Here is a 144,179-nt window from a genome sequence, read left to right as displayed (position 1 = left end):
GATTTTATCTATCAATAATGACCACCTATTCATACATTATCCCTTATATATCATTCACCCTAAAAATGGAATGTATCCTACCAGAGACTCCACCGGTCATCAAATGATTGGCTTAGGAATGTGACAAAAACAAAACTAAATCTCCACTAATTCAAAGTTTTCATGGGGTGTGAACATCTGTGTATTTGAAAGAAAATAAGTAATCTTCCTCTTTCCTCTTCTTTTACCATTGAACTAATAGAGCCTGCCTGCTCAGGGGATCATTTAAATCTTGACCATCAGGTCAAACTTCACACACTGATGATAGAGCGTAACAGGGCTGTTATAAAACAAGAATGAAACACAGCAGTGAAGTCTAGGAAAAGCAGCATTTCTCAGAAGAGAAGGAGGAATTACTTTTACATGAATGAAAATCACATCCCTGAAGACTGACATTATTATTATTTTTAAATCTCCATAATATCATTACCTTAAAGACATCACAGGGATTGACCTTTGGAGACTTCGGGCCCCAAGGTGATGGTGGAAGAAGATGAAGCAGCATCATCATCAGGGAGGCCATTTCTGGGCCGTAGGCTAAGGACAGTCACAACAGAGAACCAGAGAATTAGTTGAGGAAGAGTTCATGCTTTCACAACACACCTAGCCGACAAGCAAGATTACACAAAATACCAAACCTATTTTATTTTTATGATTGAATCGCATGGTAAATGGTGCATTTATATAGCGCCTTTGTCCAAGGTGCTTTTATTACATTCACCCATTCACACACATTCATACACCGATTGCGGCGGAAGCCATGCAAGGCACCAACCAGCACATCGGGAGCAATTTGGGGTTCAGCGTCTTGCCCAAGGACACTTTGACATGTAGACAATACACAGGAGGAGCCGGGATTCGAACCGCCGACCCATGGATCATTGAGCCACAGTCGCCACAATGGGCCATAACATTTTGGAGCCGTTCCGACGGGTCACCACATCTAGCCAAATCAATCATATAGTGATGGAATCTGTAACTGCAATTATTGCAAATAAGTTAAAAGAATACAACTCACTTGATGCAGCATCAGGATCACTTCCTGGGAGACCTGTGTTGCTGTGGGCATCATAGAAGTGTTCCTGAAAATGAATAAATACGTGGCTCATAAGAAATCTCAGAACTTAAACTGTCAATGTCATGCACACAGCTTTATGTTACATCATGCAAGGAGGACATGATAGTGTCATGCAAATTACTATTATAGCCTGTATGTGGTCCAGCTAAAATAAACCTAGAACATGTTCCCTTACAAAACCCATCCCCACTAGGACTAGGAGTTCAAATTTGATGAGCCAAGCCCATGATATGCGTAACCGTAATGTTACCTTCCTTCATGGAACTGCAGAAAATCAAGCAGTCCTTCAACTTTATCCAATTTCACATACTTTTGCATTTGTCTGTACCTGGACCAGCATTTTTAATCAGACCTGCAATAAAATATATAGTAAATGAACACAACTACAAATGAAGCTTAGAACTATATGCAGTATAGTAGGCTACCAAAAACTGCTTTTGTTTTCTCCCTTGTGAATTGCAAAACCGTCATGATGGTAAATCATCATGATAAAGTTGGAGACTACATTAGAAAAGTACCATAACAGTATCTTATCTTAAAGTAGCAACAACATCCTACCTTACACTACCACCAGAAGATCAGTCAGGGTCTAATTTTAATGTTCAGTGATTCTTCTACAGTCTACACAGAAGGCAACACAATGAGAATTATAGAGTGAATAAGAATAATGTAATGTTCACTGTTTGTAGCCTTTACAGTTTACAGCATACACTTGTATTTTTGGCACCAAACGGCCAGTCGGGCCAGACCATGGACTCCATGGTTTGTGTAACATATTCACCATTAAGTCAAGACAAACATTTTGTAAAACCTACAGGCCTACAGTCTCCTACATCTCCGTGGATGTTTCCTTGTAGCTACATTAATGCAGTCTGCAGCACACATTTGTAATTATTTCAATAAGTCTGCACTTACCATGAAATCATGTTAGAAGAACACACATTGAAGAAAATGTGACTTGTCCACCGTGCATGTCTGTTCTCTCTGTGTTCTGTGTAACTAACTGTTCTCTTCATCAATCAATTCAAACTGAAATGCAGGTGTGGGCAGGAGGAGCTTAATTACATCTCTGATGAGTTGGGTTAACACTTGTTTGAACACCATTTAAATCAGAAAATGTTGAAATTACACTTTGGGAGTGGAAATCAACTCTGGATTTAATCAACTATTTAAAACAACTCCAAACACTTAACCATTACACCAGATAGTGTTAAAATTACACTTTTTGAGTGGAATTAACTCCAAACTGAGTTGGGTAACAAATTTCAATTCTCCAATTTTTGCTATACTAAAACAACATTTGTTTAAGCTGATTTTATGAATATGCAGAAAATTCATGTAAATTGGTCAATGTGGAGAATCACCTCCAGGGTAACGTGGGCACGTTGACAACTGGGCCCAGCTTACAGTACAGTATTGTATCATACATTACAGTACAGTACAGAAAAGTAGAGTAGCATTTTCTGGAACTAATAGCTCCATATATATTTTTTTAAATCTGAAACTTCACTTAATCCATATTGAGAGTAAGCCGGATGTAATGGCAACGGGCCTGATTTTTTAGGACACTGATAAAGGTCAAAGGTCAGCAAAAAGACTGCAAAGCTGACCATTTTCTGGAACTAATCACTCCAGATATTTTTTTAAAATCTGAAACTTCACCCAATCCATATTGAGAGTAAGCCGGATTTAATGGCACTGGGCCTTTTAGGCCTTTTAGGACACTTATAAAGGTCAAAGGTCAGCAAAAAGACTGCAAAGCGGGCAATCTTTCCCTCTCAATAACTCCACCACGATAAGGACTTGGGGTCTAATTTTGATATATGTTGTTCAGTTTTTCGAGACGATCAAGTGGATATCTTGTTTGTCCTGGTACGACACTTTTCAAAACTTCAGATCTTACTTCAGGATGGTGTTAGGTTGTACACCTATATGTACCTTCCGAAAGTGGAGGAAGCCAACTTAGGAGTGGCGTACCGGGACAACCAAGATATCCCCTTGTTCGTCTCAAAAAACTGAACAACATATCTCGAAATCGGAATCCAACTCTTAATCGTTTTCGAGTTATTAAGCGAGATAGCGAACCTGTAAACCTAATCAATTAAGAGAACCGTATGTCCGTGTGGGAGGAAACTTATATTGGTGTTTTCAGCGGAACGAGCTGATCAAGAATCTGGTCTCGGTTTTGCTCTACGACCTCGGCAACCCTAACCCTAACCCTAGCACGTTTTGGTGGCTGTGTTAGGGTTAGAGAACAGTAAGTCCGTGTGTGAGGAGAGTTATATTGACGCGTTCAGGGCGACGCGCTGATCAATAATCTGGTGTTTGATTTGGTTTTCGACCCTTACTTTTCCCTGTAGATACATATTTATGATTATCTCTAAGACGATTTGACAAAACTTTACAATTCTGACATATGTCAGTCTACCCACCGATACGAATCGGTCGGTACCAGGCCCGAACCGGTGGCATGCACGGTTTGTGCGTGATCTTAAAAAAGCAAATATTAAAAATAAATATAGAGCAGGCTTCGATTTGAGGCCTTCTGCATCAAGTGAGACCCCCCTCCCCCCAACAAGAAAAAAAGAAAATAAAATTTAATCAGAAAATGTTGAAATTACACTTTGGGAGTGGAAATCAACTCTGGATTTAATCAACTATTTAAAACAACTCCAAACACTTAACCATTACACCAGATAGTGTTAAAACTACACTTTTGGGGTGGAATTAACTCTAGGCTGAGTTTGGTAACACTGGCGTGATCAACTCTTTCAAATGACTCCAACACTGAACCCAATTTAAATCTGAAGGTGTTAAAATGACACTTTGGGAGTTGAAATCAACTCTGCAATGTTTAACCCTGGGATTTTAACTCTCCAATTTTTGCTGTGCACGTACTTGTGGTCAATCACGTGACCCAGGGCGGGTCGCTGTCTTCCGAGCTGTGCTCCGCCTCTGACGCTCCACTGACTCTCGGTGGGGTGGCGCTCTGACGGCCCGCTGTCATGCGACATCCCAAACTAGTCATTGGTTAGACATATGGTTAAGGTTAGGTTTAGGGTGCATTTTTAGTTTAGACTAGTCATTGGTTAGACATGGGTTAAGGTTAGGTGGAGGCGGTCTTTTTTCTGACACTCTTTTAGCAGACAGGACAATAGTCCGACACTGTCGGACTATTGTCTGAAATACCGTCTTTTTACTCCAACAGTTCGACACGACATTAGACAGACAGAAGTTCCTGCAATAGTCCGACAAACCGTAGGTTAGACAGGTTACCCTTAGGTTAGACACCCCTTAGGTTATACGGGACAATAGTCCGACAAACCGTAGGTTAGACAGGTACCCCTTAGGTTAGACGGGACAATAGTCCGACACGGGCTTCCTAGGGCCCTAACTGGGTCCTACTTGCCCTACTGGGTCCTACTGGGCCCTACTGGGCCCTAATGGGTCCTACTGGGCCCTACCGGCCCCTAAGGTCTTCCACTGCTGGCCTGCTCGCTTTGCCTAAAAAAATGGCAACTAAAAAATACGGGGAAGCAGCTTTTTGCTTCTACGGGCCGTCGGCATGGAACAAACTCCCACTGTACCTTCGTCAGGCAGCCTCTGTAGTTTAATAACACTGTACCTTATAGACAGGCAGCCTCTGCAGTTTAATAACACTGTACCTTCGACAGGCAGCCTCTGTAGTTTAATAACACTGTACCTTCGACAGGCAGCCTCTGTAGTTTAATAACACTGTACCTTCGTCAGGCAGCCTCTGTAGTTTAATAACACTGTACCTTATAGACAGGCAGCCTCTGTAGTTTAATAACACTGTACCTTCGTCAGGCAGCCTCTGTAGACATTTTTAAAGCACAGCTCAAGACCCACTTCTACAACATTGCTTTTAAGTGATCTTTTATTTTATTTATTTTTTATTCACGTCCTCACTGTATTGTATTACTGCTTGTTTTTTAATGTCGTTGCCCTGCTTTATCTGTTCTTATCTTTGTACCACTGCCTTCTCCTGATTTGACACTGCGCTATTGTCCTATTGTTTTAAACTGCATGCCTGTTTTAATGCTGTTTTGTTTTGCTTTTTTTAATTAATTTTTTTGCTCTGTAAAGCACTTTGAGCTACATTTATGTATGAAAGGTGCTATATAAATAAAGTTTATTATTATTATTATTATTATTATTATTACTATTATTATTACTGGACCTACTGGGCCCTAACTGGGCTCTACTGGGCCCTACTGGCCCTACTGGGCCCTGCTTGGCCCTAACTGGGCCTTACTGGCCTAACTGGGCTCTACTGGGCCCTACTGGGCCCAACTGGGTCCTACTGGGTCCTACTGGGCCCAACTGGGTCCTACTGGGTCCTACTGGGCCCTACTGGCCCTACTGAGCAATCAATCTATGCATGCAGGTACAGATGGACAAACCAGGCAGTGCCAGTGGCTACGGATCCAAGTAGGAAAAGAGATAAAATAATAATAATAATAAATATGATGAAGTATAAATATAAATAATAATAATAATAATAATAATAATAATAATAATAATAATAATAATAATAATAATATAACTGGAACAACATATTGGGTCGGCGGCCAAATGCATATAATTCTAGGGGTCCTTGACATGAATTACTTTGAGAACCACTGACATAGAAACATAGGGTTTAACCCTGTGAGAACCACTGACATAGAAACATAGGGTTTAACCCTGTGAGAACCACTGACATAGAAACATAGGGTTTAGCCCTGTGAGAACCACTGACATAGAAACATAAGGTTTAACCCTGTGAGAACCACTGACATAGAAACATAGGGTTTAACCCTGTGAGAACCACTGACATAGAAACATAGGGTTTAACCCTGTGAGAACCACTGACATAGAAACATAGGGTTTAACCCTGTGAGAACCACTGACATAGAAACATAGGGTTTAGCCCTGTGAGAACCACTGACATAGAAACATAAGGTTTAACCCTGTGAGAACCACTGACATAGAAACATAGGGTTTAACCCTGTGATAAACACTGACATAGAAACATAGGGTTTAACCCTGTGAAAACTGACATAGAAACATAGGGTTTAACCCTGTGATAACCACTGACATAGAAACATAGGGTTTAACCCTGTGAGAACCACGGACATAGAAACATAGGGTTTAACCCTGTGAGAACCACTGACATAGAAACATAGGGTTTAGCCCTGTGAGAACCACTGACATAGAAACATAAGGTTTAACCCTGTGAGAACCACTGACATAGAAACATAGGGTTTAACCCTGTGAGAACCACTGACATAGAAACATAGGGTTTAACCCTGTGAGAACCACTGACATAGAAACATAGGGTTTAACCCTGTGAGAACCACTGACATAGAAACATAGGGTTTAGCCCTGTGAGAACCACTGACATAGAAACATAAGGTTTAACCCTGTGAGAACCACTGACATAGAAACATAGGGTTTAACCCTGTGATAAACACTGACATAGAAACATAGGGTTTAACCCTGTGAAAACTGACATAGAAACATAGGGTTTAACCCTGTGATAACCACTGACATAGAAACATAGGGTTTAACCCTGTGAGAACCACGGACATAGAAACATAGGGTTTAACCCTGTGAGAACCACTGACATAGAAACATAGGGTTTAGCCCTGTGAGAACCACTGACATAGAAACATAAGGTTTAACCCTGTGAGAACCACTGACATAGAAACATAGGGTTTAACCCTGTGAGAACCACTGACATAGAAACATAGGGTTTAACCCTGTGAGAACCACTGACATAGAAACATAGGGTTTAACCCTGTGAGAACCACTGACATAGAAACATAGGGTTTAGCCCTGTGAGAACCACTGACATAGAAACATATGGTTTAACCCTGTGAGAACCACTGACATAGAAACATAGGGTTTAACCCTGTGATAAACACTGACATAGAAACATAGGGTTTAACCCTGTGAAAACTGACATAGAAACATAGGGTTTAACCCTGTGATAACCACTGACATAGAAACATAGGGTTTAACCCTGTGAGAACCACGGACATAGAAACATAGGGTTTAACACTGTGAGAACCACTGACATAGAAACATAGGGTTTAGCCCTGTGAGAACCACTGACATAGAAACATAAGGTTTAACCCTGTGAGAACCACTGACATAGAAACATAGGGTTTAACCCTGTGAGAACCACTGACATAGAAACATAGGGTTTAACCCTGTGAGAACCACTGACATAGAAACATAGGGTTTAACCCTGTGAGAACCACTGACATAGAAACATAGGGTTTAGCCCTGTGAGAACCACTGACATAGAAACATAAGGTTTAACCCTGTGAGAACCACTGACATAGAAACATAGGGTTTAACCCTGTGAAAACTGACATAGAAACATAGGGTTTAACCCTGTGATAACCACTGACATAGAAACATAGGGTTTAACCCTGTGAGAACCACGGACATAGAAACATAGGGTTTAACCCTGTGAGAACCACTGACATAGAAACATAGGGTTTAGCCCTGTGAGAACCACTGACATAGAAACATAAGGTTTAACCCTGTGAGAACCACTGACATAGAAACATAGGGTTTAACCCTGTGAGAACCACTGACATAGAAACATAGGGTTTAACCCTGTGAGAACCACTGACATAGAAACATAGGGTTTAACCCTGTGAGAACCACTGACATAGAAACATAGGGTTTAGCCCTGTGAGAACCACTGACATAGAAACATATGGTTTAACCCTGTGAGAACCACTGACATAGAAACATAGGGTTTAACCCTGTGATAAACACTGACATAGAAACATAGGGTTTAACCCTGTGAAAACTGACATAGAAACATAGGGTTTAACCCTGTGATAACCACTGACATAGAAACATAGGGTTTAACCCTGTGAGAACCACGGACATAGAAACATAGGGTTTAACCCTGTGAGAACCACTGACATAGAAACATAGGGTTTTAACCCTGTGAGAACCACTGACATAGAAACATAGGGTTTAACCCTGTGAGAACCACTGACATAGAAACATAGGGTTTTAACCCTGTGAGAACCACTGACATAGAAACATAGGGTTTTAACCCTGTGAGAACCACTGACATAGAAACATAGGGTTTAACCCTGTGAGAACCCCTGACTGTGTGTGTGTGTGTGTGTGTGTGTGTGTGTGTGTGTGTGTGTGTGTGTGTGTGTGTGTGTGTGTGTGTGTGTGTGTGTGTGTGTGTGTGTGTGTGTGTGTGTGTGTGTGTGTGTGTGCGCGCGGTGTGTGATACAGCTGCGCCCTCTGAGAAACCAGGATGTAGAAGACATTTTTAGAATCTGATCTCAGGTCAGAATGGAAAACTGTCAGGATGTAGAAGACATTTTTTAAATCTGATCTCAGGTCAGAATGGGTTAAACCACAGGGGACTGTCATAAGGACACTTCTGTCACAGATAGAATTATGGCAGAAACCTAATAATTTGGTACCCCCCCCCCCCAAAAAAACAAAAAAAACCAAAAAAAAAAACCCAAATAACACCCAAGATATTATTATTTTCACCGTAAACTGCACAAGACCCAAATACTGTACATCTGTCTGATGTATTGATTGACATCAGTAATGCTTTTTCAGTTTAAGAGCCGATCTGTAAATTCACATGTTGCAATGTAAAGGTGTGTGTGTGTGTGTGTGTGTGTGTGTGTGTGTGTGTGTGTGTGTGTGTGTGTGTGTGTGTGTGTGTGTGTGTGTGTGTGTGTGTGTGTGTGTGTGTGTGTGTGTGTGTGTGTGTGTGTGTGTGTGTGTGTGTGTGTGTGTGTGTGTGTGTGTGTGTGTGTGTGTGTGTGTGTGTGTGTGTGTGTGTGTGTGTGTGTGTGTGTGTGTGTGTGTGCGTGCGTGCATGCGCGATCCTAAAGTCTGAGGCGGAGACAGCGGTTCTAGACTTCTGGTAGGTCTTTCACTCCTTGAGAGACAGACAGGTCTTCTCTGATGGGTCTAACACTCCTTGAGAGACAGACAGGTCTTCTCTGATGGGTCTAACACTCCTTGAGAGACAGACAGGTCTTCTCTGATAGCTCTAACACTCCTTGAGAGACAGACAGGTCTTCTTGAGATGTTACTGTGTCACTTTTGTTTTTAATCGGTTTAAGTCATTGTTATTTATTTTTATTTTTATTGATTGATTTTATTATGTGTTGGTTTATTCATCTGCTGTTGGTGGTCATCATGGCTGACAATTCACACATTTCTTCGGCCTTGGTGTTTGATATTTTGGGATTTCTTTTCTTTTTTGTTAATCTTTGCCAGTCATGGCTGCCAGTTCCCACCTGATGTCGTGTGTGAGTTCAGACTGCTCCAGACCGTACTGAATAACTGCTAGTTTACATAATGTCTTGAGGCTAGGACTGAAGTCTAAGACATTCAGGTCACCTGCGGTGTTGACTCCTCCAAAGAAGATGACACGATCTCCCAGCATGCAACAGCACATATTAATACTCCCTGATTGCAGGCCTTTGGGCTCAACCTTCTTCCAGGAGGAGGTTTCTGGGTTGAATTTCCACCCATTGAAGGTCTGGTTATTGTAACCACTAAATATGTACAACTCTCCATTGTAGGTAAAGGGTGAATGACCCCAGCGTCCGTCTAGAAACAGCTGTGTAGAAGGTGTGTTCATCCAGAGGTTGGTCTCTGTGTCAAACACTCTGATGGTGTTGTAGTAGTGACTAGCCTCCCAGCCCCCAAACACAAACATCTTTGTCCCGATGATGGTAGCAGAGTGACGTATTGAATCAGGAGGTGGAGTTCCTCTGGTGTTGATTAAAGTCCAGACCATTGTGGTGGAGTCCAACTTGTAGATGTCATTAGTGCGTCCAGTCTGGGTATCTCCTCCATGGATAAACATGACCTTCCCCAACACACAGGCTGAGTGGCCCCTCCTCTCTGGAACGGTCCCAGAAACCTGTGGTTTGAACCATGTGTGGGCGTCGACATCAAAGGCATAAAGCACGTTACAGTAACTTCTGTCAGTCCATCCTCCCCAGAGGTAGACAGTATATTCAATCAGCACAGCTGTGTGGCCCCCTTTCCTTGAGGGAACCTCAAGGTGGCGTTCTCCTCTTCCAGGGGTCACTGGGGTCAACTTCCTCCAGGTCAAAGACACTGTGTTGAAGATGTGCACATCAATGTGATCCTTGTCACCTCCAAAGGAGTACACACAGTGTCTCACTGTCACAGCTCTCTGATTGGTTGTTCCTGGTCCTCTCAGACTCACCGCCCAGCGTAACATTACTCACAGCAGTACCACAGTGGAGAAATCCTATTGGTCAATGAGATCCTATTGGTCAATCAATGGTATCCTATTGGTCAATGGTATCCTATTGGTCAATGGTATCCTACTGGTCAATGGTATCCTATTGGTCGACGGTATCCTATTGGTCGACGGTATCCTATTGGTCGACGGTATCCTATTGGTCGACGGTATCCTATTGGTCAATGGTATCCTATTGGTCAATGGTATCCTATTGGTCAATGGTATCCTATTGGTCAATGGTTTGCTATTGGTCGAGTCCTGATGTTTAAATGCATGGAACATTTTGCGTCTCCACTTATATTCGTTCAGAGACACAAACACCACACAAAGTTTGTCCAATCCGTGAAGCCGATGGTTTGGGGGGGGACCAATAGGTGTGTGTGTGTGTGTGTGTGTGTGTGTGTGTGTGTGTGTGTGTGTGTGTGTGTGTGTGTGTGTGTGTGTGTGTGTGTGTGTGTGTGTGTGTGTGTGTGTGTGTGTGTGTGTGTGTGTGTGTGTGTGTCCACAAATCAGTGGTGAGGGGCCTGCAGATTGCAGGCATGCCCAATAAGCCCAGAGCTGATCAGGCATCGGCAACATTCTGTTCAGTGTCTGCAATAATTGGCAGTCGACCATATATGGAGAAGGCGATGCTTTCTGTACCCGTGATCTGTACCTGAAGCACCGAGTGGCGCGCTACGAGCTTGTATAGGTCTGCTATTTTTGAAAGATCGAAGAACGACTGACATAGAAACATAGCTTTTTCAGAAAACTGTCAGGATGTAGAAGACATTTTTAGAATCTGATCTCAGGTCAGAATGGGTTAAGCTGCACTTCTCCTCTCCATTGATTTTTCCATTGTCTCTCATTGTCTTTTATTTGTCGACGAAATTTTCAGTATTTTTAGTCTCAGTTTTAGTCATCGTAGCTTATAGTTTTCATTTAGTTTCCATTTGTTTTTGTCAGTGAAAAAAGGTAGTCGACGGACATTTTTCGTCTTTTAGTCGACGAAAACAACACCGGTGCAGAGCTGCTGTTCCTCGGCTCCTCTGTGGCGCTCAGTGCAGCGCGGTGCAGAGCTGTTGTCCTCTGCTCCTCTGTGGCGCTCAGTGCAGCGCGGTGCAGAGCTGCTGTCCTCTGCTCCTCTGTGGCGCTCAGTGCAGCGCGGTGCAGAGCTGCTGTCCTCTGCTCCTCTGTGGGGCTCAGTGCAGCGCGGTGCAGAGCTGCTGTCCTCTGCTCCTCTGTGGCGCTCAGTGCAGCGCGGTGCAGAGCTGCTGTCCTCTGCTCCTCTGTGGCGCTCAGTGCAGCGCGGTGCAGAGGCAGCCTCACTGCAGACATGGTGTTACTTGGCATAGGTTGGTTGTCTTTAGAGCAAATTATGAATTATGGTATGTGTGTGTGATATATGTGAGCTTAACCATAATCACAGTAATCCTGGTTCAATTCCACCCCAGTACAGTAGGTGGCGCTACAGACATTTTTTGACAAAACAGCCACAAAGGTTGACGATCACTTCCGGTTCAAACTGGAGTATACATCCGGTGCAGCAGTGATGGATCGTCCTTGGAGATTATAGTTTTTGTCATATCTAAGTCAAATTAAACTCTATAATCAAGCCCCGAGCATTTTGAGCAGATTATGAGCCATAATGCACATAAAGACTGCGTGCGCTCGTGCGAGGATTCTAGCCGTTCTTTAGGTGCATTCGATCGATGGTTAGCTAAAAATGCTCAAACATGCTAATTTATTTTAAATCTTTCCCGGATTATGGGGAAGAAAACCAATCTCTGTATATAACGGGCATGGCATCGATTGCAACGGTATAAATGAATACAAAAAAAACCTGGTGGGGTGTTTGGGGTTGAACGACTCTTAAAGGGACACTTTAAGACCCTTTTTGCAAAAAAATATATGTTAATGACGTTTAGAAGCTTTAGATCACTTTCCTGGGGGTATTTATGTGTGTAATATGTGGTTTTAGTTATTTTAGATTGTAGCAGTGAGCCTGTTGTCTCTGATGTCATGGACACTGGTCTCACTACCTTCCTGGACTACAATTCACATAATTCTTTGGTGCACTGCTCCTCCTTGTGGATAGGGGGAGAGCTGTCTTACTGAGACAACATGTAGTCCAGGAAGGAAGTGAGCCCAGTGTCCATGACATCAGAGACAACAGGCTCACTGCTACAATCTAAAATATCTAAAAACACATATTACACACATAAAGACCCCCAGGAAAGTGTTCTAAAGCTTCTAAACATCATTAACATATATTTTTTTGCAAAAAGGGTGAAGTGTCCCTTTAACAAACTACAGATATAGCTTTAATAAACGGATATGACAGAGTTCTCCCAGTCATATCAAAACGTGCCGTCTTCAATACACACTCCACGCAAAGCTTGTGCCACGACGCCAAGCTCTAGAATTAGCATAAAGCGTTTTAATGAACCCAGAGTGGGATAATGGCTCTTTTTTCTCCCTTAAATATAAGAGCTGATCCCAGAGCTGTGCTCCTGATCTCTTTACACTCTGAGCTCTCAGAAATCACCTGCGATTCACTTCCTCAGCTCTTTATTATACTGCCATTCATCTTTAATGAGCTTAGTGGTGGAAAGCAGATCAAGCGCTATTTCACTTTCGAATTAAAAAAAAACATCTAACAAATAAATGAAAAGAAAAGACACTCTCTGGCCAATCGCTTTTGCCAGCCAATCACATCATCTGCCAGTGACGTGCACAGACATTTTGTGGGGAACCGCCAGCTGCCTTAACCCATTCTGGGCGGGAACCCCTTTTGGTGTTTTAAACATTATGTTATACTTTAGCTATTGAAGAGTAGCAGATCTTTAAAGCTCATAGCGCGCCACCGAGTGCTGAATGTATTTTCATTACAGTTAAGCCTTGAAGGACAACTCCAGACTAAATAGCATGGGCTATATCCATCCATCCATCCATCCATCTTCAACCGCTTATCCGTAGTCGTGTCGCGGGGGCAACGGCTCCACCAGAGAGAGCTCCAGACTTCCCTCTCCAGAGCAACATTAGTGACTTCATCCTCCTGGGGGATTCCGAGACGTTCCAAGGCCAGTGAGTCGATGTTTCCTCCAACTGCGCTTTGGTCTGCCCCGGGGTCTCCTCCCAGTGGGTTAATTTGTGCCAGTCATGGCTGCCAGTTCCCACCTGATGTCGTGTGTGAGTTCAGACTGCTCCAGACCGTACTGGATAACTGCTAGCTTACATAATGTCTTGAGGCTAGGACTGAAGTCTAAGACATACAGGTCACCTGGTCTGTTGTCTGCTCCAAAGAGGATGACACAATCTCCCACCATGCCACAGCACATATTCCTCATCCCATGTGGGCGTTTCCCCTTGGGCTCAACCTTCTTCCAGGAGAAGGTCTCTGGGTTGAAGCTCCACACATCATTGAAGGTCTGGTTATTGGAACCACCAAATATGTACAGCTCTCCATTGTAGGTAAAGGCTGAATGATCCCAGCGTCCTTCTGGTAGAGGATGTGTAGAAGGTGTGTTCATGCAGTGGTTGGTCTGTGTGTCAAACACTCTGATGGTGTCGCCAAATACAAACATCTTTGTTCCGATGATGGTAGCAGAGTGACACCATGAAACAGGAGGTGTAGTTCCTCTGGTGTTGATTAAAGTCCAGACCATTGTGGTGGTGTCCAACTTGTAGATGTCATTAGTGAATCCAGTCTGGGTCAATCCTCCATGGATAAACATGACCTTCCCCAACACACAGGCTGAGTGGTATGTCCGCCCCTCTGGAACGGTCCCAGAAACCTGTGGTTTGAACCATGTGTGGGCGTCGACATCAAAAGCATAAAGCATGTTACAGTAACTTTGGCCAGTACATCCTCCCCAGAGGTAGACGGTATATTCAATCAGCACAGCTGTGTGACCCCGGCGCTTGGAGGGAACCTCAACGTGGCGTTCTCCTCTTCCAGGGGTCACTGGGGTCAACTTCCTCCAGGTCAAAGACACTGTGTTGAAGACGTGCACATCAATGGGATCCTCGTCACCTCCAAAGGAGTACACACAGTGTCTCACTGTCACAGCTCTCTGATCGGTTGTTCCTGGTCCTCTCAGACTCACCGCCCAGCGTAACATTACTCACAGCAGTACCACAGTGGAGAAATCCTATTGGTCAATGAGATCCTATTGGTCAATCAATTGTATCCTATTGGTCAACGGTATCCTATTGGTCAATGGTATCCTATTGGTCAATGGTATCCTCTTGGTCAATGGTATCCTACTGGTCAATGTTATCCTCTTGGTCAATGGTATCCTATTGGTCAATGGTATCCTATTGGTCAATGGTATCCTATTGGTCAATGGTATCCTATTGGTCGAGTCCTGATGTGTAAATGCATGGAACATTTTGTGTCTCCACTTATATTCGTTCAGAGACACAAACACCACACAAAGTTTGTCCAATCCGTGAAGCCGATGGTTTGGGGGGACCAATAGGGGTGTGTGTGTGTGTGTGTGTGTGTGTGTGTCCACAAATCAGTGGTGAGGGTCCTGCAGATTGCAGGCATGCCCAATAAGCCGAGAGCTGATCAGGCATCGGCAACATTCTGTTCAGTGTCTGCAATAATTGGCAGTCGACCATATATGGAGAAGGCGATGCTTTCTGTACCCGTGATCTGTATCTGAAGCACCGAGTGGCGCGCTACGAGCTTGTAGGTCTGCTATTTTTTAAAGATCGAAGAACGACTGACATAGAAACATAGCTTTTTCAGAAAACTGTCAGGATGTAGAAGACATTTTTAGAATCTGATCTCGGGTCAGAATGGGTTAAGCTGCACTTCTCCTCTCCATTGATTTTTCCATTGTCTCTCATTGTCTTTTATTTGTCGACGAAATTTTCAGTATTTTTAGTCTCAGTTTTAGTCATCGTAGCTTATAGTTTTCATTTAGTTTCCATTTGTTTTTGTCAGTGAAAAAAGGTAGTCGACGGACATTTTTCGTCTTTTAGTTGACGAAAACAACACCGGTGCAGAGCTGCTGTCCTCTGCTCCTCTGTGGCGCTCAGTGCAGTGCGGTGCAGAGCTGTTGTCCTCTGCTCCTCTGTGGCGCTCAGCGCAGCGCGGTGCAGAGCTGCTGTCCTCTGCTCCTCTGTGGCGCTCAGTGCAGCGCGGTGCAGAGCTGCTGTCCTCTGCTCCTCTGTGGCGCTCAGTGCAGTGCGGTGCAGAGCTGCTGTCCTCTGCTCCTCTGTGGCGCTCAGTGCAGCGCGGTGCAGAGGTTGGTTGTCTTTAGAGCAAATTATGAATTATGGTATGTGTGTGTGATATATGTGAGCTTAACCATAATCACAGTAATCCTGGTTCAATTCCACCCCAGTACAGTAGGTGGCGCTACAGACATTTTTTGACAAAACAGCCACAAAGGTTGACGATCACTTCCGGTTCAAACTGGAGTATACATCCGGTGCAGCAGTGATGGATCGTCCTTGGAGATTATAGTTTTTGTCATATCTAAGTCAAATTAAACTCTATAATCAAGCCCCGAGCATTTTGAGCAGATTATGAGCCATAATGCACATAAAGACTGCGTGCGCTCGTGCGAGGATTCTAGCCGTTCTTTAGGTGCATTCGATCGATGGTTAGCTAAAAATGCTCAAACATGCTAATTTATTTTAAATCTTTCCCGGATTATGGGGAAGAAAACCAATCTCTGTATATAACGGGCATGGCATCGATTGCAACGGTATAAATGAATACAAAAAAAACCTGGTGGGGTGTTTGGGGTTGAACGACTCTTAAAGGGACACTTTAAGACCCTTTTTGCAAAAAAATATATGTTAATGACGTTTAGAAGCTTTAGATCACTTTCCTGGGGGTATTTATGTGTGTAATATGTGGTTTTAGTTATTTTAGATTGTAGCAGTGAGCCTGTTGTCTCTGATGTCATGGACACTGGTCTCACTACCTTCCTGGACTACAATTCACATAATTCTTTGGTGCACTGCTCCTCCTTGTGGATAGGGGGAGAGCTGTCTTACTGAGACAACATGTAGTCCAGGAAGGAAGTGAGCCCAGTGTCCATGACATCAGAGACAACAGGCTCACTGCTACAATCTAAAATATCTAAAAACACATATTACACACATAAAGACCCCCAGGAAAGTGTTCTAAAGCTTCTAAACATCATTAACATATATTTTTTTGCAAAAAGGGTGAAGTGTCCCTTTAACAAACTACAGATATAGCTTTAATAAACGGATATGACAGAGTTCTCCCAGTCATATCAAAACGTGCCGTCTTCAATACACACTCCACGCAAAGCTTGTGCCACGACGCCAAGCTCTAGAATTAGCATAAAGCGTTTTAATGAACCCAGAGTGGGATAATGGCTCTTTTTTCTCCCTTAAATATAAGAGCTGATCCCAGAGCTGTGCTCCTGATCTCTTTACACTCTGAGCTCTCAGAAATCACCTGCGATTCACTTCCTCAGCTCTTTATTATACTGCCATTCATCTTTAATGAGCTTAGTGGTGGAAAGCAGATCAAGCGCTATTTCACTTTCGAATTAAAAAAAAACATCTAACAAATAAATGAAAAGAAAAGACACTCTCTGGCCAATCGCTTTTGCCAGCCAATCACATCATCTGCCAGTGACGTGCACAGACATTTTGTGGGGAACCGCCAGCTGCCTTAACCCATTCTGGGCGGGACCCCTTTTGGTGTTTTAAACATTATGTTATACTTTAGCTATTGAAGAGTAGCAGATCTTTAAAGCTCATAGCGCGCCACCGAGTGCTGAATGTATTTTCATTACAGTTAAGCCTTGAAGGACAACTCCAGACTAAATAGCATGGGCTATATCCATCCATCCATCCATCCATCTTCAACCGCTTATCCGTAGTCGTGTCGCGGGGGCAACGGCTCCACCAGAGAGAGCTCCAGACTTCCCTCTCCAGAGCAACATTAGTGACTTCATCCTCCTGGGGGATTCCGAGACGTTCCAAGGCCAGTGAGTCGATGTTTCCTCCAACTGCGCTTTGGTCTGCCCCGGGGTCTCCTCCCAGTGGGTTAATTTGTGCCAGTCATGGCTGCCAGTTCCCACCTGATGTCGTGTGTGAGTTCAGACTGCTCCAGACCGTACTGGATAACTGCTAGCTTACATAATGTCTTGAGGCTAGGACTGAAGTCTAAGACATACAGGTCACCTGGTCTGTTGTCTGCTCCAAAGAGGATGACACGATCTCCCACCATGCTACAGCACATATTCCTCATCCCATGTGGGCGTTTCCCCTTGGGCTCAACCTTCTTCCAGGAGAAGGTCTCTGGGTTGAAGCTCCACACATCATTGAAGGTCTGGTTATTGGAACCACCAAATATGTACAGCTCTCCATTGTAGGTAAAGGCTGAATGATCCCAGCGTCCTTCTGGTAGAGGATGTGTAGAAGGTGTGTTCATGCAGTGGTTGGTCTGTGTGTCAAACACTCTGATGGTGTCGCCAAATACAAACATCTTTGTTCCGATGATGGTAGCAGAGTGACACCATGAAACAGGAGGTGTAGTTCCTCTGGTGTTGATTAAAGTCCAGACCATTGTGGTGGTGTCCAACTTGTAGATGTCATTAGTGAATCCAGTCTGGGTCAATCCTCCATGGATAAACATGACCTTCCCCAACACACAGGCTGAGTGGTATGTCCGCCCCTCTGGAACGGTCCCAGAAACCTGTGGTTTGAACCATGTGTGGGCGTCGACATCAAAAGCATAAAGCATGTTACAGTAACTTTGGCCAGTACATCCTCCCCAGAGGTAGACGGTATATTCAATCAGCACAGCTGTGTGACCCCGGCGCTTGGAGGGAACCTCAACGTGGCGTTCTCCTCTTCCAGGGGTCACTGGGGTCAACTTCCTCCAGGTCAAAGACACTGTGTTGAAGACGTGCACATCAATGGGATCCTCGTCACCTCCAAAGGAGTACACACAGTGTCTCACTGTCACAGCTCTCTGATCGGTTGTTCCTGGTCCTCTCAGACTCACCGCCCAGCGTAACATTACTCACAGCAGTACCACAGTGGAGAAATCCTATTGGTCAATGAGATCCTATTGGTCAATCAATTGTATCCTATTGGTCAACGGTATCCTATTGGTCAATGGTATCCTATTGGTCAATGGTATCCTCTTGGTCAATGGTATCCTACTGGTCAATGTTATCCTCTTGGTCAATGGTATCCTATTGGTCAATGGTATCCTATTGGTCAATGGTATCCTATTGGTCAATGGTATCCTATTGGTCGAGTCCTGATGTGTAAATGCATGGAACATTTTGTGTCTCCACTTATATTCGTTCAGAGACACAAACACCACACAAAGTTTGTCCAATCCGTGAAGCCGATGGTTTGGGGGGACCAATAGGGGTGTGTGTGTGTGTGTGTGTGTGTGTGTGTGTCCACAAATCAGTGGTGAGGGTCCTGCAGATTGCAGGCATGCCCAATAAGCCGAGAGCTGATCAGGCATCGGCAACATTCTGTTCAGTGTCTGCAATAATTGGCAGTCGACCATATATGGAGAAGGCGATGCTTTCTGTACCCGTGATCTGTATCTGAAGCACCGAGTGGCGCGCTACGAGCTTGTAGGTCTGCTATTTTTGAAAGATCGAAGAACGACTGACATAGAAACATAGCTTTTTCAGAAAACTGTCAGGATGTAGAAGACATTTTTAGAATCTGATCTCGGGTCAGAATGGGTTAAGCTGCACTTCTCCTCTCCATTGATTTTTCCATTGTCTCTCATTGTCTTTTATTTGTCGACGAAATTTTCAGTATTTTTAGTCTCAGTTTTAGTCATCGTAGCTTATAGTTTTCATTTAGTTTCCATTTGTTTTTGTCAGTGAAAAAAGGTAGTCGACGGACATTTTTCGTCTTTTAGTCGACGAAAACAACACCGGTGCAGAGCTGCTGTCCTCTGCTCCTCTGTGGCGCTCAGTGCAGCGCGGTGCAGAGCTGCTGTCCTCTGCTCCTCTGTGGCGCTCAGCGCAGCGCGGTGCAGAGCTGCTGTCCTCTGCTCCTCTGTGGCGCTCAGCGCAGCGCGGTGCAGAGCTGCTGTCCTCTGCTCCTCTGTGGCGCTCAGTGCAGCGCGGTGCAGAGCTGCTGTCCTCTGCTCCTCTGTGGCGCTCAGTGCAGCGCGGTGCAGAGGCAGCCTCACTGCAGACATGGTGTTACTTGGCATAGGTTGGTTGTCTTTAGAGCAAATTATGAATTATGGTATCTGTGATATATGTGAGCTTAACCATAATCACAGTAATCCTGGTTCAATTCCACCCCAGTACAGTAGGTGGTGCTACAGACATTTTTTGACAAAACAGCCACAAAGGTTGACGATCACTTCCGGTTCAAACTGGAGTATACATCCGGTGCAGCAGTGATGGATCGTCCATGGAGATTATAGTTTTTGTCATATCTAAGTCAAATTAAGCTCTATAATCAAGCCCCGAGCATTTTGAGCAGATTATGAGCCATAATGCACATAAAGACTGCGTGCGCTCGTGCGAGGATTCTAGCCGTTCTTTAGGTGCATTCGATCGATGGTTAGCTAAAAATGCTCAAACATGCTAATTTATTTTAAATCTTTCCCGGATTATGGGGAAGAAAACCAATCTCTGTATATAACGGGCATGGCATCGATTGCAACGGTATAAATTAATTAAAAAAAAACCTGGTGGGGTGTTTGGGGTTGAACGACTCTTAACAAACTACAGATATAGCTTTAATAAACGGATATGACAAAGTTCTCCCAGTCGTATCAAAACGTGCCGTCTTCAATACACACTCCACGCAAAGCTTGTGCCACGACGCCAAGCTCTAGAATTAGCATAAAGCGTTTTAATGAACCCAGAGTGGGATAATGGCTCTTTATCTCCCTTAAATATAAGAGCTGATCTCAGAGCTGTGCTCCTGATCTCTTTACACTCGGAGCTCTCAGAAATCACCTGCGATTCACTTCCTCAGCTCTTTATTATACTGCCATTCATCTTTAATGAGCTTAGTGGTGGAAAGCAGATCAAGCGCTATTTCACTTTCGAATAAAAAAAAAACATCTAACAAATAAATGAAAAGAAAAGACACTCTCTGGCCAATCGCTTTTGCCAGCCAATCACATCATCTGCCAGTGACGTGCACAGACATTTTGTGGGGAACCGCCGGCTGACTTAACCCATTCTGGGCGGGAACCCCTTTTGGTGTTTTAAACATTATGTTATACTTTAGCTATTGAAGAGTAGCAGATCTATAAAGCTCATAGCGCGCCACCGAGTGCTGAATGTATTTTCATTACAGTTAAGCCTTGAAGGACAACTCCAGACTAAATAGCATGGGCTATATCCATCCATCCATCCATCCATCTTCAACCGCTTATCCGTAGTCGGGTCGCGGGGGCAACGGCTCCACCAGAGAGAGCTCCAGACTTCCCTCTCCAGAGCAACATTAGTGACTTCATCCTCCTGGGGGATTCCGAGACGTTCCAAGGCCAGTGAGTCGATGTTTCCTCCAACTGCGCTTTGGTCTGCCCCGGGGTCTCCTCCCAGTGGGTTAATTTGTGCCAGTCATGGCTGCCAGTTCCCACCTGATGTCGTGTGTGAGTTCAGACTGCTCCAGACCGTACTGAATAACTGCTAGCTTACATAATGTCTTGAGGCTAGGACTGAAGTCTAAGACATACAGGTCACCTGGTCTGTACTCTCCTCCAAAGAGGATGACACGATCTCCCAGCATGCAACAGCACATATTAATACTCCCTGAATGCGGGCCTTTGGGCTCAACCTTCTTCCAGGAGGAGGTTTCTGGGTTGAATTTCCACCCATTGAAGGTCTGGTTATCGTAACCAATAAATATGTACAACTCTCCATTGTAGGTAAAGGCTGAATGACCCCAGCGTCCGTCTAGAAACAGCTGTGTAGAAGGTGTGCTCATCCAGTGGTTGGTCTCTGTGTCAAACACTCTGATGGTGTTGTAGTACTGAGTATCCTCCCAGCCCCCAAACACAAACATCTTTGTCCCGATGATGGTAGCAGAGTGACGCCATGAAACAGGAGGTGGAGTTCCTCTGGTGTTGATTAAAGACCAGACCATTGTGGTGGTGTCCAACTTGTAGATGTCATTAGTGGGTCCAGTTTGGGTCAATCCTCCGTGGATAAACATGACCTTACCCAACACACAGGCTGAGTGGTGCTCCCTCCCCTCTGGAACGGTCCCAGAAACCTGTGGTTTGAACCATGTGTGGGCGTCGACATCAAAGGCATAAATCATGTTGCAGTAACCATAACCTGTGTAAGTACATCCTCCCCAGAGGTAGACAGTATATTCAATCAGCACAGCTGTGTGGACCTCATGCCTGGAGGGAACCTTCCTTCCAGGGGGCTCAGGGGTCAACTTCCTCCAGGTCAAAGACACTGTGTTGAAGACGTGCACATCAATGTGATCCTTGTGACCATAAAAGGAGTACACACAGTGTCTCACTGTCACAGCTCTCTGATTGTCTGTTCCTGTTTCTCTCAGACGCACCACCCAGCGTAACATTACTACTACTACTATTACTTACACCACAGTGGAGAAATCCTATTGGTCAATGAGATCCTATTGGTCAATGAGATCCTATTGGTCAATCAATGGTATCCTGTTGGTCAATGGTATCCTATTGGTCAATGGTATCCTCTTGGTCAATGGTATAATATTGGTCAATGGTATAATATTGGTCAATGGTATCCTATTGGTCAATGGTATCCTACTGGTCAATGGTATCCTATTGGTCAATGGTATCCTATTGGTCAATGGTATCCTCTTGGTCAATGGTAGCCTATTGGTCAATGGTATCTATTGGTCAATGGTATGCTACTGGTCAATGGTATTCTATTGGTCAATGGTATCCTATTGGTCAATGGTATCCTACTGGTCAATGGTATCCTATTGGTCAATGGTATCCTACTGGTCAATGGTATCCTACTGGTCAATGGTATCCTATTGGTCAATGGTATCCTATTGGTCAATGAGATCCTATTGGTCAATGGTATCCTATTGGTCGAGTCCTGATGTGTAAATGCATGGAACATTTTGCGTCTCCACTTATATTCGTTCAGAGACACAAACACCACACAAAGTTTGTCCAATCCGTGAAGCCGATGGTTTGGGGGGGACCAATAGGGGTGTGTGTGTATGTGTGTGTGTGTGTGTATCCACAAATCAGTGGTGAGGGGCCTGCAGATTGCAGGCATGCCCAATAAGCCGAGAGCTGATCAGGCATCGGCAACATTCTGTTAAGTGTCTGCAATAATTGGCAGTCGACCATATATGGAGAAGGCGATGCTTTCTGTACCCGTGATCTGTACCTGAAGCACCGAGTGGCGCGCTACGAGCTTGTATAGGTCTGCTATTTTTGAAAGATCGAAGAACGACTGACAAAACTGTCAGGATGTAGAAGACATTTTTTGAATCTGATCTCGGGTCAGAATGGGTTAAGCTGCACTTCTCCTCTCCATTGATTTTTCCATTGTCTCGCATTGTCTTTTATTTGTCAACGAAATTTTCAGTATTTTTAGTCTCAGTTTTAGTCATCGTAGCTTATAGTTTTCATTTAGTTTCCATTTGTTTTTGTCAGTGAAAAAAGGTAGTCGACGAACATTTTTCGTCTTAGGGTTTAGTCGACGAAAACAACACCGGTGCAGAGCTGCTGTCCTCTGCTCCTCTGTGGCGCTCAGTGCAGCGCGGTGCAGAGCTGCTGTCCTCTGCTCCTCTGTGGCGCTCAGCGCAGCGCGGTGCAGAGCTGCTGTCCTCTGCTCCTCTGTGGCGCTCAGTGCAGCGCGGTGCAGAGCTGCTGTCCTCTGCTCCTCTGTGGGGCTCAGTGCAGCGCGGTGCAGAGGCAGCCTCACTGCAGACATGGTGTTACTTGGCATAGGTTGGTTGTCTTTAGAGCAAATTATGAATTATGGTATGTGTGTGTGATATATGTGACCTTAACCATAATCACAGTAATCCTGGTTCAATTCCACCCCAGTACAGTAGGTGGCGCTACAGACATTTTTTGACAAAACAGCCACAAAGGTTGACGATCACTTCCGGTTCAAACTGGAGTATACATCCGGTGCAGCAGTGATGGATCGTCCATGGAGATTATAGTTTTTGTCATATCTAAGTCAAATTAAGCTCTATAATCAAGCCCCGAGCATTTTGAGCAGATTATGAGCCATAATGCACATAAAGACTGCGTGCGCTCGTGCGAGGATTCTAGCCGTTCTTTAGGTGCATTCGATCGATGGTTAGCTAAAAATGCTCAAACATGCTAATTTATTTTAAATCTTTCCCGGATTATGGGGAAGAAAACCAATCTCTGTATATAACGGGCATGGCATCGATTGCAACGGTATAAATTAATACAAAAAAAACCTGGTGGGGTGTTTGGGGTTGAACGACTCTTAAAGGGACACTTTAAGACCCTTTTTGCAAAAAAATATATGTTAATGACGTTTAGAAGCTTTAGATCACTTTCCTGGGGGTATTTATGTGTGTAATATGTGGTTTTAGTTATTTTAGATTGTAGCAGTGAGCCTGTTGTCTCTGATGTCATGGACACTGGTCTCACTACCTTCCTGGACTACAATTCCCATAATTCTTTGGTGCACTGCTCCTCCTTGTGGATAGGGGGAGAGCTGTCTTACTGAGACAACATGTAGTCCAGGAAGGAAGTGAGCCCAGTGTCCATGACATCAGAGACAACAGGCTCACTGCTACAATCTAAAATATCTAAAAACACATATTACACACATAAAGACCCCCAGGAAAGTGTTCTAAAGCTTCTAAACATCATTAACATATATTTTTTTGCAAAAAGGGTGAAGTGTCCCTTTAACAAACTACAGATATAGCTTTAATAAACGGATATGACAAAGTTCTCCCAGTCATATCAAAACGTGCCGTCTTCAATACACACTCCACGCAAAGCTTGTGCCACGACGCCAAGCTCTAGAATTAGCATAAAGCGTTTTAATGAACCCAGAGTGGGATAATGGCTCTTTATCTCCCTTAAATATAAGAGCTGATCTCAGAGCTGTGCTCCTGATCTCCTTACACTCGGAGCCCTCAGAAATCACCTGCGATTCACTTCCTCATCTCTTTATTATACTGCCATTCATCTTTAATGAGCTTAGTGGTGGAAAGCAGATAAAGCGCTATTTCACTTTCGAAAAAAAAAAAAAACATTAACAAATAAATGAAAAAAAAAACACACTCTCTGGCCAATCGCTTTTGCCAGCCAATCAAATCATCTGCCAGTGACGTGCACAGACATTTTGTGGGGAACCGCCGGCGGCCTTAACCCATTCTGGGCGGGAACCCCTTTTGGTGTTTTAAACATTATGTTATACTTTAGCTATTGAAAAGTAACAGATATATAAAGCTCATAGCGCGCCACCGAGTGCTGAATGTATTTTCATTACAGTTAAGCCTTGAAGGACAACTCCAGACTAAATAGCATGGGCTATATCCATCCATCCATCCATCCATCTTCAACCGCTTATCCGTAGTCGGGTCGCGGGGGCAACGGCTCCACCAGAGAGCTCCAGACTTCCCTCTCCAGAGCAACATTAGTGACTTCATCCTCCTGGGGCATTCCGAGACGTTCGAAGGCCAGTGAGTCGATGTTTCCTCCAACTGCGCTTTGGTCTGCCCCGGGGTCTCCTCCCAGTGGGTTAATTTGTGCCAGTCATGGCTGCCAGTTCCCACCTGATGTCGTGTGTGAGTTCAGACTGCTCCAGACCGTACTGAATAACTGCTAGCTTACATAATGTCTTGAGGCTAGGACTGAAGTCTAAGACATACAGGTCACCTGGTCTGTACTCTCCTCCAAAGAGGATGACACGATCTCCCAGCATGCAACAGCACATATTAATACTCCCTGAATGCGGGCCTTTGGGCTCAACCTTCTTCCAGGAGGAGGTTTCTGGGTTGAATTTCCACCCATTGAAGGTCTGGTTATCGTAACCAATAAATATGTACAACTCTCCATTGTAGGTAAAGGCTGAATGACCCCAGCGTCCGTCTAGAAACAGCTGTGTAGAAGGTGTGCTCATCCAGTGGTTGGTCTCTGTGTCAAACACTCTGATGGTGTTGTAGTACTGAATATCCTCCCAGCCCCCAAACACAAACATCTTTGTCCCGATGATGGTAGCAGAGTGACGCCATGAAACAGGAGGTGGAGTTCCTCTGGTGTTGATTAAAGACCAGACCATTGTGGTGGTGTCCAACTTGTAGATGTCATTAGTGGGTCCAGTTTGGGTCAATCCTCCGTGGATAAACATGATCCCTTACCCAAAACACAGGCTGAGTGGTGCTCCCTCCCCTCTGGAACGGTCCCAGAAACCTGTGGTTTGAACCATGTGTGGGCGTCGACATCAAAGGCATAGATCATGTTGCAGTAACCATAACCTGTGTAAGTACATCCTCCCCAGAGGTAGACAGTATATTCAATCAGCACAGCTGTGTGGACCTCATGCCTGGAGGGAACCTTCCTTCCAGGGGGCTCAGGGGTCAACTTCCTCCAGGTCAAAGACACTGTGTTGAAGACGTGCACATCAATGTGATCCTTGTGACCATAAAAGGAGTACACACAGTGTCTCACTGTCACAGCTCTCTGATTGTCTGTTCCTGTTTCTCTCAGACGCACCACCCAGCGTAACATTACTACTACTACTATTACTTACACCACAGTGGAGAAATCCTATTGGTCAATGAGATCCTATTGGTCAATGAGATCCTATTGGTCAATCAATGGTATCCTGTTGGTCAATGGTATCCTATTGGTCAATGGTATCCTCTTGGTCAATGGTATAATATTGGTCAATGGTATAATATTGGTCAATGGTATCCTATTGGTCAATGGTATCCTACTGGTCAATGGTATCCTATTGGTCAATGGTAGCCTATTGGTCAATGGTATCTATTGGTCAATGGTATGCTACTGGTCAATGGTATTCTATTGGTCAATGGTATCCTATTGGTCAATGGTATCCTACTGGTCAATGGTATCCTATTGGTCAATGGTATCCTATTGGTCAATGAGATCCTATTGGTCAATGGTATCCTATTGGTCGAGTCCTGATGTGTAAATGCATGGAACATTTTGCGTCTCCACTTATATTCGTTCAGAGACACAAACACCACACAAAGTTTGTCCAATCCGTGAAGCCGATGGTTTGGGGGGGACCAATAGGGGTGTGTGTGTATGTGTGTGTGTGTGTGTGTATCCACAAATCAGTGGTGAGGGGCCTGCAGATTGCAGCCATGCCCAATAAGCCCAGAGCTGATCAGGCATCGGCAAAATTATGTTCAGTGTCTGCAATAATTGGCAGTCGACTATGGAGAAGGCGATGCTTTCTGTACCCGTGATCTGTACCTGAAGCACCGGGTGGCGCGCTAAGAGCTTGTAGGTCTGCTATTTTTGAAAGATTGAAGAACGACTGACATAGAAACATAGCTTTTTCAGAAAACTGTCAGGATGTAGAAGACATTTTTAGAATCTGATCTCAGGTCAGGATGGGTTAAGCTGCACCTCTCCTCTCCATTGATTTTTCCATTGTCTCGCATTGTCTTTTATTTGTCGACGAAATTTTCAGTATTTTTAGTCTCAGTTTTAGTCATCGTAGCTTATAGTTTTCATTTAGTTTCCATTTGTTTTTGTCAGTGAAAAAAGGTAGTCGACGAACATTTTTCGTCTTAGGGTTTAGTCGACGAAAACAACACCGGGGCAGAGCTGCTGTTCCTCGGCTCCTCTGTGGGGCTCAGTGCAGCGCGGTGCAGAGCTGCTGTCCTCTGCTCCTCTGTGGCGCTCAGTGCAGCGCGGTGCAGAGCTGCTGTCCTCTGCTCCTCTGTGGGGCTCAGTGTGCAGAGCTGCTGTCCTCTGGTCCTCTGTGGCGCTCAGTGCAGCGCGGTGCAGAGCTGCTGTCCTCTGCTCCTCTGTGGGGCTCAGTGCAGCGCGGTGCAGAGCTGCTGTTCCTCGGCTCCTCTGTGGGGCTCAGTGCAGCGCGGTGCAGAGCTGCTGTCCTCTGCTCCTCTGTGGGGCTCAGTGCAGCGCGGTGCAGAGCTGCTGTCCTCTGCTCCTCTGTGGCGCTCAGTGCAGCGCGGTGCAGAGCTGCTGTTCCTCGGCTCCTCTGTGGCGCTCAGTGCAGCGCGGTGCAGAGCTGCTGTCCTCTGCTCCTCTGTGGCGCTCAGTGCAGCGCGGTGCAGAGGCAGCCTCACTGCAGACATGGTGTTACTTGGCATAGGTTGGTTGTCTTTAGAGCAAATTATGAATTATGGTATGTGTGTGTGATATATGTGACCTTAACCATAATCACAGTAATCCTGGTTCAATTCCACCCCAGTACAGTAGGTGGCGCTACAGACATTTTTTGACAAAACAGCCACAAAGGTTGACGATCACTTCCGGTTCAAACTGGAGTATACATCCGGTGCAGCAGTGATGGATCGTCCATGGAGATTATAGTTTTTGTCATATCTAAGTCAAATTAAGCTCTATAATCAAGCCCCGAGCATTTTGAGCAGATTATGAGCCATAATGCACATAAAGACTGCGTGCGCTCGTGCGAGGATTCTAGCCGTTCTTTAGGTGCATTCGATCGATGGTTAGCTAAAAATGCTAAAACATGCTAATTTATTTTAAATCTTTCCCGGATTATGGGGAAGAAAACCAATCTCTGTATATAACGGGCATGGCATCGATTGCAACGGTATAAATTAATAAAAAAAAAACCTGGTGGGGTGTTTGGGGTTGAACGACTCTTAACAAACTACAGATATAGCTTTAATAAACGGATATGACAAAGTTCTCCCAGTCGTATCAAAACGTGCCGTCTTCAATACACACTCCACGCAAAGCTTGTGCCACGACGCCAAGCTCTAGAATTAGCATAAAGCGTTTTAATGAACCCAGAGTGGGATAATGGCTCTTTATCTCCCTTAAATATAAGAGCTGATCTCAGAGCTGTGCTCCTGATCTCTTTACACTCGGAGCTCTCAGAAATCACCTGCGATTCACTTCCTCAGCTCTTTATTATACTGCCATTCATCTTTAATGAGCTTAGTGGTGGAAAGCAGATAAAGCGCTATTTCACTTTAGAAAAAAACAAAAAACATCTAACAAATAAATGAAAAAAAAAAACACACTCTCTGGCCAATCGCTTTTGCCAGCCAATCACATCATCTGCCAGTGACGTGCACAGACATTTTGTGGGGAACCGCCGGCTGACTTAACCCATTCTGGGCGGGAACCCCTTTTGGTGTTTTAAACATTATGTTATACTTTAGCTATTGAAGAGTAGCAGATCTATAAAGCTCATAGCGCGCCACCGAGTGCTGAATGTATTTTCATTACAGTTAAGCCTTGAAGGACAACTCCAGACTAAATAGCATGGGCTATATCCATCCATCCATCCATCCATCCATCTTCAACCGCTTATCCGTAGTCGGGTCGCGGGGGCAACGGCTCCACCAGAGAGAGCTCCAGACTTCCCTCTCCAGAGCAACATTAGTGACTTCATCCTCCTGGGGGATTCCGAGACGTTCCAAGGCCAGTGAGTCGATGTTTCCTCCAACTGCGCTTTGGTCTGCCCCGGGGTCTCCTCCCAGTGGGTTAATTTGTGCCAGTCATGGCTGCCAGTTCCCACCTGATGTCGTGTGTGAGTTCAGACTGCTCCAGACCGTACTGAATAACTGCTAGCTTACATAATGTCTTGAGGCTAGGACTGAAGTCTAAGACATACAGGTCACCTGGTCTGTACTCTCCTCCAAAGAGGATGACACGATCTCCCAGCATGCAACAGCACATATTAATACTCCCTGAATGCGGGCCTTTGGGCTCAACCTTCTTCCAGGAGGAGGTTTCTGGGTTGAATTTCCACCCATTGAAGGTCTGGTTATCGTAACCAATAAATATGTACAACTCTCCATTGTAGGTAAAGGCTGAATGACCCCAGCGTCCGTCTAGAAACAGCTGTGTAGAAGGTGTGCTCATCCAGTGGTTGGTCTCTGTGTCAAACACTCTGATGGTGTTGTAGTACTGAGTATCCTCCCAGCCCCCAAACACAAACATCTTTGTCCCGATGATGGTAGCAGAGTGACGCCATGAAACAGGAGGTGGAGTTCCTCTGGTGTTGATTAAAGACCAGACCATTGTGGTGGTGTCCAACTTGTAGATGTCATTAGTGGGTCCAGTTTGGGTCAATCCTCCGTGGATAAACATGACCTTACCCAACACACAGGCTGAGTGGTGCTCCCTCCCCTCTGGAACGGTCCCAGAAACCTGTGGTTTGAACCATGTGTGGGCGTCGACATCAAAGGCATAAATCATGTTGCAGTAACCATAACCTGTGTAAGTACATCCTCCCCAGAGGTAGACAGTATATTCAATCAGCACAGCTGTGTGGACCTCATGCCTGGAGGGAACCTTCCTTCCAGGGGGCTCAGGGGTCAACTTCCTCCAGGTCAAAGACACTGTGTTGAAGACGTGCACATCAATGTGATCCTTGTGACCATAAAAGGAGTACACACAGTGTCTCACTGTCACAGCTCTCTGATTGTCTGTTCCTGTTTCTCTCAGACGCACCACCCAGCGTAACATTACTACTACTACTATTACTTACACCACAGTGGAGAAATCCTATTGGTCAATGAGATCCTATTGGTCAATGAGATCCTATTGGTCAATCAATGGTATCCTGTTGGTCAATGGTATCCTATTGGTCAATGGTATCCTCTTGGTCAATGGTATAATATTGGTCAATGGTATAATATTGGTCAATGGTATCCTATTGGTCAATGGTATCCTACTGGTCAATGGTATCCTATTGGTCAATGGTATCCTATTGGTCAATGGTATCATCTTGGTCAATGGTAGCCTATTGGTCAATGATATCTATTGGTCAATGGTATGCTACTGGTCAATGGTATTCTATTGGTCAATGGTATCCTATTGGTCAATGGTATCCTACTGGTCAATGGTATCCTATTGGTCAATGGTATCCTACTGGTCAATGGTATCCTACTGGTCAATGGTATCCTATTGGTCAATGGTATCCTATTGGTCAATGGTATCCTATTGGTCAATGGTATCCTATTGGTCGAGTCCTGATGTGTAAATGCATGGAACATTTTGCGTCTCCACTTATATTCGTTCAGAGACACAAACACCACACAAAGTTTGTCCAATCCGTGAAGCCGATGGTTTGGGGGGGACCAATAGGGGTGTGTGTGTATGTGTGTGTGTGTGTGTATCCACAAATCAGTGGTGAGGGGCCTGCAGATTGCAGGCATGCCCAATAAGCCGAGAGCTGATCAGGCATCGGCAACATTCTGTTAAGTGTCTGCAATAATTGGCAGTCGACCATATATGGACAAGGCGATGCTTTCTGTACCCGTGATCTGTACCTGAAGCACCGAGTGGCGCGCTACGAGCTTGTATAGGTCTGCTATTTTTGAAAGATCGAAGAACGACTGACAAAACTGTCAGGATGTAGAAGACATTTTTTGAATCTGATCTCGGGTCAGAATGGGTTAAGCTGCACTTCTCCTCTCCATTGATTTTTCCATTGTCTCGCATTGTCTTTTATTTGTCAACGAAATTTTCAGTATTTTTAGTCTCAGTTTTAGTCATCGTAGCTTATAGTTTTCATTTAGTTTCCATTTGTTTTTGTCAGTGAAAAAAGGTAGTCGACGAACATTTTTCGTCTTAGGGTTTAGTCGACGAAAACAACACCGGTGCAGAGCTGCTGTCCTCTGCTCCTCTGTGGCGCTCAGTGCAGCGCGGTGCAGAGCTGCTGTCCTCTGCTCCTCTGTGGGGCTCAGTGCAGCGCGGTGCAGAGCTGCTGTCCTCTGCTTCTCTGTGGCGCTCAGTGCAGCGCGGTGCAGAGCTGCTGTCCTCTGCTTCTCTGTGGCGCTCAGTGCAGCGCGGTGCAGAGCTGCTGTCCTCTGCTCCTCTGTGGGGCTCAGTGCAGCGCGGTGCAGAGCTGCTGTTCCTCGGCTCCTCTGTGGCGCTCAGTGCAGCGCGGTGCAGAGCTGCTGTTCCTCGGCTCCTCTGTGGCGCTCAGTGCAGCGCGGTGCAGAGCTGCTGTCCTCTGCTCCTCTGTGGTGCTCAGTGCAGCGCGGTGCAGAGCTGCTGTCCTCTGCTCCTCTGTGGCGCTCAGTGCAGCGCGGTGCAGAGCTGCTGTCCTCTGCTCCTCTGTGGCGCTCAGTGCAGCGCGGTGCAGAGGCAGCCTCACTGCAGACATGGTGTTACTTGGCATAGGTTGGTTGTCTTTAGAGCAAATTATGAATTATGGTATCTGTGATATATGTGAGCTTAACCATAATCACAGTAATCCTGGTTCAATTCCACCCCAGTACAGTAGGTGGCGCTACAGACATTTTTTGACAAAACAGCCACAAAGGTTGACGATCACTTCCGGTTCAAACTGGAGTATACATCCGGTGCAGCAGTGATGGATCGTCCATGGAGATTATAGTTTTTGTCATATCTAAGTCAAATTAAGCTCTATAATCAAGCCCCGAGCATTTTGAGCAGATTATGAGCCATAATGCACATAAAGACTGCGTGCGCTCGTGCGAGGATTCTAGCCGTTCTTTAGGTGCATTCGATCGATGGTTAGCTAAAAATGCTCAAACATGCTAATTTATTTTAAATCTTTCCCGGATTATGGGGAAGAAAACCAATCTCTGTATATAACGGGCATGGCATCGATTGCAACGGTATAAATGAATACAAAAAAAACCTGGTGGGGTGTTTGGGGTTGAACGACTCTTAAAGGGACACTTTAAGACCCTTTTTGCAAAAAAATATATGTTAATGACGTTTAGAAGCTTTAGATCACTTTCCTGGGGGTATTTATGTGTGTAATATGTGGTTTTAGTTATTTTAGATTGTAGCAGTGAGCCTGTTGTCTCTGATGTCATGGACACTGGTCTCACTACCTTCCTGGACTACAATTCCCATAATTCTTTGGTGCACTGCTCCTCCTTGTGGATAGGGGGAGAGCTGTCTTACTGAGACAACATGTAGTCCAGGAAGGAAGTGAGCCCAGTGTCCATGACATCAGAGACAACAGGCTCACTGCTACAATCTAAAATATCTATAAACACATATTACACACATAAAGACCCCCAGGAAAGTGTTCTAAAGCTTCTAAACATCATTAACATATATTTTTTTGCAAAAAGGGTGAAGTGTCCCTTTAACAAACTACAGATATAGCTTTAATAAACGGATATGACAAAGTTCTCCCAGTCATATCAAAACGTGCCGTCTTCAATACACACTCCACGCAAAGCTTGCGCCACGACGCCAAGCTCTAGAATTAGCATAAAGCGTTTTAATGAACCCAGAGTGGGATAATGGCTCTTTTATCTCCCTTAAATATAAGAGCTGATCTCAGAGCTGTGCTCCTGGTCTCTTTACACTCTGAGCTCTCAGAAATCACCTGCGATTCACTTCCTCAGCTCTTTATTATACTGCCATTCATCTTTAATGAGCTTAGTGGTGGAAAGCAGATAAAGCGCTATTTCACTTTCGAATAAAAAAAAAACATCTAACAAATAAATGAAAAGAAAAGACACTCTCTGGCCAATCGCTTTTGCCAGCCAATCACATCATCTGCCAGTGACGTGCACAGACATTTTGTGGGGAACCGCCAGCTGCCTTAACCCATTCTGGGCGGGAACCCCTTTTGGTGTTTTAAACATTATGTTATACTTTAGCTATTGAAAAGTAGCAGATCTATAAAGCTCATAGCGCGCCACCGAGTGCTGAATGTATTTTCATTACAGTTAAGCCTTGAAGGACAACTCCAGACTAAATAGCATGGGCTATATCCATCCATCCATCCATCCATCCATCTTCAACCGCTTATCCGTAGTCGCGGGGGCAACGGCTCCACCAGAGAGCTCCAGACTTCCCTCTCCAGAGCAACATTAGTGACTTCATCCCCCTGGGGCATTCCGAGACGTTCCAAGGCCAGTGAGTCGATGTTTCCTCCAAATGCGCTTTGGTCTGCCCCGGGGTCTCCTCCCAGTGGGTTAATTTGTGCCAGTCATGGCTGCCAGTTCCCACCTGATGTCGTGTGTGAGTTCAGACTGCTCCAGACCGTACTGAATAACTGCTAGCTTACATAATGTCTTGAGGCTAGGACTGAAGTCTAAGACATTCAGGTCAACTGGGGTGTTGACTCCTCCAAAGAAGATGACACGATCTCCCAGCATGCAACAGCACATATTAATACTCCCTGAATGCAGGCCTTTGGGCTCAACCTTCTTCCAGGAGGAGGTTTCTGGGTTGAATTTCCACCCATTGAAGGTCTGGTTATTGAAATCACTAAATATGTACAGTTCTCCATTGTAGGTAAAGGCTGAATGACCCCAGCGTCGGTCTAGAAACAGCTGTGTAGAAGGTGTGCTCATCCAGTGGTTGGTCTCTGTGTCAAACACTCTGATGGTGTCGTGGTACTGACCCCCATCACAGTCCCCAAACACAAACATCTTTGTCCCGATGATGGTAGCAGAGTGACGTATTGAATCAGGAGGTGGAGTTCCTCTGGTGTTGATTAAAGTCCAGACCATTGTGGTGGTGTCCAACTTGTAGATGTCATTAGTGAATCCAGTCTGGGTATCTCCTCCATGGATAAACATGACCTTCCCCAACACACAGGCTGAGTGGTAGCCCCTCCTCTCTGGAACGGTCCCAGAAACCTGTGGTTTGAACCATGTGTGGGCGTCGACATCAAAGGCATAAAGCACGTTACAGTAACATTTGCCAGTCCATCCTCCCCAGAGGTAGACGGTATATTCAATCAGCACAGCTGTGTGGCCCTCTTCCCTTGAGGGAACCTCAAGGTGGCGTTCTCCTCTTCCAGGGGTCACTGGGGTCAACTTCCTCCAGGTCAAAGACACTGTGTTGAAGACGTGCACATCAATGTGATCATTGTGACCTCCAAAGGAGTACACACAGTGTCTCACTGTCACAGCTCTCTGATTGGTTGTTCCTGGTCCTCTCAGACTCACCGCCCAGCGTAACATTACTCACAGCAGTACCACAGTGGAGAAATCCTATTGGTCAATGAGATCCTATTGGTCAATCAATGGTATCCTATTGGTCAATGGTATCCTATTGGTCAATGGTATCCTACTGGTCAATGGTATCCTATTGGTCAATGGTATCCTATTGGTCGACGGTATCCTATTGGTCGACGGTATCCTATTGGTCGACGGTATCCTATTGGTCGACGGTATCCTATTGGTCAATGGTATCCTATTGGTCAATGGTATCCTATTGGTCAAGTCCTGATGTGTAAATGCATGGAACATTTTGCGTCTCCACTTATATTCGTTCAGAGACACAAACACCACACAAAGTTTGTCCAATCCGTGAAGCCGATGGTTTGGGGGGGGACCAATAGGTGTGCCCAATAAGCCGAGAGCTGATCAGGCATCGGCAACATTCTGTTCAGTGTCTGCAATAATTGGCAGTCGACCATATATGGAGAAGTCGATGCTTCCTGTACCCGTGACCTGTATCTGAAGCACTTCTTTTCTCAAGTGTGCGCATCCACTATTGTTTGTGTTCAAGCAAACGTGAGCGTTGTGCGTGCTTACAAGTGTGTCGTGTTTTGTCCAATGGGGCTCTCTGTGCAATCGCAGGCCAAAAGCATCAACGTCTCCATGTCTCCATGTCTCCATGTCTCCATGTCTCCAACGTCTCCATGTCTCCATGTCTCCATGTCTCCAACGTCTCCATGTCTCCATGTCTCCATGTCTCCATGTCTCCATGTCTCCATGTCTCCAACGTCTCCATGTCTCCATGTCTCCATGTCTCCATGTCTCCATGTCTCCATGTCTCCATGTCTCCAACGTCTCCATGTCTCCATGTCTCCATGTCTCCATGTCTCCATGTCTCCATGTCTCCATGTCTCCATGTCTCCATGTCTCCACGTCTCCATGTCTCCAACGTCTCCAACGTCTCCATGTCTCCATGTCTCCAACGTCTCCAACGTCTCCAACGTCTCCAACGTCTCCAACGTCTCCATGTCTCCAACGTCTCCAACGTCTCCAACGTCTCCAACGTCTCCATGTCTCCATGTCTCCAACGTCTCCAACGTCTCCAACGTCTCCATGTCTCCATGTCTCCATGTCTCCATGTCTCCAAGTCTCCATGTCTCCATGTCTCCATGTCTCCAACGTCTCCAACGTCTCCATGTCTCCAACGTCTCCAACGTCTCCATGTCTCCAACGTCTCCAACGTCTCCATGTCTCCATGTCTCCAACGTCTCCATGTCTCCATGTCTCCATGTCTCCATGTCTCCATGTCTCCAACGTCTCCAACGTCTCCAACGTCTCCAACGTCTCCATGTCTCCATGTCTCCATGTCTCCATGTCTCCAACGTCTCCAACGTCTCCAACGTCTCCAACGTCTCCAACGTCTCCAACGTCTCCATGTCTCCATGTCTCCAACGTCTCCATGTCTCCATGTCTCCAACGTCTCCATGTCTCCATGTCTCCAACGTCTCCAACGTCTCCAACGTCTCCATGTCTCCATGTCTCCAACGTCTCCAACGTCTCCAACGTCTCCAACGTCTCCACGTCTCCACGTCTCCATGTCTCCAACGTCTCCAACGTCTCCAACGTATCCAACGTCTCCAACGTCTCCATGTCTCCATGTCTCCATGTCTCCATGTCTCCAACGTCTCCAACGTCTCCAACGTCTCCAAAGTCTCCATGTCTCCATGTCTCCAACGTCTCCATGTCTCCATGTCTCCAACGTCTCCATGTCTCCATGTCTCCAACGTCTCCAACGTCTCCACGTCTCCACGTCTCCATGTCTCCAACGTCTCCAACGTCTCCACGTCTCCATGTCTCCATGTCTCCAACGTCTCCAACGTATCCAACGTCTCCAACGTCTCCATGTCTCCATGTCTCCATGTCTCCATGTCTCCAACGTCTCCAACGTCTCCAACGTCTCCAACGTCTCCATGTCTCCATGTCTCCAACGTCTCCATGTCTCCATGTCTCCAACGTCTCCATGTCTCCATGTCTCCAACGTCTCCAACGTCTCCACGTCTCCATGTCTCCATGTCTCCATGTCTCCAACGTCTCCAACGTCTCCAACGTCTCCATGTCTCCATGTCTCCATGTCTCCATGTCTCCAACGTCTCCAACGTCTCCAACGTCTCCAACGTCTCCATGTCTCCATGTCTCCATGTCTTCAACGTCTCCATGTCTCCATGTCTCCACGTCTCCATGTCTCCATGTCTCCATGTCTCCATGTCTCCATGTCTGCAACGTCTCCAACGTCTCCATGTCTCCACGTCTCCATGTCTCCAACGTCTCCAACGTCTCCATGTCTCCAACGTCTCCAACGTCTCCAACGTCTCCATGTCTCCATCGTCTCCACGTCTCCACGTCTCCAACGTCTCCATGTCTCCATGTCTCCATGTCTCCAACGTCTCCATGTCTCCATGTCTCCATGTCTCCATGTCTCCAACGTCTCCATGTCTCCATGTCTCCATGTCTCCATGTCTCCATGTCTCCATGTCTCCACGTCTCCATGTCTCCAACGTCTCCATGTCTCCATGTCTCCATGTCTCCATGTCACCACGTCTCCACGTCTCCACGTCTCCATGTCTCCAACGTCTCCAACGTCTCCTTGTCTCCATGTCTCCATGTCTCCAACGTCTCCATGTCTCCACGTCTCCATGTCTCCATGTCTCCACCTCTCCAACGTCTCCATGTCTCCATGTCTCCCATGTCTCCATGTCTCCATGTCTCCACGTCTCCATGTCTCCACGTCTCCATGTCTCCATGTCTCCAACGTCTCCATGTCTCCAACGTCTCCATGTCTCCATGTCTTCATGTCTCCATGTCTCCATGTCTCCATGTCTCCATGTCTCCATGTCTCCATGTCTCCAACGTCTCCATGTCTCCATGTCTCCAACGTCTCCATGTCTCCAACGTCTCCATGTCTCCATGTCTCCATGTCTCCATGTCTCCAACGTCTCCATGTCTCCATGTCTCCATGTCTCCAACGTCTCCATGTCTCCATGTCTCCATGTCTCCATGTCTGCAACGTCTCCAACGTCTCCATGTCTCCATGTCTCCATGTCTCCAACGTCTCCAACGTCTCCAACGTCTCCATGTCTCCACGTCTCCATGTCTCCATGTCTCCATGTCTGCAACGTCTCCAACGTCTCCATGTCTCCACGTCTCCATGTCTCCAACGTCTCCAACGTCTCCATGTCTCCACATCTCCATGTCTCCAACGTCTCCAACGTCTCCAACGTCTCCATGTCTCCATGTCTCCCATGTCTCCATGTCTCCATGTCTCCACGTCTCCATGTCTCCACGTCTCCATGTCTCCATGTCTCCAACGTCTCCATGTCTCCAACGTCTCCATGTCTCCATGTCTTCATGTCTCCATGTCTCCATGTCTCCATGTCTCCATGTCTCCATGTCTCCAACGTCTCCATGTCTCCATGTCTCCAACGTCTCCATGTCTCCAACGTCTCCATGTCTCCATGTCTCCATGTCTCCAACGTCTCCATGTCTCCATGTCTCCATGTCTCCAACGTCTCCATGTCTCCATGTCTCCATGTCTCCATGTCTGCAACGTCTCCAACGTCTCCATGTCTCCATGTCTCCATGTCTCCAACGTCTCCAACGTCTCCAACGTCTCCATGTCTCCATGTCTCCATCGTCTCCACGTCTCCACGTCTCCAACGTCTCCATGTCTCCATGTCTCCATGTCTCCAACGTCTCCATGTCTCCATGTCTCCATGTCTCCACGTCTCCACGTCTCCACGTCTCCACGTCTCCATGTCTCCAACGTCTCCATCGTCTCCATGTCTCCATGTCTCCATGTCTCCATGTCTCCATGTCTCCATGTCTCCAACGTCTCCATGTCTCCATGTCTCCATGTCTCCATGTCTCCACGTCTCCATGTCTCCATGTCTCCATGTCTCCAACGTCTCCATGTCTCCATGTCTCCCATGTCTCCATGTCTCCACGTCTCCACGTCTCCACGTCTCCATGTCTCCATGTCTCCAACGTCTCCATGTCTCCAACGTCTCCATGTCTCCATGTCTTCATGTCTCCATGTCTCCATATCTCCATGTCTCCATGTCTCCATGTCTCCATGTCTCCAACGTCTCCATGTCTCCATGTCTCCAACGTCTCCATGTCTCCAACGTCTCCAACGTCTCCATGTCTCCATGTCTCCATGTCTCCATGTCTCCAACGTCTCCATGTCTCCATGTCTCCATGTCTCCAACGTCTCCATGTCTCCATGTCTCCATGTCTCCATGTCTCCATGTCTCCACGTCTCCATGTCTCCACGTCTCCATGTCTCCATGTCTCCAACGTCTCCATGTCTCCAACGTCTCCATGTCTCCATGTCTCCATGTCTCCATGTCTCCATGTCTCCAACGTCTCCATGTCTCCAACGTCTCCATGTCTCCATGTCTCCACGTCTCCATGTCTCCATGTCTCCATGTCTCCAACGTCTCCATGTCTCCAACGTCTCCAACGTCTCCATGTCTCCATGTCTCCACGTCTCCATGTCTCCACGTCTCCACGTCTCCATGTCTCCATGTCTCCAACGTCTCCATGTCTCCATGTCTCCATGTCTCCATGTCTCCACGTCTCCATGTCTCCATGTCTCCAACGTCTCCATGTCTCCAACGTCTCCATGTCTCCATGTCTTCATGTCTCCATGTCTCCAACGTCTCCATGTCTCCATGTCTCCAACGTCTCCATGTCTCCAACGTCTCCATGTCTCCATGTCTCCATGTCTCCATGTCTCCATGTCTCCATGTCTCCATGTCTCCATGTCTCCAACGTCTCCATGTCTCCATGTCTCCATGTCTCCATGTCTGCAACGTCTCCAACGTCTCCATGTCTCCATGTCTCCAACGTCTCCAACGTCTCCAACGTCTCCAACGTCTCCATGTCTCCATGTCTCCAACGTCTCCAACGTCTCCATGTCTCCATGTCTCCATGTCTCCAACGTCTCCAACGTCTCCAACGTCTCCATGTCTCCATGTCTCCAACGTCTCCAACGTCTCCATGTCTCCATCGTCTCCACGTCTCCACGTCTCCAACGTCTCCATGTCTCCATGTCTCCATGTCTCCAACGTCTCCATGTCTCCATGTCTCCATGTCTCCATGTCTCCACGTCTCCACGTCTCCACGTCTCCACGTCTCCATGTCTCCAACGTCTCCATCGTCTCCATGTCTCCATGTCTCCATGTCTCCATGTCTCCATGTCTCCAACGTCTCCAACGTCTCCATGTCTCCATGTCTCCACGTCTCCACGTCTCCATGTCTCCATGTCTCCATGTCTCCAACGTCTCCATGTCTCCATGTCTCCCATGTCTCCATGTCTCCATGTCTCCACGTCTCCATGTCTCCAACGTCTCCATGTCTCCATGTCTCCATGTCTCCATGTCTCCATGTCTCCATGTCTCCATGTCTTCCATGTCTCCATGTCTCCACGTCTCCATGTCTCCATGTCTCCAACGTCTCCATGTCTCCATGTCTCCATGTCTCCAACGTCTCCATGTCTCCATGTCTCCAACGTCTCCATGTCTTCATGTCTCCATGTCTCCATGTCTCCATGTCTCCATGTCTCCATGTCTCCAACGTCTCCATGTCTCCATGTCTCCAACGTCTCCATGTCTCCAACGTCTCCAACGTCTCCATGTCTCCATGTCTCCATGTCTCCATGTCTCCATGTCTCCATGTCTCCATGTCTCCAACGTCTCCATGTCTCCATGTCTCCATGTCTCCATGTCTCCAACGTCTCCATGTCTCCAACGTCTCCATGTCTCCATGTCTCCATGTCTCCAACGTCTCCATGTCTCCATGTCTCCACGTCTCCAACGTCTCCATCGTCTCCACGTCTCCACGTCTCCACGTCTCCATGTCTCCATGTCTCCATGTCTCCAACGTCTCCATGTCTCCATGTCTCCAACGTCTCCATGTCTCCATGTCTCCATGTCTCCATGTCTCCATGTCTCCATGTCTCCATGTCTCCAACGTCTCCAACGTCTCCAACGTCTCCATGTCTCCATGTCTCCATGTCTCCATGTCTCCATGTCTCCAACGTCTCCAACGTCTCCAACGTCTCCAACGTCTCCATGTCTCCATGTCTCCATGTCTCCAACGTCTCCAACGTCTCCAACGTCTCCATGTCTCCACGTCTCCACGTCTCCACGTCTCCAACGTCTCCAACGTCTCCATGTCTCCATGTCTCCATGTCTCCAACGTCTCCAACGTCTCCACGTCTCCACGTCTCCAACGTCTCCATGTCTCCATGTCTCCATGTCTCCAACGTCTCCATGTCTCCATGTCTCCATGTCTCCATGTCTCCATGTCTCCAATGTCTCCAACGTCTCCAACGTCTCCAACGTCTCCAACGTCTCCATGTCTCCATGTCTCCAACGTCTCCATGTCTCCATGTCTCCATGTCTCCATGTCTCCATGTCTCCATGTCTCCAACGTCTCCAACGTCTCCATGTCTCCAACGTCTCCATGTCTCCATGTCTCCGTGTCTCCAACGTCTACATGTCTCCATGTCTCCATGTCTCCATGTCTCCAACGTCTCCAACGTCTCCATGTCTCCATGTCTCCATGTCTCCAACGTCTCCAACGTCTCCATGTCTCCATGTCTCCATGTCTCCATGTCTCCATGTCTCCATGTCTCCAACGTCTCCAACGTCTCCATGTCTCCATGTCTCCATGTCTCCATGTCTCCAACGTCTCCATGTCTCCATGTCTCTCTCCTCGTCTTCCTCCTCCTCCATGTCTCTCTCCTCGTCTTCCAAAACGAGGACAGGTTTCTCTTCATCTTTGCTCTTTTGTTCTGCGAGACGGTTATCTCGTCATGTCAGGTCAGCAGGTGGCCCTTCTGTCTCTGACGATGTATTGATGAACCCATTCTGACCTGAGATCAGATTCACACGAGGTTTCCACATGGACACACACTGGTCTGATGAACCCATTCTGACCTGAGATCAGATTCTAAAAAAATGTCCGTCGTTCCTCGATTTTTTTCAAAAAATAGCAGACCTACAAGCTCGTATCGCGCCACTCGGTGGCGCGATATGAGCTTGTAGATCTGCTATTTTTCAATGGCTAAAGCATAACATGATGCCAACACCAAAATGGGTGCCCGTTCAGAATGGGTTAAGACAGTTTGGACGGGAACCCTGTTTTGGTGTTTTAAACATTATTATTTATAATAATAATATTAATTATATTTTAGCTATTGAAAAGTAGCAGATCTATAAAGCTCACATAGCGCGCCACCGAGTGCCGAATGTATTTTCATTTTCATGAAAAACCTTACAGTTTAAGCCTTGAAGGACAACTACAGACTAAATAGCATGGGCTATACTATAGGCTCAGATATATATATATATACAAGCTCATAAAATGTGTGCAAATCTTGGAAAATTCTTTCCCAGGGGACGTTTTCAAGTCAAATCTTTGCCTCGGGTGCGTGCAGGTGGAACGACATAGTGGGAGATGGTGGTTCCGTGGCCAAACACATGCACCACTGATACATAGACAGTTTATTTTTAAGAATTAAGGAGACATCTGGAGAATGTATACAGAGATGATTACAATTTACAATTTACAATTTAGGCATTTAGCAGACGCTCTTAATCCAGAGCGACTTACATTTAGGCAAGAACAAAAGCATGGGAATACATCACATAAAAGCATTTATCATGAAACATGCGTAAGCTAAGAAGGTAACAGTGGAATATCTATATGATGAAACTATACATACACTATACATAATAAACTATACATATTCACTACTATGCTATACATATGTACTATGGCGTGCTATGACTATATTCAATACAATTATAGTGCTGTCTACATAACATGCTATAAGTCTAAGTCAAATGCTATCTAAGCCAACAGAAATTCTATCTAAGGGGTTAGGGTAAGTGCTATGGGCCATGATGGAGTCTGAAAAGGTGGGTTTTCAGGCTACGGCGGAAGATTGGGAGTGATGCTGCAGTTCTGACTGCAATGGGAAGTGTATTCCACAGTTTTGGAGCCAGAAGGGAGAAGAGTTTGGGACGTGTGGAGCGTTGTCCCGGCGTGATTAGAGTTGTCCTGGTGTACAATCTTTTTTTCTCTTATTTGCGTCTATTCTCATAGATGCAGATGGATCTCCCGATCGACACTTGTCAGTTGTCATGTGTATGCTTGTAGATCGGCTGTTTTTTGGTGATCTGCTGCAGTGTTGTGGTCAGACAGTGTTGTGGTCAGTGTTGTGGTCAGACTTGCTCCGTTGCTTGCGTTCGTTCAGCCTATATAGTGTCAACTGGATGTTTTGGTACTCGGGGGAGTATCAGGGCCGGTTTCCGAGTACCGAGTAAGAGTACTTGAGGGCGGTATGGGCCCGAGTAACCGATACCAGTAGCGGTATCGGGGAAAAATGTGACCAGATTTGACTGAGCGCATAAATGACAGCTTTTCACCAAAATGATTTTATAGCACAGGCAGACTCGTTACATACTAGAGCATGTCTGAAATAAGTGTCAGAGCTGAAATCAACATGTAAATATGAAATAAAGGCTTAAACATGTATCTAGGTGTAATGTTAGAGACCACAGAAGACATGTAAATATTAAATAAATGCTTAAACATGTAGCTATAGGTGTAATGTTAGAGTCCACAGAAGACATGTAAATATGAAATAAATGCTTAAACATGTAGCTAGGTGTAATGTTAGAGTCCACAGAAGTGAACCTTTTCAAGCCTGTTTTCTCAACTCGCTGTTTCTCTGCAAGACATTTACTCTATAAGCCATATCTCCAAAACCTGGTGGGTCAAACTGAACAACCAATATGTCAATTTGAAGCTACGATTCCCTGCTTTCACATGACATGAAGAAAAAAACCAAATTCAAAAAAATAATCCAATGGCAGTCCCTCAGTCAAATTTAGTCACAAATCTAGATGATTTGTCAGAGGATTTTTATTTATTTTTTGATGAATTGAACATGGTGGACCCTGTTGTAAACAAGTGTAATGCTTAATTGGGTCGTCCACTCACAGTTGAGTTGAGTTTGTGCTTGAAATGAACTGTAATTCTGCAAACTGTTAATAAATATCAATCAATCCAATCTAATGCGTGTGTGATGATGATAATAATAATAATAATAATAATAATGATGTGTTGTTCTGCTCTGTTCCAGATAAGTTCAACGCCTATGTGACTCTAAAGGTGCAGAATGTGAAGAGCACCACCATCACCGTCCGAGGAAACCAGCCATGTTGGGAACAAGACTTCATGTTGTAAGTCCCCCTCTGTGTGTGTGTGTGTGTGTGTGTGTGTGTGTGTGTGTGTGTGTGTGTGTGTGTGTGCGTGTGCGCGTGCGCGTGCGTGCGTGTGCGTGCGAGAGAGCATGCATGCTCCAATCGCAGCACAAGTGATCTTGTTGAATACAATTTACAATGTAGGCATTTATCAGACGCTCTTAATCCAGAGCGACTTTACATTAAGCAAGGACCACAAAGAATGGGAATACATCACATAAAAACATTTATCATCAAAAAACCTAACAGTGGAATATCTATATAATGAATACCTGCATTGTAAATCCCTGGAACATGTGACGCGTTTAAACCTAAAAACCATGTGTGTAATAATTAAATGCCAAATGTTTATTAATGGTCATAAAATACAGTAGAACACGAGTTCACTCAAACACCTCACGAGAACACCTAGTGTTTGAATTCTAAACACCTACATGACTGACTTTGATTGTAAAAACACATTTATGTGTTTAAAAAGTGTTACGGGGATTAAACATGTTCTTCTGTTTATAATCTAAACACTGTGACACGTTAAAAAAAGTGTTACAAATATGTGTTTAAAACTGTTTATAACCTAAACGCTTGGGTTTAGTGTGTGTATACTGTGTTTTTCAAACCTTTTCCCTTGAGAACCAGTATTCTGTGTAGGCCTAAAGTCTCTAAGAACCAGTATTCTGTGTAGGTCTAAAGTCTCTAAGAACCAGTATTCTGTGTAGGTCTAAAGTATCTAAGAACCAGTATTCTGTGTAGGCCTAAAGTCTCTAAGAACCAGTATTCTGTGTAGGCCTAAAGTCTCTAAGAACCAGTATTCTGTGTAGGTCTAAGTCTCTAAGAACCAGTATTCTGTGTAGGTCTAAGTCTCTAAGAACCAGTATTCTGTGTAGGTCTAAGTCTCTAAGAACCAGTATTCTGTGTAGGTCTAAGTCTCTAAGAACCAGTATTCTGTGTAGGTCTAAGTCTCTAAGAACCAGTATTCTGTGTAGGTCTAAAGTCTCTAAGAACCAGTATTCTGTGTAGGTCTAAAGTCTCTAAGAACCAGTATTCTGTGTAGGTCTAAAGTCTCTAAGAACCAGTATTCTGTGTAGGTCTAAGTCTCTAAGAACCAGTATTCTGTGTAGGTCTAAAGTCTCTAAGAACCAGTATTCTGTGTAGGTCTAAAGTCTCTAAGACCCAGTATTCTGTGTAGGTCTAAAGTCTCTATGAACCAGTATTCTGTGTAGGTCTAAAGTCTCTAAGAACCAGTATTCTGTGTAGGTCTAAGTCTCTAAGAACCAGTATTCTGTGTAGGTCTAAGTCTCTAAGAACCAGTATTCTGTGTAGGTCTAAAGTCTCTAAGAACCAGTATTCTGTGTAGGTCTAAAGTCTCTAAGAACCAGTATTCTGTGTAGGTCTGAAGTCTCTAAGAACCAGTATTCTGTGTAGGTCTGAAGTCTCTAAGAACCAGTATTCTGTGTAGGTCTAAAGTCTCTAAGAACCAGTATTCTGTGTAGGTCTAAGTCTCTAAGAACCAGTATTCTGTGTAGGTCTAAGTCTCTAAGAACCAGTATTCTGTGTAGGTCTAAGTCTCTAAGAACCAGTATTATGTGTAGGTCTAAGTCTCTAAGAACCAGTATTATGTGTAGGTCTAAAGTCTCTAAGAACCAGTATTCTGTGTAGGTCTAAAGTCTCTAAGAACCAGTATTATGTGTAGGTCTAAGTCTCTAAGAACCAGTATTATGTGTAGGTCTAAAGTCTCTAAGAACCAGTATTCTGTGTAGGTCTAAAGTCTCTAAGAACCAGTATTCTGTGTAGGTCTAAAGTCTCTAAGAACCAGTATTATGTGTAGGTCTAAGTCTCTAAGAACCAGTATTCTGTGTAGGTCTAAGTTTCTAAGAACCAGTATTCTGTGTAGGTCTAAAGTCTCTAAGAACCAGTATTATGTGTAGGTCTAAGTCTCTAAGAACCAGTATTCTGTGTAGGTCTAAGTCTCTAAGAACCAGTATTCTGTGTAGGTCTAAAGTCTCTAAGAACCAGTATTATGTGTAGGTCTAAGTCTCTAAGAACCAGTATTATGTGTAGGTCTAAGTCTCTAAGAACCAGTATTATGTGTAGGTCTAAGTCTCTAAGAACCAGTATTATGTGTAGGTCTAAGTCTCTAAGAACCAGTATTATGTGTAGGTCTAAAGTCTCTAAGAACCAGTATTCTGTGTAGGTCTAAAGTCTCTAAGAACCAGTATTATGTGTAGGTCTAAGTCTCTAAGAACCAGTATTCTGTGTAGGTCTAAGTCTCTAAGAACCAGTATTCTGTGTAGGTCTAAAGTCTCTAAGAACCAGTATTCTGTGTAGGTCTAAAGTCTCTAAGAACCAGTATTCTGTGTAGGTCTAAGTCTCTAAGAACCAGTATTCTGTGTAGGTCTAAAGTCTCTAAGAACCAGTATTCTGTGTAGGTCTAAGTCTCTAAGAACCAGTATTCTGTGTAGGCCTAAAGTCTCTAAGAACCAGTATTCTGTGTAGGTCTAAGTCTCTAAGAACCAGTATTCTGTGTAGGTCTAAGTCTCTAAGAACCAGTATTCTGTGTAGGTCTAAGTCTCTAAGAACCAGTATTCTGTGTAGGCCTAAAGTCTCTAAGAACCAGTATTCTGTGTAGGCCTAAAGTCTCTAAGAACCAGTATTCTGTGTAGGTCTAAGTCTCTAAGAAACAGTATTCTGTGTAGGCCTGAAGTCTCTAAGAACCAGTATTCTGTGTAGGCCTAAAGTCTCTAAGAACCAGTATTCTGTGTAGGTCTAAGTCTCTAAGAACCAATATTCTGTGTAGGTCTAGAGTCTCTAAGAACCAGTATTCTGTGTAGGTCTAGAGTCTCTAAGAACCAGTATTCTGTGTAGGTCTAAGTCTCTAGGAACCAGTATTCTGTGTAGGTCTAAAGTCTCTAAGAACCAGTATTCTGTGTAGGTCTAAAGTCTCTAAGAACCAGTATTCTGTGTAGGTCTAAGTCTCTAAGAACCAGTATTCTGTGTAGGTCTAAAGTCTCTAAGAACCAGTATTCTGTGTAGGTCTAAGTCTCTAAGAACCAGTATTCTGTGTAGGCCTAAAGTCTCTAAGAACCAGTATTCTGTGTAGGCCTAAAGTCTCTAAGAACCAGTATTCTGTGTAGGTCTAAGTCTCTAAGAACCAGTATTCTGTGTAGGCCTGAAGTCTCTAAGAACCAGTATTCTGTGTAGGCCTAAAGTCTCTAAGAACCAGTATTCTGTGTAGGTCTAAGTCTCTAAGAACCAATATTCTGTGTAGGTCTAGAGTCTCTAAGAACCAGTATTCTGTGTAGGCCTAAAGTCTCTAAGAACCAGTATTCTGTGTAGGTCTAGAGTCTCTAAGAACCAGTATTCTGTGTAGGTCTAAGTCTCTAAGAACCAGTATTCTGTGTAGGTCTAAAGTCTCTAAGAACCAGTATTCTGTGTAGGTCTAAAGTCTCTAAGAACCAGTATTCTGTGTAGGCCTAAAGTCTCTAAGAACCAGTATTCTGTGTAGATCTAAAGTCTCTAAGAACCAGTATTCTGTGTAGGTCTAAGTCTCTAAGAACCAGTATTCTGTGTAGGTCTAAAGTCTCTAAGAACCAGTATTCTGTGTAGGCCTAAAGTCTCTAAGAACCAGTATTCTGTGTAGGTCTAAGTCTCTAAGAACCAGTATTCTGTGTAGGTCTAAAGTCTCTAAGAACCAGTATTCTGTGTAGGCCTAAAGTCTCTAAGAACCAGTATTCTGTGTAGGTCTAAAGTCTCTAAGAACCAGTATTCTGTGTAGGTCTAAGTCTCTAAGAACCAGTATTCTGTGTAGGTCTAAGTCTCTAAGAACCAGTATTCTGTGTAGGTCTAAGTCTCTAAGAACCAGTATTCTGTGTAGGTCTAAGTCTCTAAGAACCAGTATTCTGTGTAGGTCTAAAGTCTCTAAGAACCAGTATTCTGTGTAGGCCTAAAGTCTCTAAGAACCATTATTCTGTGTAGATCTAAAGTCTCTAAGAACCAGTATTCTGTGTAGGTCTAAGTCTCTAAGAACCAGTATTCTGTGTAGGTCTAAAGTCTCTAAGAACCAGTATTCTGTGTAGGTCTAAAGTCTCTAAGAACCAGTATTCTGTGTAGGTCTAAGTCTCTAAGAACCAGTATTATGTGTAGGTCTAAAGTCTCTAAGAACCAGTATTCTGTGTAGGTCTAAAGTCTCTAAGAACCAGTATTCTGTGTAGGTCTAAGTCTCTAAGAACCAGTATTCTGTGTAGGTCTAAAGTCTCTAAGAACCAGTATTCTGTGTAGGTCTAAGTCTCTAAGAACCAGTATTCTGTGTAGGTCTAAGTCTCTAAGAACCAGTATTCTGTGTAGGTCTAAAGTCTCTAAGAACCAGTATTCTGTGTAGGTCTAAGTCTCTAAGAACCAGTATTCTGTGTAGGTCTAAGTCTCTAAGAACCAGTATTCTGTGTAGGTCTAAAGTCTCTAAGAACCAGTATTCTGTGTAGGTCTAAAGTCTCTAAGAACCAGTATTCTGTGTAGGTCTAAAGTCTCTAAGAACCAGTATTCTGTGTAGGTCTAAGTCTCTAAGAACCAGTATTCTGTGTAGGTCTAAGTCTCTAAGAACCAGTATTCTGTGTAGGTCTAAAGTCTCTAAGAACCAGTATTCTGTGTAGGTCTAAAGTCTCTAAGAACCAGTATTCTGTGTAGGTCTAAAGTCTCTAAGAACCAGTATTCTGTGTAGGTCTAAGTCTCTAAGAACCAGTATTCTGTGTAGGCCTAAAGTCTCTAAGAACCAGTATTCTGTGTAGGTCTAAAGTCTCTAAGAACCAGTATTCTGTGTAGGTCTAAGTCTCTAAGAACCAGTATTCTGTGTAGGCCTAAAGTCTCTAAGAACCAGTATTCTGTGTAGGCCTAAAGTCTCTAAGAACCAGTATTCTGTGTAGGTCTAAGTCTCTAAGAACCAGTATTCTGTGTAGATCTAAGTCTCTAAGAACCAGTATTCTGTGTAGGTCTAAAGTCTCTAAGAACCAGTATTCTGTGTAGGCCTAAAGTCTCTAAGAACCAGTATTCTGTGTAGGTCTAAGTCTCTAAGAACCAGTATTCTGTGTAGGCCTGAAGTCTCTAGAACCAGTATTCTGTGTAGGCCTAAAGTCTCTAAGAACCAGTATTCTGTGTAGGTCTAAGTCTCTAAGAACCAATATTCTGTGTAGGTCTAGAGTCTCTAAGAACCAGTATTCTGTGTAGGCCTAAAGTCTCTAAGAACCAGTATTCTGTGTAGGTCTAAGTCTCTAAGAACCAGTATTCTGTGTAGGTCTAAAGTATCTAAGAACCAGTATTCTGTGTAGGTCTAGAGTCTCTAAGAACCAGTATTCTGTGTAGGTCTAAGTCTCTAAGAACCAGTATTCTGTGTAGGCCTAAAGTCTATAAGAACCAGTATTCTGTGTAGGTCTAAGTATCTAAGAACCAGTATTCTGTGTAGGTCTAAAGTCTCTAAGAACCAGTATTCTGTGTAGGCCTAAAGTCTATAAGAACCAGTATTCTGTGTAGGTCTAAGTCTCTAAGAACCAGTATTCTGTGTAGGTCTAAAGTCTCTAAGAACCAGTATTCTGTGTAGGTCTAAAGTCTCTAAGAACCAGTATTCTGTGTAGGTCTAAGTCTCTAAGAACCAGTATTCTGTGTAGGCCTAAGTCTCTAAGAACCATTATTCTGTGTAGGTCTAAAGTCTCTAAGAACCAGTATTCTGTGTAGGTCTAAGTCTCTAAGAACCAGTATTCTGTGTAGGCCTAAAGTCTCTAAGAACCAGTATTCTGTGTAGACCTAAAGTCTCTAAGAACCAGTATTCTGTGTAGGTCTAAGTCAATAAGAACCAGTATTCTGTGTAGGCCTAAAGTCTCTAAGAACCAGTATTCTGTGTAGGCCTAAAGTATCTAAGAACCAGTATTCTGTGTAGGTCTAAGTCTCTAAGAACCAGTATTCTTTGTAGGTCTAAGTCTCTAAGAACCAGTATTCTGTGTAGGCCTAAAGTCTCTAAGAACCAGTATTCTGTGTAGGTCTAAGTCTCTAAGAACCAGTATTCTGTGTAGGCCTAAAGTCTCTAAGAACCAGTATTCTGTGTAGGTCTAAAGTCTCTAAGAACCAGTATTCTGTGTAGGTCTAAAGTCTCTAAGAACCAGTATTCTGTGTAGGTCTAAAGTCTCTAAGAACCAGTATTCTGTGTAGGTCTAAAGTCTCTAAGAACCAGTATTCTGTGTAGGTCTAAGTCTCTAAGAACCAGTATTCTGTGTAGGTCTAAAGTCTCTAAGAACCAGTATTCTGTGTAGGTCTAAAGAACTAGGGATGTCAGTAACAGATAGTTTCCCAGCCGGTTAGCCGATAGGATTAACCGGTTCATTAACGGATAGTGGTTGATTTTTTTCTTTTTTTAATAGGCTACCCCAAATGTAATATGCATGTATAGGCTACATAATTAAAGTTGGTAGACGAATGGCATACATTTATTTATGCTCCTTTTATAAAAGACAAACAAAAAAGCAACATTTAACAATATAAATAAATTGTTGTAGGCTTCTGGCTTAATCATCAATAAACAACGCATCGCATCTGCATGATGCATGCATCTGCGCGTCTACAGTACAGAGGTCCGCCGGTTCTAGTCCAACAAAACATAAATAAATCCAGTCCAGATCTGAGCAACCTATACCTATAAAGCCACTGGACGCATGGGCTAAGCCTTTTTTTTATTATTAAGGAAGATCAGCATGCATGTCACCGTGTTCTGTTTGTTGACTTTTCGCTGACGAGAAAACCCTCAAACATCGATAGCACATGGCTAACTTACTAGCCGTAAAAGCCGTGCCAGTGTGGGGACTCGGATAGGAGGAGGAGGAGGAAGTGGCAGCGGCTGTAAACGTTTCTCCCTCCAGGCCAAATGGGCAATAATGGATTTAATAATGTAGGTCTCTGCATTGATACGGTCAACATGTGTTCATCTCGTCTCGCTGTCACTCGCTTACATTTCGACTACCGCAAAGCTACCGTTGTAGCCAACTAGCCATTGAAGTACAACAGAGAACGGGGACATTGAGGGGGCAAAGTCTCTAAGAACCAGTATTCTGTGTAGGCCTAAAGTCTCTACGAATTCTCAGTGATTTAACATTCTGCCATAACACATCTTTTTTGCTTTTTTTAATTGGAGACACCCCAGTGTTGATTTTGACGGTGAAATTCTGATTCAGTTTTAGTCATAGTCGTAGAATAAAATTCCATTTAGTTTCAGTCATATTTTAGTCATCAGATCTTTATTTTATTTTAGTCTAGTTTTAGTCTAGGCTAAATCCTCGATGGCTTCGTGATGCCTATATTTATACTTCGCTGTGTGCCGAAAAAATAGCAGATCTACAAGTTCTGTGGACTTGTAGATCAGCTGTTTTCAGAGCGTGACACCCGCACACAACCGAGCATAACATGACTTTGTCTTTTAATAGTCTTCTCCACTAACATTTTAGTCTAGTTTTTTTTAACCCATTCTGAACGGGAACCCATTTTGGTGTTAGCATCATGTTATGCTTTAGCTATTGAAAAATAGCAGATCTACAAGCTCATAGCGCGCCACCGAGTGGCGCGCTACGAGCTTGTAGGTCTGCTATTTTTGAAAAATCAAAGAACGACTGACATTTTTAGAATCTGATCTCAGGTCAGAATGGGTTAATCAGACCAGTGTGTGTCCAGTGGAAACCTCGTATGAATCTGATCTCAGGTCAGAATGGGTTAATTTGTTGACAACATTGCCAGTGTATTTAGTCATATAGTTTCAGTTATCATGGCTGTACTTAAAAATTTGTTCTGGTAAATTATTCATCAGAGAAAAAAGGTAGTGGACAGTTTTAGGCCCTCTTTTACACGGCGGCCATCTCCAGATAAAACGTCAAACGTCCTGTTGCGTTCTCATTTTTTTATTGACCCTTTACACGAGAACGCACACTTTATGAAAACGCTATAATGGGCCCCGACTGGTAATCCAGTCGCAGTGTGCCGCGGTTTCGACTCCCGAGCCCGACACGGCCTTTACTGCATGTCTTCCCCCCCCCCATCTCTCTCTCCCGTTTCCTGTCAGCCTACTGTCTGTCCCTTCGAAAAACTAATAAAAGCAAAATAAATACGCTATAATGTCGCTAGGTGGCGGTAACGGGGCTGCGAGATAGACCAGTCACCCACGTACAAGAAGAAGAACCCCTTCACGCAGCACAGAGCATGCAGGCAGAGCGCGCCACGGGACGGTTATATATGTTATGATACATTAGGCTACATAAACGCTGCATTTTATTTACATCATGGTTTTACATTCACCGTCGCTGATGAGCAGCGCTTTGTAGGCGAGGAGGGAGGCCATTATATCATATAATGGCTCTGCATCAATAAACATATGCGCTGTGAGCCAACGTGAGAAAACGAGCAACGTAAAAATGTCTACAGAGGCTGCCTGACGAAGGTACAGTGGGAGCTTGTTCCATGCCGTCGGCCCGTAGAAGCAGAAAGCTGCTTCCCCGTATTTTTTTGTTGCCATTTTTTTAGGCAAAGCGAGCAGGCCAGCAGTGGAAGACTTTAGGGGGCGGTTTGGGACATATTTAGGCAGGCAGTCATGTAGGTAGGAGGGTTTGGGACATATTTAGACAGGCAGTCATGTAGGTAGGAGGGTTTGGGACATATTTAGGCAGGCAGTCATGTAGGTTGGAAGGTTTGGGACATATTTAGGCAGGCAGTCATGTAGGTAGGAAGGTTTGGGACATATTTAGACAGGCAGTCATGTAGGTAGGAAGGTTTGGGACATATTTAGGCAGGCAGTCATGTAGGTAGGAAGGTTTGGGACATATTTAGGCAGGCAGTCATGTAGGTAGGAAGGTTTGGGACATATTTAGGCAGGCAGTCATGTAGGTAGGAAGGTTTGGGACATATTTAGGCAGGCAGTCATGTAGGTAGGAAGGTTTGGGACATATTTAGGCAGGCAGTCATTTAGGTTTATGTAGCCGTTTTCTCTGAACACCGTTCTCGTGTGTAAAGACCACCTCAGTCAGTCCAAATCAACGCGGGTGACACCCAGACATCTCTCCCTGCAGTGCAGCCCCGCTGACTCTAATGGGACCGACTGAGATGGAATGGGGGAGTCCAGCCCATAGTTGGCTTATGAGAGTCTGTGGGCAGAGAATTGGATAAAAACCATTAGAAAGAAGAAGTTGCACAGTGATGCGAGCATGAGCAGATCGTACATCTGTACATCATTTTTATAATCTGATCTCAGGTCAGAATGGGTTAAAGTGTGTGTGTGTGTGTGTGTGTGTGTGTGTGTGTGTGTGTGTGTGTGTGTGTGTGTGTGTGTGTGTGTGTGTGTGTGTGTGCGCGTGCACGTTGCAGTGAGATCAGTCACCTGGACTCAGCGCTGGTGGTGGAGCTGTGGAACAAAGGCCTGATCTGGGACACTCTGATCGGGACCGCCCTGATCCCTCTGGAGACCATCCTTCAGTCTGAGGAGGTAGCGCACGCACTCACACACACACACACACACACACACACTCATACCTTTAGACAGCATGCACGCACGCAATTAGCTTATTTCCATTGAAAAAAGTAGTAAAGTGTTTGGGATATTATTTACATTATGAAGAGAGGATATATACAAACAAATATATCGTGCTGCCCTACTTTGTTGTTCTTAATGTCTCTCTCTCTCTCTCTCTCTCTCTCTCTCTCTCTCTCTCTCTCTCTCTCTCTCTCTCTCTCTCTCTCTCTCTCTCTCTCTCTCCCCCTCTATCTCTCTCTCCCCCTCTATCTCTGTCTCTCTCTCTCTCTCTCTCTCTCTCTCTCTCTCTCTCTCTCTCTCTCTCTCTCTGTCTCTGTCTCTGTCTCTGTCTCTGTCTCTCTCTCTCTCTCTCTCTCTCTCTCTCTCCAGGAGGGTGAGGGCGAGTGGACCTCTCTGGACTCTGAGGTTCTGATGAGAGAGGAGGAGATCTGTGGAACCACCGGGCCCACGCCACACCGCGTGCTGCTGGACACGCGCTTTGAGCTGCCCTTTGGTACGCACGCACGCCATGCACACACGCACGCACGCACGCATGTACACACACACGCACGCCACGCATGTACGCACGCACGCCACGCACGCATGTACGCCACACACGCTTGGTTCCATTTGTGTACACTCAGAGCAGGGGTGGGCAACTGGCGGCCCGGGGGCCACATGCGGCCCCCCACCTTCACTTAATGCGGCCCTGCAGGTTAATGTCACAACATGCAAAACATGACCCGCTTTAATTACTCCAGTCTAAATTAGTAGCTCAATGCTTCAACACACGTATAATTAATAGCATTTGAAATGACATAAAAAATTAAAAAATTCAGGATTCCATTTCGAATTTAGCAAAAATAGCCGATCTACGAGCTCAAAACGCGTCGCGCTGCGACGTGTTTTGAGCTTGTAGATCGGCTATTTTTGCTACGACAGTAATATATGGCCCTAGGGAGTGAGTGTGGAAGTATAGTGGCCCTCTCCATCGTCAAAGTTGCACCACCCCTGACTCAGAGTATGATATGATATGATATTATACAGTACTTTACTGTCAGTTCACACTGAAAGTTGTCTTGCGACCCATCTGCGACACATCTCCTTTCTGAAGGCAGCAACCTATACTCTCCATACAACACATGCTTAGTATTAGAGGTGATATTCCTTATATTCTATACAACACATGGCTAGTATTAGAGGTGATATTCCTTATATTCTATACAACACATGCTTAGTATTAGAGGTGATATTCCTTATATTCTATACAACACATGGCTAGTATTAGAGGTGATATTCCTTATATTCTCCACAACACATGGCTAGTATTAGAGGTGATATTCCTTATATTCCATACAACACATGGCTAGTATTAGAGGTGATATTCCTTATACTCTCCATACAACACATGGCTAGTATTAGAGGTGATATTCCTTATATTCCATACAACACATGCTTAGTATTAGAGGTGATATTCCTTATATTCTATACAACACATGGCTTAGTATTAGAGGTGATATTCCTTATATTCTATACAACACATGGCTAGTATTAGAGGTGATATTCCTTATATTCTATACAACACATGGCTAGTATTAGAGGTGATATTCCTTATACTCTCCATACAACACATGGCTAGTATTAGAGGTGATATTCCTTATATTCTATACAACACATGGCTAGTATTAGAGGTGATATTCCTTATATTCTATACAACACATGGCTTAGTATTAGAGGTGATATTCCTTATATTCTATACAACACATGGCTAGTATTAGAGGTGATATTCCTTATATTCTATACAACACATGGCTAGTATTAGAGGTGATATTCCTTATATTCTCCACAACACATGGCTAGTATTAGAGGTGATATTCCTTGCTAACCTTAGGATGCTGTTATCATACGTGGATGTATAACATTTAGCTGGGGACCCCTGGAACTCCCTGAAGGACCCCTTTGGGGGTCCCAGGACCCCCTGGAACTCCCTCAAGGACCCCTTTGGGGGTCCCAGGACCCCCTGGAACTCCCTCAAGGACCCCTTTGGGGGTCCCAGGACCCCCTGGAACTCCCTGAAGGACCCCTGGGGGTCGCGGGACCCCACGGTGGGAAGCCCTAACCCTCATTGATGTTTAAGGGTCTGTGTTTCTGCAGACATCCCAGATGAAGAGGCTCAGTACTGGACCAGCAAACTGGACCGCATCAAGAACATGAACATCCACGACCAGGTGACCTCTCTGTCTGTCTGTCTGTCTGTCTGTCTGTCTGTCTGTCTGTCTGTCTGTCTGTCTGTCTGTCTGTCTGTCTGTCTGTCTGTCTGTCTGTCTGTGGGGTGGGGTTTGTTCATATCAATATTAGACAAAGATTTGAGTTAAAAACGTTCACTCTGAAATAATATAAGTCCCCCCGGACAAAAAAAAGTTGAGAACCCCTGCCATATAGACAGATAATGCACTTCCGGGGAAATTTGTCTGTCACCCCTCTGTTTTCTTTTTATATATATATTTTTTGCGGCTTACGCCTTTTATTGTTTTTTTTGAAGGGACAGACAGTAGGCTGACAGGAAACGGGAGAGAGAGATGGGGGGGGGGGGGGGGGAGTGGGGGGAGAGACATGCAGTAAAGGCCGTGTCGGGCTCGGGAGTCGAACCCGCGGCACACTGCGACTGGATTACCAGTCGGGTGCCCCAGACCGTTACGCCACGGCCTGGGCCCTGTCACCCCCTCTGTTAAAACGTACTGTGAGCCTTTGAATTTCAAGGCCTGTTATTTTAGCTCGGCTGTCAACATACTGAGAAATAGCACACTTCGACCGTTGACGAGGCCGAATCGCAATCAGAAGAATGTTCAGGAGCATTCGACCAGGACAATCAATGGTAAATTATGTGCCTTTTTTATATTTTGAATAATAGGTGTTTTTTCCGTCATGCTCAATTGAAGCGCAGCTTGGCGGCTACTTCAATCAGATTGAAATTGACCTGTTGCATGATGATTCACTCCGCTGTAATGGGTTAAAAAGGGATACATAAATTATAATTAAAACCTATTCAGCGACGCTGAGCTTTTATTGCTATGTCCAAGTGTTCAGAATTCAGATCCATATGGTGTATATATATATGACATTTGAGATTGATTTTGTGTTGCCATGATCACTATAACACATTTTACAAGCTTCTTTTTTGGTTATACACTTTTGTGTACATTTCTGGGTTAACGCATTCTGGGTGGGAACCCCTTTTGGTGTTAGCATCATGCTATGCTTTAGCTATTGAAAAATAGCAGATCTACAAGCTCATAGCGCGCCACCGAGTGGCGCGCTACGAGCTTGTAGGTCTGCTATTTTTTGGAAAAAAAATCGAAGAACCACTGACATAGAAACATAGCTTTGATTGTGTGCGTGTGTCTGTCTGTCCCGCTGTTACACCACCCGCCCGCCACCAGAGGGCGCAGCTGTATCACACAAAACACACACACGCACGCACTCACACACACACACACACACACACACACACACACACACACACAACTTAACTTAAAAAAAACTTAACTTAAAAAAAAAAACTTAACTTAAAATGAAAAAGAAAAAACTTAACTTAAAAAAACTTTAAAAACACTTAACTTAAAAAAAAACTTAACTTAAAAAAACTTAAAAAACACTTAACTTAAAAAAAACTTAACTTAAAAATAAAATCTTAAAAAAACACAAAAAAAGATAACTTTAAAAAGAAAACCTTAAAAAAGTATGTAATTCATTCTAATTGTTGTCATTGCCATTTACGAGCTGCGTTCGCTTCCCGCGTTTGCGCGTCTTACTTGTATGTTATGTGTTTTTATGTACTACGGTTATGTGGGAGCTCCGTAGAAATGTCGTTGTATGCTCAGTGTATGCTTTGTGTGCACTGACAAATAAAAGTATTCTATTCTAGCTTTTTCTGAGAACTGTCAGGATGTAGAAGAACATTTTTAGAATCTGATCTCAGGGTCAGAATGGGTTAACACAATCGGCGCCGGGATTTCTTTCAAAATAGAAGCTTTGGGTGCCGGGGAGGAGGATATGGCCGCTTGCTGAAAAGATTATACCTCTTATATCTCTTCATGTGAAATTGTGACCAGTGTTTCTGCAGTCACAGGATATATACTTTTTGGGCCATTTTGTGACCACTGCTGCCATCTTGTGGTGCATGTATGTCACTGCAACGTCATGCAGTTGAGTATTGAGTAAATGACCCTGTCACACCTAACCAACACAACATCCAGTTAAGTACATTTACTTAAGTACTGTACTTGAGTATTTCCAATTTCCAATACTTTTACTTGCATTCCACTGCATTTGCACTTCATTAATTCACTGAAACTTTTAGTTACTGTGTAGAATTGGATTTAAAACACACTGTAACCACTTCAGCACTATATACGTTTGAAATTAGAAAATAGCCCGATCTACAAGCTCACAATGCGTGAAATGAAATGCCCTGGCTGGCTGGGTTTGGTTGGTTTTCACAACCACGTGTCACTGTGCAGCCACACACACACACACACACACACACACACACACACACACACACACACACACACACACACAATGCACCATTCACCATTTGTTGTAACGTGTGTGCACTGCAGCATGTCTAAAAGCAATGATTGTGAGTATAAGTACATTTGATACATCGGTGTAAATGGGGAGCCATTCTTTCAATGACCCATCCATCCATCCATCTTCAACCGCTTATCCGTAGTCGGGTCACGGGGGGCAACAGCTCCACCAGAGAGCTCTTCAGACTTCCCTCTCCAGAGCAACATTAGTGACTTCATCCTCCTGGGCGATTCCGAGACGTTCCAAGGCCAGTGAGTCGATGTGTTTCCTCCAACTGTGCCTTGGTCTGCCCCCAGGGGTCTCCTCCCAGTGGGACGTGGTCCTTGGTCTGCCCCGGGGTCTCCTCCCAGTGGGACGTGATCCTTGGTCTGCCCCCGGGGGTCTCCTCCCAGTGGGACGTGATCCTTGGTCTGCCCCGGGGTCTCCTCCCAGTGGGACGTGATCCTTGGTCTGCCCCGGGGTCTCCTCCCAGTGGGACGTGATCCTTGGTCTGCCCCGGGGTCTCCTCCCAGTGGGACGTGATCCTTGGTCTGCCCCGGGGTCTCCTCTCAGTGGGACGTGGTCCTTGGTCTGCCCCGGGGTCTCCTCCCAGTGGGACGTGATCTTTGGTCTGCCCCGGGGTCTCCTCCCAGTGGGACGTGATCCTTGGTCTGCCCCGGGGTCTCCTCCCAGTGGGACGTGATCCTTGGTCTGCTCCGGGGTCTCCTCCCAGTGGGACGTGATCCTTGGTCTGCCCCGGGGGTCTTCTCCCAGTGGGACGTGGTCCTTGGTCTGCCCCGGGGTCTCCTCCCAGTGGGACGTGGTCCTTGGTCTGCCCCGGGGTCTTCTCCCAGTGGGACGTGATCCTTGGTCTGCCCCGGGGTCTCCTCCCAGTGGGACGTGGTCCTTGGTCTGCCCCGGGGTCTTCTCCCAGTGGGACGTGATCCTTGGTCTGCCCCGGGGTCTCCTCCCAGTGGGACGTGATCCTTGGTCTGCCCCGGGGTCTCCTCCCAGTGGGACGTGGTCCTTGGTCTGCCCCGGGGTCTCATCCCAGTGGGACGTGATCCTTGGTCTGCCCCGGGGTCTCCTCCCAGTGGGACGTGGTCCTTGGTCTGCCCCGGGGTCTCCTCCCAGTGGGACGTGGTCCTTGGTCTGCCCCGGGGTCTTCTCCCAGTGGGACGTGATCCTTGGTCTGCCCCGGGGTCTCCTCCCAGTGGGACGTGGTCCTTGGTCTGCCCCGGGGTCTTCTCCCAGTGGGACGTGATCCTTGGTCTGCCCCGGGGGTCTCCTCCCAGTGGGACGTGATCCTTGGTCTGCCCCGGGGTCTCCTCCCAGTGGGACGTGGTCCTTGGTCTGCCCCGGGGTCTCCTCCCCGTGGGACGTGATCCTTGGTCTGCCCCGGGGTCTCCTCCCAGTGGGACGTGATCCTTGGTCTGCCCCGGGGTCTCCTCCCAGTGGGACGTGATCTTTGGTCTGCCCCGGGGTCTCCTCCCAGTGGGACGTGATACTTGGTCTGCCCCGGGGTCTCCTCCCAGTGGGACGTGATCCTTGGTCTGCCCCGGGGTCTCCTCCCAGTGGGACGTGATCCTTGGTCTGCCCCGGGGTCTCCTCCCAGTGGGACGTGATCCTTGGTCTGCCCCGGGGTCTCCTCCCAGTGGGACGTGGTCCTTGGTCTGCCCCGGGGTCTCCTCCCAGTGGGACGTGGTCCTTGGTCTGCCCCGGGGTCTCCTCCCAGTGGGACGTGATCCTTGGTCTGCCCCGGGGTCTCCTCCCAGTGGGACGTGATCCTTGGTCTGCCCCGGGGTCTCCTCCCAGTGGGACGTGGTCCTTGGTCTGCCCCGGGGTCTCCTCCCAGTGGGACGTGATCCTTGGTCTGCCCCGGGGTCTCCTCCCAGTGGGACGTGATCCTTGGTCTGCCCCGGGGTCTCCTCCCAGTGGGACGTGGTCCTTGGTCTGCCCCGGGGTCTCCTCCCAGTGGGACGTGATCCTTGGTCTGCCCCGGGGTCTCCTCCCAGTGGGACGTGATCCTTGGTCTGCCCCGGGGTCTCCTCCCAGTGGGACGTGGTCCTTGGTCTGCCCCGGGGTCTCCTCCCAGTGGGACGTGATCCTTGGCCAGCCACCCACCGAATAAAACTTCCAGGGCATTTCCAGCAGACAATCACCGACGGCCACTTGTACTGATGGACACTATGGATCCAGTCCTCCTGAATTACAGTACAGTACATAGTTACTGTACATAATTACAGTACAGTGAATTACAGTACATGGTGTTGGTCGTGTTGGAAGGAAACTGGAGCATTGAAGGAGCACTTTTTCAACCGGATACTGTATTCATAATAATGTTGATCATCCCTAATATGGTCATTGATCACTACTGGTGACCAATAAGTGAGATCAACAGGCATCGTCTTCCTTGATTGGTCAACCCAAACCATCGGCTTCACGGATTGGACAAACCTTGTGTGGTGTTTGTGCCTCTGAACGAATATAAGTGGAGACGCAAAATGTTCCATGCATTTACACATCAGGACTCGACCAATAGGATACCATTGACCAATAGAATACCATTGACCAATAGGATACCAGACCAATAGGATACCAGACCAATAGGATACCGTTGACCAATAGGATACCATTGACCAATAGGATACCATTGACCAATAGGATACCATTGACCAGTAGGATACCATTGACCAATAGGATACCATTGACCAATAGGATACCATTGACCAATAGGATACCGTTGACCAATAGGATACCGTTGACCAATAGGATTTCTCCACTGTGGTACTGCTGTGAGTAATGTTACGCTGGGCGGTGCGTCTGAGAGGACCAGGAACAGCCAATCAGAGAGCTGTGACAGTGAGACACTGTGTGTACTCCTTTGGAGGTCACAAGGATCACATTGATGTGCACGTCTTCAACACAGTGTCTTTGACCTGGAGGAAGTTGACCCCAGTGACCCCTGGAAGAGGAGAACGCCACGTTGAGGTTCCCTCCAAGCACCGGGGTCACACAGCTGTTCTGATAGAATATACTGTCTACCTCTGGGGAGGATGGACTGACCACAGTTACTGTAACATGCTTTATGCCTTTGATGTCGACGCCCACACATGGTTCAAACCACAGGTTTCTGGGACCGTTCCAGAGAGGCGGTACTACCACTCAGCCTGTGTCTTGGGGAAGGTCATGTTTATCCATGGAGGATTTACCCAGACTAGATACACTAATGACATCTACAAGATGGACTCCACCACAATGGTCTGGACTTTAATCAACACCAGAGGAACTCCACCTCCTGATTCAGAATGTCACTCTGCTACCATCATCGGGTCAAAGATGTTTGTGTTTGGGGGCTATGGGGGTCAGTACTACAACACCACCAGAGTGTTTGACACACAGACCAACCACTGGATGAACACACCTTCTACACAGCATCTACCAAAAGGACGCTATGGTCATTCAGCCTTTACCTACAATGGAGAGCTGTACATATTTGGTGGCTTCAACAGTAATGATCTCAATGATCTGTGGAGATTCAATCCAGAGACCTTCTCCTGGAAGAAGGTTGAGCCCAAAGGGAAAGGCCCGCGTTCAAGGACATTTCATATGTGCTGTTGCATGGTGGGAGATCGTATCATCCTCTTTGGAGGATCCAGTGATGACCTGTTTACCGTAGACTTCAGTCCTAGCCTCAAGACATTATGTAAGCTAGCAGTTATTCAGTACGGTCTGGAGCAGTTTGAACTCACACACAACATCAGGTGGGAACTGGCAGCCATGATGATTTCCAACAGCAGCTGAATAAACCAACACATAATAAAATAAATCAATAAATTATAAATAAATAAAGCATCAAGGGTTGGATTGGGGGGTCAGTCCCTGCTTGGCACTCAGCATCAAGGGTTGGATTGGGGGGTCAGTCCCTGCTTGGCACTCAGCATCAAGGGTTGGATTGGGGGGTCAGTCCCTGCTTGGCACTCAGCATCAAGGGTTGGATTGGGGGGTCAGTCCCTGCTTGGCACTCAGCATCAAGGGTTGGATTGGGGGGTCAGTCCCTGCTTGGCACTCAGCATCAAGGGTTGGATTGGGGGGTCAGTCCCTGCTTGGCACTCAGCATCAAGGGTTGGATTGGGGGGGTCAGTCCCTGCTTGGCACTCAGCATGAAGGGTTGGATTGGGGGGGTCAGTCCCTGCTTGGCACTCAGCATCAAGGGTTGGATTGGGGGGTCAGTCCCTGCTTGGCACTCAGCATCAAGGGTTGGATTGGGGGGTCAGTCCCTGCTTGGCACTCAGCATCAAGGGTTGGATTGGAGGGTCAGTCCCTGCTTGGCACTCAGCATCAAGGGTTGGATTGGGGGGTCAGTCCCTGCTTGGCACTCAGCATCAAGGGTTGGATTGGAGGGTCAGTCCCTGCTTGGCACTCAGCATCAAGGGTTGGATTGGGGGGTCAGTCCCTGCTTGGCGAAAAGTGTTTTAAGCTAATAGAAACAACAGCCTTTCTCTTCCTGGAAAGTTAATTTGCTGAAATAGAGAAGACATTGTTACATGTTTGAAATGACCAAACCTCCTACTGATGATTCCAGGACTCATTAGTAGTCAGAGATGGTTCCATCTTGTTAGGACCAGTTCTATGAGATGAGGTTGATAGTGGGTGAAGTCAAGTGCTCCTTACACCCTAGACCCTAGATCCTATACCCTTACACCCTTACAGCCTACACAGTTCCTTGGATAAATCGCTAGTTTGAAAAAAATCACACCCGTGTGAAGTGAGGGGCGCTCTTATCATCGTATCAACATATGACGTCAATGGGAATTTAACGTCTGCGTAAGATGAAAATCTACACTAATAGCGGAATATAGGAGGAGCTAGCGCCCCTCAAAAAATGTGAAGATCTAAAAATTATGAAGTTTTGAGTCCTTTAAAAAAAAAGAATATCTGTGAAATATGTTGACATTTCCTGAAATTGCTGTTTATAATGAAATGCCCCAAACAGTGTTCTGTCCATGCGGTTCAACGTGGCCATGGGGAGAACACAGGACTTGTTAGCCCATTGTTAGTCTTTTAAGCATCATGCTATACTTTAGCTATTGAAAAATAGCAGATCTACAAGCTCGTAGCGTGACACTAGATCTGCTCATCAGCTAATATGGTCATTGATCACTACTGGTGACCAATAAGTGAGATCAACAGGCATCGTCTTCCTTGATTGGTCAACCCAAACCATCGGCTTCAAGGATTGGACAAACCTTGCGTGGTGTTTGTGTCTCTGAACGAATATAAGTGAAGACGCAAAATGTTCCATGCATTTACACATCAGGACTTGACCAATAGGAAACCATTGACCAATAGGATACCATTGACCAATAGGATACCATTGACCAATAGGATACCATTGACCAATAGATACTATTGACCAATAGGATACCACTGACCAATAGGATACCATTGACAAAGAGGATACCATTGAACAAGAGGATACCATTGACCAATAGATACCATTGACCAATTGGATACCATTGACCAGTAGGATACCATTGACTAATAGGATACCATTGACCAGTAGGATACCATTGACCAATAGGACATTGACCAGTAGGATACCATTGACCAAGAGGATACCATTGACCAATAGGATACCATTGATTGACCAATAGGATCTCATTGACCAATAGGAGTTATCCACTGTGGTACTGCTGTGAGTAATGTTACGCTGGGAGGTGCGTCTGAGAGGACCAGGAACAGCCAATCAGAGAGCTGTGACAGTGAGACACTGTGTGTACTCCTTTGGAGGTCACAAGGATCACATTGATGTGCACGTCTTCAACACAGTGTCTTTGACCTGGAGGAAGTTGACCCCAGTGACCCCTGGAAGAGGAGAACGCCACGTTGAGGTTCCCTCCAAGCGCCGGGGTCACACAGCTGTTCTGATAGAATATACTGTCTACCTCTGGGGAGGATGGACTGACCACAGTTACTGTAACGTGCTTTATGCCTTTGATGTCGACGCCCACACATGGTTCAAACCACAGGTTTCTGGGACCGTTCCAGAGAGGCGGTACTACCACTCAGCCTGTGTCTTGGGGAAGGTCATGTTTATCCATGGAGGATTTACCCAGACTAGACCCACTAATGTCATCTACAAGTTGGACACCACCTCAATGGTCTGGACTTTAATCAACACCAGAGGAACTCCACCTCCTGCTTCAGACAGTCACTCTGCTACCATCATCGGGTCAAAGATGTTTGTGTTTGGGGGCTGTGGGGGTCAGACCTACAACACCACCAGAGTGTTTGACACACAGACCAACCACTGGATGAACACACCTTCTACACAGCTTCTACCAAAAGGACGGTGGGCTCATTCAGCCTTTACCTACAATGGAGAGCTGTACATATTTGGTGGCTTCATCGGTAATGATCTCAATGATCTGTGGAGATTCAATCCAGAGTACTTCTCCTGGAAGAAGGTTGAGCCCAAAGGGGAAGGCCCGCGTTCAAGGACATTTCATATGTGCTGTTGCATGCTGGGAGATTGTATCATCCTCTTTGGAGGATCCAGTGATGACCTGTATGTGTTAGACTTCAGTCCTAGCCTCAAGACATTATGCAAGCTAGCAGTTATTCAGTACGGTCTGGAGCAGTCTGAACTCACACACAACATCAGGTGGGAACTGGCAGCCATGACTGGCAAAAATGAACAACAAAAATAATCCCCAAAGTGTCAGCCATGATGATTTCCAACAGCAGCTGAATAAACCAACACATAATAAAATAAATAAATAAATTATAAATAAATAAAGCATCAAGGGTTGGATTGGGGGGTCAGTCCCTGCTTGGCACTCAGCATCAAGGGTTGGATTGGAGGGTCAGTCCCTGCTTGGCACTCAGCATCAAGGGTTGGATTGGGGGGTCAGTCCCTGCTTGGCACTCAGCATCAAGGGTTAGATTGGGGGGGTCAGTCCCTGCTTGGCACTCAGCATCATGGGTTAGATTGGAGGGTCAGTCCCTGCTTGGCACTCAGCATCAAGGGTTGGATTGGGGGGTCAGTCCCTGCTTGGCACTCAGCATCAAGGGTTGGATTGGGGGGTCAGTCCCTGCTTGGCACTCAGCATCAAGGGTTGGATTGGGGGGTCAGTCCCTGCTTGGCACTCAGCATCAAGGGTTGGATTGGGGGGTCAGTCCCTGCTTGGCACTCAGCATCAAGGGTTGGATTGGGGGGTCAGTCCCTGCTTGGCACTCAGCATCAAGGGTTGGATTGGGGGGGTCAGTCCCTGCTTGGCACTCAGCATGAAGGGTTGGATTGGGGGGGTCAGTCCCTGCTTGGCACTCAGCATCAAGGGTTGGATTGGGGGGTCAGTCCCTGCTTGGCACTCAGCATCAAGGGTTGGATTGGGGGGTCAGTCCCTGCTTGGCACTCAGCATCAAGGGTTGGATTGGAGGGTCAGTCCCTGCTTGGCACTCAGCATCAAGGGTTGGATTGGGGGGTCAGTCCCTGCTTGGCACTCAGCATCAAGGGTTGGATTGGAGGGTCAGTCCCTGCTTGGCACTCAGCATCAAGGGTTGGATTGGGGGGTCAGTCCCTGCTTGGCGAAAAGTGTTTTAAGCTAATAGAAACAACAGCCTTTCTCTTCCTGGAAAGTTAATTTGCTGAAATAGAGAAGACATTGTTACATGTTTGAAATGACCAAACCTCCTACTGATGATTCCAGGACTCATTAGTAGTCAGAGATGGTTCCATCTTGTTAGGACCAGTTCTATGAGATGAGGTTGATAGTGGGTGAAGTCAAGTGCTCCTTACACCCTAGACCCTAGATCCTATACCCTTACACCCTTACAGCCTACACAGTTCCTTGGATAAATCGCTAGTTTGAAAAAAATCACACCCGTGTGAAGTGAGGGGCGCTCTTATCATCGTATCAACATATGACGTCAATGGGAATTTAACGTCTGCGTAAGATGAAAATCTACACTAATAGCGGAATATAGGAGGAGCTAGCGCCCCTCAAAAAATGTGAAGATCTAAAAATTATGAAGTTTTGAGTCCTTTAAAAAAAAAGAATATCTGTGAAATATGTTGACATTTCCTGAAATTGCTGTTTATAATGAAATGCCCCAAACAGTGTTCTGTCCATGCGGTTCAACGTGGCCATGGGGAGAACACAGGACTTGTTAGCCCATTGTTAGTCTTTTAAGCATCATGCTATACTTTAGCTATTGAAAAATAGCAGATCTACAAGCTCGTAGCGTGACACTAGATCTGCTCATCAGCTAATATGGTCATTGATCACTACTGGTGACCAATAAGTGAGATCAACAGGCATCGTCTTCCTTGATTGGTCAACCCAAACCATCGGCTTCACGGATTGGACAAACCTTGCGTGGTGTTTGTGTCTCTGAACGAATATAAGTGAAGACGCAAAATGTTCCATGCATTTACACATCAGGACTTGACCAATAGGAAACCATTGACCAATAGGATACCATTGACCAATAGGATACCATTGACCAATAGGATACCATTGACCAATAGATACTATTGACCAATAGGATACCACTGACCAATAGGATACCATTGACAAAGAGGATACCATTGAACAAGAGGATACCATTGACCAATAGATACCATTGACCAATTGGATACCATTGACCAGTAGGATACCATTGACCAATAGGACATTGACCAGTAGGATACCATTGACCAAGAGGATACCATTGACCAATAGGATACCATTGATTGACCAATAGGATCTCATTGACCAATAGGAGTTATCCACTGTGGTACTGCTGTGAGTAATGTTACGCTGGGAGGTGCGTCTGAGAGGACCAGGAACAGCCAATCAGAGAGCTGTGACAGTGAGACACTGTGTGTACTCCTTTGGAGGTCACAAGGATCACATTGATGTGCACGTCTTCAACACAGTGTCTTTGACCTGGAGGAAGTTGACCCCAGTGACCCCTGGAAGAGGAGAACGCCACGTTGAGGTTCCCTCCAAGCGCCGGGGTCACACAGCTGTTCTGATAGAATATACTGTCTACCTCTGGGGAGGATGGACTGACCACAGTTACTGTAACGTGCTTTATGCCTTTGATGTCGACGCCCACACATGGTTCAAACCATAGGTTTCTGGGACCGTTCCAGAGAGGCGGTACTACCACTCAGCCTGTGTCTTGGGGAAGGTCATGTTTATCCATGGAGGATTTACCCAGACTAGACCCACTAATGTCATCTACAAGTTGGACACCACCTCAATGGTCTGGACTTTAATCAACACCAGAGGAACTCCACCTCCTGCTTCAGACAGTCACTCTGCTACCATCATCGGGTCAAAGATGTTTGTGTTTGGGGGCTGTGGGGGTCAGACCTACAACACCACCAGAGTGTTTGACACACAGACCAACCACTGGATGAACACACCTTCTACACAGCTTCTACCAAAAGGACGGTGGGCTCATTCAGCCTTTACCTACAATGGAGAGCTGTACATATTTGGTGGCTTCATCGGTAATGATCTCAATGATCTGTGGAGATTCAATCCAGAGTACTTCTCCTGGAAGAAGGTTGAGCCCAAAGGGGAAGGCCCGCGTTCAAGGACATTTCATATGTGCTGTTGCATGCTGGGAGATTGTATCATCCTCTTTGGAGGATCCAGTGATGACCTGTATGTGTTAGACTTCAGTCCTAGCCTCAAGACATTATGCAAGCTAGCAGTTATTCAGTACGGTCTGGAGCAGTCTGAACTCACACACAACATCAGGTGGGAACTGGCAGCCATGACTGGCAAAAATGAACAACAAAAATAATCCCCAAAGTGTCAGCCATGATGATTTCCAACAGCAGCTGAATAAACCAACACATAATAAAATAAATAAATAAATTATAAATAAATAAAGCATCAAGGGTTGGATTGGGGGGTCAGTCCCTGCTTGGCACTCAGCATCAAGGGTTGGATTGGAGGGTCAGTCCCTGCTTGGCACTCAGCATCAAGGGTTGGATTGGGGGGTCAGTCCCTGCTTGGCACTCAGCATCAAGGGTTAGATTGGGGGGGTCAGTCCCTGCTTGGCACTCAGCATCATGGGTTAGATTGGAGGGTCAGTCCCTGCTTGGCACTCAGCATCAAGGGTTGGATTGGAGGGTCAGTCCCTGCTTGGCACTCAGCATCAAGGGTTGGATTGGAGGGTCAGTCCCTGCTTGGCACTCAGCATCAATGGGTTAGATTGGAGGGTCAGTCCCTGCTTGGCACTCAGCATCAATGGGTTAGATTGGAGGGTCAGTCCCTGCTTGGCGAAAAGTGTTTTAAGCTAATAGAAACATCAGCCTTTCTCTTCTTGTAAAGTTAATATGCTGAAATAGAGAAGACATTGTTACATGTTTGAAATGACCAAACCTCCTACTGATGATTCCAGGACTCATTAGTAGTCAGAGATGGTTCCATCTGTTTAGGACCAGTTCTATGAGATGAGGTTGATAGTGGGTGAAGTCAAGTGCTCCTTACACCCTAGACCATAGACCCTAGACCCTTACACCCTACAGCCTACACAGTTCCTTGGATAAATCGCTAGTTTGAAAAAAAATCACACCTGTGTGAAGTGAGTGGCGCTCTTATCATCGTTGCTCAGACACATATGACGTCAATGGGAATTCAACGTTTGCGTAAGACGAAAATCTACACTAATAGCGGAATATAGGAGGAGCTAGCGCCCCTCAAAAAATTGAAAATAAAAACAAATGTGAAGTTTTGAGTCCTTTTAAAGAAAAGAATATCTGTGAAATATTTTGACATTTCCTGAAATTGCTGTTTATAATGAATGCCCCAAACAGTGTTCTGTCCATGCGGTTCAACGTGGCCATGGGGAGAACACAGGACCTTGTTAGCCCATTGTTAGTCTTTTAAGCATCATGTTATACTTTAGCTATTGAAAAATAGCAGATCTACAAGCTCATAGCGCGGCACTAGATCTGCTCATCAGCTAATATGGTCATTGATCACTACAGGTGACCAATAAGTGAGATCAACAGGCATCGTCTTCCTTGATTGGTCAACCCAAACCATCGGCTTCACGGATTGGACAAACCTTGCGTGGTGTTTGTGCCTCTGAACGAATATAAGTGGAGACACAACATGTTACATGCATTTACACATCAGGACTTGACCAATAGGATACCATTGACCAATAGGATACCATTGACCAATAGGATACCATTGACCAATAGATACCATTGACCAATTGATTGACCAATAGGATCTCATTGACCAATAGGAGTTATCCACTGTGGTACTGCTGTGAGTAATGTTACGCTGGGCGGTGAGTCTGAGAGGACCAGGAACAACCAATCAGAGAGCTGTGACAGTGAGACACTGTGTGTACTCCTTTGAAGGTGACAAGGATCACATTGATGTGCACGTCTTCAACACAGTGTCTTTGACATGGAGGAAGTTGACCCCTAAGCCCCCTGGAAGAGGAGAACGCCACCTTGAGGTTCCCTCCAAGCACTGGGACCACACAGCTCTGCTGATAGAATATACTGTCTACCTCTGGGGAGGATGGACTGACTCAAGTTACTGCAACGTGCTTTATGCCTTTGATGTCGACGCCCAAACATGGTTCAAACCACAGGTTTCTGGGACCGTTCCAGAGAGGCGGTACTACCACTCAGCCTGTGTGTTGGGGAAGGTCATGTTTATCCATGGAGGATTTACCCAGAATAGATGCACTAATGACATCTACAAGATGGACTCCACCACAATGGTCTGGACTTTAATCAACACCAGAGGAACTCCACCTCCTGTTTCATGGTTTCACTCTGCTACCATCATCGGGTCAAAGATGTTTGTATTTGGGGGCTATGGGAGTCAGCACTACAACACCATCAGATTGTTTGACACAGAGACCAACCATTGGATGAACACACCTTCTACACAGATTCTACCAGAAGGATGCTGAAGTCATTCAGCCTTTACCTACAATGGAGAGCTGTACATATTTGGTGGCTTCAGCGGTAATGATCTCAATGATCTGTGGAGATTCAACCCAGAAACCTTCTCCTGGAAGAAGGTTGATCCCAAAGGGAAAGGCCCGCGTTCAAGGAGAATTCATATGTGCTGTTGCATGCTGGGAGATTGTATCATCCTCTTTGGAGGATCCAGTGAGGACCTGTTTATCTTAGACTTCAGTCCTAGCCTCAAGACATTATGCAAGCTAGCAGTTATTCAGTACGGACTGGAGCAGTCTGAACTCACACACAACATCAGGTGGGAACTGGCAGCCATGACTGGCAAAAATGAACGACAAAAATAATCCCCAAAGTGTCAGCCATGATGATTTCCAACAGCAGCTGAATAAACCAACACATAATAAAATAAATCAATAAATTATAAATAAATAAAGCATCAAGGGCTGGATTGGGGGGTCAGTCCCTGCTTGGCACTCAGCATCAATGGGTTGGATTGGAGGGTCAGTCCCTGCTTGGCACTCAGCATCAAGGGTTGGATTGGGGGGTCAGTCCCTGCTTGGCACTCAGCATCAAGGGCTGGATTGGGGGGTCAGTCCCTGCTTGGCACTCAGCATCAAGGGCTGGATTGGGGGGTCAGTCCCTGCTTGGCGAAAAGTGTTTTAAGCTAATAGAAACAACAGCCTTTCTCTTCCTGGAAAGTTAATTTGCTGAAATAGAGAAGACATTGTTACATGTTTGAAATGACCAAACCTCCTACTGATGATTCCAGGACTCATTAGTAGTCAGAGATGGTTCCATCTTGTTAGGACCAGTTCTATGAGATGAGGTTGATAGTGGGTGAAGTCAAGTGCTCCTTACACCCTAGACCCTAGATCCTATACCCTTACACCCTTACAGCCTACACAGTTCCTTGGATAAATCGCTAGTTTGAAAAAAATCACACCCGTGTGAAGTGAGGGGCACTCTTATCATCGTATCAACATATGACGTCAATGGGAATTTAACGTCTGCGTAAGATGAAAATCTACACTAATAGCGGAATATAGGAGGAGCTAGCGCCCCTCAAAAAATGTGAAGATCTAAAAATTATGAAGTTTTGAGTCCTTTAAAAAAAAAGAATATCTGTGAAATATGTTGACATTTCCTGAAATTGCTGTTTATAATGAATGCCCCAAACAGTGTTCTGTCCATGCGGTTCAACGTGGCCATGGGGAGAACACAGGACCTTGTTAGCCCATTGTTAGTCTTTTAAGCATCATGTTATACTTTAGCTATTGAAAAATAGCAGATCTACAAGCTCCTAGTGCGGCACTAGATCTGCTCATCAGCTAATATGGTCATTGATCACTACTGGTGACCAATAAGTGAGATCAACAGGCATCGTCTTCCTTGATTGGTCAACCCAAACCATCGGCTTCACGGATTGGACAAACCTTGTGTGGTGTTTGTGCCTCTGAACGAATATAAGTGGAGACGCAAAATGTTCCATGCATTTACACAGCAGGACTCGACCAATAGGATACCATTGACCAATAGATACCATTGACCAATAGATACCATTGACCAATAGGATACCGTTGACCAAGAGGATACCGTCGACCAATAGGATCTCATTGACCAATAGGATTTCTCCACTGTGGTGGTGCTGTGAGTAATGTTACGCTGGGCGGTGAGTCTGAGAGGACCAGGAACAACCAATCGTAGAGCTGTGACAGTGAGACACTGTGTGTACTCCTTTGGATGTGGCATGGATCACATTGATGTGCACGTCTTCAACACAGTGTCTTTGACCTGGAGGAAGTTGACCCCAGTGACCCCTGGAAGAGGAGAACGCCACCTTGAGGTTCCCTCCAGGCGCTACGGCCACACAGCTGTGCTGATTGAATATACTGTCTACCTCTGGGGAGGATGTACTGGCCCAAGTTACTGTAACGTGCTTTATGCCTTTGATGTCGACGCCCACACATGGTTCAAACCACAGGTTTCTGGGACCATTCCAGAGGAGAGGGGAAACCACTCAGCCTGTGTGTCGGAGAAGGTTATGTTTATTCATGGAGGACGGACCCAGACTGGATCCACTAATGACATCTACAAGTTGGACTCCACCACAATGGTCTGGACTTTAATCAACACCAGAGGAACTCCACCTCCTGTTTCATACGTTCACTCTGCTACCATCATCGGGACAAAGATGTTTGTGTTTGGGGGCTGTGGGGGGAGTCAGTACCACAACACCATCAGAGTGTTTGACACAGAGACCAACCACTGGATGAACACACCTTCTACACAGCTTCTACCAAAAGGACGGTGGGCTCATTCAGCCTTTACCTACAATGGAGAGCTGTACATATTTGGTGGCTTCATCGGTAATGTTCTCAATGATCTGTGGAGATTCAATCCAGAGACCTTCTCCTGGAAGAAGGTTGAGCCCAAAGGGGAAGGCCCGTGTTCAAGGACATTTAATATGTGCTGTTGCATGGTGGGAGATCGTATCATCCTCTTTGGAGGATCCAGTGATGACCTGTATGTCTTAGACTTCAGTCCAAGCCTCAACACATTATGCAAGCTAGCAGTTATTCAGTACGGACTGGAGCAGTCTGAACTCACACACAACATCAGGTGGGAACTGGCAGCCATGACTGGCAACAATTAACAACAAAAATAATCCCCAAAGTGTCAGCCATGATGATTTCCAACAGCAGCTGAATAAACCAACACATAATAAAATAAATCAATACATTATAAATAAAAAAAGCATCAAGGGTTGGATTGGGGGGGTCAGTCCCTGCTTGGCACTCAGCATCAAGGGTTGGATTGGGGGGGTCAGTCCCTGCTTGGCACTCAGCATCAAGGGTTGGATTGGAGGGTCAGTCCCTGCTTGGCACTCAGCATCAAGGGTTGGATTGGGGGGGTCAGTCCCTGCTTGGCACTCAGCATCAAGGGTTGGATTGGGGGGTCAGTCCCTGCTTGGCACTCAGCATCAAGGGTTGGATTGGAGGGTCAGTCCCTGCTTGGCACTCAGCATCAAGGGTTGGATTGGAGGGTCAGTCCCTTCTTGGCGAAAAGTGTTTTAAGCTAATAGAAACAACAGCCTTTCTCTTCCTGGAAAGTTAATTTGCTGAAATAGAGAAGACATTGTTACATGTTTGAAATGACCAAACCTCCTACTGATGATTCCAGCACTCATTAGTAGTCAGAGATGGTTCCATCTGTTTAGGACCAGTTCTATGAGATGAGGTTGATAGTGGGTGAAGTCAAGTGCTCCTTACACCCTACACCCTAGACCCTAGATTTTTACACCCTAGACCCTAGACCCTAGATCCTTACACCCTACAGCCTACACAGTTCCTTGGATGAATCGCTAGTTTGAAGACGAAAATCTACACTAATAGCGGAATATAGGAGGAGCTAGCGCCCCTCAAAAAATGTGAAAATCAAAAAAACTTTGAAGTTTTGAGTCCTTTAAAAAAAATAGAATATCTGTGAAATATTTTGACATTTCCTGAAATTGCTGTTTATAATGAATGCCCCAAACAGTGTTCTGTCCATGCGGTTCAACGTGGCCATGGGGAGAACACAGGACCTTGTTAGCACATTGTTAGTCTTTTAAGCATCATGTTATACTTTAGCTATTGAAAAATAGCAGATCTACAAGCTCGTAGCGCGACACTAGATCTGCTCATCAGCTAATATGGTCATTGATCACTATTGGTGACCAATAAGTGAGATCAACAGGCATCGTCTTCCTTGATTGGTCAACCCAAACCATCAGCTTCACGGATTGGACAAACCTTGCGTGGTGTTTGTGCCTCTGAACGAATAAAAGTGGAGACGCAAAATGTTCCATGCATTTACACTTCAGGAATCGACTAATAGGATACCATTGACCAATAGGATACCATTGACCAATAGGATACCATTGACCAATAGGATACCATTGACCAATAGGATACCATTGACCAATAGATACCATTGACCAATAGGATACCATTGACCAATAGGATACCATTGACCAATAGGATACCATTGACCAATAGATACCATTGACCAATAGATACCATTGACCAATAGGATACCGTTGACCAAGAGGATACCATTGACCAAGAGGATACCATTGACCAATAGGATACCATTAACCAATAGGACACCATTGACCAGTAGGATCTCATTGACCAATAGGATTTCTCCACTGTGGTGGTGCTGTGAGTAATGTTACGCTGGGCGGTGAGTCTGAGAGGACCAGGAACAACCAATCGTAGAGCTGTGACAGTGAGACACTGTGTGTACTCCTTTGGATGTGGCATGGATCACATTGATGTGCACGTCTTCAACACAGTGTCTTTGACCTGGAGGAAGTTGACCCCAGTGACCCCTGGAAGAGGAGAACGCCACCTTGAGGTTCCCTCCAGGCGCTACGGCCACACAGCTGTGCTGATTGAATATACTGTCTACCTCTGGGGAGGATGTACTGGCCCAAGTTACTGTAACGTGCTTTATGCCTTTGATGTCGACGCCCACACATGGTTCAAACCACAGGTTTCTGGGACCATTCCAGAGGAGAGGGGAAACCACTCAGCCTGTGTGTCGGGGAAGGTTATGTTTATTCATGGAGGACGGACCCAGACTGGATCCACTAATGACATCTACAAGTTGGACTCCACCACAATGGTCTGGACTTTAATCAACACCAGAGGAACTCCACCTCCTGTTTCATACGTTCACTCTGCCACCATCATCGGGACAAAGATGTTTGTGTTTGGGGGCTGTGGGGGGAGTCAGTACCACAACACCATCAGAGTGTTTGACACAGAGACCAACCACTGGATGAACACACCTTCTACACAGCTTCTACCAAAAGGACGGTGGGCTCATTCAGCCTTTACCTACAATGGAGAGTTGTACATATTTGGTGGCTTCAACGGTAATGATCTCAATTATCTGTGGAGATTCAATCCAGAAACCTTCTCCTGGAAGAAGGTTGAGCCCAAAGGGGAAGGCCCGCGTTCAAGGACATTTAATATGTGCTGTTGCATGCTGGGAGATCGTATCATCCTCTTTGGAGGATCCAGTGATGACCTGTATTTGTTAGACTTCAGTCCAAGCCTCAAGACATTATGCAAGCTAGCAGTTATTCAGTACGGACTGGAGCAGTCTGAACTCACACACAACATCAGGTGGGAACTGGCAGCCATGACTGGCAACAATTAACAACAAAAAGAATCCCCAAAGTGTCAGCCATGATGATTTCCAACAGCAGCTGAATAAACCAACACATAATCAAATAAATCAATACATTATAAATAAAAAAAGCATCAAGGGTTGGATTGGGGGGGTCAGTCCCTGCTTGGCACTCAGCATCAAGGGTTGGATTGGAGGGTCAGTCCCTGCTTGGCACTCAGCATCAAGGGTTGGATTCGGGGGTCAGTCCCTGCTTGGCACTCAGCATCAAGGGTTGGATTGGAGGGTCAGTCCCTGCTTGGCGAAAAGTTTTTTAAGCTAATAGAAACAACAGCCTTTCTCTTCCTGGAAAGTTAATGAAATAGAGAAGACATTGTTACATGTTTAAAATGACCAAACCTCCTACTGATGATTCCAGGACTCATTAGTAGTCAGAGATGGTTCCATCTTGTTAGGACCAGTTCTATGAGATGAGGTTGATAGTGGGTGAAGTCAAGTGCTCCTTACACACCCTAGACCCTAGATCCTAGACCCTAGATTCTTACACCCTACAGCCTACACAGTTCCTTGGATGAATCGCTAGTTTGAAAAAAATCACACCCGTGTGAAGTGAGTGGCGCTCTTATCATCGTTGCTCAGACACATATGACGTCAATGGGAATTTAACGTCTGCGTAAGATGAAAATATACACTAATAGCGGAATATAGGAGGAGCTAGCGCCCCTCAAAAAATGTGAAGATCTAAAAATTGTGAAGTTTTGAGTTCTATAAAAAAACAAATATCTGTGAAATATGTTGACATTTCCTGAAATTGCTGTTTATAATGAAATGCCCCAAACAGTGTTCTGTTCATGCGGTTCAACCATAGACTGTAAAAAATATGGACAAAGCGTTCGCCGGGTCTAACATGGACGTAAAATGAAGCCTGTTATTCCTGCACTGTAAATCGCCATCTTTCTAGATCCGTTTGGTACCAGCTGGCCATTGGCTGGCTCCGTTTTGGACCAGCTGGCCATTGGCTGCCCAGACAACGAGGCGGGACTTCCGCCCTTCTTCTCCGTTGGTTTTTATTTTGACTCGAGTGGGAGGGGAATCCCGATCATAGACTGTAACGGTAGCCACGCCCCTCAGAACATACGCAATGTTTTTTTTTTCTTTATGGTCATTTTTTTAATTAATGGGACCATAATTTTCCAAAAAGAATATTATGACATTAGAAATGAGACTTTAAACTAGTGACTGGAAGAAGAAAGTATTCATGACCATGTTTATTAAGGTAATACAGTCTAGGTGAAGTTGGGCCAAAATGCATGGGCCTCTATGGAGCTATGGGGCTTTTTGGGTCCAGTCCAGCGCCACAACAGGCCATTATATGAACTACCGATTTCAAATGAGGCTTCACGAAATATCTGGCTGACTGCCCCCCTGGGTTCAACGTGGCCATGGGGGGAACACAGGACTTGTTAGCCCATTGTTAGTCTTTTAAGCATCATGTTATACTTTAGCTATTGAAAATAGCAGATCTACAAGCTCATAGCGCGGCACTAGATCTGCTCATCAGCTAATATGGTCATTGATCACTATTGGTGACCAATAAGTGAGATCAACAGGCATCGTCTTCCTTGATTGGTCAACCCAAACCATCAGCTTCACGGATTGGACAAACCTTGTGTGGTGTTTGTGCCTCTGAACGAATATAAGTGGAGACGCAAAATGTTCCATGCATTTACACATCAGGACTCGACCAATAGGATACCATTGACCAATAGGATACCATTGACCAATAGGACACCATTGACCAAGAGGATACCATTGACCAATAGGATACCATTGACCAGTAGGATACCATTGACCAATAGGATACCATTGACCAGTAGGATACCATTGACCAATAGGATACCGTTGACCAATAGGATACCATTGCCCAATAGGATACCGTTGACCAGTAGGATACCATTGACTAATAGGATACCATTGATTGACCAATAGGATCTCATTGACCAATAGGATTTCTCCACTGTGGTACTGCTGTGAGTAATGTTACGCTGGGCGGTGCGTCTGAGAGGACCAGGAACAGCCAATCAGAGAGCTGTGACAGTGAGACACTGTGTGTACTCCTTTGGAGGTCACAAGGATCACTTTGATGTGCACGTCTTCAACACAGTGTCTTTGACCTGGAGGAAGTTGACCCCAGTGACCCCTGGAAGAGGAGAACGCCACGTTGAGGTTCCCTCCAAGCGCTGGGGTGACACAGCTGTTCTGATAGAATATACTGTCTACCTCTGGGGAGGATGGACTGACTCAAGTTACTGTAACGTGCTTTATGCCTTTGATGTCGACGCCCACACATGGTTCAAACCACAGGTTTCTGGGACCGTTCCAGAGAGGCGGTACTACCACTCAGCCTGTGTCTTGGGGAAGGTCATGTTTATCCATGGAGGATTTACCCAGACTAGATACACTAATGACATCTACAAGATGGACTCCACCACAATGGTCTGGACTTTAATCAACACCAGAGGAACTCCACCTCCTGATTCAGAATGTCACTCTGCTACCATCATCGGGTCAAAGATGTTTGTGTTTGGGGGCTATGGGGGTCAGTACTACAACACCACCAGAGTGTTTGACACACAGACCAACCACTGGATGAACACACCTTCTACACAGCATCTACCAAAAGGACGCTATGGTCATTCAGCCTTTACCTACAATGGAGAGCTGTACATATTTGGTGGCTTCAACGGTAATGATCTCAATGATCTGTGGAGATTCAATCCAGAGACCTTCTCCTGGAAGAAGGTTGAGCCCAAAGGGAAAGGCCCGTGTTCAAGGACATTTCATATGTGCTGTTGCATGGTGGGAGATCGTATCATCCTCTTTGGAGGATCCAGTGATGACCTGTTTACCGTAGACTTCAGTCCTAGCCTCAAGACATTATGTAAGCTAGCAGTTATTCAGTACGGTCTGGAGCAGTCTGAACTCACACACAACATCAGGTGGGAACTGGCAGCCATGATGATTTCCAACAGCAGCTGAATAAACCAACACATAATAAAATAAATCAATAAATTATAAATAAATAAAGCATCAAGGGTTGGATTGGGGGGGTCAGTCCCTGCTTGGCACTCAGCATCAATGGGTTGGATTGGAGGGTGAGTCCCTGCTTGGCACTCAGCATCAAGGGTTGGATTGGAGGGTCAGTCCCTGCTTGGCACTCAGCATCAAGGGTTGGATTGGAGGGTCAGTCCCTGCTTGGCACTCAGCATCAAGGGTTGGATTGCAGGGTCAGTCCCTGCTTGGCACTCAGCATCAAGGGTTGGATTGGGGGGTCAGTCCCTGCTTGGCACTCAGCATCAAGGGTTGGATTGGGGGGTCAGTCCCTGCTTGGCACTCAGCATCAAGGGTTGGATTGGGGGGTCAGTCCCTGCTTGGCACTCAGCATCAAGGGTTGGATTGGGGGTCAGTCCCTGCTTGGCACTCAGCATCAAGGGTTGGATTGGAGGGTCAGTCCCTGCTTGGCGAAAAGTGTTTTAAGCTAATAGAAACAACAGCCTTTCTCTTCTTGTAAAGTTAATGAAATAGAGAAGACATTGTTACATGTTTGAAATGACCAAACCTCCTACTGATGATTCCAGCACTCATTAGTAGGCAGAGATGGTTCCATCTGTTTAGGACCAGTTCTATGAGATGAGGTTGATAGTGGGTGAAGTCAAGTGCTCCTTACACCCTACACCCTAGACCCTAGATCCTTACACCCTAGACCCTAGACCCTAGATCCTTACACCCTACAGCCTACACAGTTCCTTGGATGAATCGCTAGTTTGAAGACGAAAATCTACACTAATAGCGGAATATAGGAGGAGCTAGCGCCCCTCAAAAAATGTGAAAATCAAAAAAACTTTTAAGTTTTGAGTCCTTTAAAAAAAATAGAATATCTGTGAAATATTTTGACATTTCCTGAAATTGCTGTTTATAATGAAATGCCCCAAACAGTGTTCTGTCCATGCGGTTCAACGTGGCCATGGGGAGAACACAGGACCTTGTTAGCACATTAGTAGTCTTTTAAGCATCTACAGGACTACAATTAAGCTCGTAGCGCGGCACTAGATCTGCTCATCGGATTTTTGAAAAATCCTGAAAATGTGGCACAAATCTTTGAATATACATATTCTTTCACAGTGAACGTTTTTAACTCAAATCTTTGCTTCTGTGGGAGGTCCCCGGAAGAACAACATATTTTCAGATGGGGGGGTTCGCGGCCAAATACTGATAATGCTGGGCGTCCCTGACATGGAAACATAGGTTTCATCAGAAAACTGTTAGGATCTAGGAGCCTTTTTTTTTTTAATCGGCCTCAGGTCGGTTAACTGGAACGTTTGGACATTTCACTCACACCATTATGTCGTTTGTCTTTTCTTCCATGGCAGTGTCCGACTGACGGTCAGCGAAGACGAATGACATCATCTGTACCTTCCCAATGCTGTAAGTCTAAACTGTCTGTGCGTGCGCTGCGTGCGTGCGTGCGTTTGCATGTGCATGTGAGCGTGCATTGCATGCATACGTGTGTATTTATACTATCCACGTAGGACAACAGAAATGTCCTCTTCAAGGGCAGTGAGTTGTGGGGATATATTTCTGGCCTTGAAGGAACTTTGGCTCATTTTCATGACTAAGGAATGTTTTAGAGCCAAGGTTAGTACATGATTCAGATAGTCACATGGAATCCGATTTTTACTCAATGTGACTTTATTCACATGCAGAGGGTGGTTTCACATCTGATTCCAGGAGATCCAGGAGAATGCAACAACCTGATCTAAATCAGATCAGATTCCACGTGACTTGTTTATGTTTAGACTTAAAAAAAAAAAAAAATCTGATTCCAACCTGAATGAGGCACAGATCTGATTCAGGCTGGATCCGGCTGCCGGTCCGAACGGATCCCATCTGGTCTGTGAACGCTCGGACCAAAAGATCAGATTTGAGAAATGGATCAGATTTGAATCGGAGTTGACTGCAGTCTAAACGGGGCCGAAGGGTTAGAGTCACAATAGACCAATATATATATACAAACATATATATATATATAGTATTGTCTAACGTCTGTCATGTTTGTTGTCTGTGCGCGTATTTCCAGCTATCCTGGTCTTTATATATATAAGGAAACAGTTATGTCCATTCTGACCATGTTTCCTCTTCACTAGACCATGTTTCCTCTTCAGTTGACCATGTTTCCTCTTCACTAGACCATGTTTCCTCTTCACTAGACCATGTTTCCTCTTCACTAGACCATGTTTCCTCTTCACTAGACCATGTTTCCTCTTCACTAGACCATGTTTCCTCTTCAGTTGACCATGTTTCCTCTTCACTAGACCATGTTTCCTCTTCACTAGACCATGTTTCCTCTTCACTAGACCATGTTTCCTCTTCAGTTGACCATGTTTCCTCTTCACTAGACCATGTTTCCTCTTCACTAGACCATGTTTCCTCTTCACTAGACCATGTTTCCTCTTCACTAGACCATGTTTCCTCTTCACTAGACCATGTTTCCTCTTCACTTGACCATGTTTCCTCTTCACTAGACCATGTTTCCTCTCCACTAGACCATGTTTCCTCTTTACTAGACCATGTTTCCTCTTCACTTGACCATGTTTCCTCTTCACTAGACCATGTTTCCTCTTCACTAGACCATGTTTCCTCTTCACTAGACCATGTTTCCTCTTCACTAGACCATGTTTCCTCTTCACTAGACCATGTTTCCTCTTCACTAGACCATGTTTCCTCTTCACTAAACCATGTTTCCTCTTCACTAGACCATGTTTCCTCTTCACTAGACCATGTTTCCTCTTCAGTTGACCATGTTTCCTCTTCACTAGACCATGTTTCCTCTTCACTTGACCATGTTTCCTCTTCAGTTGACCATGTTTCCTCTTCAGTTGACCATGTTTCCTCTTCACTAGACCATGTTTCCTCTTCAGTTGACCATGTTTCCTCTTCACTAGACCATGTTTCCTCTTCACTAGACCATGTTTCCTCTTCAATAGACCATGTTTCCTCTTCAGTTGACCATGTTTCCTCTTCACTTGACCATGTTTCCTCTTCACTTGACCATGTTTCCTCTTCACTAGACCATGTTTCCTCTTCACTAGACCATGTTTCCTCTTCACTAGACCATGTTTCCTCTTCACTTGACCATGTTTCCTCTTCACTAGACCATGTTTCCTCTTCACTAGACCATGTTTCCTCTTCACTAGACCATGTTTCCTCTTCACTAGACCATGTTTCCTCTTCACTAGACCATGTTTCCTCTTCACTAGACCATGTTTCCTCTTCACTAAACCATGTTTCCTCTTCACTAGACCATGTTTCCTCTTCACTAGACCATGTTTCCTCTTCACTAGACCATGTTTCCTCTTCAGTTGACCATGTTTCCTCTTCACTAGACCATGTTTCCTCTTCACTTGACCATGTTTCCTCTTCAGTTGACCATGTTTCCTCTTCAGTTGACCATGTTTCCTCTTCACTAGACCATGTTTCCTCTTCAGTTGACCATGTTTCCTCTTCACTAGACCATGTTTCCTCTTCACTAGACCATGTTTCCTCTTCACTAGACCATGTTTCCTCTTCAGTTGACCATGTTTCCTCTTCACTTGACCATGTTTCCTCTTCACTTGACCATGTTTCCTCTTCACTAGACCATGTTTCCTCTTCACTAGACCATGTTTCCTCTTCACTAGACCATGTTTCCTCTTCACTAGACCATGTTTCCTCTTCACTAGAACATGTTTCCTCTTCACTAGACCATGTTTCCTCTTCACTAAACCATGTTTCCTCTTCACTAGACCATGTTTCCTCTTCACTAGACCATGTTTCCTCTTCACTAGACCATGTTTCCTCTTCACTAGACCATGTTTCCTCTTCACTAGACCATGTTTCCTCTTCACTAGACCATGTTTCCTCTTCACTAGACCATGTTTCCTCTTCACTAGACCATGTTTCCTCTTCAGTTGACCATGTTTCCTCTTCACTAGACCATGTTTCCTCTTCACTTGACCATGTTTCCTCTTCAGTTGACCATGTTTCCTCTTCAGTTGACCATGTTTCCTCTTCACTAGACCATGTTTCCTCTTCAGTTGACCATGTTTCCTCTTCACTAGACCATGTTTCCTCTTCACTAGACCATGTTTCCTCTTCACTAGACCATGTTTCCTCTTCAGTTGACCATGTTTCCTCTTCACTTGACCATGTTTCCTCTTCACTTGACCATGTTTCCTCTTCACTAGACCATGTTTCCTCTTCACTAGACCATGTTTCCTCTTCACTAGACCATGTTTCCTCTTCACTAGACCATGTTTCCTCTTCACTAGACCATGTTTCCTCTTCACTAGACCATGTTTCCTCTTCACTTGACCATGTTTCCTCTTCACTAGACCATGTTTCCTCTTCACTAGACCATGTTTCCTCTTCACTAGACCATGTTTCCTCTTCACTAGACCATGTTTCCTCTTCACTAGACCATGTTTCCTCTTCAGTTGACCATGTTTCCTCTTCACTAGACCATGTTTCCTCTTCAGTTGACCATGTTTCCTCTTCACTAGACCATGTTTCCTCTTCACTAGACCATGTTTCCTCTTCACTAGACCATGTTTCATCTTCACTAGACCATGTTTCCTCTTCACTAGACCATGTTTCCTCTTCACTAGACCATGTTTCCTCTTCACTAGACCATGTTTCCTCTTCACTAGACCATGTTTCCTCTTCACTAGACCATGTTTCCTCTTCACTAGACCATGTTTCCTCTTCACTAGACCATGTTTCCTCTTCACTTGACCATGTTTCCTCTTCACTAGACCATGTTTCCTCTTCACTAGACCATGTTTCCTCTTCACTAGACCATGTTTCCTCTTCACTAGACCATGTTTCCTCTTCAGTAGACCATGTTTCCTCTTCACTAGACCATGTTTCCTCTTCACTAGACCATGTTTCCTCTTCACTAGACCATGTTTCCTCTTCACTAGACCATGTTTCCTCTTCACTAGACCATGTTTCCTTTTCAGTTGACCATGTTTCCTCTTCACTAGACCATGTTTCCTCTTCACTAGACCATGTTTCCTCTTCACTTGACCATGTTTCCTCTTCACTAGACCATGTTTCCTCTTCACTAGACCATGTTTCCTCTTCACTAGACCATGTTTCCTCTTCACTAGACCATGTTTCCTCTTCACTAGACCATGTTTCCTCTTCACTAGACCATGTTTCCTCTTCACTAGACCATGTTTCCTCTTCAGTTGACCATGTTTCCTCTTCACTAGACCATGTTTCCTCTTCAGTTGACCATGTTTCCTCTTCACTAGACCATGTTTCCTCTTCAGTTGACCATGTTTCCTCTTCACTTGACCATGTTTCCTGTTCAGTTCCGGTACTCCGTCTCTTCGGCGCTACTTTTCCTTTTGTCCTCATTCTTTCGTTTCATTTTCACATGAACTATCCATCACCATCTCCTCCATCCGGATCAATATCATCTCCATACTGGTCAATTAGACCAGGGTTATTTAATCCATTAAATCAGTGCGCTTTATAGCGATTTATAGCAGCGGAGCACTTTTACCGACGGAGCGGATGTTATCCCGGATGTGGATGTAGCACCTAGATGTAGCCGAAACACTCTGGAGCCGATCGACAACAACGGGAGGTATGATTAAATCTACCGCGACTAGCGACCGGACCGCGATGGGGCCGTCTGACACATGATATTTTCTTAGAATTGGACGGGATGATTTAGATCGAGAGTCATTAACGTTTTAAGATTTTCGTTCTCGTCTGCTAAACAGTCTCACTGTTACGCAACATCAGTGATTGCACAACAGGCGCTCCTATAGGCTGTGGAGCGATGCGATCGGTTTTCATATCGATAAACGTGGTCTTTTGGATAAAGCTTCGTCCCGGGCGATCAGGGTGGAACTGACAGAAAGGACGTTGAACTTCGTCCTGGGCGTTACTGATAGAGAGGAGGGTGAACTTCGTCCTGGGCGTTACTGATAGAGAGGAGGGTGAACTTCGTCCTGGGCGTTACTGATAGAGAGGAGGGTGAACTTCGTCCTGGGCGTTACTGATAGAGAGGAGGGTGAACTTCGTCCTGGGCGTTACTGATAGAGAGGAGGGTGAACTTCGTCCTGGGCGTTACTGATAGAGAGGAGGGTGAACTTCGTCCTGGGCGTTACTGATAGAGAGGAGGGTGAACTTCGTCCTGGGCGTTACTGATAGAGAGGAGGGTGAACTTCGTCCTGGGCGTTACTGATAGAGAGGAGGGTGAACTTCGTCCTGGGCGTTACTGATAGAGAGGAGGGTGAACTTCGTCCTGGGCGTTACTGATAGAGAGGAGGGTGAACTTCGTCCTGGGCGTTACTGATAGAGAGGAGGGTGAACTTCGTCCTGGGCGTTACTGATAGAGAGGAGGGTGAACTTCGTCCCTCCACGTCATGACCAGCACATTCACCCAGACCCTCCATGTCATGACCAGCACATTCACCCAGACCCTTCACGTCATGACCAGCACATTCACCCAGACCCTCCATGTCATGACCAGCACATTCACCCAGACCCTCCATGTCATGACCAGCACATTCACCCAGACCCTTCATGTCATGACCAGCACATTCACCCAGACCCTCCATGTCATGACCAGCACATTCACCCAGACCCTCCATGTCATGACCAGCACATTCACCCAGACCCTCCATGTCATGACCAGCACATTCACCCAGACCCTTCATGTCATGACCAGCACATTCACCCAGACCCTTCTTGTCATGACCAGCACATTCACCCAGACCCTCCACGTCATGACCAGCACATTCACCCAGACCCTCCACGTCATGACCAGCAAAGTCCTTCATTTCCCGATGAAAGCTTCACCTTTTCCCATCTGGGGAGATGTCATCGTCTCGTGTCTTGTCGTGTCGTGGACTCCCATCAGCGTATTATTCCAGGGATTCTCCTGAAACCAACGCCTCTCTCCTTGTTCCATGTCTTCTTGGAACACTTGCTTCCTGAACACTGCCTCCTGCAGGCAACTGGAGTTATTTTGGATGGAGCGAACAACAGAGTATGTATATCACGTGTTCACCGTTCACTGACTCCATGTGTCCTGTGGACCTTCTGTGGGGTGATTGTTGTTGTGGCCACATCACCTGGCTTTCTGCCACTTCATCTCTGCTTCATTTATCTCTGTGTTCATTTATCTCTGTGTTCATTTATCTCTGTGTTCATTTGTCTCTGTGTTCATTTATCTCTGTGTTCATTTAGCTCTGTGTTCATTTAGCTCTGTGTTCATTTCAGAGTTTGTACTTATTTATACCGGTTTGTCAACTTGGCGTTTGGTGTCCCTTTTTTGAGTGGTGCAACCACTCCAAGGAACAGCAATGTCCGTGTTCACCTATGTGTCGTTCACCTATGTGACCTTAATGAGCACCAGTATGAGTACCAGTAGGGGCGCTGTTGTGCCAGAAACAGAGAGAGAGAGAGACAGTGCTGCACTGTTGCCTGCTAATGAGAGAGAGAGAGGAGGAGGGTAGTTGCACCACTCGGTTCACACGGATGTGATTTTTTACAATACGTCCGGGTATGTCTTGACTCTCTCTCTCCCTCTCCCTCTCCCTCTCCCCCTCTCTCTCTCTCCCTCTCTCTCTCTCTCTCTCTCTCTCCCCATCTTCCCCTCTCTCTCTCCCTCCCCCTCCCCCTCTATCTCTATCTCTCCCCCTACCCCTCCCCCTCCCCCTCTCTCTCTCTCTCAATGTCTCTACATTACCACAAGAGGGCAGAACAAGCCCCCATTATCTTCCTATCCATCCCTTATATTCAGCACAAGGCAGAAATATGCCCACCATCTGCAAACAACTTTGTTGTTGCTGTTGTGGTGCTGACTTTGTTGGCAAGAAATCAAGCAAGCAAAAAGAAAGAGGACACTAGGGTTCAAGCAGAGTAATAGAGTCAGAGAGAGAGAGTGGCGACACTAGCGTTGACTCCCGTTGTAACAATGGGATGCGGAAGTGCTCATTCTATCTCAATGGGATAGTTCCAGCCAATAGGAGCAATGTCTGGAACTATAGCTCATAGGCACCCGCTTTGTCTCAATGGGATAGTTCCAGCCAATAGGAGCAATGTGTGGAACTATAGCCCATAGGCACCCGCTTTGCCTCAATGGGATAGTTTCAGCCAATAGTTCCAGTGTTTGGAACTATAGCCCAATAGGCACCCGCTTTGTCTCAATGGGATAGTTCCAGCCAATAGGAGCGATGTTTGGAACTATAGCCCATAGGCACCCGCTTTGCCTCAATGGGATAGTTCCAGCCAATAGTTCCAGTGTTTGGAACTATAGCCCATAGGCACCCGCTTTGTCTCAATGGGATAGTTCCAGCCAATAGGAGCAATGTTTGGAACTATAGCTTTGCGGCGAGATCAAAGCGTGTCGCTATACTCTCCTACTCTATACTCAAGTGGTTAAATCCTAAGTACTTAGTTTGCTGGGGTCCCCTAGGGGCCCGCAATGTTTCCCCCCTTCGCCGAAAACAGCCAATCTACAATAATATAGAAATAATATAGAAACGTGTCACATTGCCCCAGAATATTGACGCTATAGGGTCCAAGTGGGTTAGAACATCCACAAAGAAATGTTGTGCATGTGGCGTGACGGGGGTATGTGCTCCTCAGTCGGGTCATTTAAATAAACATAAAATGGTTTTCCTGCAGCTATTTACAACCAGGTCGTGTATAAGTTAAATTGAATTATTTCAAAAGGGTTTATTGGGGCACCTTACAAATTGCATTGTTTGTTCTACTGGATTAAACATGTCAGTGTTTCTAGTGTTGCACTGTTGACAGCTAAAACGTTCTAAGGTGGTCATTGTGGGTGGAGTTAAGTACCTATTGTCCCTCCCATTGTCACACCCACTTCTGTCCAGCTCTAAAAGGTGTTAAAAATGTTGTGAATATTGAAAGGGGCTTTTCTCAGCTTTGGGTGAAAGGCCCCAATAATTTTAAAATGGTTATATCTCCTTCAATTATTGTCCAATTTCATTGAATGATACATCATATGAAAGCTTACATTCTGTACTTAAAGGGATTGTGACATAAAAAAAAAAGGTTTTGGAATTGTTCTTATTTTTTTTAGGTTTTCTAATCTCAATTGCACCCAAAAAACATGAACTTTTAACATTCAGTAGATTTTCTGTGATCTGGGGTTTTCTGGCTCAAACCGGTGCTCTGATTTGACGGCAGTAAGTGACATCACTTACTGCAAATCCCATATATGTCAATGGGATTTGCCAGCAGATGTCACTGTTTTCACTGTGTTGCCTGTTTTCATTGTAGCTCAAAAGGCTTCCAAACCCCAAAGAAAACTTCAGACCACAGAAAATCCACTGAATGTTCAAAGTTCAGGTTTTTTGGGTGTAATTGAGGTCATAAAACCTAAAATAAAAAATAAAAATAAAAATAAATGAAAATTAATGTCATAAAACCTTTAAATAATCTGTAAAAATCTGAAAGATTTACTCTGGTAGAGTTGAGGGCCTTTTTGCTGGATTCTGTCACATAATATTGTCTACCAAATGAGTAGCGGCGGCGTTTCGCTAATCTCTCTCTCTCCGCCGCCGCGTGTTCCCCAGCTCTGGACGACCACGACAGCGCAGTGGACGAGCGCGAGGACAGCGACTACCGCAGCGAGAGTGGCCGCCGGCCGCTGCCCTACCACAACACCTCCCAGACCAACTCCTCCGTGCACCAGTACCCCGTCCACGGACGCAGCTCGTCTAGACCGTCTGACTCCGTCCATGGACGCAGCTCATCTAGACCGTCTGACTCCGTCCACGGACGCAGCTCATCTAGACCGTCTGACTCCCTGCACGGCTATGAGCCGGACTACGGAGAACCAAGAGGGCCCAGGTAAACGCACGCGCGCACGCAACGCACCAGTGTTGTTTTCGTCGACTAAAACTAAGACGAAAACATTTCGTCGACTACCTTTTTCCACTGACAAAAACAAATGGAAACTAAATGAAAACTAAGCTATGGTGACTAAAACTCAGACTAAATATACTGACAATTTCGTCAACAAATAGAAACTAGACAAAAATTTTAGGAAGGGACTAGTGGACAAGAGATCCACTTTAAGTCATTTTACTTTTGGTTGCGTTGCGACGCGTTGTGAGCTTGTAGATCGGCTATTTTCAGCAAGTGTAAAAACACTCATTACGACGGCATCAAGGCCCACCAAAACACATTTTAGTCGACTAAATCACCTGTAGATTTAGTCGACCAAAATCTTATGACATTTAGTCGACTAAAACTAGATTAACACTAAGACAGGTGACTAAAATGTGACTAAAACTAAATGAAGTTTCAGTCCAAAGACTATGACTAAACTAAAATCGAACTTTGCTGCCAAAAACAACACTGGCGCGCACCCCACGCACGCAACGCAACGCAACGCACGCACGCACGCACGCGCAACATCATAATGGTGTTATTGCATCACCCCTAGATGCAGAAAATCAAACTAGCTGCACTCAAGGGGCCTTTAATGTAATTTTCCACTTGTCTGATTCAGACACGTTTAACCTTGGGCTTTTGAAAACATCTCATTTGTTCACCCGTGCTTTTTGTCGAAGACGAGCGTACGCTGCCTGTTGCCAAGTGACATAACGACAAAACCCCCCGATTTGTTAATTTTCAACCTTGAGGAAAATCAAAAACACTTTCTAATCTAATCGTGTATCTTTTTTTTTTTAGTTTGGGGTCCTTCCTTTTTTCATTTACTTATCGTTGCATGCTGTTCTTTGCTTTATTTCTTCTTTCTTTCCAGCTATGTCTAACTTTTATTCATACCTTTCTTCCATTTCTTCCTTTGCATCTTTTCCACTGCTTCCCGCATGGCACTTTTATTGTTTGCGTCTAAAAACAAAAAAGGCGGTCGAATGGGAGGAGAGGTGTCCGAATAATCCCCGTCGACTCGGGTATGGGCGTGGACGACTGGGAGAGTAAATACAAAGTGCCCGCGTCGGGTATCCTGGACGATTACCTCGACAACGAGCAGAAGACGTGGGAGGACGAGGACAAGAGCATCATCTACCACATCCGCGACGTCCCCAGTGAGTCCAAAAGCAGCCGGTTTTACCGGAGCGTGGAATGCGACACGGTGGTGGCCGAAGACACCGAGGAGCTGGAGGACGACTCCGGAAGGTCCCGCAGGACCAGGAGGCACAGCTTTGCGAGCGCAGAAGTCCGCTTGGTTTACAAAGAGGCGCACAGCTTCGAGGACGAGACCTCTCCGCCCGAGATCGACTTCATCCCGTCGGCCCAGCAGCAGCTGCGGCAGCAGAGCGACAGAGAAGGGCTGCTGTACAAGACCCGGCTGTGGGCCAAGACTGCGCTGGAGGACACGCTGGAGAGCTACGCGGCCTTCCGAGAGCAGGAGGAGGCCATGATGATGGAGGAGGAGGCCGCCGCGAGGACCAGGGCCCAGAGCGAGTACGACTCCCTGGCTTCGGACGACCTGCCGTACGCCTTCGGGTCCGAGGAGGAGCTGGACGAGCTGACGTTCCCCGAGGGCGACGTCACGTATGAGTATGAGAGCTACTATTATCCTGGCCAGAAGTCTGTCTCCCCTCACGGAGTGCACGGCTACTGGGACGGCAGAGAGACGGCAGGTCATCCGCTATCTCCTCCGGGGCCGGAGCCGGGTTATGACGACTACATGGATCCACCAGGGGACGAGCCGGGTTATGAGGACTACATAGATCCCATGAATGAACTTCAGAATCTGGTCGACTCTGTGTCCGAATACCTGGTTGAAAAGGAGGAGGAGATCAACAACTACGAGCCGCTGCCAAAACCCGTCAGGAGAAAGCTTCCGACGTTGCCAACGGTCGCTAAAAAAGAAACCAAAGTGGAGGAAACCAAGAGCGACGAGGCCAAGCCAGCGGAGGTCCAAGAGGAGACGACTGTAGAACTAGTAGGTCTAGCCGGTGTGAAGAATGCCATGAGCTCCCTGTTTAGCTCCATCACGGGTTCCAAGCCCAGCGATGGACCTGCTGAGGTCTCTGGACCTCCATCTGGTTCCCCAGCCTCACCGCCACAAAAGGAGTCTGGCATTTCAAAGCTGCTCTCCTTCATCCCAAAGCCTGGCGCCGACTCCACAGAACCTGCAGATAGCACCGCTGCTACAGAGCCACCTTCCTCTCAAGCTCCTCCTCCTCCTCCTCCTCCACAAGCTGAGTCTGGACTTTCCAAATTTCTTTCGTTTATGCCAAAATCTGGTGGTGCCAACCTTCCAGTGGCCATAGTTCCTCCTGCCACTCAAGAGCCCACAACAGAAAAGAAGTTCTCCCTCGGGTCTCTTTTACCTTTTCAATCCTCCGAATCCAGTCGGCCAGCTGAAGGTGATCAGGAGTCGACACAAGGCGGCGCCTCCACTGCGAACCAGACCGCGTCTGCAGTGGAGTCTGCCGTTGACTCGGTTTTAGGAAGGCTCAGTCCCATGAGGCTGTTCTCTAGTGCATCGCCACCACCAACATCCAGAGAAGCATCACCCCAGCCGACACCTCAACCAGCTGAGCAAAGACGTGCGACACGTAACGATTCCAGACAAGGATCCTTAGGAAGTGAATCAGCTGAGGTGCTGCCCGGTACAGGAAGCGTCTCGGTGGAGCAACAGGGCGGCGCCTCCGCCGCTAACCAAGCTGCGTCTGCAGTGGAGTCTGCGGTTGACTCGGTTTTAGGAAGGCTTAGTCCCATGAGGCTTTTCTCCAGTGCACCTACGCCTAGAGATCCATCATCCCAACCACCGCCCCAACCACCACCCCAACCATCACCCCAACCATCTGAGCCAAGAAGTGCAACACACATTGAATCCAGACAAGGTTCCTTAGGAAGTGAACCAGTTGAGCTTTTGCCCAGTTCAGGAAGTGGCTCAGCGGAGCAACAAGGCGGTGCCTCCGCTGCTAACCAAACTGTGTCTGCCGTTGACTCCGTTTTAGGAAGGCTTTTTCCCATGAGGCTTTTCTCCAGTTCACCTACGCCCAGAGAGCCATCGCCCCAACCATCTGAGCCAAGTAGTGCAACACACAGTGAGTCCAGACAAGGATCCTTAGACAGGGCCATGAGCCCCGAGAGTGCTCGCTCGCAAGCGGAGCGACGAGGCGAGAGGATATTGGGTTCAGGAAGTGAATCAGGTGAGCTTTGGCCTGGTTCAGGAAGTGGCTCAGTGGAGCTACTTCCAGGTTCAGGAAGTGGATCAGTGGAGCTACTTCCATGTTCAGGAAGTGGATCAGTGGAGATCCTTCCTGAAACTGAGTCGTCCGGTGAGCTACCCGATAGTCATTTGATTTCTGAACCCAAACCTGAAGGAAGTACAGAAGACACTGGATTCTTCAGTCCTTTTAAGAAATCCTTATCTTCACTCATGTCCTCTCCTTCCGAGAGTCCAACGCAGGCTGACGCGAAACCTGCAGAGGAGACATTTCTAGGTGGCAAATTAAAGATCCCGTTTTTCTCCCCTGACAACGCGTCAACGTCGCAACCCCAGAAAGCGGAAGGGGGAGGCGTGTTCTCAGGGATTCTCAAGTTGGCCTCTGGCGACGACGGCGGCGCCCCCAGAACGGGTGCACTGATCCCTGGGAGGTCACCATCCCCAGTTCATGCTGCTCTTCTTGAAAATGTACCAAAAGGGAACACGGACACGGGCTGGTTCTCTAACCTCTTCAAGGTAGCCCCGAACCAACCCGATCAGCAACTCGGTAAGCCACACTCCGCCCCGACTGTGACCGTGACTAAGCCTACTAATGAACCCGAGCTGCCTGCTGATCAGAGTAACCCTGAAAAAACACAGGACAAAGACCTCGGATTAGAACAGCCGTCTGGGGCAGATGACCTGTGCAGGTCAGAGGCGGAAACTCGGTTTGAAACCGATCCAAATACCACCATGCCTCAGCAACAGCCCGACTCACAATCGGAAACACAAGCCCAACAACAGCCTCAACAGACCGGGCTGTTCTCAGGGCTATTTTCTGCTTCTCAATCCTCTCCCCAGGCACAGCAAGGAGGATTGCTGTCTGGATTTTTAAAGTTTGCCTCGGATAATGTCTCTCCTTCACACATGCCTTCACAAGAGAGTAAAGTTGACCAGGACACACCTCAAAATCAAGGTCAAGCTCAATCTGCTGCTCAGCCAACCCCTGCACAACCTGCTGGATTATTGTCTGGTTTGTTGAAAATAACCGCAGATGCTGTAACTGGGCCTCAGTCTGCCGAGGAGTCTAGTACAGCTGACCAGCAATCTAAAAATGAAGTGCCTCAAAGTACTGCTCCTCAAACTCAACCAGAAGGCCTTTTGTCAGAAACCTCTGTCAAAGTTGACCCGTACCAACAAAAGCAACCACCACTACCAGGCCAACCACCAAACCAACAGCAAAATGCAACAGCCCCATCACCCTCACAATCTGACGGATCACATGGTGCGCACCCGAGTCCACAATCTCAGCAGCAAAGTAATATTCTCTCTGGACTGATAAACAAGATGGTAGAACCCGCACCCATCACAGCCCAGCCACAATTGGCAAGCACGGGCCCAAACCAAGCACAAAAGTCACCACAACCACCTCCCCAGCAAACAGGCTTCCTTTCTGGCCTTTTTGGCACAAGCGCTCAAGCTAATGCTGCTCCAAGTCCATCTCCAAACTCACAACAACGACAACAGCATGGTCCACCAGGGAGCCAGCCTAGGCAGCAGGCAGGAAACCGACAAAACCAGGTCCCTCCACAACAGGCTCCAAGTGGGCCTGGAGGGATGCTGTCTGGATTATTCAGCACAATTGTTGACGCTGGATCTCCACAGCCTCAGTCGGGCAGCCAAGCAGGACCACAGCCGATGCAACGGTCAGGTCAAAATACACCCCAGCAGCCATCCAGTCAACCAGGAGGCTTCCTGTCTGGGCTGTTTTCACCTCCTCCACCGCAGCAACAGACGCCTAGAAATCGACCAAACCTCCAACAAACACAGCAAGGAAGCAGGCAACCCCTTCAGAGACAAAACAACATCCCTTCCCAGCCTGCTGCCGCAGCACCTGAAGCACAGCAGGGTGGACTGCTTTCTGGGCTCTTCAACAAGTTGGCGTCTACGGACAGTGTGCTCCAACAGCCCCCACCACAGACTGGGCCAGATATTAAGAATAAGCCCAATATTCCTGCAGGGCAATCTGCAGATCAACAGGGAGGATTCCTCTCTGGTCTTTTTGGACAGACGTCTCCACCTCAACAGCAGCAAAGCAAAACACAGACTCCTCAACAAGGAGCAGCCCAACAGCCTAGTCAATCTGGGGGTTTGCTTTCAGGTATTATGAAGCTTGCATCTGGTGAAAATGAAGCTCAACAGCAGGAGACACCTCAACCACCACCACCACAGGCACGTGCTGGACAGGGGCGACCGCACATTCAGCGAGCTAAGCAAGTGGAGGATATGGCAGGAGACAAGGAATCAAAACTTCCAACACCAAACACACAAAAGTTTCCAGCCTCCGAGTCTCTGAAGGAGGAAACGAAGAGCAACACACGAGGCACTCCTGCTGGCTTGTTGTCCGGCCTTTTTAAAACGGACACTGGTGATAGCAGCACTGTTACCGGGAAGGATACTGGAAAAGGCCTTTTTGATCGCTTGCTACCAAAATCTAAGGAAGATGTCCCCACAAGTACCACTACAGCCACTTCTGTTGCTGGGATAGAAACTGAAAGGGGCCTACTCGATCGCTTACTGCCTAAAACTAATAAGGAAGACGTCCCCACAAGCACCACCACAGTTACAACGAATGGAGGTACAGCGACATTCGGGCAAGATCCAACCGTTAAACCAACCCAGCATTACCTCGAAGAGATCCAACGTCTCCTGTATGGGACAGAAGAAGAGTACGGCTATCAGGATCTCATGTACAACTTTGCTGAGCACGGGATCATCCCGCCAGAGCTGTACGAGCACCAGTGTCTCATAGAGGCTGTTCTTTGGCAGCAGCTCAATGATTATGCCCTCGCCGAAGCGCTAGCTGCTCAACCTCAGGGCAGCTACCAGGCAGGCCAGGGTTACGTACAGCCCCCGGTGGCGGGACCCTCTTTGGGTTACGTACAGCCCCCGGTGGCGGGACCCTCTTTGGGTTACGTACAGCCCCCGGTGGCGGGGCCCTCTTTGGGTTACGCACAGCCCCCGGTGACGGGACCCTCTTTGGAGAATCATGGATTTCCGGATCCCAGAGAAATTGACATCGGTCGGTTCCACATACCCTCGCATCCTTGGAGAGATGAAGCTGCCCAGCTATTCGAGAGCCGAAATCGCTTTCTCGAACCAGACGAAGATCTCGTTTTATTTGACATGAGCTGCAAAGGCAGATCTTGGAGCAGCTGTGACCATTTGAATGACCTAGATAGGAACAGAAAACCTTGGATTGCGGAAAAGACGGTTCTCAACCTGTCAACAGAAAAGAGTAAAACAATGCCAAGTAGACGTCAGTCAGTCGCTGAATGTACTGTGCGTGACTTCAAACAATTACCAGATAAAAGTGCTGTTGGCAGTGCTGTACTGGATAAAAAAGACTTTGATTTAAAAACGGCAACGGAATTCTTAAAACAACTTTCAACTAAAAAGGGCCCAATGGATTTAACGTCCGGTATAATGGATTTAAGTAGATCTGCTGGAAATGCAGTCGATGACGGGGTGCTTTTCGAGGACTCCGAATGGTATCAACAATGGCTCTCTTTGCTGGAGCAAGGGATGTGGTGGCCGGCCGACGAGGGAGACTGTGGTTATTACGTTTACACGGACGAGGAATTTATTTACTCATTGTTGACCGACAAAGCTGGTACGCATCTCTACGAGTGTGCGTCGCCACGGGACGTGCAGGCCCTCGGATGCATCGCTGAAAACATCGGTAGCATTCTTCAACGGAAAAACGGAGACAAAACGACCCTCTGTGGCTTCAAGATTCCCCTTCACAACGAGAACGATGACCTCTGGACGCCGGGTCAACCGCGAAGGGATTCGCAGTCCTTGACCGCTGCCGTGGACCTGACCTCGGCCTTGAGAAAAGGAGACAGGATAATGAACATGAACTTGGAAAGTTTCTCTCAGATGTTTCAGGAATCTGTCTCTTCCCAAGCAGAACAGCCAGTGGACTTCTCCGCATGCACGCTTAAAAAGGTCAAAGTGGAATCGATGCAAAGTGCTAAAATGTGCTACGAGGAGATGCCAGAAGCTGTGGACTTCACATCAAAAGCTTTAAAGGGGGGTCACGGAGGACCATACTGGAAGAACCAGGGAATTAAAGATCTAATCCCACCTTCACCCTCTCAGTATGTTCCATCTCCAAGACCGTATGGACGACCGGTCTCTCCAAACAGACAATTACCCATTCCTGAAATTAGAATTGCACACATAACTGATAAGACTATGAACCAGCCTAATCAAAATACAAGCTCCATAGTTGGCCGGTCCTCTGACGCAGTTGCAAGCAAAGCCACAACATCAACAAACTCTACTAGTGCTACGTCACCAACAGTATCTGGTAAGCCGTCAGAGATCCCAGTCTCTAGAAATCTCCCAGAGACCCAGTCGGCTTCCAAAATACCATCAGCTGCACAGTCGGGAAGGAGACTCCCTGCAACACCGGCTACAATGCCCTCAATGCAGACGGCTTCAGGGAACTCACAGATTCCTGAAGTTAGAACTGGACATGTAAATGATAAGCCTACGGGACAGCCTAACCAAAAGACAAGCTCTATATTTTCAACTCTCGGAGGAATAGTTGGCCTGTCCTCTTCTGATGCAGTTGAAAGCAAAGCTGTCACATCCCCAAACACAGCTGGTCCTACGTCGCGTCTCCCCGCGACACCGGCTACAAGTAGAACGTCTCCGGAACCCTCAGCGGCGTCCGTTAAAACCTTACCCACTACCTCTGCTGCTGCGACTGTGGGTCCACCGTCTGGTTCACAAAAGAGACCGCAACTCGCTCGGCAGCTATCCCAGGCACAGGGTTCTAAAGTCATGTCACAGGGAAACAAGGCCTCGGTCACTGGGCCGTATAAAAGCAACCTAGAAGGCAACGTGTTAACGGCAGACCAAATGTCCTCCTCATCTCAAAAGCAGTCCCAAGAACGTAAGCCACAGTTTCATATACTGAATCCCACATCGGCGACAAGTAATACAATGTACCTCCAGCATATAAATAAGCCGCGCAGCGTTCCCAGAGATGGTCAGTTTGGCAGCACAACTCTAGACTTTTCTTCTACTGTTGATAAGAACAGGGGTGACATTAAAAAGGTTAGAATCTCTACCCGTGTGGAATCTACGGAAAATCAGAAAGACAACGTTGTTGATTTTACAAAGTACAAGATGAGGAGTTTCAAAGGCAAAAAGCAGGAGGCTGAAACAAATATGGACTCGACTGAAAGTAATAAGTATGGAGTCGTAGATCTGACTAAGCTTGGCGAGGAGGATGAAGTTGAGTGGAACAATACAGAACGTAGCGATGGACTCTCGTCCCAAGAAAGCAAATGTACTTCACATTTAAGAAGAGCTTCTCTTCCGGCGAGGCCTTCTGAACAAAGCAAGATACCAGTGAGAAGAATGCCCAGTCCAGAGATTAGGATTGAATATGCCTCTCCCACAACACATCATCAGACATCACCCTCATCCCACATGACGCCTCCGTCAATGCAGACCAAACAAACTCGCCTAGAAAACTCTGCTAAAGACATAAAGTCACCTACGCCATCGCCCACACTTTCTGATAAGTCCCGTGTGGGCTCTGAAATGAGAAAAACCCCAGGGAATGACTCTTCCAGGGGAGGGCCTTTTGAACAATCTGCAAGGGTTGAATCTCGGGGACAGCCACAAGATCCCCGAAGCCAATCCGGACCATTAGTGAGCCCAGTTATGACTCAATCTGCAAGGGTTGAATCTCGGGGACAGCCACAAGATCCCCGAAGCCAATCCGGACCATTAGTGAGCCCAGTTATGACTCAATCTGCAAGGGTTGAATCCCGGGGACAACCACAAGATCCCCGAAGCCAATCTGTACCATTAGTGAGCCCAGTTATGACTCGACGGGGAGAGCCTCAAGGGCAGAACATGCAGAGTCAATCTATGCCTGTCTCACCTGTAGGAAGCCCTGATATTAGACAGAGTCTATCTACGTCTGATATTAGACGGCAAAAGACGTCCAGTGAATACATGCAGACGTTCCAGCGGGCCACAGCACCTGCAAACTCAGTAAAACCTACTTTAGACATGTCTGTAAAGAGACAACCGCAGGTTCAGGTTGAACAATCCGTGGCATTGGTAGAGGATCGTGACGACGGAGCGTTATCACTGCTGAAGAGGAGAACATCTTTAACTTATGAGGAAAGACTGGAGAGGTCTAGCCGCCATGGGTCTATTGACCTCTCGTGCAATTCTGAACAGTCGGAACTTCAGGGACGGCGATCCGCGCATGCTCATTCCCCGTCCATGGACGAGCGTCGTTCATTTACTAATACCGCTGTGAGCTCCGTTGACGGACGACAGACGGGAGTTGACAGTAGGCGGCCGACCTTGGCACGAGTCCAGTCCGCTGAATCCGTGCCACGTTCAGTTTATCTGAGGCAAATGACGTTACCAGCCAATGCAATCACAGCCACCTTAGATATGTCTTCCACATCTTCTCTCAAATCGAAGGACATGTCTGGTGGAATTAGAATAGAAAATGCACTCTCCCGCCATGCTCAACAATCTGTGCCGGTAGTAGAGGATCTTGGCAACCAGGCACTATCACTGCTGAAGAAGAGACAAACTTCGACTCATGAGGAAAGACTGGAAAGGTCTAGTCGCCATGGATCTATCGATCTCTCGTGCAAATCTGAACCGTCCGAACTTCAGGGCCAGCAACGGTCAGCAATGAGCATGGTTGAGCGTCATTCTTCGAATACTATTAATACAGAGATTGCAAGTCCCGATAAGAGACAACAGATTCCCATTGATAACAGGAGGGCGACCTCAGTACGAGCACCTTTAGTTCGGTCCGCTGAACCCACATCGAGTTCAAATCTACATCGGCGGATTACCGCGCCAGCCAATTCAGTTCAAGGCACGCTGGATATGTCTTCCAAATCCTCCGTCATATCGAAAGAAATGGCTGGCGTAGGTGTAATAGACACAGGAAGTGACCCTATACCACTGACGAGGGGGAAGCCGAGTCCACGTGAACTCGCAATAAAGGATTCTGTAGGAGTTCCACTTGTGGTGGATTTGCCTACTCGAGAGACTCTGGATTATGGCAGACAGTTGACGGGGATGTCCGTACCTCCCGCGAATGCACAAAGGGCACACCCTGCTCTCTACCAGCACACACCAACGCACAGCATGTCCAGGGTCTTGGCTCAGTCCAGTGACGCGCGAGTATATCAGACGGCATCTGTCCCCGCAAAGTCTTTCACGGAAATATTGGACATGTCACCCAAGCCACCCCACGCCACACTGGCAACGGCTTCTCAGGAATCGCATCCTTGCCAAATAGAAGCCGTGTCGCTGGTGAATAGGACACTTGCCAGAAAGGAGTCTGCTGGCGTCCCTCTGGTAGTTGAAAGAGCAGAAGTAGAAACACAGCCTCAGAGCATGACCTATGTACAAACACAGCATACGATGGACACCGTCACAGTCTCCTGTCCGGATGTACGTCAACCTGCTCCTGTCTGTTCTCCCTTGTATTTAAATGAAACCAGAAGGTGGTCACAGTCCATTGCTCGGCCTTACCCAGCTGCCTCAGCCCCGGCAAACGCCATTAAAGCCTATGTAGACATGTCTCCGATTGTTACAGGTTATAAATCAGACAACGTGACAACTGTGGACAACGTCTCAGATCCAATGTCACTGGTGAGGACACGGCCGCCACGAGACTATCTTGGCCTTTCCTTGATTGTGGAACCACCTGCTCCACAGGAGCAGCCTAGACAGCAATGGACACACATCCAAGAACAGACAGACCAGGGACTTCAGATGTATTCCCTCCGCGAGCACCCAACACCCCAGACAGCGTCAGCACCGGCCAACTCTATAAAAGGTTCTTTGGACATGTCGCCAAGATCACAGCAGAAGCCAACAGAACCCATAGTCCACCTCCCTTGGACTGGAGTCATGCCATTAGTGAAGAGCAAGCCAGATATAACAATTAATGGTTCTGTTGGTCTATCACTGATAGTGGAGCCTCAACGTAAACCCAGCGTGCAAGGATTGACCCAGTCTCCCCACTCAGTCGAGGAGTTCAAAGAGGCAACACCAGCTGCATTCCACACAACTGAACTATTGCATCAGCAGGTCCCTATTTACTATAGAAATGTGACTTTTGCATGTTCTCAACACACAAGCAATGAACCTCAGACACACAATAAACCCATGGACTTCTCTCCGAGAGAGAAGTCCATGGGTGCTATGGAGTATCCGCCCAGATGTACTAGTGAACCCCGTTATATCCAACCACAGGAGGGACAGCCCATGGATTTCACCAAAATCGACGACACGAAAGATGTTACCAGGAAAACCAGGAAATCGTCTGGAAAGACAACACGCCAGGGTACAGTTGACCTGACGGTACAGGTCGAAGACGAACAGACTGCGTTCATCTTCGATAAGACTGATGAAACCGCAACGAATCTTTCCTCCAGACAACCTCTCCATTCACCCTCATCTGAACACTTTTATAATCTGCAGCAATACACACCTCCGGCCCTTCAACATGAAGTCACGAACGATGCCTTGATTTCTCACTCTCAGAGAGCCTTGCCTTTGAGGAGAGCGTCCGTTGTTGTCGAACAGACCAGTGTCCACACTGGAACGCAGGCTTCTCCTTATCCCCAGAATAGTATGCAGGACGAGCAGACGTCGGCTACCGTCACTCTAGACGGTGCTCAACGCCGGGTCAGTAGTCCAAATGCCACGGGGTACAAAACGACCGACCCTTTGCCGGGACCACCTCAGTTACGAGCACAGCTTTCACCCAGGCCCAGGATTCTCGTCAAACAGCCAACAATGGGCAGCTATGAAGGCTCAGAAGACGTTCCTGGAGAAAGTGTAAGAAGTTATAGTCAGCCGTTGCCTTCATCTGCAGTTAAACAAGTGTGTGATGCATCCCAGATACGTCCACCAACAGTCTCTACTACAGCGAAGGAGCCGGACAACTTCCCAGTGCAGCAGCAGTCCAGTCCCGCCGCGTCATTAATTACTGAAACTTCAGAACAGGCTGTGGTGTCGGAAAACAGTGGAGTCGGATCACAGACCTCTATTCTATATGGACCAAGACCTCAAACACTAGCAGGATCTCCAAGTCCACCAATTCCGTTCAGTCAAACACCTTCTATGCCATATGGACCAAGGCCTCCAATAAGCCCACAAATACCCTATAGTCAAACACCCTCTATGCCATATGGTCCGTCTTCTCCAATAAGCCCACAAATGCCACCCAGTCAAGCACCCTCTATGCCATATGGACCAAGACCTCCAATAAGCCCACATATGCCCTCTAGTCAAACACCCTCTATGGCATATGGACCAAGACCTCCAATAAGCCCACAGATGCCACCCAGTCAAGCACCCTCTATGTCATATGGACCAAGACCTCCAATAAGCCCACAGATGCCACCCAGTCAAACACCTTCTATGCCATATGGACCAAGACCTCCAATAAGCCCACAGATGCCACCCAGTCAAGCACCCTCTATGTCATATGGACCAAGACCACCAATAAGCCCACAGATGCCACCCAGTCAAACACCTTCTATGCCATATGGACCAAGACCTCCAATAAGCCCACAGATGCCACCCAGTCAAACACCTTCTATGTCATATGGACCAAGACCTCCAATAAGCCCACAGATGCCACCCAGTCAAACACCTTCTATGCCATATGGACCAAGACCTCCAATAAGCCCACAAATGCCCTCTAGTCAAACACCTTCTATGGCATATGGTCCGTCTCCAATAAGCCCACAAATGCCCTCTAGTCAAACACCTTCTATGGCATATGGTCCAAGACCTCCAATAAGCCCACAAATACCCTCTAGTCAAACACCCTCTATTCCATATGGTCCGTCTCCAATAAGCCCACAGATGCCACCCAGTCAAGCACCCTCTATGCCATATGGACCAAGACCTCCAATAAGCCCACACATGCCACCCAGTCAGACATCCTCTATGCCATATGGACCAAGACCTCCAATAAGCCCACACATGCCACCCAGTCAAACACCCTCTATGCTTTATGGGCCAAGGCCTCCAATACAAGCAGGAGCTCCAAGCCCACCAATGCCGTCTAGTCAAACACCAGCAGGATCTCACTCTGTCAAGGGCTTGATTTCAGTATTTAGTGGCGAAACTCAGCAACCCAAAGCTGTGTCCCAGCAGCACCATCCAAGTCTGTCAACATCCGTGGATTGCAAGCCTCCTGATGCTCCCCGCGTTGCAGAAATAACTGGGGAGGCTCTACTCCAGGAAACCACTCTTACAAGCCCAACCAATGAGACGACACGGAGGGAAATGCACTCCCCTGTACCTTCACCTGCTGCGTCCCCTGTTACAGAGCTGTCTGGGTCGCAGTCAGCATTTGGTACCTCAAGTCCTCAGCGTTCGCCCGAACAGACACCCGCAGCTTCTCCAACTATCGAGATGCCACCCAAAGGAATGCTTGGCGGGGCCGGTTCAGAAGAGCTCTCTCAAGCACAGTCACAACTCGCAGCCGACATTAAACCCGTTACCCCAGAGACGGCACTGACGGTCTCAGAGCACGCTGAACAAACTGCATCCACAGAGACTCAACTGGTGCCCTCTGTAACAGAGGTATCCCAGGAGAAATTGTCTCCTCAAAGGTCAATTTACATTGGGATCGGATGCACGGAAAGCCCTCCAGTCGGTCCTAATGAACCGGGACCGTACATGCGATTACCTCACATATTTGTCTCGGGTGCCAGTACTCCCGAAGAGATCAGTGAGAATGAACTCACCGAGTCGAGCGCGGATGTGTCGAGGGTCACTACACCCACGGAGGCGATACCAGATTATAAGGATTCCGCACCAAGTGAAATCGGTGTACCGTCTGGCATTTCGGACGATGTAAAGACTACGGATGACACCGTTATGGAGCAAATAATGGCATCGGGGGAACCGAAGCCTCCATCAGAGAATGAACATGGCCCACAGCTGATCCTGACTAAGAACGATTCAACAGTGGGGTCCTCTACAGATCTTGAGCCTCTGCCTGAGCTGTCCCAAAAAGAAGTGCCTCCGGCTTCAGATGAAAAGGCATCTCCTGCAGTTCAGCCTGAAAAGGATGTTGGCTCACTTCCCATTGAGCCTAGTCCTGTCGAACCCCCAAAGGAACCTAGTCCTGTCGAACCCCCAAAGGAGCCTAGTCCTGTGGGACCCTCAAAGGAACCTAGTCCTGTGGAACCCTCGAAGGAACCTAGTCCTCTCGAACCCTCAAAGGAGAATATCACAGCTGCTGCTCCTGCGGTTGATCAACCAGTGACTGAGGACGTTAAAGAACAACCCACCAAAGGCCTGTTTTCAATGTTTGGAGGCTCCACTTCAACTTCCCCACAGCCTTCCTCCCAAAGTGGATCCTCAATACTCGGTGGCATTCTCCCTGGCGGCTCTTCTGCAAAAGATACCCCTGGAGCAGGCTTGCTCTCTATGTTTGGTGGCTCAAGTGCCCAGCCTTCTCCTGGCCCAGCACCTCCAACATCTCCCTCACAGGAGCCTCAAGGGAAAGGTCTGTTGTCCATGTTTGGTGCATCCAGTGCTCCCACTGTGGGACCTAGAGGACCTGTGGGACCTAGAGGACCTGTGGGACCTAGAGGACCTCCACCCAAAGATCCACCAGGAAAAGGTTTATTTTCAATGTTCGGTGGGCCTGCCCCTCAAAGGCCACCTGGTCCCGGCCCCCCCACTGGACGTGGTGCACCTCCTAGAGGACCTGCCACGGGACTATTCTCCATGTTTGGAGGCCCTAATACTCAGCCACCAGCTGGCCCTCAAGGACCTCCGTCTGGCCCTCAGGGTGGGACACCTGGTCCTGGATGCTCAGAACCCTCAGGCAAAGGACTATTCTCCATGTTTGGCGGGTCGGGCCAACCGGGAGCAACTAAACCCCCTGAACAAGAAGGCATTTTCAAAGTTCCTTCTGTGTTCTCGATCGGTGGATCTTCTGACACGAACGCACCTAAAAGTGGATTTGGCCTCCTGGGAATGTCTTTCATGGAGGACAAAAAATCTGAGGAACCAAAGTCTGACATCATCGCTCCTGAGAAGGACAACATTGCTCCTGTTGTTGTTTCGGGAGAATCGAAGGACGCCCCTGTTGAAACAAATATCCCCCCGGAGCCTGTTTCCACATCATCAGTGGACCACGAGAAGCCCGAAGCAGAATCTAAACACGACAGCACAGCAGATTCCACTTTAGACAACCTCAAGCCCACTGAAACATCTGTCCTAGGGTCAGCGGCAGAGACTACAGAGCGTGCCACCACAGAGTCATCAGAGCAGCCTCCGTGTCCACAGGAACATACCCCAGTGGCAGTCCAAGCTACTCGGTCAGATTCACTAAACACACTGGAATCCACGGAGGTAAAGGAGTCACAGGAAACTATGAAAACGGTTGGATCCGACATAGCTGTCCCAGAGACCCCTGTAGTGTCTGAAACACCCCGTGATGTTGGTCAAAATCGGGTTCTCGATCAAGGTCTGATTCCAGATGGAATGGCTGATGATTTAGAAATGAATGGAGCATCCGCTCCAGTTGAATTGGAACCCAGGAAAGCTTTTGTTGAAGCAGACACAGCAGTGGTAGAGGAGCCGCCCACTGACACATCTGTGGAACATGCTGAGACGGCAGTGTTAGGGTTGTCTCTGGAACATGCCCCCGAGGTAGAGTCATCCATTACAGAAACTGTGAAACGCACTACAGAGACAGAGACGGTGGTCGCAGAGGCAGAGAAATCTAGCGAGGAACACTTGAAAGCTGTTGAAGCAGAATGCACGGTTGCAGAAGTGAGTGAATCAGAAAAACTGCCACAAACGACTGCTGTTGAGGAAAAGGCCAATTCTAACCAGGAAGCAGCAGAGGCTCAATTGGCATCCGAAAAATCCTCCATGGAAACTGCAGACGACAAAGGCCCTGAAGCAATACCAGCAACAGCTGAAGAAAAAGCACTTGTCACTCAACCACCAGAAACGGAGATATCCAAAGTCGTGGGACCTGCAGACGACAAAGGCCCCGAGACGATCCCAACGGCGGTTGAGGAAAAAACTGTTGTGACTCAACCACCAGAAACGGAGATATCTGAAGCGGTGGGGCCACAACTGGGACCTCCAATGGGACCCCCTGGGGGTCCAATGGGACCACAGCAACAACTTAGACCAGGCATGGCTAGACCCCCTGGCCCACAAGGTCAAAGAATGGCAGGTCCAAGGATGGGAGACCCAAGAATGGGAGACCCAAGGATGGGAGACCCAAGGATGGGGGGCCCATGGATGGGGGGCCCACGGATGGGGGGCCCACGGATGGGGGGCCCACGGATGGGAGACCCAAGGATGGGGGGCCCACGGATGGGAGGTCCAAGGATGTCTGGACAGAGGCAGCCAGGACCACAGAGGGCCCCTGAACCAGCTGCATTCGGTGGCTTCATGTCCATGTTTTCCAGCCCCACTGCCCCGAGCAAACCGGCGACCGGCGGTGGGTTTTTCTCAGGCTCACCCGGTTCATTCTTTGGACAGCCGGCAGCTCCTCCTCCTCCTCGCCCTACTGGTCAGCCGCCACAACAACAACAACCGCAGAAAAGCTCCTTTTTTGGCCTCCCCACTGGCACCGAGTCCATCGCCGGTGATTTCTTAGGCATGTTCAACAAGGGCCCAGAGACCGCTAAGCCAGAGGATAGTAAAGAGCCTGGCGCAGAGCCTGGGCAGGTGGGCGTTACGGAAGACCCCCCGGCAAAGGTGACGGAGAACACCGAAGATACGAACGCTGACAAGGCAGCCTTATGCGGAGACGCCGAGACCAATCCAAACACCGACGTGCCTGAAAAGGGCACCCTGGAAGAGGCGGAGCAAAAGGACAAAATGGAGTCGGAAGAATGTTCCTTGAACGAACCGAGTGAGAAGGCTTCCATGCCTGATGCAGACCCGGGGCAGGGAGCAGAGCCGGCTTCAGTGTCATCAGAGTCACAGACTGCCACAGAGGCTGACCAAGCCCCACCTGCCCCCCCAGCCGCTGCGGAGCCCAAAGGGATGTTTGACATCCCAGGTCTCTCGGCCCCCAAATTCAGCTTCATGGCCGGAGCAGCAGCGGACGGGTCGTCGTCCCTCGGATCGCTCCTCTCCTCCGCCACGACGGCACAGCCGCCGGCGCCGACGGACGGCGGCCTCTTCTCTGGTTTTAAAAGCCTCTCCGCCGGTATATTCGAGGACAGCAGACCGGCGGGAAAGGAGGAGTCGCCGTCTCCCGCTTCCGTGTTCGGAATGAAACTGGGCTCCATGTTCGGAGGCGCCGACTCTCCCAAAGCAGGACCCTCCTCTCCTCCTCCCGCTGTGGTCACCGCGCAGCCACCAGAACCCTCCTCTCCTCCTCCCGCTGTGGTCACCACGCAGCCTCGGCCTCGGCCCGGCGGACCCGCCGACGAGGTCTCCGAACCGGAGGCCGAGAAACTCTCCCCGGGCTCCGAGGGGACGGAGGGCGCCGACGCGACCGACGGGGAGGAGGCGCCGACGGAATCCTCCAAGACCGGAAGCTGTGACACGTTGGCGCAGTTGGGGCCGTCTGGGTTGAATTCCGAAGTGATTTCTCTGGCAGAGAGCGTCGATAAACCCCAGGCACACGTCACCCCGTCAGTGGTGGGCCCGGGTCCAGAGCAACCAAGCGACGCGTCGAAAGGCCAATCCATGAAAAGGCTAGTACACTTTCATAATAACTGGGGCTTTGCTGGCCAGGTATTATGATGACACCAGAGTAATATAGTCAGAGAGAGAGAGAGTGGCGACACTAGCGTTGACTCCCAATGGAATGCGGAAGTGCTCATTCTGTCTCAATGGGATAGTTCCAGCCCATAGGAGCAATGTTTGGAACTATAGCCCAATAGGCACCCGCTTTGTGGCGAGATCAATGTGTGTCGCTACTCTCCTACTCTACACTCTGGGTGATACCATATACATTAATGTTTACAGCCCTCCTCCTCCTCTTTAATTAATGTTAATTAACGTTTACAGCCCTCCTCCTCCTCCTCTTTAATTAATGTTAATTAATGTTTACAGCCCTCCTCCTCCTCTTTCCATCCAGTGTTGTGGTTTGTTTTTCTGTCTGTGTTGTTGTCATTTGTCCCATTCTGAACGGGAACCCATTTTGGTGTTATAGCATCATGTTATGCTTTAGCTATTGAAAAATAGCAGATCTACAAGCTCATAGCAAGCTCGCGCTACGAGCTTGTAGGTCTGCTATTTTTTGAAAAATCGAAGAACGACTGACATTTTTAGAATCTGATCTCAGGTCAGAACGGGCTAATCAGACCAGTGTGTGTCCGCAGTGGAAACCTCGCATGAATCTGGTCTCGGGTCAGAATGGGTTAATCAGACCAGTGTGTGTCCGCAGTGGAAACCTCGCATGAATCTGATCTCAGGTCGGAATGGGTTATTTATTAGCTCTTCTCTCGTGAGGGGTGTATGCCCCCCCTCCCTCCCCCCCAGGCGCTGTGTGAATTATTTTCTCAGCCCTAGCCAATTTGTTTATATAAATTGGGCTGCGGGGGGAAGATCTATGCCGTCGCGACAGGGTGGGGCAGGAAAGGAAATGGACCGGTGAGATGTAATGTGGCATCATGCCCAATATAATAATATAGTATATGTGTAATATGGCATCATGCCCATGACGAGGAAAAGTAAATCATGCCCGGTTAAACCCATTCTGGACGGGAACCAACCAACCCATTTAGGCCTGACGTCGACGTTAATAAAATGTCTTCATTATGTTTACCTTCGTTCAGGTCTGTCTGTCTGTCTGTCTGTCTGTCTGTCCGTCTGTCCGTCTGTCCGTCTGTCTGTCTGTCTGTCTGTCTGTCTGTCTGGAGTACCAACAGGTGACAAAGCTTCACACTGTGCCCAGGTGCATGCTGGGAAGCTGAGTTTTTTTTTCTTAGAGCTAGATGTAACTCTAACCCATTCTGAACGGGAACCCATTTTGGCGTTGGCATCATGTCGTGCTTTAGCTATTGAAAAATAGCAGATCTACAAGCTCGTAGCGCGCCACCGAGTGGCGCGCTACGAGCTTGTAGGTCTGCTATTTTTTTTTTTTATCGAAGAACGACTGTGACATTTTTTATAATCTGATCTCAGGTCAGAATAATGGGTTAATCAGACCAGCGTGTGTCCAGTGGAAACCTCGTATGAATCTGATCTCAGGTCAGAATGGGCTAATGATAGGGGCACGGTGGCACAGTTGGTAGTGCTGTCGCCTCACAGCTAGAAGGTCCTGGGTTCGATTCCCCGCTCGGGGCGCTGTGGGTGCTGGGGGCGTGTTTCCTCCTCCACGTCATCAGTGCCCATACCCGAAGGCGGGGGTTGGCGAAAGGGCCTTTCTGTGTGGAGTTTGCATGTTCTCCCCGTGTCCCCTATAGGGTAGGTATACCCTCACAAAAAACATGCAGTAATCCTGGTCTCCAAACTGCCTCCCCCTGGCCAGCCGGGGCGCCTGATGGAGGGGAAAGGAACTGGTTGGAATAACGTGTTCCTTCCACTCGCTACGTCCAACCAGGGAAACTCCCCCCTGTCAGGTGTAAAGGAGCAACTTGGACACTCAAGCATGAAGGAAGCATGAGTTCAAGTCCGTTGCTCTCCCCTTGTCCCCCATATATGGGGACTAGGTTGGCGGAGGGTGTGTAGAGCCCAGGATCACATTAGATGATTGACACAGGGGTGAAAAATGGGTTACAAAATCGTGGGATAAAAAAAATATATATAACCCATTCTGACCGGGCACCCATTTTGGTGTCAGCATCATGTTATGCTTTAGCTATTTAAAAATAGCAGATCTACAAGCTCATATCGCGCCACCGAGTGGCGCGATACGAGCTTGTAGGTCTGCTATTTTTGAAAAAAATCGAAGAACGACTGACATTTTTAGAATCTGATCTCAGGTCAGAATGGGTTAATCAGACCAGTGTGTGTCCCAGTGGAAACCTCGTATGAATCTGATCTCAGGTCAGAATGGGTTAAAAAAAAATGAATGGGCTAATGATCATTGTTGGTGCCGTGCAGCCCGGTGGACAGCAGCCGCTTTGGGTCTTCGGGGAACCTCAGCGCAGAGACCAGCTCCGGCCTCAGCTCCGAGCCGGAGGAACGCCGCCGGCCTGACGCCGCTGGAGACACCGGCGCCGCTCCGCCTCCTCCTCCTAAGGCCCCGGCCAATGGAAAGCACCGGCCTGCCTGGGACGAGGAGGAGGAGGAGGAGGAGGAGGGGGAGGAGGAGGGGGAGGAGAAAGGGATGCGGGCCCTGCCAGAACCGGGCTCCAACAAAGACCTGAAGGACGTCTCCACGGTCGTCTCTCGTCTCTCGCCCGGCCCGACAACCCCGGACAACCGGGACACTCCGGGACCCGGCGATACGTTCAGGTGTGTTTTTGTGTTGTTGTTGTTTAAAAAAAAAATTAGAGCTGGAACTCGATTAAAAAAAAAAATCTAATTAATCAGAGGCTTTGCGATTAATTAATCTAGATTAATCGCATTTTAATCGCATATCAATATTCAACCCGAGAACAGCGAGAAACCTTTAAAAAAAAAAAGAATTGGTATCCCAGTGAATCAACGAATAGTGACTACAGGATACTACTCATTTTCAACATTTTACTGTCATTAATATACCTGTTGTGGAAATAATAATAAAAAGTCACCCCGTTCTGTGTTGCCTAGAACTGGAGGTCTGAAAAAAAATTAGTAACAGTAACAAGTACATCTCAGTGACATCACAAAGCTGTACTTACTTCATATTGTTACTGTTTTTTGTCAGACCACCAGTTCTAGGCAACACAAAATGGGGTGACTTTTTATTATTTCCAGTTTTCAGTACTATAGAAAAGCGCCCAGTGCGAAACGTTCCGCGATGAAAAAAAAGGTGCGATTAATTTATCTGTAGTTAATCGCGATAATTTTTTCTGTAGTTAATTAATCTAAATTAATCGCAATTAGTCCCGGCCCTAATTTTTTTATGTTCGTTATTTGTTGCATTTAGTTGATGTCGGACAGTAACCTTCCATCTCTAGATTACCCCACGCACACACACACACACACACACACACACACACACAAATGAATGTCCTATTTACAGCGTCACATCGTGACGCATGGTGAGCTTGTAGATCTGCTGTTTTCACTGTTGTTTTTTTTGTTTTGTTATTTTCTCCTATATTGAGTTTCGGATAAGATTTCCAGTTTCCGACAGCAAAAGGAATGCAATTCGTCATTTTCTTGAAAAGACACTTAAATAACCCATTTTGGGGGCGGGAACCCCTTTTGGTGTTTTGAAACATTTTGTTATAATTTAGCTATTTAAAAATAGCAGATCTACAAGCTCCTCCTTGTAGGTCTGCTATTTTTTGAAAAACGTGAAAATATTTATTTCAGAAAAACTGGAGGATTTAGAATAAACCTTTTAAATGTCGAGGTGGACGCGTTTTTTCGAGAAAAAAAAAACGACGGGGAAACTCCGTAAAAACGCTCTCTGTGTGCACAGGGACCTTTATTCTTTCAGGCTCATGGCATATATACTAAACCCAAGCGTTTAGGTTATAAACAGTTTTAAACACATATTTGTAACACTTTTTAAACGTGTCACAGTGTTTAGATTATAAACAGAAGAACATGTTTAATCCCTGTAACACTTTTTAAACACATAAACGTGTTTAGTTTTTCCAATCAAAGTCAGTCATATAGGTGTTTAGAATTTGAACACTATAGGTGTTCTCGTGAGGTGTTTGAGTGAACTCATGTTCTACTGTATTTTATGACCATTAATAAACACTTGGCATTTTAGTATTACACACATGGTGTTTAGGTTTAAACGCGTCACATGTTCCAGGGATTTACAGTGGGTGTTGATCATTATGATAATGATAATGAACTTCATTTATATAAAGGCATATAGTTGTTGATTGTTGTTGGTATACATTTTGTAAAGCGTCCTTGGGGTTCATGAAAGGCGCTATATACACATTCAAGCTATTATTATTATTATTTATGACTATGTTCTGCGTCTTGCTCATATACTTAGGGGCGTTCTCCTTATTACCATGTTCTGTGTCTTGCTCATGTACTTAGGGGCGTTCTCCTTATTACCATGTTCTGCGTCTTGCTCATGTACTTAGGGGCGTTCTCCTTATTACCATGTTCTGCGTCTTGCTCATGTACTTAGGGGCGTTCTCCTTATTACCATGTTCTGCGTCTTGCTCATATACTTAGGGGCGTTCTCCTTATTACCATGTTCTGCGTCTTGCTCCTATACTTAGGGGCGTTCTCCTCATTACCATGTTCTGTGTCTTGCTCATACACTTAGGGGCGCTCTCCTTATTACCATGTTCTGCGTCTTGCTCATATACTTAGGGGCGTTCTCCTTATGACCATGTTCTGCGTCTTGCTCATGTACTTAGGGGCGTTCTCCTTATTACCATGTTCTGCGTCTTGCTCATACACTTAGGGGCGTTCTCCTTATTACCATGTTCTGCGTCTTGCTCATACACTTAGGGGCGTTCTCCTTATTACCATGTTCTGCGTCTTGCTCATATACTTAGGGGCGTTCTCCTTATTACCATGTTCTGCGTCTTGCTCATATACTTAGGGGCGTTCTCCTCATTACATGTTCTGCGTCTTGCTCATATACTTAGGGGCGTTCTCCTTATTACCATGTTCTGCGTCTTGCTCATATACTTAGGGGCGTTCTCCTTATTACCATGTTCTGCGTCTTGCTCATATACTTAGGGGCGTTCTCCTTATTACCATGTTCTGCATCTTGCTCATATACTTAGGGGCGTTCTCCTTATTACCATGTTCTGCATCTTGCTCATATAATTCCGGTCTTACGTCTCTCCGCGTCCCTCCAGGTTCTCGGAGGACGGCCCGCCGCCCTGCTCTCCGTCCAAAGTGCGCTGGCTGAAGGCCTACAACAGAGTGAGAGTCCAGCAGATGCAGGTAGGGGGCGCTGCTGCTGCCGCCGCTGCCCGTTAAACCGTCTCTCTGTTTCATGTTCTCCAGAGACTCCAGTCTCTCTTATACCCCCCCCCCCCCCACCCCACCCTCGTCTTCCTCTCACATCCCCCCCCCCCCACTTTTCAGTCTCTCTTAAAACTACAAACTACTAAAAGCCCAAACTACAACAGTTGCAACTCCTTGCAGCGAGTCACAATGAGTCGCAACGTGTCGCGACAACTCTCTCTCTCTCTCTCTCTCTCTCTCTCTCTCTCTGTCTCTCTCTCTGTCTCTCTCTCTCTCTCTCTCTCTCTCTCTCTCTCTCTCTCTCTCTTCTCTCTCTCTCTCTCTCTCTCTCTCTCTCTCTCTCTCTCTCTCTCTCCTCTCCCTCTCCCCCCCCCCCCCCCCCCTCTGCGGGTTGGCTGAGTTCCCAAGATGCAACGGTGATTTAAGCACATTTTCAGTCATTTCACTTTGCAGTGCTGAGTCCTGCTCAGCGTGGTTCCATCCAGAGCGGGGGGGGGGGGGGGGGGTTCCAAGGCTGGTTCCCTCCCCTCCAGAGGTGGATGATGGACGGATAGTGGTATGGATGGATATAAGGGTGGATGGATGTCCCAACAAGGCTGGCCCCAATAGCTGCTTACACTTTAGTGCCGACGCTGTGAGGTGAAAGGTAGCCTGGACACTGCAGTGTCTGTAGTCTTTATGTATAACTGGACACTGCAGTGCTGTAGTTTACATGTATAACTGTGAGGTGAAAGGTAGCCTGGACACTGCAGTGCTGTAGTCTTTATGTATAACTGGACGCTGCAGTGCTGTAGTCTTTATGTATAACTGGACGCTGCAGTGCTGTAGTCTTTATGTATAACTGGACACTGCAGTGCTGTAGTCTTTACGTATAACTGGACACTGCAGTGCTGTAGTCTTTATGTATAACTGGACGCTGCAGTGCTGTAGTCTTTATGTATAACTGGACGCTGCAGTGCTGTAGTCTTTATGTATAACTGGACGCTGCAGTGCTGTAGTCTTTATGTATAACTGGACGCTGCAGTGCTGTAGTCTTTATGTATAACTGGACGCTGCAGTGCTGTAGTCTTTATGTATAACTGGACACTGCAGTGCTGTAGTCTTTACGTATAACTGGACACTGCAGTGCTGTAGTCTTTTTGTATAACTGGACACTGCAGTGCTGTAGTCTTTATGTATAACTGGACACTGCAGTGCTGTAGTCTTTTTGTATAACTGGACACTGCAGTGCTGTAGTCTTTATGTATAACTGGACACTGCAGTGCTGTAGTCTTTATGTATAACTGTGAGGTGAAAGGTAGCCTGGACACTGCAGTGCTGTAGTCTTTACGTATAACTTATAACAAGTAAGACGCGCAAACGCGGGAAGCGAACGAAGCTCGTAAATTACGTACTTTTTCTTTTTCTTGTGAGTTAGTATTTTTTTTACGTTTTCTACTGTGTGTGTGTGTGTGTGTGTGTGCTTGTGTGTGTGTGTGTGTGTGTGTGTGCGCTACAGCTGCGCCCTCTGGTGGCGGGCGGGTGGTGTCACAGCGGGACAGACACAGACAGACAGACATGATCTGCAGGGTCTCATAGTTAGTGCTCATTGCATTCGCAATAATCGGCGTGAATGCGTGGATACGTCACAGTGAAGGCCTATTCATAGTCTGGATTTTCGGTGGTGAGGTGACCACTGCATCTCATAGTTTTATATTGAATACTTCTACACCACTACATATCATAGTTTTGTATGTAATACTTCTACACCACTACATATCATAGTTTTATATGTAATACTTCTACACCACTACATATCAGAAGCAGATCTTCTACTTTTTTTACTCTACTACAACTATTTGACAGCTTGCAGTTACAGCCATTTAGATTCTTAACACACAACGTACATTAACCACGTATACACCCCATGTTATACTCGAGTCGTGCGAAGATAAGTGATCTACAAGCTCACAATTGTGTCACATTGTGATGTGCTGTGAGCTCTCGTAGATCAGCTATCTTCTGGAAACAAAATCTTTGAAAGACCACTTCAACCCTGGCAACACAGCAAATGAACAGGAGCAACACTTGATTTAATTGAATTGAACGGCATGGTTCTCAGCAGAAAGGGGCTCTTTGTAAATATCATCACCATTCAGAAGGTGTGTGACCGTGTGTCAATCTGCACTCTGCCTCCATTTGCCTTTTCAGCGCTGATCAGAGGGAGAGTTTGACTGCTCATCAACTATCGATCAGCCCTTTGTCAATGTGCCTCCTCTCTGCCTCATGCACGAAAGGAAAACAGGAAAACAAGCTTTCAAAGCTTTGTGGCGTTTGTTATCCTTTTGAGAGACAGACAAGCATGTCCATGTGCCGTACATCATGTATTTGTTCAGTGTGCGTGCGTGCGTGCGTGCGTGTGTGTGTGTGTGTGTGTGTGTGTGTGCGTGCGTGTACATTTGCATACATCTGTAACTGTTTTGTCAAATCTGTTCCGTTAGGGCCCTCCCTGTGGTGGGGGCAACGACCAACTTGACACCGGGCGTTGCCCTCCCTGTGGTGGGGGGGTTGCCCTCCCTGTGGTGGGGGGGTTGCCCTCCCTGTGGTGGGGGGGTTGCCCTCCCTGTGGTGGGGGCGGTGCCCTCCCTGTGGTGGGGCATTGCCCTCCCTGTGGTGGGGGGGTTGTCCTCCCTGTGGTGGGGGGGTTGCCCTCCCTGTGGTGGGGGCGGTGCCCTCCCTGTGGTGGGGCGTTGCCCTCCCTGTGGTGGGGGGGTTGCCCTCCCTGTGGTGGGGGGGTTGCCCTCCCTGTGGTGGGGGGGTTGTCCTCCCTGTGGTGGGGGGGTTGCCCTCCCTGTGGTGGGGGGGTTGCCCTCCCTGTGGTGGGGGGGAACGCGTGTGTACACGCGACAGACAGACAGACAGACAGACAGACATGGTGCATTTTATAGATATGGTAGTCGAGGGTCATGGGAAACGGTCACCATTACATCACCTAATCAACATGAGTTAGACTTTAATATATTAGCGCCCCTCACTTCACACGGGTGTGATTTTTTTAATTTAGTTTTAATTTAGTTTTAATTTAGTTTTAATTTAGTTTTGTCAGTGGAAAAAAGTCAGTCAACGGACATGTTATCTGTCGACGAACACCCAACACTGTAGCATTCTTAGCATTCCTTTTTGTTAGCGTTATAGTGAGAAGTTATATAAGTTAGCGTTTTGACTTTTAAATGGCACTCAGTCAGTGTCACTCATGGTTTATAACCGTGAGTGACAGTGTGTATTTGTGTGTGTTTGTGTGTTTGTGTGTTTGTGTGTATTTGTGTGTATGTGTGTGTGTTTGTGTGTATGTGTGTGTGTTTGTGTATGTGTGTGTATTTGTGTGTGTTTGTGTGTATGTGTGTGTATGTGTGTGTATTTGATAAGCGGGTTTGCAGGAGTTCAGCAGTTCTCCCCACTAGGACGGAAATAGCATCTTTGTCTCAACAACAGGCTCTGTAACATGGCAACCACCAACATGGCAACCGAGTCACATTTCTATGGAAACACAAGCTCCTGTTAACTCATTCTGGGCGGGGAACCCCTTTTGGTGTTAGCATTATGCTATGCTTTATAGCTATTGAAAAATAACAGATCTACAAGCTCATAGCGCGCCACCGAGTGGCGCGCTACGAGCTTGTAGGTCTGCTATTTTTGAAAAAAATCGAAGAACCACTGACATAGAAACATAGCTTTTTTCAGAAAACTGTCAGGATGTAGAAGACATTTATAGAATCTGATCTCGGGTCAGAATGGGTTAATTTACGGGATCACTGTGTGTGTGTGTGTGTGTGTGTGTGTGTGTGTGTGTGTGCCGCGTGCGTGTGTGTGTGTGTGCGTGTGCCGCAGTCGCGCATATTTGCATGGCTTACTGTATGCTAATACAGTAATACGTAATACATTTAATAAACTATTAATTCATTTCAGTGGATATAGATTCACCACTTCAAGGGCCATGAGCCCTGTACAGGCTGATGCTGTGGATGGTTTTCCAGTTCAGGTTAACCCATTCTGACCTGAGATCAGATTAATACGAGGTTTCCACTGGACACAAATTGGTCTGATTAACCCATTCTGACCTGAGATCAGATTCTAAAAAATGTCAGTCGTTCTTTGATTTTTCAAAAATAGCAGACCTACAAGCTCGTAGCGCGCCACTCGGTGGCGCGTTATGAGCTTGTAGATCTGCTATTTTTCAATAGCTAAAGCATAACATGATGCTAACACCAAAATGGGTTCCCGTTCAGAATGGGTTAAGAATGGGTGTTTGTCCAGAGCCTATTTTGTGTCTTTGGTAACCTTTCAAAAATATATATATACTGTACGAACTGGCAACAACATGTCGCACCATGACATGATGTTATGACGCTTTTAGATCTGTTTTTGGAAGTGTTTTGAAAGCCAGGCTCTGCACGCCATACCGCGCTACATGTCTGCAAGCCTCACAATATATCACAATATATATATATCACAATATTTCCATCAGTTTTCTGTAGTGTCTAAATACTATTATTAATGGAACTGGTTGGAATAACGTGTTCCTTCCACGCGCTACGTCCAACCAGGGAAACTCCCCCCTGTCAGGTGTAAAGGAGCAACTTGGACACTCAGGCATGAAGGAAGCATGAGTTCAAGTCCGTTGCTCTCCCCATGTTGGCGGAGGGTGTGTAGAGCCCAGGATCACATTAGATGATTGACACAGGGGTGAAAAATGGGTTACAAAATCGTGGGATAAAAATGATAAAACAAATAAAATAAAATACTGTTATTCAAAGTTCATGTCGACCTGGTCTCTCAATGGCTTTTTCAACCTGCTGGATAAGTCGATAATCACCGGTTCTTATACTTTTGCCACAGCGATGTTCATTTGTATATTCATTCTTAAATTGCCATCCTACGCTTATAAATTTACACAACAAAATGATCAACACTATTCAAATGTTTTATCAACAAGCTCACAAACATGTTGTGTTCTTTCTTGTAGATCAGCTTTTTTCGCTCCTTTTTTCACGAGTCACTCAGAGGACAAATGTGTAAAACTAGATCTTGGTTTTTTTCTAGTTTTTTAATGTATTAAATATATTTAACCCATTCTGAACGGGAACCCATTTTGGTGTTAGCATCATGTTATGCTTTAGCTATTGAAAAATAGCGCACCGAGTGGCGCGCTACGAGTTTGTAGGTCTGCTATTTTTGAAAAATCGAAGAACGACTGACATTTTTTTATAATCTGATCTCAGGTCAGAATGGGTTAATCGGACCAGTGTGTGTCCAGTGGAAACCTCGCATGAATCTGATCTCAGGTCAGAATGGGTTAAAAAAGTGTTATGCAAGGTACCCGACAGTGATGATATTCAAAGCATGGCAACATCCAATTCTCCAGAGGTCTATGAAAGGACCTAGCATGACACAAGAAACATGTGGTGAATGATAAATGGTGCATTTATATAGCGCCTTTATCCAAGGCGCTTTACATAGATTGTGCATTACATTCATACACCGATTGCGGCGGAAGCCATGCAAGGCACCAACCAGCACATCAGGAGCAATTTGGGGTTCAGCGTCTTTGCCCAAGGACACTTCGACATGTAGACGGGAGGAGGAGCCGGGATTCGAACCGCCGACCCACGGATCATTGGACGACCTGCTCTACCTCCTGAGCCACAGTCAGGTGGATGCAGAGATGGAAGAAACCCACAGGGGGAAATGACAGACAACAATGTGGAGTGCAACGCCCATCACCTCCCACGCTGGATGAGACATGGAGTAGAATACATCATTCACTGGTTTGAAGAACCTTGTTCATGTATTGGCACATTGTACCCACGGACAGCGTCTCTAATACAGCTCTACTGCTGTGTGACCTCTTCAGCACCACGGACAGCGTCTCTAATACAGCTCTACTGCTGTGTGACCTCTTCAGCACCACGGACAGCGCCTCTAATACAGCTCTACTGCTGTGTGACCTCTTCAGCACCACGGACAGCGTCTCTAATACAGCTCTACTGCTGTGTGACCTCTTCAGCACCACGGACTGCGTCTCTAATGCAGCTCTACTGCTCTGTGACCTCTTCAGCACCACGGACAGCGTCTCTGATACAGCTCTACTGCTGTGTGACCTCTTCAGCACCACGGACAGCGTCTCTGATACAGCTCTACTGCTGTGTGACCTCTTCAGCACCACGGACAGCGTCTCTAATACAGCTCTACTGCTGTGTGACCTCTTCAGCACCACGGACAGCGTCTCTAATACAGCTCTACTGCTGTGTGACCTCTTCAGCACCACGGACAGCGTCTCTAATACAGCTCTACTGCTGTGTGACCTCTTCAGCACCACGGACAGCGTCTCTAATACAGCTCTACTGCTGTGTGACCTCTTCAGCACCACGGACAGCGTCTCTAATACAGCTCTACTGCTGTGTGACCTCTTCAGCACCACGGACAGCGTCTCTGATACAGCTCTACTGCTGTGTGACCTCTTCAGCACCACGGACAGCGTCTCTAATACAGCTCTACTGCTGTGTCACCTCTTCATTGAGCAGAGGAGATGGAACAGGTTTCCAGGGCATTTCCAGCAGACAATCACCGACGGCCACTTGTACTGATGGACACTATGGATCCAGTCCTCCTGAATTACAGTACAGTACATAGTTACTGTACATAATTACAGTACAGTGAAGTACAGTACAGTACATGTTGTTGGTCGTGTTGGAAGGAAACTGGAGCATTGAAGGAGCATTTTTTCAACCGCATACTGTATTCATAATAATGTTGATCATCCCTAATATGGTCAATAATATTGATCACTACTGGTGACCAATAAGTCAGCCGACTATCCCCCCAGATAGACGCTGAGCTAATCAGAGATCAAGCCGGATTTAGACCGGGAAAATCCTGCACAGGCCAACTGCTAAACCTCACCCAGCACATCGAGGACGGCTACCAGAAGAAGCTGATAACAGGCGTTGCCTTTGTCGATCTTTCGGCAGCTTATGACACCGTCCAACACAGGCTGCTGATCAAAAAACTTTTCGACATCACAGCGGATGCCAAACTGTGCAACACAGTCAGATGTCTCCTGAGCAACCGGATGTTCTATGTCATGCTCAACAATAAAGAAAGCAGATGGTTCCACCAGAACAACGGGCTGCCGCAGGGCAGTGTCCTGGCACCTCTCCTCTTCAACGTCTACACCAACGACCAGCCCCTACCAGAAGGATGCAGCAGGTTCATCTACGCAGATGACCTAGCCATGACAACGCAGCAGCATACCTTCCCAGAAGTGGAGTCAACCCTGGAACAAGGACTGACAGATATGTCCACATACTATCTGGAAAACCACCTGCGTCCAAACCCCGGGAAGACACAAATCTGCAGTTTCCACCTTAAAAACAAGGAGGCCAAACGGGAGCTCAACGTCACCTGGGACGGAATAAGGCTTGAGAACCACCAGCACCCAGTCTACCTGGGAGTGACCTTAGACCGTACCCTCAGCTACAAAGAGCACATCCAGAAGACGAGAGCCAAGGTGTCCACCAGGAACAACCTCCTGCGCCAACTAACAAACTCAAAGTGGGGAGCTCACCCAAGCACGCTGCGCACAACGGCACTAGCCCTGTGCTTTTCCACCGCTGAATATGCCTGCCCTGCATGGTATAAATCAAGTCACGCACACAAACTAGACCCCATCCTCAACGAGACCTGCATGATAATGACTGGGTGCATCAAAACAACCCCCATACCCTGCCTCTACGCCCTCTCTGGAATTGCCCCCCCCTGACATCCGCAGAGCAGTCACCGCCAAAGCCGAGCGCACAAAGCAGGCCCATGACAGCCGGCACTCACTGCACGAACACTCTGCCCCCCAAAAACGGCTCAGGTCCAGAAGCAGCTTCCTGGATACCACTGCAGAACTGGAGACCACACCATCTGTCGCCAGAACCACGGAGTGGCACAACCAGTGGAATGGCATGGGTAGCCGGACAGCCCAGTGGACAGAGAGAGGCATCACCCCAGAGGAATGTCTCGCGACTGGCCATGACCAACCTTGGGCCGTCTGGAAGGCCCTGAACCGTCTGCGGGTCGGTGAAGGACGCTGCAAGGCATCCATGAAAAAATGGAATATAACTTTTTCTGATGCATGCGTGTGTGGCGAACCACAAACAATGGACCACATCATGATGTGTATCTCTGCTCCACAATGTACTGGAGATGACCTGGCCGGGCCAAATGCCGCTGCACTCGCCTGCGCCAACCACTGGAAAGACGTGATATAGAAGATGGCCAGACACGAAGAAGAAGAAGACCAATAAGTGAGATCAACAGGCATCATCTTCCTTGATTGGTCAACCCAAACCATCGGCTTCACGGATTGGACAAACCTTGCGTGGTGTTTGTGCCTCTGAACGAATATAAGTGGAGATGCAAAATGTTCCATGCATTTACACTTCAGGACTCGACCAATAGCATACCATTGACCAATAGGATACCATTGACCAATAGGATACCATTGACCAATAGGATACCATTGACCAATAGGCTACCATTGACCAAGAGGATACCGTTGACCAATAGGATTTCTCCACTGTGGTACTCCTGTGAGTAATGTTACGCTGGGCGGTGCGTCTGAGAGGACCAGGAACAACCAAGCAGAGAGCTGTGACAGTGAGACACTGTGTGTACTCCTTTGGAGGTCACAAGGATCACATTGATGTGCACGTCTTCAACACAGTGTCTTTGACCTGGAGGAAGTTGACCCCAGTGACCCCTGGAAGAGGAGAACGCCACCTTGAGGTTCCCTCCAGGCGCTGGTACCACACAGCTGTGCTGATTGAATATACCGTCTACCTCTGGGGAGGTCAGACTTACCCAGGTTACTGTAACGTGCTTTATGCCTTTGATGTCGACGCCCACACATGGTTCAAACCACAGGTTTCTGGGACCGTTCCAGAGTGGAGGTACTACCACTCAGCCTGTGTGTTGGGGAAGATCATGTTTATTCATGGAGGACGGACCCAGACTGGACCCACTAATGACATCTACAAGTTGGACTCCACCACAATGGTCTGGTCTTTAATCAACACCAGAGGAACTCCACCTCCTGCTTCAGACCTTCACTCTGCTACCATCATCGGGACAAAGATGTTTGTATTTGGGCACTATGGGGGGGGTCAGTACTACAACACCATCAGAGTGTTTGACACAGAGACCAACCTCTGGATGAACACACCTTCTACACAGCTGCTTCCAGAAGGACGGTGGGCTCATTCAGCCTTTAACTACAATGGAGAGCTGTACATATTTGGTGGCTGTAATTGTAACCAATATTTAACTGATATGTGGAGATTCAGTCCAGAAACTTTCTCCTGGAAGAAGGTTGAGCCCAAGGGGACAGGCCTGCGTTCAAGGACATTTAATAGTAATTTGTGCTGTTGCATGGTGGGAGATCGTATCATCCTCTTTGGAGGATCCAGTGAGGACCTGTTTATCTTAGACTTCAGTCCTAGCCTCAAGACATTATGCAAGCTAGCAGTTATTCAGTACGGTCTGGAGCAGTCTGAACTCACACACAACATCAGGTGGGAACTGGCAGCCATGACTGGCAAAAATGAACAACAAAAAGAATCCCCAAAGTGTCAGCCATGATGATTTCCAACAGCAGCTGAATACACATAATAAAATAAATCAATAAATTATGAATAAATAAAGCATCAAGGGTTGGATTGGAGGGTCAGTAGCACCACGGACAGCGTCTCTAATACAGCTCTACTGCTGTGTGACCTCTTCAGCTCCACGGACAGCGTCTCTAATACAGCTCTACTGCTTTGTGACCTCTTCAGCACCACGGACAGCGTCTCTAATACAGCTCTACTGCTGTGTGACCTCTTCAGCACCACGGACAGCGTCTCTAATACAGCTCTACTGCTGTGTGACCTCTTCAGCACCACGGACAGCGTCTCTAATACAGATCTACTGCTGTGTGACCTCTTCATTGAGCAGAGGAGATGGAACAGGTTTCCAGGGCATTTCCAGCAGACAATCACCGACGGCCACTTGTACTGATGGACACTATGGATCCAGTCCTCCTGAATCACAGTACAGTACATTACAGTACAGTACATAGTTACTGTACATAATTACAGTACAGTGAATTACAGTACAGTACATGGTGTTGGTCGTGTTGGAAGGAAACTGGAGCATTGAAGGAGCATTTTTTCAACCGCATACTGTATTCATAATAATGTTGATCATCCCTAATATGGTCAATAATATTGATCACTACTGGTGACCAATAAGTGAGATCAACAGGCATCGTCTTCCTTGATTGGTCAACCCAAACCATCGGCTTCACGGATTGGACAAACCTTGCGTGATGTTTGTGCCTCTGAATGAGTATAAGTGGAGACGCAAAATGTTCCATGCATTTACACATCAGGACTCGACCAATAGGATACCATTGACCAATAGGATACCATTGACCAATAGGATTCCATTGACCAATAGGATACCATTGACCAATAGGATACCATTGACCAATAGGATACCATTGACCAAGAGGATACCATTGACCAATAGGATACCATTGACCAATAGGATACCGTTGACCAGTAGGATACCATTGACCAATAGGATACCATTGACCAACAGGATACCATTGACCAATAGGATACCGTTGACCAGTAGGATACCATTGACCAATAGGATACCATTGATTGACCAATAGGATCTCATTGACCAATAGGATTTCTCCACTGTGGTACTGCTGTGAGTAATGTTACGCTGGGCGGTGAGTCTGAGAGGACCAGGAACAGCCTATCAGAGAGCTGTGACAGTGAGACACTGTGTGTACTCCTTTGGAGGTCACAAGGATCACATTGATGTGCACGTCTTCAACACAGTGTCTTTGACCTGGAGGAAGTTGACCCCAGTGACCCCTGGAAGAGGAGAATGCCACCTTGAGGTTCCCTCCAGGCGTTACGGCCACACAGCTGTGCTGATAGAATATACCGTCTACCTCTGGGGAGGGAGGACTAAACAATGTTATGATTACACCAACGTTTATGCCTTTGATGTCGACGCCCACAGATTGTTCAAACCACAGGTTTCTGGTACCGTTCCAGAGAGGAGGTGGTACCACTCAGCCTGTGTGTTGGGGAAGGTCATGTTTATCCATGGAGGAGATACCCAGACTGGACTCACTAATGACATCTACAAGTTGAACTCCACCACAATGGTCTGGTCTTTAATTAACACCAGAGGAACTCCACCTCCTGCTACATGTCTTCACTCTGCTACCATCATCGGGACAAAGATGTTTGTATTTGCGGGCTATGGGGGGGACAGTACTACAACACCATCAGAGTGTTTGACACAGAGACCAACCTCTGGCTGGACACACCTTCTGCACAGCTTCTACCAGAAGGACGCTGCGGTCATTCAGCCTTTACCTACAATGGAGATCTGTACATATTTGGTGGCTGTAATTATAACCAAGATTTAACTGATATGTGGAGATTCAGTCCAGAGACCTTCTCCTGGAAGAAGGATGAGCCCAAAGGGGAAGGCCTGCGTTCAAGGACATTTAATAGTAATTTGTGCTGTTGCATGGTGGGAGATCGTATCATCCTCTTTGGAGCAGAGAACAGACCAGGTGACCTGTATGTCTTAGACTTCAGTCCTAGCCTCAAGACATTATGTAAGCTAGCAGTTATTCAGTACGGACTGGAGCAGTCTGAACTCACACACAACATCAGGTGGGAACTGGCAGCCATGACTGGCAAAAATGATCAACAAAAAGAATCCCCAAAGTGTCAGCCATGATGACTTCCAACAGCAGCTCAAAAAACAGCATCAAGGGTCACCACGGACAGCGTCTCTAATACAGCTCTACTGCTGTGACCTCTTCAGCACCACGGACAGCGTCTCTAATACAGCTCTACTGCTGTGTGACCTCTTCAGCACCACGGACAGCGTCTCTAATACAGCTCTACTGCTGTGTGACCTCTTCAGCACCACGGACAGCGTCTCTAATACAGCTCTACTGCTGTGTGACCTCTTCAGCACCACGGACAGCGTCTCTAATACAGCTCTGCTGCTGTGTGACCTCTTCAGCACCACGGACAGCGTCTCTAATACAGCTCTGCTGCTGTGTGACCTCTTCAGCACCACGGACAGCGTCTCTAATACAGCTCTACTGCTGTGTGACCTCTTCAGCACCACGGACAGCGTCTCTAATACAGCTCTACTGCTGTGTGACCTCTTCAGCACCACGGACAGCGTCTCTAATACAGCTCTACTGCTGTGTGACCTCTTCAGCACCACGGACAGCGTCTCTAATACAGCTCTACTGCTGTGTGACCTCTTCAGCACCACGGACAGCGTCTCTAATACAGCTCTACTGCTGTGTGACCTCTTCAGCACCACGGACAGCGTCTCTAATACAGCTCTACTGCTGTGTGACCTCTTCATTGAGCAGAGGAGATGGAACAGGTTTCCAGGGCATTTCCAGCAGACAATCACCGACGGCCACTTGTACTGATGGACACTATGGATTCAGTCCTCCTGAATCACAGTACAGTACATTACAGTACAGTACATAGTTACTGTACATAATTACAGTACAGTGAATTACAGTACATGTTGTTGGTCGTGTTGGAAGGAAACTGGAGCATTGAAGGAGCACTTTTTCAACCGTATACTGTATTCATAATAATGTTGATCATCCCTAATATGGTCAATTGATCACTACTGGTGACCAATAAGTGAGATCAACAGGCATCGTCTTCCTTGATTGGTCAACCCAAACCATCGGCTTCACGGATTGGACAAAACTTGCGTGATGTTTGTGCCTCTGAACGAGTATAAGTGGAGACGCAAAATGTTCCATGCATTTACACATCAGGACTCGACCAATAGGATACCATTGACCAATAGGATACCATTGACCAGTAGGATACCATTGACCAAGAGGATACCATTGACCAATAGGATACCGTTGACCAGTAGGATACCATTGACCAATAGGATACCATTGATTGACCAATAGGATCTCATTGACCAATAGGATTTCTCCACTGTGGTACTGCTGTGAGTAATGTTACGCTGGGCGGTGAGTCTGAGAGGACCAGGAACAGCCTATCAGAGAGCTGTGACAGTGAGACACTGTGTGTACTCCTTTGGAGGTCAGAAGGATCACATTGATGTGCACGTCTTCAACACAGTGTCTTTGACCTGGAGGAAGTTGACCCCAGTGACCCCTGGAAGAGGAAAACGCCACCTTGAGGTTCCCTCCAAGCGCTACGGCCACACAGCTGTGCTGATTGAATATACCGTCTACCTCTGGGGAGGGAGGACTAACCACAGTTACTGTAACGCGCTTTATGCCTTTGATGTCGACGCCCACACATGGTTCAAACCACAGGTTTCTGGGACCGTTCCAGAGGGGAGGAGATACCACTCAGCCTGTGTGTTGGGGAAGGTAATGTTTATCCATGGAGGATTGACCCAGACTGGATACACTAATGACATCTACAAGTTGGACACCACCACAATGGTCTGGGCTTTAATTAACACCAGAGGAACTCCACCTCCTGTTTCATGGTGTCACTCTGCTACCATCATCGGGACAAAGATGTTTGTATTTGGGGGCTGGCAGGAGAGTCACTACTATCACACCATCAGAGTGTTTGACACAGAGACCAACCTCTGGCTGGACACACCTTCTACACAGCTTCTACCAAAAGGACGCTGCGGTCATTCAGCCTTTACCTACAATGGAGAGCTGTACATATCTGGTGGCTATAATTGTAACCAAGATTTAACTGATATGTGGAGATTCAGTACAGAAACCTTCTCCTGGAAGAAGGTTGAGCCCAAGGGGACAGGCCTGCGTTCAAGGACATTTAGTAGTAATTTGTGCTGTTGCAAGGTGGGAGATCGTATCATCCTCTTTGGAGGATCCAGTGATGACCTGTTTATCTTAGACTTCAGTCCTAGCCTCAAGACATTATGTAAGCTAGCAGTTATTCAGTACGGACTGGAGCAGTCTGAACTCACACACAACATCAGGTGGGAACTGGCAGCCATGACTGGCAACAATGAACAACAAAAATAATCCCCAAAGTGTCAGCCATGATGATTTCCAACAGCAGCTGTATAAACCAACACATAATAAAATAAATCAATAAATTATAAATAAATAAAGCACCAAGGGTTGGATTGGGGGGGTCAGTCCCTGCTTGGCACTCAGCATCAAGGGTTGGATTGGGGGGTCAGTAGCACCACGGACAGTGTCTCTAATACAGCTCTACTGCTGTGTGACCTCTTCAGCACCACGGACAGCGTCTCTAATACAGCTCTGCTGCTGTGTGACCTCTTCAGCACCACGGACAGCGTCTCTAATACAGCTCTACTGCTGTGTGACCTCTTCAGCACCACGGACAGCGTCTCTAATACAGCTCTACTGCTGTGTGACCTCTTCATTGGGCAGAGGAGATGGAACAGGTTTCCAGGGCATTTCCAGCAGACAATCACCGACGGCCACTTGTACTGATGGTCACTATGGATCCAGTCCTTCTGAATTACAGTACAGTACATAGTTACTGTACATAATTACAGTACAGTGAATTACAGTACAGTACATGTTGTTGGTCGTGTTGGAAGGAAACTGGAGCATTGAAGGAGCATTTTTTCAACCGCATACTGTATTCATAATAATGTTGATCATCCCTAATATGGTCAATAATATTGATCACTGCTGGTGACCAATAAGTAAGATCAACAGGCATCGTCTTCCTTGATTGGTCAACCCAAACCATCGGCTTCACGGATTGGACAAACCTTGCGTGGTGTTTGTGCCTCTGAACGAATATAAGTGGAGACGCAACATTTTCCATGCATTTACACAGCAGGACTCGACCAATAGCATACCATTGACCAATAGGATACCATTGACCAATAGGATACCATTGACCAATAGGATACCGTTGACCAGTAGGATACCATTGACCAATAGGATACCATTGATTGACCAATAGGATCTCATTGACCAATAGGATTTCTCCACTGTGGTACTGCTGTGAGTAATGTTACGCTGGGCGGTGAGTCTGAGAGGACCAGGGACAACCAATCAGAGAGCTGTGACAGTGAGACACTGTGTGTACTCCTTTGGAGGTCACAAGGGTCACATTGATGTGCACGTCTTCAACACAGTGCCTTTGACCTGGAGGAAGTTGACCCCAGTGACCCCTGGAAGAGGAGAACGCCACCTTGAGGTTCCCTCCAGACGTTACGGCCACACAGCTGTGCTGATAGAATATACCGTCTACCTCTGGGGAGGGAGGACTAAACAATGTTATGATTACACCAACGTGCTTTATGCCTTTGATGTCGACGCCCACAGATGGTTCAAACCACAGGTTTCTGGGACCGTTCCAGAGGTGAGGTGGTACCACTCAGCCTGTGTGTTGGGGAAGGTCATGTTTATCCATGGAGGAGATACCCAGACTGGACTCACTAATGACATCTACAAGTTGAACTCCACCACTATGGTCTGGTCTTTAATTAACACCAGAGGAACTGTTTGTATTTGCGGGCTATGGGGGGGGTCAGTACTACAAAACCATCAGAGTGTTTGACACAGAGACCAACCTCTGGCTGGACACACCTTCTACACAGCTTCTACCAAAAGGACGCTGCGGTCATTCAGCCTTTACCTACAATGGAGAGCTGTACATATTTGGTGGCTGTAATTATAACCAAGATTTAACTGATATGTGGAGATTCAGTCCAGATACCTTCTCCTGGAAGAAGGATGAGCCCAAAGGGGAAGGCCTGCGTTCAAGGACATTTAATATGTGCTGTTGCATGCTGGGAGATCGTATCATCCTCTTTGGAGGAGAGAACAGACCAGGTGACCTGTATCTCTTAGACTTCAGTCCTAGCCTCAAGACATTATGCAAGCTAGCAGTTATTCAGTACGGTCTGGAGCAGTCTGAACTCACACACAACATCAGGTGGGAACTGGCAGCCATGACTGGCAAAAATGAACAACAAAAATAATCCCCAAAGTGTCAGCCATGATGATTTCCAACAGCAGCTCAAAAAACAGCATCAAGGGTCATCACGGACAGCGTCTCTAATACAGCTCTACTGCTGTGAGACCTCTTCAGCACCACGGACAGCGTCTCTAATACAGCTCTACTGCTGTGTGACCTCTTCAGCACCACGGACAGCGTCTCTAATACAGCTCTACTGCTGTGTGACCTCTTCAGCACCACGGACAGCGTCTCTAATACAGCTCTACTGCTGTGTGACCTCTTCAGCACCACGGACAGCGTCTCTAATACAGCTCTGCTGCTGTGTGACCTCTTCAGCACCACGGACAGCGTCTCTAATACAGCTCTGCTGCTGTGTGACCTCTTCAGCACCACGGACAGCGTCTCTAATACAGCTCTACTGCTGTGTGACCTCTTCAGCACCACGGACAGCGTCTCTAATACAGCTCTACTGCTGTGTGACCTCTTCATTGAGCAGAGGAGATGGAACAGGTTTCCAGGGCATTTCCAGCAGACAATCACCGACGGCCACTTGTACTGATGGACACTATGGATTCAGTCCTCCTGAATCACAGTACAGTACATTACAGTACAGTACATAGTTACTGTACATAATTACAGTACAGTGAATTACAGTACATGTTGTTGGTCGTGTTGGAAGGAAACTGGAGCATTGAAGGAGCACTTTTTCAACCGTATACTGTATTCATAATAATGTTGATCATCCCTAATATGGTCAATTGATCACTACTGGTGACCAATAAGTGAGATCAACAGGCATCGTCTTCCTTGATTGGTCAACCCAAACCATCGGCTTCACGGATTGGACAAAACTTGCGTGATGTTTGTGCCTCTGAACGAGTATAAGTGGAGACGCAAAATGTTCCATGCATTTACACATCAGGACTCGACCAATAGGATACCATTGACCAATAGGATACCATTGACCAGTAGGATACCATTGACCAAGAGGATACCATTGACCAATAGGATACCGTTGACCAGTAGGATACCATTGACCAATAGGATACCATTGATTGACCAATAGGATCTCATTGACCAATAGGATTTCTCCACTGTGGTACTGCTGTGAGTAATGTTACGCTGGGCGGTGAGTCTGAGAGGACCAGGAACAGCCTATCAGAGAGCTGTGACAGTGAGACACTGTGTGTACTCCTTTGGAGGTCAGAAGGATCACATTGATGTGCACGTCTTCAACACAGTGTCTTTGACCTGGAGGAAGTTGACCCCAGTGACCCCTGGAAGAGGAAAACGCCACCTTGAGGTTCCCTCCAAGCGCTACGGCCACACAGCTGTGCTGATTGAATATACCGTCTACCTCTGGGGAGGGAGGACTAACCACAGTTACTGTAACGCGCTTTATGCCTTTGATGTCGACGCCCACACATGGTTCAAACCACAGGTTTCTGGGACCGTTCCAGAGGGGAGGAGATACCACTCAGCCTGTGTGTTGGGGAAGGTAATGTTTATCCATGGAGGATTGACCCAGACTGGATACACTAATGACATCTACAAGTTGGACACCACCACAATGGTCTGGGCTTTAATTAACACCAGAGGAACTCCACCTCCTGTTTCATGGTGTCACTCTGCTACCATCATCGGGACAAAGATGTTTGTATTTGGGGGCTGGCAGGAGAGTCACTACTATCACACCATCAGAGTGTTTGACACAGAGACCAACCTCTGGCTGGACACACCTTCTACACAGCTTCTACCAAAAGGACGCTGCGGTCATTCAGCCTTTACCTACAATGGAGAGCTGTACATATCTGGTGGCTATAATTGTAACCAAGATTTAACTGATATGTGGAGATTCAGTACAGAAACCTTCTCCTGGAAGAAGGTTGAGCCCAAGGGGACAGGCCTGCGTTCAAGGACATTTAGTAGTAATTTGTGCTGTTGCAAGGTGGGAGATCGTATCATCCTCTTTGGAGGATCCATTGATGACCTGTTTATCTTAGACTTCAGTCCTAGCCTCAAGACATTATGTAAGCTAGCAGTTATTCAGTACGGACTGGAGCAGTCTGAACTCACACACAACATCAGGTGGGAACTGGCAGCCATGACTGGCAACAATGAACAACAAAAATAATCCCCAAAGTGTCAGCCATGATGATTTCCAACAGCAGCTGTATAAACCAACACATAATAAAATAAATCAATAAATTATAAATAAATAAAGCACCAAGGGTTGGATTGGGGGGGTCAGTCCCTGCTTGGCACTCAGCATCAAGGGTTGGATTGGGGGGTCAGTAGCACCACGGACAGTGTCTCTAATACAGCTCTACTGCTGTGTGACCTCTTCAGCACCACGGACAGCGTCTCTAATACAGCTCTGCTGCTGTGTGACCTCTTCAGCACCACGGACAGCGTCTCTAATACAGCTCTGCTGCAGTGTGACCTCTTCAGCACCACGGACAGCGTCTCTAATACAGCTCTACTGCTGTGTGACCTCTTCAGCACCACGGACAGCGTCTCTGATACAGCTCTACTGCTGTGTGACCTCTTCAGCACCACGGACAGCGTCTCTAATACAGCTCTACTGCTGTGTGACCTCTTCAGCACCACGGACAGCGTCTCTAATACAGCTCTACTGCTGTGTGACCTCTTCATTGGGCAGAGGAGATGGAACAGGTTTCCAGGGCATTTCCAGCAGACAATCACCGACGGCCACTTGTACTGATGGTCACTATGGATCCAGTCCTTCTGAATTACAGTACAGTACATAGTTACTGTACATAATTACAGTACAGTGAATTACAGTACAGTACATGTTGTTGGTCGTGTTGGAAGGAAACTGGAGCATTGAAGGAGCATTTTTTCAACCGCATACTGTATTCATAATAATGTTGATCATCCCTAATATGGTCAATAATATTGATCACTGCTGGTGACCAATAAGTAAGATCAACAGGCATCGTCTTCCTTGATTGGTCAACCCAAACCATCGGCTTCACGGATTGGACAAACCTTGCGTGGTGTTTGTGCCTCTGAACGAATATAAGTGGAGACGCAACATTTTCCATGCATTTACACAGCAGGACTCGACCAATAGCATACCATTGACCAATAGGATACCATTGACCAATAGGATACCATTGACCAATAGGATACCGTTGACCAGTAGGATACCATTGACCAATAGGATACCATTGATTGACCAATAGGATCTCATTGACCAATAGGATTTCTCCACTGTGGTACTGCTGTGAGTAATGTTACGCTGGGCGGTGAGTCTGAGAGGACCAGGGACAACCAATCAGAGAGCTGTGACAGTGAGACACTGTGTGTACTCCTTTGGAGGTCACAAGGGTCACATTGATGTGCACGTCTTCAACACAGTGCCTTTGACCTGGAGGAAGTTGACCCCAGTGACCCCTGGAAGAGGAGAACGCCACCTTGAGGTTCCCTCCAGACGTTACGGCCACACAGCTGTGCTGATAGAATATACCGTCTACCTCTGGGGAGGGAGGACTAAACAATGTTATGATTACACCAACGTGCTTTATGCCTTTGATGTCGACGCCCACAGATGGTTCAAACCACAGGTTTCTGGGACCGTTCCAGAGGTGAGGTGGTACCACTCAGCCTGTGTGTTGGGGATGGTCATGTTTATCCATGGAGGAGATACCCAGACTGGACTCACTAATGACATCTACAAGTTGAACTCCACCACTATGGTCTGGTCTTTAATTAACACCAGAGGAACTGTTTGTATTTGCGGGCTATGGGGGGGGTCAGTACTACAAAACCATCAGAGTGTTTGACACAGAGACCAACCTCTGGCTGGACACACCTTCTACACAGCTTCTACCAAAAGGACGCTGCGGTCATTCAGCCTTTACCTACAATGGAGAGCTGTACATATTTGGTGGCTGTAATTATAACCAAGATTTAACTGATATGTGGAGATTCAGTCCAGATACCTTCTCCTGGAAGAAGGATGAGCCCAAAGGGGAAGGCCTGCGTTCAAGGACATTTAATATGTGCTGTTGCATGCTGGGAGATCGTATCATCCTCTTTGGAGGAGAGAACAGACCAGGTGACCTGTATCTCTTAGACTTCAGTCCTAGCCTCAAGACATTATGCAAGCTAGCAGTTATTCAGTACGGTCTGGAGCAGTCTGAACTCACACACAACATCAGGTGGGAACTGGCAGCCATGACTGGCAAAAATGAACAACAAAAATAATCCCCAAAGTGTCAGCCATGATGATTTCCAACAGCAGCTCAAAAAACAGCATCAAGGGTCACCACGGACAGCGTCTCTAATACAGCTCTACTGCTGTGAGACCTCTTCAGCACCACGGACAGCGTCTCTAATACAGCTCTACTGCTGTGTGACCTCTTCAGCACCACGGACAGCGTCTCTAATACAGCTCTACTGCTGTGTGACCTCTTCAGCACCACGGACAGCGTCTCTAATACAGCTCTACTGCTGTGTGACCTCTTCAGCACCACGGACAGCGTCTCTAATACAGCTCTACTGCTGTGTGACCTCTTCAGCACCACGGACAGCGTCTCTAATACAGCTCTACTGCTGTGTGACCTCTTCAGCACCACGGACAGCGTCTCTAATACAGCTCTACTGCTGTGTGACCTCTACTGCTGTGTGACCTCTTCATTGAGCAGAGGAGATGGAACAGGTTTCCAGGGCATTTCATGCAGACAATCACCGACGGCCACTTGTACTGATGGACACTATGGATTCAGTCCTCCTGAATCACAGTACAGTACATTACAGTACAGTACATAGTGTTGGTCGTGTTGGAAGGAAACTGGAGCATTGAAGGAGCACTTTTTCAACCGTATACTGTATTCATAATAATGTTGATCATCCCTAATATGGTCAATAATATTGATCACTACTGGTGACCAATAAGTCAGCCGACTATCCCCCCAGATAGACGCTGAGCTAATCAGAGATCAAGCCGGATTTAGACCGGGAAAATCCTGCACAGGCCAACTGCTAAACCTCACCCAGCACATCGAGGACGGCTACCAGAAGAAGCTGATAACAGGCGTTGCCTTTGTCGATCTTTCGGCAGCTTATGACACCGTCCAACACAGGCTGCTGATCAAAAAACTTTTCGACATCACAGCGGATGCCAAACTGTGCAACACAGTCAGATGTCTCCTGAGCAACCGGATGTTCTATGTCATGCTCAACAATAAAGAAAGCAGATGGTTCCACCAGAACAACGGGCTGCCGCAGGGCAGTGTCCTGGCACCTCTCCTCTTCAACGTCTACACCAACGACCAGCCCCTACCAGAAGGATGCAGCAGGTTCATCTACGCAGATGACCTAGCCATGACAACGCAGCAGCATACCTTCCCAGAAGTGGAGTCAACCCTGGAACAAGGACTGACAGATATGTCCACATACTATCTGGAAAACCACCTGCGTCCAAACCCCGGGAAGACACAAATCTGCAGTTTCCACCTTAAAAACAAGGAGGCCAAACGGGAGCTCGACGTAACCTGGGACGGAATAAGGCTTGAGAACCACCAGCACCCAGTCTACCTGGGAGTGACCTTAGACCGTACCCTCAGCTACAAAGAGCACATCCAGAAGACGAGAGCCAAGGTGTCCACCAGGAACAACCTCCTGCGCCAACTAACAAACTCAAAGTGGGGAGCTCACCCAAGCACGCTGCGCACAACGGCACTAGCCCTGTGCTTTTCCACCGCTGAATATGCCTGCCCTGCATGGTATAAATCAAGTCACGCACACAAACTAGACCCCATCCTCAACGAGACCTGCATGATAATGACTGGGTGCATCAAAACAACCCCCATACCCTGCCTCTACGCCCTCTCTGGAATTGCCCCCCCTGACATCCGCAGAGCAGTCACCGCCAAAGCCGAGCGCACAAAGCAGGCCCATGACAACCGGCACTCACTGCACGAACACTCTGCCCCCCCAAAAACGGCTCAGGTCCAGAAGCAGCTTCCTGGATACCACTGCAGAACTGGAGACCACACCATCTGTCGCCAGAACCACGGAGTGGCACAACCAGTGGAATGGCATGGGTAGCCGGACAGCCCAGTGGACAGAGAGAGGCATCACCCCAGAGGAATGTCTCGCGACTGGCCATGACCAACCTTGGGCCGTCTGGAAGGCCCTGAACCGTCTGCGGGTCGGTGAAGGACGCTGCAAGGCATCCATGAAAAAATGGAATATAACTTTTTCTGATGCATGCGTGTGTGGCGAACCACAAACAATGGACCACATCATGATGTGTATCTCTGCTCCACAATGTACTGGAGATGACCTGGCCGGGCCAAATGCCGCTGCACTCGCCTGCGCCAACCACTGGAAAGACGTGATATAGAAGATGGCCAGACACGAAGAAGAAGAAGACCAATAAGTGAGATCAACAGGCATCATCTTCCTTGATTGGTCAACCCAAACCATCGGCTTCACGGATTGGACAAACCTTGCGTGGTGTTTGTGCCTCTGAACGAATATAAGTGGAGATGCAAAATGTTCCATGCATTTACACTTCAGGACTCGACCAATAGCATACCATTGACCAATAGGATACCATTGACCAATAGGATACCATTGACCAATAGGATACCATTGACCAATAGGCTACCATTGACCAAGAGGATACCGTTGACCAATAGGATTTCTCCACTGTGGTACTCCTGTGAGTAATGTTACGCTGGGCGGTGCGTCTGAGAGGACCAGGAACAACCAAGCAGAGAGCTGTGACAGTGAGACACTGTGTGTACTCCTTTGGAGGTCACAAGGATCACATTGATGTGCACGTCTTCAACACAGTGTCTTTGACCTGGAGGAAGTTGACCCCAGTGACCCCTGGAAGAGGAGAACGCCACCTTGAGGTTCCCTCCAGGCGCTGGTACCACACAGCTGTGCTGATTGAATATACCGTCTACCTCTGGGGAGGTCAGACTTACCCAGGTTACTGTAACGTGCTTTATGCCTTTGATGTCGACGCCCACACATGGTTCAAACCACAGGTTTCTGGGACCGTTCCAGAGTGGAGGTACTACCACTCAGCCTGTGTGTTGGGGAAGATCATGTTTATTCATGGAGGACGGACCCAGACTGGACCCACTAATGACATCTACAAGTTGGACTCCACCACAATGGTCTGGTCTTTAATCAACACCAGAGGAACTCCACCTCCTGCTTCAGACCTTCACTCTGCTACCATCATTGGGACAAAGATGTTTGTATTTGGGCACTATGGGGGGGGTCAGTACTACAACACCATCAGAGTGTTTGACACAGAGACCAACCTCTGGATGAACACACCTTCTACACAGCTGCTTCCAGAAGGACGGTGGGCTCATTCAGCCTTTAACTACAATGGAGAGCTGTACATATTTGGTGGCTGTAATTGTAACCAATATTTAACTGATATGTGGAGATTCAGTCCAGAAACCTTCTCCTGGAAGAAGGTTGAGCCCAAGGGGACAGGCCTGCGTTCAAGGACATTTAATAGTAATTTGTGCTGTTGCATGGTGGGAGATCGTATCATCCTCTTTGGAGGATCCAGTGAGGACCTGTTTATCTTAGACTTCAGTCCTAGCCTCAAGACATTATGCAAGCTAGCAGTTATTCAGTACGGTCTGGAGCAGTCTGAACTCACACACAACATCAGGTGGGAACTGGCAGCCATGACTGGCAAAAATGAACAACAAAAAGAATCCCCAAAGTGTCAGCCATGATGATTTCCAACAGCAGCTGAATACACATAATAAAATAAATCAATAAATTATGAATAAATAAAGCATCAAGGGTTGGATTGGAGGGTCAGTAGCACCACGGACAGCGTCTCTAATACAGCTCTACTGCTGTGTGACCTCTTCAGCACCACGGACAGCGTCTCTAATACAGCTCTACTGCTTTGTGACCTCTTCAGCACCACGGACAGCGTCTCTAATACAGCTCTACTGCTGTGTGACCTCTTCAGCACCACGGACAGCGTCTCTAATACAGCTCTACTGCTGTGTGACCTCTTCAGCACCACGGACAGCGTCTCTAATACAGCTCTACTGCTTTGTGACCTCTTCAGCACCACGGACAGCGTCTCTAATACAGCTCTACTGCTGTGTGACCTCTTCAGCACCACGGACAGCGTCTCTAATACAGCTCTACTGCTTTGTGACCTCTTCAGCACCACGGACAGCGTCTCTAATACAGCTCTACTGCTGTGTGACCTCTTCAGCACCACGGACAGCTCCCTCTTCTAATGTGGCCCTCAGGAGAGCCAACAGGTTCTAATGAGGCCCTCACTCAGGAGACCCACCTGCTGCAATAAGGCCTCCATTCCTTTCCGCTATTGGCCTATGAAAAGCAGACAGTAAGCCATTTATATATGTTTTTTTTTTACTTGATTTATTTACTGCGGTTTATGTTTCCTTGTATTGGCTCTCCTGCATGTAGTGGATCTGTGCTGGCCTCGTTCACACGTCGACTACCGTACTGTGATCTGTGCTGGCCTCGGGGACACATCGACTACCGTACTGTGTCGCCAGGGCTCCACCGGGCGCGTCCGTGTCGCGGCAGCGTCTGGAATGTTCCCTTTCAATCAACGGAGGGTGGCTCCACTGCCCGCGTTGCGTTGCGTTGTGCTGCGTTCGGGGACTCAAAAATTGCCCCGGTTCGTTTTCTCTCTAGCGTGACGTTGACGTTGTCACATGACCCGAGCAGGACGCGACGGAGACGCACCGCGTCCGGTGGAGCCCCCTGGCGTTAAGTCTATGTTAGGACACACACGGACTACCGTACTGTGAGTCTATGTTAGGAGGGGTCTCGTTGACCAGAGATACAGTATGAGTCATTTTACAATTAGTTGGCATGCTGAAAATAGCAGATCTACAAGGCTATGCAGATCGGCTAGTGCTGCGACGCGCTGTGAGTTTGTAGATCTGCTATTTTCAGATGTATATAAATATCCAAATCCATGTGTCTAATCAAGTCAAATTAAAGGTGTCACTAGAATACACTGCATCTCATTAGAGGATACATTGCATGTCATCAGAGGATACACTGCATCTCATCAGAGGATACACTGCATCTCATCAGAGGATACACTGCATCTCATCAGAGGATACACTGCATCTCATCAGAGGATGCACTGCATCTCATCAGAGGATACACTGCATCTCATCAGAGGATACACTGCATCTCATCAGAGGATACACTGCATCTCATCAGAGGATACACTGCATCTCATCAGTGGATGCACTGCATCTCATCAGAGGATACACTGCATCTCATCAGAGGATACACTGCATCTCATCAGAGGATACACTGCATCTCATCAGTGGATGCACTGCATCTCATCAGAGGATACACTGCATCTCATCAGAGGATACACTGCATCTCATCAGAGGATACACTCCATCTCATTAGAGGATACACTGCATCTCATCAGAGGATACACTGCATGTCATCAGAGGATACACTGCATCTCATCAGAAGATACACTGCATCTCATTAGAGGATACACTGCATCTCATTAGAGGATACACTGCATCTCATCAGAGGATACACTGCATCTCATCAGAGGATACACTGCATCTCATTAGAGGATACACTGCATCTCATCAGAGGATACACTGCATCTCATCAGAGGATACACTGCATCTCATTAGAGGATACACTGCATCTCATTAGAGGATACACTGCATCTCATTAGAGGATACACTCCATCTCATCAGAAGATACACTGCATCTCATTAGAGGATACACTGCATCTCATCAGAGGATACACTGCATCTCATTAGAGGATACACTGCATCTCATTAGAGGATACACTGCATCTCATTAGAGGATACACTCCATCTCATCAGAAGATACACTGCATCTCATTAGAGGATACACTGCATCTCATCAGAAGATACACTGCATCTCATTAGAGGATACACTCCATCTCATTAGAGGATACACTGCATCTCATCAGAGGATACACTGCATGTCATCAGAGGATACACTGCATCTCATCAGAAGATACACTGCATCTCATTAGAGGATACACTCCATCTCATCAGAGGATACACTCCATCTCATTAGAGGATACACTGCATCTCATCAGAGGATACACTGCATGTCATCAGAGGATACACTGCATCTCATCAGAGGATACACTGCATCTCATCAGAGGATACACTGCATCTCATCAGAGGATACACTGCATCTCATCAGAAGATACACTGCATCTCATTAGAGGATACACTGCATCTCATCAGAGGATACACTGCATCTCATTAGAGGATACACTGCATCTCATCAGAGGATACACTGCATCTCATCAGAGGATACACTGCATCTCATCAGAGGATACACTGCATCTCATCAGAGGATACACTGCATCTCATCAGAGGATACACTGCATCTCATCAGAGGATACACTGCATCTCATCGGAGGATACACTGCATCTCATTAGAGGATACACTGCATCTCATTAGAAGATACACTGCATCTCATCAGAGGATACACTGCATCTCATCAGAGGATACACTGCATCTCATCAGAGGATACACTGCATCTCATCAGAGGATACACTGCATCTCATCAGAGGATACACTGCATCTCATCAGAGGATACACTGCATCTCATCAGAGGATACACTGCATCTCATTAGAGGATACACTGCATCTCATTAGAGGATACACTGCATCTCATCAGAGGATACACTGCATCTCATTAGAGGATACACTGCATCTCATTAGAGGATACACTGCATCTCATCAGAGGATACACTGCATCTCATCGGAGGATACACTGCATCTCATTAGAGGATACACTGCATCTCATTAGAGGATACACTGCATCTCATTAGAGGATACACTGCATCTCATCGGAGGATACACTGCATCTCATCGGAGGATACACTGCATCTCATCAGAGGATACACTGCATCTCATCAGAGGATACACTGCATCTCATTAGAGGATACACTGCATCTCATTAGAGGATACACTGCATCTCATTAGAGGATACACTGCATCTCATTAGAGGATACACTGCATCTCATCAGAGGATACACTGCATCTCATTAGAGGATACACTGCATCTCATAAGAGGATACACTGCATCTCATCAGAGGATACACTGCATCTCATTAGAGGATACACTGCATCTCATTAGAGGATACACTGCATCTCATCAGAGGATACACTGCATCTCATCAGAGGATACACTGCATCTCATTAGAGGATACACTGCATCTCATCAGAGGATACACTGCATCTCATTAGAGGATACACTGCATCTCATTAGAGGATACACTGCATCTCATCAGAGGATACACTGCATCTCATTAGAGGATACACTGCATCTCATTAGAGGATACACTGCATCTCATCAGAGGATACACTGCATCTCATCGGAGGATACACTGCATCTCATCAGAGGATACACTGCATCTCATTAGAGGATACACTGCATCTCATTAGAGGATACACTGCATCTCATTAGAGGATACACTGCATCTCATTAGAGGATACACTGCATCTCATCAGAGGATACACTGCATCTCATTAGAGGATACACTGCATCTCATCAGAGGATACACTGCATCTCATCAGAGGATACACTGCATCTCATCAGAGGATACACTGCATCTCATCAGAGGATACACTGCATCTCATCAGTGGATGCACTGCATCTCATCAGTGGATGCACTGCATCTCATCAGAGGATACACTGCATCTCATTAGAGGATACACTGCATCTCATCAGAGGATACACTGCATCTCATCAGAGGATACACTGCATCTCATTAGAGGATACACTGCATCTCATCAGAGGATACACTGCATCTCATCGGAGGATACACTGCATCTCATCAGAGGATACACCTCCATCAGGCGCCCCGGCTGGCCAGGGGGAGGCAGTATAGAGACCAGTTCCTTTCCCCTCCATCAGGCGCCCCGGCTGGCCAGGGGGAGGCAGTTTAGAGACCAGTTCCTTTCCCCTCCATCAGGCGCCCCGGCTGGCCAGGGGGAGGCAGTATATAGAGACCAGTTCCTTTCCCCTCCATCAGGCGCCCCGGCTGGCCAGGGGGAGGCAGTTTATTATTATCGGAATTTGTAAATACAGAAGAAAGTATAAGAAAATTCCTCCAAATTGTACTCCTTTGCGTCACACCAGCGGTGGTCATCTGTCGCCTCCTCTCTCTCCTCTGGGTCTCGGTGACTCACGGAGCGGAGCGCGGAGGAGCTGACGATAACGTTACCGTGCACGGTGTCTCTCACACCGCGCACGCTGTTTCTCACACCGCGCACGTGACGCGGTTAAGTAATTGTCTCGTCAGCTGCTTTTACTTCACACACTTCCCATTAAATGTTTCTCCGCTGCGCAGAGAGAGCGTTTAGGGCGTTGTGACCTGCCAAAGGGGAGAGAGAGGAAATGAAAGGGAGGACGAGGGAGGGTGTGTGCTTGTGAGAGAGAGAGAGAGAGAGAGAGGGAGGGAGCGCTCAGAAGCAGAGTGCTTGTTCGCCATGCAACAAGCTGTCTTCAGATGTGAAAGGAAGGGGAGAGAGAGAGAGAGAGAGAGAGAGAGAGAGAGAGAGAGAGGGAGACAGAGAGAGAGTCTTGAAAGCGACAACTGGCTGAAGGAGAGAGAGAGAGAGAGGGAGAGAGGGAGAGAGGGAGAGAGGGAGAGAGGGGGAGAGAGTCTTGAAAGCGACACCGGGCTGAAGGAGAGAGATAGAGAGAGAGAGAGAGAGAGATAGGGGGAGAGGAACAGGTGGAGGCTGCTCTGTGGGTCCCAGTGAGTCCCCCGCCGGGCGAGAGATACTCACGGCCACTTAGAGGAGCCAAGAGGAGAGAGAGAGAGAGGGAGAGGAGGAACCACCAGCATTTTGTGACTTTTTACTTTCGTTGGCAGATGTTTTTTTTTTTCTTTTTGGGGGGTGTTTTTTTTTTTTTTTTTTTTCCCGAAGGATGTTAATGAATTGTCTCCCCCGGTGCCGGTTCCGTCTAGAGCGGTTCCTTTAACGTCTCCTTTCCTTTCACGTCTCTCACGTCACAAATGTGACTATCTTTGCTATTTTTATATCCACGTATAATCTTTTGCTAGTTTGTGCTAAACCGCTCGGTCGGTCAGCATGAGGATGGTGTGGACGAGCGACGACGTGTTAAACTTTGCTCTGGTTTTGCGACCTTGGCGTGCGAGGTAAGTTTCCTCCTCTCTCTCTCTCGTGTCTCCACGGCGTCCCGACATGGACCACATAAAACAGAGTAGTTAACCCATTCTGACCGGGCACCCATTTTGGTGTCAGCATCATGTTATGCTTTAGCTATTTAAAAATAGCAGATCTACAAGCTCATATCGCGCCACCGAGTGGCGCGATACGAGCTTGTAGGTCTGCTATTTTTGAAAAATCGAAGAGCGACTGACATTTTTTTAGAATCTGATCTCAGGTCAGAATGGGTTCATCAGACCAGTGTGTGTCCGGCGTAAACCTCGTATGAATCTGATCTCAGGTCAGAATGGGATAAAACAGTCCTCCTGACATGTCCTTCTGACATAAAACAGAGCAGATAAAACAGTCCTCCTGACATGTCCTTCTGACATAAAACAGAGCAGATAAAACAGTCCTCCTGACATGTCCTTCTGACATGAAACAGAGCAGATAAAACAGTCCTCCTGACATGTCCTTCTGACATGAAACAGAGTAGATAAAACAGTCCTCCTGACATGTCCTCCTGACATGAAACAGTGCAGATAAAACAGTCCTCCTGACATGAAACAGAGCAGATAAAACAGTCCTCCTGACATGAAACAGAGCAGATAAAACAGTCCTCCTGACATGAAACAGAGCAGATAAAACAGTCCTCCTGACATGTCCTTCTGACATGAAACAGAGCAGATAAAACAGTCCTCCTGACATGTCCTTCTGACATAAAACAGAGCAGATAAAACAGTCCTCCTGACATGTCCTTCTGACATGAAACAGAGCAGATAAAACAGTCCTCCTGACATGAAACAGAGCAGATAAAACAGTCCTCCTGACATGAAACAGAGCAGATAAAACAGTCCTCCTGACATGTCCTTCTGACATGAAACAGAGCAGATAAAACAGTCCTCCTGACATGTCCTTCTGACATGAAACAGAGTAGATAAAACAGTCCTCCTGACATGTCCTCCTGACATGAAACAGTGCAGATAAAACAGTCCTCCTGACATGAAACAGAGCAGATAAAACAGTCCTCCTGACATGTCCTTCTGACATAAAACAGAGCAGATAAAACAGTCCTCCTGACATAAAACAGAGCAGATAAAACAGTCCTCCTGACATAAAACAGAGCAGATAAAACAGTCCTTCTGACATAAAACAGAGCAGATAAAACAGTCCTCCTGACATAAAACAGAGCAGATAAAACAGTCCTCCTGACATAAAACAGAGCAGATAAAACAGTCCTCCTGACATAAAACAGAGCAGATAAAACAGTCCTCCTGACATAAAACAGAGCAGATAAAACAGTCCTTCTGACATAAAACAGAGCAGATAAAACAGTCCTCCTGACATAAAACAGAGCAGATAAAACAGTCCTTCTGACATAAAACAGAGCAGATAAAACAGTCCTTCTGACATAAAACAGAGCAGATAAAACAGTCCTTCTGACATAAAACAGAGCAGATAAAACAGTCCTCCTGACATAAAACAGAGCAGATAAAACAGTCCTCCTGACATGTCCTTCTGACATGAAACAGAGTAGATAAAACAGTCCTCCTGACATGTCCTTCTGACATGAAACAGAGTAGATAAAACAGTCCTCCTGACATGTCCTTCTGACATAAAACAGAGCAGATAAAACAGTCCTCCTGACATGTCCTTCTGACACGAAACAGAGCGGATAAAACAGTCCTCCTGACATGTCCTTCTGACATGAAACAGAGCAGATAAAACAGTCCTCCTGACATGTCCTCCTGACATAAAACAGAGCAGATAAAACAGACCTCCTGACATAAAACAGAGCAGATAAAACAGTCCTCCTGACATGTCCTCCTGACATAAAACAGAGCAGATAAAACAGACCTCCTGACATGAAACAGAGCAGATAAAACAGTCCTCCTGACATGTCCTTCTGACATGAAACAGAGTAGATAAAACAGTCCTCCTGACATGTCCTTCTGACATGAAACAGAGCAGATAAAACAGTCCTCCTGACATGAAACAGAGTAGATAAAACAGTCCTCCTGACATGTCCTTCTGACATGAAACAGAGCAGATAAAACAGTCCTCCTGACATGTCCTTCTGACATGAAACAGAGCAGATAAAACAGTCCTCCTGACATGTCCTTCTGACATGAAACAGTGCAGATAAAACAGTCCTCCTGACATGTCCTTCTGACATGAAACAGAGCAGATAAAACAGTCCTCCTGACATAAAACAGAGCAGATAAAACAGTCCTCCTGACATGTCCTTCTGACATGAAACAGAGCCGATAAAACAGTCCTCCTGACATGTCCTTCTGACAAAAAACAGAGCCGCTTGTGATGTAAGTGAGGACTTGGAGCAGCCTTAAGGGCAGAGCACATTTCCTCTCCTCTTGTCAGTAACACTGTGTGTGTGTGTGTGTGTGTGTGTGTGTGTGTGTGTGTGTGTGTGTGTGTGTGTGTGTGTGTGTGCGCACGAGCGCATGCGTGTGTGTGCGTGTGTGTGTGTGCGTACATACGCGTGCGTGCGTGTGTGTGTGTGTGTGTGTGCGTGCGTGTGCGTGTGTCACTGTGTGTGTGTGTGTGTGTGTGTGTGTGTGCGTTCCTCTTCCGTTCAGTAATCAGTTCATCAGTGTGTGTGGTTACGTTATTGAGCATGCGCACATGCGCATGCGCGGACACGCGCACATGCACGCACGCACACACCATTTCAATTTGATTAATGTCTTTATTAATTCATTTTCTTTTAATCTCAACATGAGTGTGTGTGTGTAGGAGTAACTCAAGTAAGTCACTTCATCCTGGTGTTCTGTCCCTAACCCATTTGGAACGGGAACCCCTTTTGGTGTTAGCATCATGTTTTGCTTTAGCTATTGAAAAATAGCAGATCTACAAGCTCATAGCGCGCCACCGAGTGGCGCGCTACGAGCTTGTAGGTCTGCTATTCTTTTTAAATCGAAGAACGACTGACATTTTTAGAATCTGATCTCAGGTCAGAATGGGTTAATCAGACCAGTGTGTGTCCTAGTGGAAATCTAGTATGAATCTGTTCTCAGGTCAGAATGGGTTAAACTGTCAGAACGTTGTCAGAACGTTGTCAGAACATTGTCAGAACATTGTCAGAGCATTGTCAGTGAATGGAGGCCATTTGCAAAATGTATTATATGTTAAATGCTATTCAGACGATCTTGTGTTGAAATGTGACGCGTGTGTGTCTACATGGAATGGTGGATGGACGGTCTTGTGATAGTTGATGGTAGCTCTGGTCTAATGATAGTTGATTTACGACCGTCTTTCAGGCTAGACTGCTTATGTTTAAAGTGACCTTTGAACAGACACTGAGTTAAAGTGACCTTTGAACAGTCTCTGAGTTAAAGTGACCTTTGAACAGTCTCTGAGTTGGTTAAAGTGACCTTTGAACAGTCTCTGAGTTAAAGTGACCTTTGAACAGTCTCTGAGTTAAAGTGACCTTTGAACAGACACTGAGTTGGTTAAAGTGACCTTTGAACAGTCTCTGAGTTAAAGTGACCTTTGAACAGTCTCTGAGTTAAAGTGACCTTTGAACAGCCTCTGAGTTAAAGTGACCTTTGAACAGTCTCTGAGTTAAAGTGACCTTT

General features: G+C 46.7%; 4 protein-coding genes across 4 annotated transcripts; all 4 read left to right on the top strand.

Annotated features, from left to right (window-relative positions):
* Positions 1–41,322: 41,322 nt before the first annotated feature.
* Positions 41,323–60,006, top strand: LOC310867067 (protein unc-13 homolog B-like; the record flags this gene model as incomplete). Its single annotated transcript, XM_083776861.1, has 6 exons — positions 41,323–41,329; positions 43,660–43,759; positions 53,159–53,276; positions 53,694–53,817; positions 55,458–55,531; positions 59,971–60,006. The coding sequence occupies 6 exons, from the start codon at positions 41,323–41,325 to the stop codon at positions 60,004–60,006; spliced, it is 459 nt and encodes a 152-aa protein (XP_083632987.1).
* An 11,866-nt stretch (positions 60,007–71,872) lies between these two features.
* LOC310867066 (kelch domain-containing protein 3-like) lies at positions 71,873–72,484 on the top strand (the record flags this gene model as incomplete). The annotated part of the gene is made up of 1 exon (XM_083776860.1): positions 71,873–72,484. The coding sequence occupies one exon, from the start codon at positions 71,873–71,875 to the stop codon at positions 72,482–72,484; it is 612 nt and encodes a 203-aa protein (XP_083632986.1).
* A 4,562-nt stretch (positions 72,485–77,046) lies between these two features.
* On the top strand, positions 77,047–78,048 carry LOC310867065 (kelch domain-containing protein 3-like; the record flags this gene model as incomplete). Its single annotated transcript, XM_083776859.1, has 2 exons — positions 77,047–77,106; positions 77,194–78,048. The coding sequence occupies 2 exons, from the start codon at positions 77,047–77,049 to the stop codon at positions 78,046–78,048; spliced, it is 915 nt and encodes a 304-aa protein (XP_083632985.1).
* Positions 78,049–79,442: 1,394 nt separating this feature from the next.
* Positions 79,443–111,325, top strand: LOC310867064 (protein unc-13 homolog B-like; the record flags this gene model as incomplete). The annotated part of the gene is made up of 5 exons (XM_083776858.1): positions 79,443–79,494; positions 87,675–87,816; positions 87,886–87,951; positions 108,368–108,529; positions 111,202–111,325. The coding sequence occupies exons 1-5, from the start codon at positions 79,467–79,469 to the stop codon at positions 111,323–111,325; spliced, it is 522 nt and encodes a 173-aa protein (XP_083632984.1). The 5' UTR covers positions 79,443–79,466.
* Between the last annotated feature and the right edge of the window lie 32,854 nt (positions 111,326–144,179).

Source organism: Protomyctophum parallelum, assembly GCF_964188405.1.
Source record: "Protomyctophum parallelum genome assembly, chromosome: 11".
Classification (NCBI taxonomy): Eukaryota; Metazoa; Chordata; class Actinopteri; order Myctophiformes; family Myctophidae; genus Protomyctophum; species Protomyctophum parallelum.
Note: the sequence above shows the minus strand (reverse complement) of the source record. Positions and strands in the feature narration are given on the sequence as shown.